This window comes from Bos indicus, chromosome 1, assembly GCF_029378745.1.
Source record: "Bos indicus isolate NIAB-ARS_2022 breed Sahiwal x Tharparkar chromosome 1, NIAB-ARS_B.indTharparkar_mat_pri_1.0, whole genome shotgun sequence".
NCBI classification, from domain to species: Eukaryota; Metazoa; Chordata; class Mammalia; order Artiodactyla; family Bovidae; genus Bos; species Bos indicus.
Genome location: NC_091760.1, coordinates 126483332 through 126609038, shown reverse-complemented (window position 1 = coordinate 126609038; position 125707 = coordinate 126483332). Strand labels below are relative to the sequence as shown.

Genomic DNA, 125707 nt, shown 5'->3' with positions numbered 1-125707 from the left:
TTGAAGCTGTGATCAAGAATCTCCCAAAAATCAAAAGCCCAGGACCAGGGCTTCACAAGACAATTCTATCTGACATTTAGAGAAGAGCTAATGCCTATCCTTGTAAAACTCTTCCAAAAAATTGCAGATGAAGGGACACTTCCAAACTCATTCTATGAGGCCACCATTACTCTGATACAAAAAGCAGACAGATCAGATCAGATCAGTCGCTCAGTCGTGTCCGACTCTTTGCGACCCCATGAATCGCAGCACGCCAGGCCTCCCTGTCCATCACCAACTCCCGGAGTTCACTCAGACTCACGTCCATCGAGTCAGTGATGCCATCCAGCTGTCTCATCCTCTGTCGTCCCCTTCTCCTCTTGCCCCCAATCCTTCCCAGCATCAGGGTCTTTTCCAATGAGTCAACTCTTCGCATGAGGTGGCCAAAGTACTGGAGTTTCAGCTTTAGCATCATTCCTTCCAAAGCAATCCCAGGGCTGATCTCCTTCAGAATGGACTGGTTGGATCTCCTTGCAGTCCAAGGGACTCTCAAGAGTCTTCTCCAACACCACAGTTCAAAAGCATCAATTCTTCGGCGCTCAGCCTTCTTCACAGTCCAACTCTCACATCCATACATGACCACAGGAAAAACCATAGCCTTGACTAGACGAACCTTTGTTGGCAAAGTAATGTCTCTGCTTTTCAATATGCTATCTAGGTTGGTCATAACTTTCCTTCCAAGGAGTAAGCGTCTTTTAATTTCATGGCTGCAGTCACCATCTGTAGTGATTTTGGAGCCCAGAAAAATAAAGTGTGACACTGTTTCCACTATTTCCCCATCTATTTCCCATGAAGTGATGGGACCGGATGCCACGATCTTCGTTTTCTGAATGTTGAGCTTTAAGCCAACTTTTTCACTCTCCACTTTCACTTTCATCAAGAGGCTTTTTAGTTCCTCTTCACTTTCTGCCATAAGGGTGGTGTCATCTGCATATCTGAGGTTATTGATATTTCTCCTGGCAATCTTGATTCCAGCTTGTGTTTCTTCCAGTCCAGCGTTTCTCATGATGTACTCTGCATAGAAGTTAAATAAGCAGGGTGACAATATACAGCCTTGACGAAGTCCTTTTCCTATTTGGAACCAGTCTGTTGTTCCATGTCCAGTTCTAACTGTTGCTTCCTGAATGCACTGGTCATAGCAAACACCCTCTTCCAACAACACAAGAGAAGACTCTATACATGGACATCACCAGATGGTCAACACCGAAATCAGATTGATTATATTCTTTGCAGCCAAAGATGGAGAAGCTCTATACAGTCAGCAAAAACAAGACCAGGAGCTGACTGTGGCTCAGACCATGAACTCCTTATTGCCAAATTCAGACTTAAATTGAAGAAAGTAGGGAAAACCACTAGACCATTCAGGTATGACCTAAATCAAATCCCTTATGATTATACAGTGGAAGTGAGAAATAGATTTAAGGGCCTAGATCTGATAGATAGAGTGCCTGATGAACTATGGAATGAGGTTTGTGACATTGTACAGGAGACAGGGATCAAGACCATCCCCATGGAAAAGAAATGCAAAAAAGCAAAATGGCTGTCTGAGGAGGTCTTACAAATAGCTGTGAAAAGAAGAGAAGTGAAAAGCAAAGGAGAAGAGGAAAGATATAAACATCTGAATGCAGAGTTCCAAAGAATAGCAAGAAGAGATAAGAAAGCCTTCTTCAGCGATCAATGCAAAGAAATAGAGGAAAACAACAGAATGGGAAAGACTATGGATCTCTTCAAGAAAATCAGAGATACCAAAGGAACATTTCATGCAAAGATGGGCTCGATAAAGGACAGAAATGGTATGTACCTAACAGAAGCAGAAGATATTAAGAAGAGATGGCAAGAATACACAGAAGAACTGTACAAAAAAGATCTTCATGACCCAGATAATCACAATGGTGTGATCACTCACCTAGAGCCAGACATCCTGGAATGTGAAGTCAAGTGGGCCTTAGAAAGCATCACTACGAACAAAGCTAGTGGAGGTGATGGAATTCCAGTTGGGCTATTCCAAATCCTGAGAGATGATGCTGTGAAAGTGCTGCACTCAATATGCCAGCAAATGTGGAAAACTCAGCAGTGGCCACAGGACTGGAAAAGGTCAGTTTTCATTCCAATCCCAAAGAAAGGCAATGCCAAAGAATGCTCAAACTACCACACAATTGCACTCATCTTACACACTAGTAAAGTAATGCTCAAAATTCTCCAAGCCAGGCTTCAGCAATATGTGAACCGTGAACTTCCAGATGTTCAAGCTGGTTTTAGAAAAGGCAGAGGAACCAGAGATCAAATTGCCAACATCCGCTGGATCATGGAAAAAGCAAGAGAGTTCCAGAAAAGCATCTATTTCTGCTTATTGACTATGCCAAAGCAGACAAAGACAGCACAAAAAATGAAAACTACAGGCCAGTATCACTGATGAACATAGATGCAAAAATCCTCAACATAATTTTAGCAAACAGAATTCAGCAACACATCAAAAAGCTCATACACCATGATCAAGTTGGGTTTATTCCAGAGACGCAAGGATTCTTCAATATACGCAAATCAATCAATGTGATATACCATATTAACAAATTGAAAGATAAAAACCATATGATCATCTCAGTAGATGCAGAAAAAGCCTTTGACAAAATTCAGCACCATTTATGAATAAAACTCTTCAAAAAATGAGCATAGATGGACTTACCTCAACATGGTAAAGGCCATATATGATAAGCCTACAGCAAACATTATTCTCAATGGTGAAAAACTGAAAGCATTCCCCCTAAGATCAGGTACAAGACAAGGTTGTCCACTTCCACCACTATTATTCAACATATTTCTGGAAGTCTTAGCTACAGCAATCAGTGAAGAAAAAGAAATAAAACTGCTGGAGCCCAGCTCCAGCAGCCAGGGATTCAACCTGAAGAGATGAATGGTGTCAGCGATGAGACAGCCTCTCAGTTTTCTTTTGGACTGCCTGTTTATTTCAAGTTTAAGATTCTCTTTTATACTTTTACAAAAATATTAGGCCAGAGGTTTGACATTTTCAGTTCCCCCTCTCCCAGATTTATTATCTCCATAAATCATTGTTGCTCTTCAAACAGAGTTCCTGCTTCAGGGATTCTTAAGAATCAGCCTTATCATCTATTATCTACCTCCTCTAATGTGTCCTATAGTTAACTTGTGATTACATTGTAACTCATGCTACATTCCTCAGTTTACTACTTATCTTCCTAAATCCTGTTTACCCCTAACATCCTGAGCTCACTATCTCTTAAAAAGGCTTCTAGCTATAGTGTCTCTAAAAATTCCAAACTTCTGCAAGCTATAGTAAAATATGCTAACTTTACAACATTCCTTAAATCTTTAACTTCTAACTGTTTTAATTATTTCTAAGCCCTAAATTCAGTAAACTCCTTTGCCATAAACATTCTCCTGACGAATAGGCTTCAGATAGCAATCCCTCCCATGGCCTCAAGCTACGGCCTATGTGCTCATCCTGGAACACTCTTTTGTAAAAGTCCTTGAACGAATGTCAATGATTATGAATTATTTTCTGAGCACAGCTGCAGAAGGCTTTGTGCCTTCTCATGCTCCTCTCAAGAACAATAAGCACCTTAATATTCCTTTTCAATCAACTCAGCCTAGGAGAGGAAAAGGCCTAACTCCTTCAACCTGGGGCCGTGCCTGCGGAATGAGGAGAGGGGGCTGGGGCCGTGCCTCCATTTTGTCAGTAATGCCTAACGTGGCTCTTGACGTAAAATGAATCCAAATCTGAAAAGAAGTAAAGCTCTCACTGTTTCCAGATGACACGATACTGTACTTAGAAAACCCTAAAGATACTATCAGAAAATTACTAGAGCTAATCAGTGAATTTATCAAAGTTTTAGGATACAAAATCTATATACAGAAATCACTTGCATTTCTATATACTAACAATGAAAAACCAGAAAGAGAAATAATCACTCCCATTCACCATTGCAACAAAAATAATTAAATATCTAGGAATAACCTTACCTAAGGAGACAAAAGAACTGTATACAGAAAATTATAAGACATTAATTAGACTGTGAGGAGATCCAACCAGTCCATTCTAAAGGAGATTGTCCTGGGTGTTCTTTGGAAGGAAAGTACTCCAGTACTTTGGCCACCTCATGTGAAGAGTTGACTCATTGGAAAAGACTCTGATGCTGGGAGGGATTGGGGGCAGGAGGAGAAGGGGACAACAGAGGATGAGATGGCTGGATGGCATCACTGACGCGATGGATATGAGTCTGGGTGAACTCCGGGAGTTGGTGATGGACAGGGATTGATTCCTGGCGTGCTGCAATTCATGGGGTCACAAAGAGTCAGACACGACTGAGCGACTGAACTGAACTGAATGAAAGAAATCAAAGATGACATAAACAGATAGAGAGATAGTCCATGTTCCTGAGTAGGAAGAATCAATATTGTGAAAATGACTATACTACCAAACACAATCTACAGATTCAATGTGATCCCTATCAAATTACCGATGGCATTTTTCACAGAACTAGAACAAAAAATTTCACAATTCATATGGAATTCACCGAATAGCCAAAATGGTCTTGAGAAAGAAGAATGGAGCTGGAGGAATCAACCTTCCTGACTTCAGATTATACTACAAAGATACAGTCTTCAGATTATACTACAAAGCTACAGTCATCAAGACAGCATGGTACTGGCACAAAAACAGAAATATAGACCAATGGAACAAGATAGAAAGCCCAGAAATAAACCCATGCACCTATGGATACCTTATTTTTGAAAAGGAGACAAGAATATACAATGGTGCAAAGACAGCCTCTTCAATAAATGGTGCTGGGAAAACTGGACAGCTACATGTAAAAGAATGAAATTAGAACACTTCCTAACACCACACACAGAGATAAACTCAAAATGGATTAAAGACCTAAATGTAAGACCAGAAATAAAACTCTTAGAGGGAAACATAGGCAGAACACTCAATGACATAAATCAAAGCAAGAGCCTCTATGACCCACCTCCTAGAGTAACGGAAATAAAAACCAAAGTAAACAAGTGGGACCTGATTAAACTTAAAAGTATTTGCACAGCAAAGGAAACTATCCACAAAGTGAAAAGACAACCCTCAGAATGGGAGAAAATAATAGCAAATGAAACAATTAATTTCCAAAATATACAAGCAGCTCATACAACTCAATACTGGAAAAACAAACAACCCAATCAAAAAGTGGGGAAAAGACCTAAACAGACACTTCTCCAAAGACATACAGATGGCTAACAAACACATGAAAAGATGCTCAACATCACTCATTATTAGAGAAATGCAAATAAAAAATACAATGAAATATCACCTCACACTGATCAGAATGGCCCTCATCAAAAAGTCTACAAACAGTAAATGCTGGAAAGGGTGTGAAGAAAAGGAAACAATTTTGTACTGTTGGTGGGAATGTAAACTGATACAGCCACTATGGAAGACCGTGCGGAGATTCCTTAAAAAATGAGGAATAAAACCCCATGTGATCCCACAATCCTACTCCTAGGCATATACCCTGAGGAAACCAAAATTGAAAGAGACACATGTATCCCACTGTTCATCGCAGCAGTATGTACAATAGCTATAACACGGAAGCAACCTAGATGTCCATCAACAGATGAGTGGATAAAGAAGTTGTGGTACATATACACAATGGAATATTACTCAGCCATATAAAGGAACACATTTTAGTCAGTTCTGATGAGGTGGGTGAACAGTGAAGTGAGTCAGAAAGAGAAAGATAAATATTGTATTCTAACACATATATTCGGAATCTAGAAGAATGGTACCGAAGAACTTATTTACAGGGCAGCAGGGGAGAAACAGACATAGAGAACACACTTATGGACATGGGGAGAGGGGAGGAGAGGGTGAGATGTATGAACAGAGCAACACAGAAACTTACACTACCATATGTAAAATAGATAGCCAATGGGAACTTGCTGTATGACTCAGGAAACTCAAACAGGGGCTCTGTATCAAACTACAGGGGTGGAATGGGGAGGAGGTTCAAAAGGGAGGGGATATATGTATACTTATGGCTGATTCATGTTGAGGTTTGACAGAAAACAACAAAATTTCTGTAAAGCAATTATCCTTCAATAAAAAAAAAAAAGACAAATCATTGCCATCTATTATTAACCACAAATCCCATCAACGGTTCTAAGTCTTCTGTCAGAGATGTCAGTGGTATGAATAGTCTGGATTTCTTTTTACCTCACTGTGACTCCAACCCTCTCTCAGAAACCTATGGAGGTATTTACACTGGTTGTGAAAGAAGCTGATGGCTGCAAGCCTGCTACCTGTGGTACACCAATAGAAGTTTCTGTAAGAAATGCTAAAATCTTTAGTAATTGCTTCCAAGGTCCCACAACATGCATTCTTGAAAGGTAGTGAGCTGTCTAGAGAAGGGTGGAATCAATCAGGATTCCACAGTTAAATTCTGGCTGCTCGCAGCTGCCCTGTGCCCTCTGTGGGTTGAGAGGGCTTTTCTAAAAGGTGGCACTGGCCAGGGAAGCCACCCACCAGCTCTTCTAGTTCATCCACTTCCTCAGCTGGTGAATTCCCTGGTTGTTGTCTGGTTTTTGCGTCTGACTCTGCAACCCCTTGAACTGTAGCCCTCCAGGCTCTTCGGTCCGTGGAAATTCCCTGGCAAGAATACTAGAGTGGGTTGCCATTTCCTCCTCCAGTGGATCTTCCCCACCCAGGGATCGAACCTATGTCGATCCACATATCCTGTACTGGCAGGCAGATTCTTTACTGCTGAGCCACCAGGGACGCCCTGAATTCCCTGGTACTGATGGTCACCCCACTGGGAGAGTTCAGGAATGATTCCTGACCCTCAAACTAGCCCACATTCATTGCTTTCTTGTGCTCCCTTAGCTGCCCAAGCAGGATTCTTCCTTTTGAATTTCCATTTTCTGCTCTTTGAGTGTCTGGTCACATCTAGAGCTGGGAGTTATTATTTTTACCCAAAAGAGTATTTTCCCTTACTTCTAAAACATTGCTTCAGCTATGGGGGACCTTATGACCCAAGTCTGTGTTTATCCCTGGTGTGCTTTTTACCTTCGGATAGGGACAGTTGTTCCCTCTTCTGCAGCTCCTGCCCAACAACCTCCTGAGGCTGGTTGCCTGCCACACCCCTGGCAGGTACGGCTGCGTTTTAAGTAGCTCTGCACACGATGGGAGCCCTTTTATAGTTCTTCCTCTCCTGGGTGAGTATAGATTTTTTAAAGGCAGTGGCAGAATGCATCCCAGTAGATACACCCTGACCCAGTTAACTAGGGATGAACAAAATAGCGGTGGGAGGCGCCCTTCTAATTTCTGTACTTCTAATTCAAGTCCTATAAAATGACTTGATTTAGGCTAGGGAAACAAAGACTGAACTCTGCAAGATGAGGGAGTTTTCCTCTGGGGCAGAGAAGACCTCTTCTAGCGGCAGGAAGGGCACTGGGTTTGAACTTAGGACTTATGAGCTTGATTGCCTGTTCTGTCTTTTGGGACGTGTGTGCTCTGGACAAGTTACTAAATATACCCAAGCTTCCATTTCCATTACAAAGTGAAGGACCTGAACGAGATTCCTGAGGGACACCACTCCAGCTCTCAATTCTCTGGTTCTGCAGAAAAGAATTATAGTCTGTTTACAAGACTGGATCCAACTGGTTCCTGTCGTCCTTGGACTGCTCTTTTGGTGGTGGTGGTTTAGTCGATAAGTCGTGTCCGACTCTTGCGATCCCAGGGACTGTAGCCTGTCAGGCTCCTCTGTCCATGGGATTCTCCAGGCAAGAATACTGGAGTGGGTTACCATTCCCTTCTCCAGGGGATCTTCCTGATCCAGGAAATGAACCCGGGTCTCCTGCATTGCAGGCAGATAATTTACCAACTGAGCTATGAGGGAAGCCCCTTGATACAAGGACAATCTTACAGGTAAATACCAGGGAATATTCTTTTCATAGTGTTCCACTTTTTAATAAAAAAAGTTTAATGGCAGTTATATAATCATTTAAAAATATTTATTAAGCACTGGTTTTAAAAATGCGAGAGAAGAATATAACACCTCAGAGCAAATGCTTGAAGGTAAAACAAATATCACTATAAATATTGCACGTATAAAAATCTCTTTTTTACATCTTCACACAACTCATTTCTAAAATACCCTTTTACAGAGATACATAAATAAACGGCTTCCAAACTGTCAACGCTTGATACATTTAGTCGCATCACCCCACTGAGTCTGCAGGCTTCCCATCAGATATCTGCTCCTCTTCTGTGCCGGCAAGAACTTCCATCAGCAACACCCGAGCTCTCCTACCTACATCCTGTGAAGAGTAAATCTCTCTGAATGCTCAATATTTCAGGTTATAAATTTTCTTCTTCTACAGAGAAAAAAAGATCTTTCAAAGGCAGTGACAGAATGCAGCTTAAATGGACACAGTGTTAACACTGCTTGTTCTTCAGGGCGTCCAGGAGCTTCTGATTCTTGGTCTTGAACATCATGATAAAGCTGTTGGGCATGATCTTGCCTCGGCCATCCTCACCCACTTGACCCATAATTATGTAATTTAAACCTAAAAGAGAATGTAAGATTAATTTTTTTCTCTGTGTGTGTTGGTTTGAAACAACTTAGGCTATAACTTACCTCCAGGTAAATGTTTTACAAATCGTGTAATTAGATATTTGTTCTTTCTAGCATAAAACCTTGTTTAAGACTCTCATTGAAAAAAAAATCTAACTTTGACAGAATAGAATGTTCCAGCTCTGCTTACATTAGGAAACTGGATGGAATGATTAGACCCGGTCAGGTCCAGCTCTGCATAAGGTCTAATGTATTTACTGAGCGTTCTATACAAACACTATTCCTAGGAAAAGCTCTCCTTCCTCAAGGGGCTGTCTTCAGAAGGCCCCTCCTGGTCCCACCAGGCTTCTGGATCTCCCCAGGCATTTGGCAACTATTGATCCATTGTCTTCCGTTGTTGTCTTGAACTTTTTATTAACCCCTCCAACATTTATACTATGTAAGTTTTTTGAGGGCATGGTTGGACCATATACTTCTTTACATTCTTATAGTCCCTAAAAAGATATGTACTAAAAAGTACTTCTATCTGTTGTTCTGTTTTTTTTATATATCTGTTTGTCTGACTAAGGTACGTAGGCCTAGACTGGAGCCCACACTGAGGTATGTTGGGTTCAACTCTGAAGATTTACATTGCTTCAGAAAAATGTGTTACCACCTCCTTTATTCTTCCTCTCCCCCGGGTGTCATAGGAGACATTTCCCCTGTATAAGCCTTCCTCTGTGGTCCACCACTATAATCGTAATGGTCCTGAGCCCGTGAAGGCTTGGCAGGCTGGGCGGGCAGATGCCACCACAAGAGAGATGACAGTAAGTATGAGATCTGATGAGATGAGATCTGACAGTAAGTATCCAGACCTGGATTATTTGCTGTTCCAGACACTTCTGGAAAGAAGTGTTACCTTTTACAGAGTCTTTACTATTCCCTCTTAAGAGTCAATGGGATTATTATTTGGAATTTATGAGTTCTACATGCATAGTAAAAGTAAATGATGCTCAGTTGTGTCCGACTCTTTGCGACCCCATGGACTGTAGCCTACCAGGTTCCTCCGTCCATGGGATTTTCCAGGCAAGAGTACTGGAGTGGGTTGCCATTTCCTTCTCCAGGAGATCTTCCCAGCCCAGGGATCAAACCCAGGTCTCCCATGTTGTAGGCAGACGCTTTACCGTCTGAGCCACCGGGGAAGTCTTTACATACATATTTGTGCTCATCTCTGATTATTTCCTCAAGAAACTATGTTTTAGAGTGTAATTTCTGAGCAACAGTATGTGAGCATATGAAAGTTGTACTATGTTGCTTTTTCAACAAACCATAAGGTGGTGTTGGTCTTATTTTTCTGATGCTCACTTCCTTTTCTTAGAAGTGAGGTACAATGTTACTGTATTAATTTATAATTTATTCTTGATTATATCCCTTCTACATTTTGCTTTGAAATCACCAATTATTTTCTGTTCAGAAATCAAGTCCTTAATAATACTTAAATAATATCAACCTCTTATCCATTGTGTTTACAAAAATTACTCTACCATTTTATTTATCATGTTTGTTTGCATTTTAATCTCATTTATAATGTTATATGAAGCTCTGAAGATCAAATTTTTATGATAAAACTGATCAAAATTTCCCTTTCTGGCATTTTCCATTTTATTATAGAAAGATTTTCTCACAATATATATATTTTTCAAAAATAGAGTCAATGTGAAGCTGCTGGCCTCTGACTTTTATGAACAATCTGAATTCATAGTAAAGCTTTCTTAATGTATTTGTATGTAATGTATCTGTATTTCTATGTGTGTGGTAGAGGTTTGGCTTCTTTTGATTGTGGGAGAGGTTTGTAATAAGACTGAGAAAAGGAACAAGCTGATACCGGATGGGAAGTCATGGTTCATCACACAGTGGAGTGCCGGGCGTGACTGCCCTGACTGCCATTCCAAAGTAAGAGAGAGCTGTGTATGTGCTGTTGATGGAAAGCTGTCCATATACACATCATGTGGAGGGAAGTTTGAGCAGAATATGTGTAGAAAGATCCCATCTGTCTACATGTGTATGTACATTTTTACATGGACAGAACCTTCTGGAAGGAGCTTTTTCATTGTGCCTCTGGGGAAAGGGAAAGGGCTTCCCTTTTTATTTTAAATCCTTCTCCACTTAGTTGGCACTAGTGGTAAAGACCGCCTGCCAATGCAGGAGACATCAGAGATGTGGGTTCGACCCCTGGGTTGGGAAGACCCCCTGGAGGAGGGCATGGCAACCCACTCCAGTATTCTTGCCTGGAGAATCTCCTGGGACAGAGGAGCCTAGCGGGTATATAGTCCATAGGGCTGCAAAGAGTCAGACACAGCTAAAGAGACTAAGCATGCACTACTTATTTAACTTTTTCAAAAACCATAGAACATACATTACTTTTATATACCTGTTTTTAAAAAATCACGTGCCTCTGGCTCTAGGGTAACTTTCCTTTTCCTAAAATTTATCTTAATAAACTCATTCTCACCCGTGAATTTAATAATCTCATATCTACAGATGAGCCCCAGATCTTTTATTCTAGCCCATAGATACCTCTCTCTTCTGAACACCAACTCTGAATTTCCTGTTCCTTTTTTTTTTAAAAAAAAAATACTTTTATTTGGCTGCACTGGGTCTTAGTTGCTGCTCATGGGATCTTCAATCATCACTGAGGTATGTGAACTCTTAACTACAACATGTGGGACCTAGTTCCCTGAACCAGGAATTGAACTCGGGCCCCTTGCCTTGGGAGCATAGAGTCTTAGCCTCTGGAACACCGGGGAAGTCCTTGAATTTCCTATTCCTTGATAGATATTTTCCTCTACACATAGTAGTGGTACTTTAAGTGCGGTAACTGAAAATCTCTTTCCCCTGAACCTCTTTCTCTGTCTGTTCCCTATTGATCCAACTTCAAATGCTTCTTGAACTCACTGACCATTTCCATTATCCTGTCTTCTTCCACAAGTTACAGGAACTGAGATTGGAGCCCAATTCTGCCTGACGCCAAAGACCCTCCTTCTCCATCAGAAGTGGGCAATACATGAGCCATGACTTGACTTCTCTAGACCAGCCACGGCATGGAAAGATCCACGACTTGCTCGGAGAGGCTCTCCTTTCCCCTTCCCGGCCCTTGAGCTCCCCCGGAAGAAAGCCTGGAGTTTTCCTCCTGCTCACCTCTTCTGAGGAGTGGGCACTGCTTGCAGACCACGAGGACCTTGGCGCTCATGTTCTTGCCGGCCTGCTGAATTGCCAGATTGCCCTCTTTATAAATGTTGATGATCGAGACCGTGGCATGCAGACTCCCACCTCGAGGGATGGTGGTGATGACAGTGCCGGCCAAGACTGCAAAAGAAAACATTTTTAAAATCTAAGACAGTGAAGACCAATGTAAGCGGAACTGAAAATAGTTGTATTGATACATTCCTCTAACTTTCAGATGGGAAACATTTTAATGTTAGAAAGAAGGGCATAATAAGAGTCATTAAATTTAATTCTGTCTATCTGTCATCAAAATACAGGTTAAAAACCAGGAGTCATGGGGCTGTAATGTTACCCTAGCTGTTAGGCATTGAAAAAAACCAAAATAACTACCAAACTGCAGTCAGTTGCTGAGACAGAGACTTGTTCCAATGTGTTATCCAACGTGTGGATCAATTACCAAACATGGTAATTGCACCTCTGCTTGTTAATACTCAACAGGACCGTGTATCCTTAAGGCAGTGCCATAATAAGAAGTTGCATGATGGAGGTTTGAGCCATAAAGATCTGATTCCTTGTGTCTGTGTGGGTGAGCACTTACCTTTCTGTATCTCCCCCTGGTTCCTCTCTTTTTATTTATTTATTTGGCTGAGCTGGGTCTTAGTTGCCGCATGCAGGATCTTAGTTCCCCAACCAGGGATCGAACCCAAGCCCCCTGCATTGGGAGCTTGGAGTCTTAGCCACTGGACTTCTGGAAGTCCCTCTGGGTCTTTCATATTCTCTTTCTTATCCATCCTTTTTATCTCAATGAACAAGTCAAAGTATAGAACTGAGGTATAACTTTAAACATTTCCTTGGTTAGAAAAAACTCTAGCAAAATTCCGTTGCTTTTCACTATGTAACTCTCTCTTCTTACCATGTAACACTCAGAGAAGAGTCTTACTTCTGAGCCACATAAAGAAAGATGCTGCTGCTGCTGCAAAGTCGCTTCAGTCGTGTCCGACTCTGTGCGACTCCAGAGGCGGCAGCCCACCAGGCTCCCCCGTCCCTGGGATTCTCCAGGCAAGAACATTGGAGTGGGTTGCCATTTCCTTCTCCAATGCATGAAAGTGAAAAGTGAAAGTGAAGTCGCTCAGTCGTGTCCGAATCTTAGCGACCCCATGGACTGCAGCCTACCAGGCTCCTCCGCCCATGAGATTTTCCAGGCAAGAGTACTGGAGTGGGGTGCCATTGCCTTGTCTGAAAGAAAGATGCAGTGTTTCACAAAGGCATGCTTCGGGCATTTTTTGAAGGGGGTGTATTCCATGTGACGCAGGACTTAGATTGAATGACTTTTTGATAATCCTGTCCTTACCCAGAAAACCAACTGCAGCCCCCAGTCATTGTGAAATCAAAACCTGCCCCTAAAGAGATTTACTTGGTGGTCTAGTGGTTAAGACTCCATGCTTCCACTGCAGGGGGCATAGGTTCGATCCCTGGTCAGGGAACTAAGGTACTGCATGCCGCATGATGTGGCCAATTAAAAACAAAAACAAAACCCTGCCCCTAAAACAGTGCTACCAATGTGGGTTAGGAACCAACAGGCCTCTGGTGGTAGTATTGGGTCATTTTGCCATGTAAGTCACAATGGAATACATGGAGTTTTGGACTTGATAATATTACCCTTTCAGGATAAAGTGAAAACTCACTGCTTATGTGGCGTGCAAAGCTCATCACATCAGAATTCTTATTACACCTTACTGTGATTCCCAGTGATGAGCGATTCTCTGCAAAATGTCAGTTGGTAGCTGAGTGAAATCAGATAGCTCTGAAGGGAGGGAGGGAGATTTCCTTAAGCACCTGTTACTGGATGTGGGAGCAATGACACCTGGTGCTACTGGTCTTCATTTTCATGCCGGTTATTTGCATTTTGGCATGCAAACTCCAGATAGATTTAGGGCCCTAGTTTTTTTTATTGGGGTATAGTTGCTTTCGGGGCATCCCAGGTGGCTCAGTGCTGAAGAATGTGCCTGCCAATGCAGGAGACGCAGGAAACTCAGGTTCGATTCCTGGGTCGGGAAGATCCCCTAGAGTAGGAAATGGCAACCCACTGCAGTATTCTTGTCTGGGAAATCCCATGGACAGAGGAACCTGACAGGCTCCCCTCTGTGGGCTCACGAAGAATTGGACACGACTGAGCTGCTGAGCACGCATAGTTACTTTATAATGGGGTACAACAAACTGAATCAGCTATGTGCTTGTGTGTGTGTGTGTGTGTGTGTACGCTCAATCATGTCTGACTCTTTGCGACTCCATGGACTGTAGCCCACTAGGCTCCTCTGTTCATGGAATGTTCCAGGCATGAATACTAGAGTGGGTTGCCATTTCCTCTTTCAGGGCATCTTACCCACTCAGGGATTTGAACCCACTGGCAGGCAAATTCGTTACCAAATGTGCCACCTGCTGCTGCTGCTAAGTCGCTTCAGTCGTGTCCGACTCTGTGCGACCCCATAGATGGTAGCTCACCAGGTTCCCCCGTCCCTGGGATTCTCCAGGCAAGAACACTGGAGTGGGTTGCCATTTCCTTCTCCAATGCATGCAAGTGAAAAGTGAAAGTGAAGTCACTCAGTCGTGTCCAACTCTTAGCGACCCCATGGACTGCAGCCAACCAGGCTCCTCCATCCATGGGATTTTCCAGGCAAGAGTACTGGAGTGGGGTGCCATTGCCTTCTCCGAATGCGCCACCTGGGAAGCCCCAAATTAGCTATATGTGTATACATATACACATATATGTATTCCCTCCCTCTACAGGGCCCTAGATTCTTTACTGTCCTCACATCTTTACTACAATATGGTCAATCTGGGCTGCAGTTATCACTTGAAGGCATAAGAAAAAGCAAGCAAAGCTTCTTCTGGGAGGCCCTGTGTTGGGTAAACTATTTAGGCCGTAGCAACTTTCTTTTCCTGATAAGACTTTTCTTCCATATTCCTTTCAAACATAACCAACATAATTCAACTTGGGATCGTTTGCTCTTAAGCAGTTTTCACAGAATGTGCAAGATTTTTTTAATTGGAAAAAAAACTCTTTAGGAATTCTGATTCATTAGGTAATATCTCCTTGATATCTTCCAGTTTATAAGAGTTTCCAAATGGATTTCAGATTTCCGAGTTTTAATTTCATCCTCTGGAGGGACACAGCAGAGGAAATACTTGAATTTCTTCTGAGAGAGGCCAGCTTGGATATGTTTCTGAATTATTTAAGTTGAATTACAGATGTGTGAAAAAATACTCAGAACATGAAAACGATGTGAGAAAAAAAAGGATGCAGGGTTTTTTTCCTGGGGTGGGGGAAACACTGGGCTAGCCAGAATAAACAGAACAGCAGAGTCATGTACCAGAAGTCAAATGATTAAGTTTTAAGTTTGTGTGAAAAACGTATTTTCTGCACACATTTTTCTCAGTTGTGAACTCTAACACTTCAAATGGTGCAACACACCTTAGCGTGGAGGAAAATATTTTCCTGGGTAGATGCAGAGTGTAACTGACCCACTACCATCCCATTCATGGCAGTTCCTTTGAGGTTAAGCATGCAGTTTCGGGTTTCTGATTAAAAAGGAAAGACGGTTTTCTTTCTTACCGAAGTTGCTCGAGCAATAATTGCTCTCCAGAGTCCCCGACCGTCTACACTTCTGCTGACACAGGGCCACGGTGGGCTTTAAACCTTCATTCCAAGAAGAAATACATGAGATTCAGGAAAATGAATGCATATATAATTGGTGTTTAGATCTGAATCAGTCCATTTAAAATTCTCATTTATTTCTCTGAGCCACCAATCTGTCACTGCAATGAAATAATTAAAGAACCTGCAAAGGATATTCCTCACGTTACCAACTTCTACTCTTAATTTCCTCAGGGTAACTCAATGCCCTCTGCTGAGCTTTAAACCTGAGATCAAAGATAACCCAAATTTAGCCCCATTCTCTTCTTCCTTTATATATAACTAATGCTGTAACCAAAAATAGATACAGTCTCATGTGCCCTGCTTACCAAAAACCCAGAATAACAAATAAGAACACAGGAAATACAGGTTAACTCTTCACTTCACCAAAGGAATCTTATGGGGTTCCCCTGAGAGTGGAGGGAGTTTTCTTGATGCATTTGAAATACACAATTACCCAAATGTTAGCATTACAGGTTTTGGGGAACAATGCTCATGTGATGAAGTGTGCTATTTTGAGCCTGTCATTGCCTGTAAGGATCTTAAGAACTGAGAAGTAGACAAATTTAAAGTACAGCTAAATAGACAAACACAGTAGTTCTCAATGGGGGTGATTTCTCCCACTAGGTGACATTTGGTAAACTCTGGAAATATTTTTGGCAGTCACGACTAGAGGATGATACCAGCGTCTAGTAGGTAGATAACCAGCGATGCTGCTCAACATTTCACAGTGAACAGGACAGCCCCCCAAAGCAAAGAATTATCTAGCCAAAAATGTAAATGGTGCCAAGGTTGGAAAGCTGTGATATGATGATAATATTTAATCCTTATGAAATGAAATGAAAATATTGAATCCTCATTTTCATCATTAAAAATGTTTCCAAAACATTTGGTAATGATTCCCTTACATGTGGCAACGTGTTAGGAAGAACTAAACAGAACAACTGTCATAGAGCTGTACTTACCGGGTAAGAATTTGCCCTTCTAATATGTTCTGCTAACCCTTCTGTGAATTTAATCTTAATTTGTATCCCTACTTATCTCCAAAAGGATCTAAAGTGGATTACAATATTAAAATATACACAGTTTAATGTTAAAATATACATAATAGCATATATAAATATATATATAGTAGAGAAAGAGCTCAGAAAGCATTTAGAGGGAATATTGCTCTAAAAGTTGGGGACCTAAATTTATCTAATTCACTGAGTCCAAAGCTAAGTGCCTTAGAGGTTCTCCTTGTCTGATGAAAGAGCATCTTCTTACGTGGACCACTTGAACCCAGCTCCTTCTCGGCCTCAGGACATTAGTCTGGAGGTTGGGTGGGTGGCCCACCCTGACATTCTTCATCTTCCTGTCTGCTCTCTGCTGCCCTGCACACCCAAGTGTGGCACGGGGTTTTCAGCTTTCCTCTTCATGTGCTCCCTCAAGCATCTTGGTGGGTCCTCCCTCCTTGGGGACGATCGCTCTCTGGCTGTAGCCTCAACCCCGGCCCCCCATCTCAGATGTTCCCTCTGGTCCATCTTCGCCCCTCAGTCCCAGGCTCACGTGTCCTTCTGCTGAAGTCTCATCACTAATCTCTCATCCTTCATCCAACAGAACCTCCTCTCCTTTAGGCTTATTTATTCACTCTCCTACTCTCATGACTACTTATTCTTTGTTTCTTTAGAGGTTCAATACACTGGCCCCGCTCCTATTTCCCATTCCATCACCCTGGCCCATCTTAATTCCTTAGCTTTTCCACGTAGTTTTCATGGTCCATTAGTTCAGTTACTTTTTTAACAATACTTACACACCTGTTCCTGCTCTGCCCTCTAGCAGTCCGGTAGGAGACTCTTTTCTCTTTCTGTGTCTGCTCACAGACAGCTGAGAACACAAACAGACCCTCATCCAAGTGACAAACTGCCCCACAACCCCCAGGGCTCCCACCTCTCTTCTTGTTCTCAGCAGGTGACCTTGCCTATTTTCTGGTGAGAACAAAGATCACAGAACAAAATGTCCTCCACCAGACCTCCGAGCTGTCTCCATCTGTACCCTGACTTCCTTCCTCTCCTAAGAGAGGAGGCTGCCTACCTCTGGCCTAAGGTCTATCCTTCTGCATGGCCTCTGGAGGCCAGACCCTGCCATCTTTGTGAAAATTTCCTCCTCACTTATTCCCTTGCTCCGCCCTTCTGTTTTCCCTCTTTGCAAGCTACTTCCCCCTAGCTTTACCATGTTCAAACACTCAGGCTCTCTACCTCCCTTCCTCAGGGCCAAACCCTCAGACTGAGTTGCTGGACTTGGTGTTCGTTTCCTTGCCATGCTCCACACGCCCCCTCGCCCTTGTTCAGCATCTACCTGCACCACTCGGCTCACACAACCCCTGCCAGGGTGTCCGGCAGCCTCCACATCACGAAATCAGATGGTACCATTCTATTCCTGCTCTTGTTTAAAGTCTCATCAACATCTGAGTGAGGTGAATTCTCAACATTAAGTGAGAATCTAATCCTGAACTTTGCTTAAATCCACCAACAGCTTCCTCCACACTTAGGATAAAATCCCAAATACTTAGAGCATAAGGAGCAAGGTGGTAGAGCCTAAAGATGAAGCTAGAAGGGGAGGCCCCAGGGACAAAGTGTGAAGGAGATTGGCCCCTGCGCTGTCCTCTGGTCTGGCTGCTGGCCACAGGAGGCTTTTTAAATTTAATGAAGTTAAAAATTCAGATCTTTAGTTGCACTAATCACATTTCAATCATCTAAAAGTGGCCACCGTATTGGAAGGCATAGGCGTAGACAGCAAATCTAAGTGGGGGAGAGACACAGTCTGTGCTGTTGGGGGTGGGGGGAAGGGGCAGGGCATGCATGGGGAGTTAAGATAGAGGAAGTCAAGGGAACCCTAGGAGTGTGGCTACAGATGCTGTGGCCCAGGCTTGAGAAAATAGGTGGAGAAGCAGAAATGAGACAGAATATAGTGTGATAGAAATGAGTTAAATCTGATATATTTTTCAATGTCTAGCAGTTGCAAACCTGTAGGAGATAATTAAAAAGTCATGTTTGCAACTTCAGAGAAAGTTTAGGACTGGATATAAAAGCTGGAGAACCACATGGGTGTAGACAGATGATTCTCTGGGAAGAATAAGGACACCAAGGTCCACTGAGAGAACTGGAGAAATATTGCTGCGATGTGCAGCAGTACACTTCCGGGCCACAAGGTGGCACACTTGCGGAGTGCTCAGAAAAATCAGCCCTTCTGGAAGTGTCTGTACTCAGGACAGCCCTCTCTGCGAACTCGCAGAAAATGGTGGGCAATAAAGCTGGGCTTATTTCAGCCCATTTCACGTCTTAACCTTAGATTCCCCCTTCCACTTTTTTCTCCTCCCTTTTAGATTTTGAGATCTGAGGCCTGAAATCCTGGTGGGCTCTGCTGACAGGGTGTAGAGACAAGAAACAGGAACGCTCTGTTGCCCTTTCATTTCTTAGGTCATACCCAAACCAGAGGTCCCCAACTGGTGTCTACAATACATACAATGTTTTTGTTTGATTTACTTCAGTTTAAAAAAATAATATATTTTGTATGGCACATTTTGGATCATACCCCTCCCCACAACAAAGTCCAAATACTTGCAGAAATGAAAACAGACAGGAATCAGGGCCCTGAAATTTTAACCCAAAATACTACAGTTCTATGTAATAAAAAGAAAAACATGATTTTATAAATGCCAAGAAAGAAAAATTAGGCTTGTTATGGTCTCTACCTATAATAGGGTTCCTAGTATTTTTAAGTGACCATAATTTTCCTGGATAACATTTTAAAATTATTAGCTTATAAGCATTCTTATATCTTATACTTTTCTTTCATTTATGGAATCATATTATTCTCTTATGTAAGTATTTGTCTTATTTAACTTATTTTAGTTTCAAGTATTTTCCTCTTAATCAGTTTCCCCCCTCCCCCCCACCCCCACTTCAGAAGAATTCTTCTTATACTCAAGTCTGAGTAGAAATTTCAAAGCAGACTTACTTGTTGTAGACACTGGAAAGGTGGTGGTAACAGGCAGTGCAGTGGTTGTCGGTAATTTTTTGGGCCTGAATTTGTAGTGACCGATAAATCCATCTGCAGTTAAACTTAAATCTGATAAAAACTGAATGAGAAGTTCGTTTCTCTCAGATACAATTGGCCTAAAAGGGAAAAAAAAAGTTTTAAAAATGCATATATATATATAGATTTAAAAGTGTAGAACTAACTTTCCTTTAATTTCCAACAATAGATTACTCTCTGTTTAAACTGAAAAGTTAAAAGACTTAAAAAGATGACATTCTTAACCTGCTCAATATTCACGCAAATAGCTAACATTTCCTGAGCGTTTGCTCAGTTAGGCACTGAGCTTTTTGCAAACTGCTGAATTGTGCTTTCACAACAACCATGTTATTATCCCCTTTTTATGGAACAGGTGACTGAAGATCAGCGAGTTAAAGTGATTTGCCCAAGGCCCTCCGCTTGTGTGTAGGAGAGTCAGGATTTGAACCCAGGACCAGGTGCCACTGGGGACAGTGTAAGCACTGAAGCTGCAGCTGGTGCTTCATAAGCGCTTTAGGGTCTGGTCTGACTCAGCAACTGCACAGCATCTTTGAACTAAGACTCAGTTCCGGCTGGCCTGGGGAGCTAGGGGTTGCTGGCCATGGGGAATCAGATGGAGAAACCTGGTGAACAAATTTCCACACCCTGTGAAGACACAACGAAAGGGATCGTCTTAGCGGGCTGGTCACCTAGGGATAAGAAAGCCACTCAGAATTTAATGGGACTTTCATTTCATTGTTAATAAGAGTTCTCACGCGTGCCTGAAATGGAAACCTTTCTGTTTATAATCTGGGTAGCAAAATGCTCTTAAGGAGAAAGAGAAAGTGATTACTTTGTTTTGGTGGTCATGAACAACCTCATTAAGAATCTAATTTTAAAGCAATCTTAGGGGCGTGCTGGTTAGTTGGGACTAAAGATTTAGTAGCGCTAATTACTGAGGCTCAGAAGCTCTCTTACTTAAGTCTTAGGGGATAACTATATTATAAAAGATGGTAGTTTCACCTAATCTTTTGCTATTGTTATTTAAACAATGGTTTAAAAATGCTGTTTGGCTAATTCCATTTTAAAACTATTTAATTCAGAAGTGGAAAAAATTAGTTATTTAACCAAATTAATTGGTGGTTTGTCTAAACTCCTTTTTTGAGGCATCTTCTCAGCCGAATCACTTCTTAGGCATCTTGGACAATAAATACATGAGGCAACTCTTGTTTTCCCTCACCTATCAGCTACTTTGAGTTGGAAGCGTGGAGGGGAAGGTAGATCTGGCCTTGACCACCAGGGAGAACAGTGCAGGGTCTTCTCTGTCCTGAAGGTTATTGCCTTCCGAGCCAAGACATGAACCAAACCTAAGAACGAGCTCTGTGACTTCCCTTTTACCTTCCAGTCACAAAAATGGGACCAAGGTCATTTAAATAATGCTTCTGAGCATCAAGCCACAAACGTGAATATTTAATCCTGCTTCTGAAAATATTCCATGAAATAAACACAGCGTGCATGAAATACAGTTTTCAACTACAATTACAAATAAGACATGTTAACCTTGTTTAGATGATAACATTACAAAAAGCACTTCTTGTAAGCAGCAAAGAAAACCTGACGATCCAACCAAGCCAGCCTTAGGGGCACGATGTTATAATTATAGTGATCATTCACTGCCTCTTGTATGAACTAATCTTGGAAGCACTATACTGGAAGCTAAATTTTCTCAAGGAAGAGTATTTTTGTCACAAAGACATATTTCAGCTATGCTGCCACTGAGCTTTAGTATGAATGTGACAGAACCGCAGTGCCATAAATGTACTGAAGGCCAAGTGTTGCATTTGCAAATTAATGTTACAAATCACTCGAAAGGCAAGGGGACATCTCATGTGTGCCCACTCCTCACTAGCAAATCCCAGGACTGGATGAAGGATGCTCACTGCTGTCTTACAGAATTGCCTATGAGAACGGTCTGCAGCCAACCAACCACCGTATTTCTTGACCCACCTCCTCCTCATCTTCACCATCCTTCACCTCCTTGTCTTTACCTGGACCACTGCCACAGCCTCCTCCCTGCTGTTGTCTAGGAGGGGTTCTAGGGGCACCAGTCCTGTCATTTCCCCCACCTGCATGGGGAGGGCCCCCACGTCTGCACGATGTGGAGTCCACTCCACTCTCAGCCTCCTCTGTCTCTCTCTCCCACTCAAGGCGTAGGCTCCAGAACAGCATCCATCTCCTCTGTGTATCTTTACAATCAAACTCTGCTTGGAACGAATCCTCTGTTCTGTATCTAACTTCCACTCTTCCGTCAAGACTCAGCTTCAAGAAGCATAATCTCCCCCAATTTCCCCACCACTTGTCCCTACTGGACCAAAGGACTCCTTGTCAGAAATCCACCCAGACTTTTTGTTGCCAATTTACCTGTCTGCCTTGTTTCCGCCCCTCCTGCTACTCACCTCTGTATTTTTTTATTAATCTTGGAGTTCCAGGTCCCTAACATCGTGCCCACCACATGGCTGGGGTATATATAGTAAATGTTTCTGAACTGAATCCAATGGTACTGATACTGTGCTGAATCAGGCACAGGGATGCTGGTGATGTCCTGCCAGTCACAACACTCCTCCTCCTAGTCACACATCTAACAGGGGAAAAGTTCCCCAAACAGGTTTTCTCACTTTCTGTACTGCCCCACCCCAGAAGTACTCTAACTGTGGGGAGATATTCCTGTGGTCCAAGCTCTTCCAGGCAAACTTCTCAGGAAGCCAGGGATGCTCAACAGCGCCCCCATCGCCCCCACCCACCCTTGTGGAGGCAACCGCTACCCTGAGTTTGTGCTCCTTCTTTCCCTTCCTTTATCTACTACAGATTTACTTATATAAGCTATGGTTTGTCCAGTAGTTATGTATGGATGTGAGAACTGGACCATAAGGAAGGCTGAGTGCCAAAGAATTGATACTTTTGAACTGCAATGTTAGAGAAGACTCTTGAGAGTCCCTTGGACAGCAAGAAGATCAAACTAGTCAATCCTAAAGGAAATCAACCCTGAATATTCATTGGAAGGACTGATGCTGAAGCTGCAATACTTTGGCCCCCTGATGTGAAGAGCCGACTTGTCGGAAGAGACTCTGATGCTGGAAAAGACTGAGGGCAGGAGGAGAAGGGGTGACAGAGGATGAGATGGTTGGATGGTATCACTGACTCAATGGACATGAGTTTGAGTAAGCTCTGGGAGTTGGTGATGGACGGAGAGGCCTGGTGTGCTGCAGTCCATGGGGTTGCAAAGAGTCGGACACGACTGAGTGACTGAACAACAATGGTCTGTATCATGAATCCATATAACCTATAGGTTTGTATGCTCTTAAACTTCATATAAATGAAAGCGTATAGTGTGTCTTTTTCGTTTTTTTTTTTTTTTCCTACCCTCAACATTACAACTGTGAGACTTATCCACTATGTTCATGGCTATAGACTGTGAATTGCAACAGAATCTGACTATTCTCTTATTGATAAACACTGGGCTGTTTACTCTCCCTCTGGAACACACAATGTTAAAGAGAACACTTTTATGTGCTGTGATGCAGGAGGACAAAAGTATCCTTAGTGGACACACCAGAAGGTTAGGGTATAGACTCTACACGAGGTTAACGGATACAAGTTCATGTTCAATTTTAGTAGATATTGCCAAACTGATTTCCAAAGTGACGGTACCAATTTACATTCTTCTCAAAGATGCATTCACTGTGCAGCTTTCTTCTGGGAATGCCTTTTCATGTCCTTTGCCCATTTTTCGTAATGAGTTGTTACCTTTTCCTTATTCACTTTTAAGAATTTCTTGCTATGTTCTGGAACCTAGACCTAGGTCTTTGTCAAGTATATCAAATATTTTACAAACATCTGTTTTGGTTTTGCGCCTTCTCTTTTCTCTCCCTTTAAGGTGTGTTTTGATGAGCAGAAATTCTCATTTAAACTTCTCATTTAAGTTCCACCTGTAACCCATCTGTAATTGATTTTTGTGTGACATAGATATGAACACAATTCATTTCTCCATGGAAACAAAAATGGTCCCTGCCTCCATTCTCAACAGGGCCAACCTTTGGCCGCTGACCTGTGGGACTCTGGAATGTGCCCACTCTGCAGAGACACATGGATGTGTTTCTGGCTTCTCTGGTGTTTTCATTAGTCAGTTTTTCTATCTTTCTGTTAAAACCACACTGTCTTAATTACAACAGCTTTCTGACCTTGTTCCATCATGGTAGGTCAAATCTCCCTGCCAGTTCTTCTCCTTCAGAACTGTTCCCTGATCAGGGATCAAACTGCTATGCTGCCTGCATTGGGACTGTGGAGTCTTAACCACTGGACCACCAGCGAAGTCCTACAGTGTTCTCTATTTATCCATTAGACCAAGCCTGTTGGTTTACAACCTTCTACCTCTTCATTTCTTTTTTTTTTAAGAGGTTACCTCAATTTACCATCCATACTTACTTTGGCATATTATAAAGTTTCACAATATCTTCACCCGACTCTTAAATAACACAGAGACCTGAGAATCCTTCAACTCTGTATCCACTATCTTTGCTCAGTGTTTGTTTCTGCATTTTAGTCTTTTATTCTGTGGTCATTACCTTTCTGCCTGATTTAAAGTCATAATGCAGTTTCTTTAGTTTGGATTTGTTGGTAGTAAACTGTCTCAGCTCTTATTCAACTAAAAATGTCTGTATTTCACCCACATTCACAAAAGAGAAGGTTTTCTGGGTAATTAATTCTAGAGTGACAGTTGTGTTAGCATTTTGAAGATATTTTTCTAAGATCTAACTTTCATTGTTTCTACTGAGAAGTCAGTTGTTAGGCTCTTTGTGATAATCTGTCTTTTCTTCCTGGATGTTTTTAACATCCTTCTTTGCTGTTTTGTGGTTTTACTATAATACATGTAGGCATGGATCTATTAAAACATATATTGCTTAGGCTTTATTGACTTCTCATATTTGATCATTGATATCTCTCCTCCATTTTGGAAATTGCTCACTAGTATTTCTTCAAACATTAAATTTCCTACATTCTATATTGTTTCTTATGGAACCTTGATTAATGTATATTAGGTTCCTTCACTCTAGCTTCTATAAATCTTAACCTCTCTTTCATATTTTCCATCTGTCTCTTTGTGCCATGTTCCAGGCAATCACTTCATACCTATTTCTCAGTACCTTAAATCCCTTCTGGAACTATGTCTATCAACTATTTAACATATGTATTAACTTTCTTGTTTAAATTATTATGTATCTCAGTTCTGGAAATTCTGTTAGACTCTTTGTTAAATCTAATTGATCATTTCTAAAAGTCTCTTGGTTCTTATTCACTTTCAACAGTCTGTACCTTAAAGGCTCTCAAGTAATATATTTTACATGAATTTCTTTTCACATACTTATTTTACCTTCTGTATCTCATAATTTTACTATATATAGTAATTATGTAGTTAATATTTAATTAATATATTTAATTTATATTTAATATAAACTATATTTTTACTGATTACTATAATTAGGCCTTTGTAGGTCTGATTATAGCTTGTTTCTGCTGCTGATTGTTTATGTTGGCTTTTTCTTCGTGTTTCATGATTTTTTTTATTAGTACTTGTAGTTCTTGAAACTTTATTTATAGGAATTCTTAAAGCCTAAGTTAAGATGCATTCTTTCAGCAAGGATTTGTGTTTTCCTCTGTCATACCATGTGGGCACTCACAACTTGGAGATTCTTTAAGTTTCTGACTGCATTTTTTTGGGAATAGTCAGGTAGTTTAAATTATAACCTCAAATTCACATGTGGACTGGTTTTTGGTTAAAAATTCCCATCAGAGACTATTTTTATTTCCTTTCACCAGAAGCCAAGGCCAAAACCAGCCAATTTTCCTTATTATCTCCCTTGCGGTAGGGGGGGTAGGGAGGAAAATTAATTCAACCACATTGGTGTCACATAGCTATCTCCAAAGCCAAATTTGTGTATAGTAATTTTGAAAGTAATGGCAACCCACTCCAGTATTCTTGCCTGGAAAATCTCATGGACAGAGGAGCCTGGCGGGCGCTACAGTCCATGGGGTCACAAAGAGTCAGACGTGACTGAGCGACTGATTACATACATGTTTAAATTACTACTAACTTGTACATATTCAAATTCTTACTATTATCAAACTTAATAAATATAAATGAATCTAACCTGGAAAGTGACTTGGGACTTTCCTAGTGGCCCACTGGCTAAGACACCATGTTCCCAATGCCTGGGGGATGGGGGGAGAGGGGGCAGGTTTGATCCATGCTCAGAGAACTAGATTCCACATGCTGCAACTAGGAGTTGGAATGCCACAACTGACACCCGGCACAGCCAAAGAAATAAATAAAAGTAAATTTAAAAAAATAAAGAAAATGCTGTGCTTTAATTCTAATGTGCCTATGGGAAATCACAGAAATTCACTAAGATCAAGTGATGCAGATACTTTCACTAGGTTGAAGAACAGGGTAAGAAAGACCTTTTTTTTAGAAAGACTATTTAAATTAGCACAATGGTGACTTGCAGGCAAGCAGTAGTCATTTAAACTGCCACCTTTACTAGTACTCTATGCGAAGGTGTGACATGTAGTTTAGTCCTAAGTCGTGTCTGACTGTTGTGACCCCATGAACTATAGCCCACCAGGCTCCTCTGTCCATGGGATTCTCCAGATAAGAATACTGGAGTGGGTTGCTATGCCCTCCCAGGGGATCTTCCCAACCCAGGGATCAAACCCAGGTCTCCTGCATTGCAAGTGAATTTTTTACAGTCTGAGCTGCCAGGGCTTACTCAAACGAGAATTTGGGCAACCATGTGAGGAAGCATAAAGCCCCCAAAGGTCCAGGACATACCTCTGATCAGGTAAAATCATCTGCATCCAGCTAGCCTAAGCTTCCAGGTTTCCTCATCTGGATTCTCAATAAACAGCCCCCAAATTTTTCCTTAGAATTTTCCTCATTCTGCTATGACACTGGAGCTCCTCTCACAAGGCAGTGAGGTTTCCAGGTCTCTGGCTCAGCATCTGCGCCTGGGGCATCACCAACTCTGCTTCGGTGTATCTATTCAGCTGCCCAGGCCTCTCTGCTGCTGCCAAGTCGCTTCAGTTGTGTCCGACTCTGTGCGACCCCATGGACGGCAGCCCACCAGGCTCCCTACTCTCTTGTTAATGCTGCCTTGCTCTCTGGGTTGGCTATTCTTTGTTTTGTTGCTGTATGGGACTCCACTGGGAAGGAACCCAAGAATTTGTGAACAAAACAACACAACACCTTCCAGAAAATACAATATAATTGGGCAATTTTAGGGGACATCCCTGGTGGTCCAGTGGTTAAGACTCCCCCTTGCAATGCAGGGGACTTGGGTTCGATCTCTGGTCGGGAAACTAAGATCCCACAAGCCGCAGAGCAACTAACCCCACACGCCACAACTACTGAAGCACACACACCACAACCAGAGAGTCCATGTGCACAACATAACAAAGATCCTGCGTGCTGCGACGAAGATGTGACGTAGCCGAATAAAGAAAGACATACTTAAAAAATACAGTAAAAAATAGACAATTTTATAAGAAACAAGTTTAGAGCCCCTAAAATAAAACAGGTGCTACTTACGCAGGGGGGCTGTCGCCACAATACTTTCCAATTCTTTCAGCGTCGTTGATCTCCCCACCATTAAACACAGCCACGTAATCGTACCGGCAGTAGTTATCACGCTCAACATCAAATTTCTCAAACTTTAATTCTATAAGCTTTAGTGAAAGCACAACATTAGAAGGGTCAAAGGGGTAGTGCAGAAAAACATCAAACAGAATTCTTCCTCTCCTCAGGTTTGTAAGGGTACCGTGTTTTTCCTTCCTAAAAAAAATGTATTCACCTTCTTTACATTTTTTCTTATTGTTTTCAAACTTCTTTAGTTAACAACATTGTGTTATTCTCTTGCTTTCATTTTTAATTATCTCAAAAGATCACTTTAAGCCCAGATCAACCCTAGTTAGGATCTTTTTTTAATTGTGGTAAAAGTCACATAATATAAAACATATAATTTTAATCAGGCTTCCCTGATAGCTCAGTTGGTAAAGAACCCACCTGCAATGCAGGAGACCCTGGTTTGATTCCTGGTTAGGGAAGATCTGCTGGAGAAGGGAAAGGCTACCCACTCCAGTATTCTGGCCTGGAGAATTCCATGGACTGTATAGTGGCACTTACATTCACATTCTTGTGCAACTCTCACCATCATCCATCTCCTGAATATTTCACCTTCCTGAATTGAAACTCTGTCCCCATTAAACTCCAAGTCCCCATTCTTCCTCCCCCACCGCCGGCCCCTGGCATCTACCAATGTACTTTCTGACTCTATAATTTGATTATTCTAGGTACTTCATATAAGTGGAGTCAAACAGTATTTGTCTGCACTTACAGAATCCCACGGACAGAGGAGCCTGGCGGGCTATAGTCCACGGGGTCGCAAAGAGTCAGACACGACTCAGTGATTAACAACAACTGTATATTAGAATGCATTTTTAAGGTTACCGATCTAGGATCTTAAACATGGGAACTCTGTTCACTTACAGCTAAGAAAGTACAGAAACACTACATAATCCTAGCAATCAATATTAAGACTTAAATTGGGTTTGTATTGGAGTGGAAATTGGGGCTATATACCAACTTCATTCTTCTCTAGAGGAAAACTAGTAGAAATAAAAAGTATTACCTACAATGTCCCCTGTAGTTGGGATGTGGTGTTTGTGTACATGTTTGGTTGTCTGAGATGGGTGGACGCAGCAGTTCTACCTTCAAGGGAAGGAGACTAATATTTCCATCACATGCAAAGAACTCAAATTCTTCAGGGCCAGAGGTTCAGGGAAGTGGGAATTGACTTTGATGTTTTCTGGAAGTATGTTTTAAGACTGTGTCTGCCAAGCACAGTGTGCTTGGTGATCTGGTTGATTTTGAAGAGGCTGCATAGAAGCATGAATGCACAAAGTCAGTGTTAGATTTCTGAAGTTCTTTTTTTTTTTGGCACTGGTACCAACAATAGTGTCCTAAAATACTCAAGTCGATAGGAAGTTTTGATTTAAAAGCAATCATTCCCCTTATAAAAGCAGATCTTTCAAGAGGCCCTCCACTGTATGAATCAAAGGAAGTCTCACTGGGTTCATAAATACCCATGGCACCCAGAGACTGGTCCCTATTCTTCCTGGGTGGGCAGGCAACCCTCCCTAATGCTTACGGAAGATAATAGGTGTTAACTCATGTTAGGACAGACACGATGTTATTAGCTGTTAGCTAGCGAAGACTTGGACAGTAATGTCGGTGAAGTTGTAACAGCAGTGACATCACAAAGAGACATAAAAGGAAAGTTTGGCTTTGAACATGATTGCCACATATCCACATATTTATCCACTTTTCAAAAGCACCAGCAAAGGCTAAATAATAGCTTATTCATACTCAACACTGCTTTAAGTTACATTAAAATATTTCCCCTTTGGGTCCTGTAACTTTTCATTGGTCAGAAACAAAATGCATTCCAGGTTACTAAAAAATTGGCTGAACTTTTTGTACTTAGAAATTGGTTACAAATTTTGGGAGAGAAAATAAAAATAAACAGGGTAAAGTAGAAAGCTATGATTTTTTTAAAAGATATCTTTTAATAGAAGAAAATGCCCAAAGATTTACAGAGAAATTACTTAAGACTTAATTTTCTCATATTATTTTTCTCATTTGGACAGTTTCCACTGATTTCAGACACTACAACTATGACTAGAGACTCAACTGGCTAAAGCCAAAAATTAAATAAGTAAAATCTAAATGTAATTTAAATAAAGAGAAAAACTTGTGGAAAAGATGGCAAATTGTAATCTGCAAGTATAATTAAATGGAAATCACTTAATCTAACATATTTACAAATGACACAAAGAGAAAAATGATCAATACAATCTCAAGAATTACATAATAGCTTAAATGTTGGATAAATTTAATTTTTAAATGTTATCTTAAACTATAAAATGTTCAATAGATTTACAGAATCCTTTATTATCAAATAAATGAGTAAATTTTTCATTTAAACATAAACCTGAGTTTTAGGATTATGATCAAAGTATGTGTGTGTGTGTGCAGTCAAATCGCTGACCTGCACGGTATATTTGCTGAATAATTTTCCACTAAGGAAATGAATATATGGCAAATAGTATTTGTGTAAACAAAAGATCAAGTTAGAAAAAATTTTTTAACAATATCGTAATATTCACCATACAGTGTTTGGATTAAAGTCTATAATGATTCCCATAACAATAATTTTTAAAAGTTATTTTCAAAATCCTATAGCAAAGAGTTGGTCTATTTTCATGCTAACTTCTATCCTGAAATTAATATCTGAAAGTGGTCCCCAGAAAGGGTAAAAATTCATATAACCACAAACTAATAAACACTGGAAAACTAGATCTCTGTTGATTGTTTTAGAGCAATGAATAGGTATTTGTGGGGAACCTGCACAAATTTTAAACAACAACCAAAAAAAAGAAAAAGAAAAAGCATCATGGAGCACAGCAGTTTTCATATCAGAGACCTTGTTCTTAGAAAAAATGATGTGATGTGCTTGCACTGGCTTTGCTGAAGTGAAGCATTCTGGCTGTTTTGGATTTGGTGATTCAGAGGGCTGTTACCAGGACATGATGCTCTGTGAGCAGATGGTAACCTGAGGTGTATGTAAACTTGGAGATTTGTTGTCCTCCTGCACTTGGTCACTGCTGCTCATAAACCCGTGCTTATAACACCTTCCACAGTGTTTAAACAACCTCAGGTGGGATTTGCAGGCCGTTTGTATTTTAAACCTGTTGAAAATTATAATTCTCTAATGGGAAATTAAATCCATGACTTTGCAAGTCAGAGAGCACAAAGGCAACTTTAACCTGGGTCTCTGCATGAAGAAATCCTGTGTCCAGCAGGGCCTTCCTTGCCTGTTATCTTTAACAGTTCACACTGGGCAATTCACACATGCATATTTTCTTCATGTTTTCAGGGAACCTCACCTGATTCTTTGGGGCTACGATGTGCCACACACAAGTGACTCCTGCAGGGTAATCACGGTCTGGCCAGTTGGGGGTTTTGAAAGAGCCGGAAGGTCTTTCAAGGAGGCCTCCACAATACTGATCACCTGAAGTTATTAAAAATGAAAAAACGTCCACGTTTATGGCAATGCAACCATATGGAAATAGGAACTTTGAATACTGACACTATAATAAAGGCAGTAGCAGATGCTCTTAGTTTTTCCCTTAAAAAATGGTTGTATAGTCTCCTTTAAACACACACACAGGCACACACACACACACATACACGCACATACGCACACACAGAATGATCTCAAGGTTACCTGACAGATCACATCAGCATAAGAGAGTGAAGGAGTGAAATGAGGGCCATAGACTCTTTTCTTTTCCCCATTTTTTGGATGAGACAAAACATCTGGGCTGGTACTCACACATTCAAACACCATGCAGGCTCAACCAATTCTATGTATATAAGAGCTCAAAGCAGGGGTATTTATTAATAAGGCTAAAATTCAGGTCCATGGACAAAGTCTGACTGAGTTATTATAGACAACTCTTATTACTAGAAAGCTGTTTATAAATCTTTCACAATTTTCAAGAATAATATTGTCAAAACAATATATGTTTATAAAACTGTCAGCGATACAGAAAAGCATTAAAGGTAGGATTGATTTCTAGATTGGCCTGATGTTGGGCAAGCTCTCTCCTGGTCTGAGAAAAGTGACTGCTCCAGAAAAGTCTGCTGGATTAACAGGTACGGGGTGTCACGTGGGGTGGCTCCATGCCTCACAGCTAACCATGCCCCCGGACTTGGGGCCGGGCACGCGCATTTCTGCTCTGAATGACTTCAGAACAGAGCCAGGAAGGCTAGCCCCCAGGAGCCTCAGGAAGGGGCTGTTGGCGGCGCCCTCACACCACACAGCACAGGCCTGCTTGGTTTGACAGGGACTGTGCTTCTTCAGCCTGCGTCCCTCGTCTGCCCTCTGTCCCCAAACCCTCGGTTCCTCCCTCGCCTGCACACTGAGATGGCCTTGTGTGGGGGGATGAGACCGTCCCCCACTCATACCTCTGTTTCTCCCACCCCAGACCCTAACCTAGAGCCCAGACTCAGCCGTGCTGAAGGTTCTCCCTTTAGGCACAAATCTCATTATTTCACTAGGAGGTTCCGGAAGTTTCACCAGAGCCAGACTCAGCAGTAGTTCTGACAGTGAGGATACTAAGGATGAAGGTTTGGTTTCACACTTGGTTTTCAACAGAATATTCTGCAATGCTAGCTTCCTGGCCTGTGCAAATATTAGCCTCACTTCCCTGGGACTGAACTGGGTTTCCTGGACATATCTGAGGTGCTGCTGCTGCTAAGTCGCTTCAGTCGTGTCCGACTCTGCGCGACCCCATACACGGCAGCCCACCAGGCTCCACCGTCCCTGGGATTCGAACACTGGAATGGGTTGCCATTTCCTTCTCCAATGCATGAAAGTGAAAAGTGAAAGTGAAGTTGCTCAACTCAACCCCATGGACTGCAGCCTACCAGGCTCCTCCGGCCATGGGATTCTCCAGGCAAGAGTACTGGAGTGGGTTGCCAGTGCCTTCTCCGGGACACATCTAGACTCCTAGTAAAGCTGCTTATTCCCCGTGGGGGGTGATTGAATTTGGGTTAAGATTTCCTCAAATTCCACCACTTAAAACTAACCACAATAAGTATGTGACAAATGCATTTCAGACATCTCTATGCATATGTACTAAAGGGTTGATTGAAATAATTTTAGAAAGATATTTCAATACAAGTTTTAATTTAATTTTACTTGGATTTAACCAAGAAAGAAAAACAAACTAATTCATATACTTTAATAAAATATTTGACACAGAAGCTAATCATTCTTAAAAGGATTCTTTAAATTGAAGACAATGTATTATAAAAATAGTGGTTGGAATAATTTCTACAACTTTTTGTTTATGGAAAACTTCAAGCATATACAAAGCAAACAGACAATATAATGAATCTCTATGTATTCGTCGTTCAGTTTCAACAAGTATCATCATTCTACTATTCTTTTTTTAAATGTTTTTTTATTTTTGTTTATCCTTTTTGACCATGCTGTGTGGCATGGGGACCCTTAGTTCCCCAACCAGGGATCGAACCCAGGCCCCTGCACTGGGAGTGTGGAGTGTTAACCACTGGATCACCAGGGAAATCCCATCATTCTACTATTCTATCAATATAGCTAGCCAATGCCCACCACTTGCACTATTATTATTATTACTTTATATGTTTGAGGGAGGTAAATTCGATACTTTGAAATGCACAAATCTTAGCTGTAAAAATTTGAAAAATGGTTACACCTGTGTGAGCCACACTCCTATGATGTATGTATCCAAAATTTCTGTATCCTTCACCAGTCAATTTGCTGGATCTCCACAACACTTTTCTGAAAGATTTCACTGTAGATTAGTTTTATTCTAGAGCTTCATATAAATGGAATCATATGGTGTTCCTCTTCTGTGTTTGACTTCTCTTGCCTGGCACAATGTCTGAGATGCAGTCATGTTGCTGTGTGTATTGGTAGCTTGTTCCTTGACATTGCTAAGTAGTATTCTGGGGTGTGGAAACAACAGTTTGTTCACCCATTCTCCCGCTGATATCCATCTGGGTTGCTTCCAGTCTGGGCTACTGTGAATGAAGCTGTTATGAACATTTTTGTACAAATCTCTTGGTGGACTTGTATTTTCATTTCTCTTATGTAAATACCCAGGAATGCAATTGCTGGGCCAAGAGTAGATGTAGATGTTTAATTTCATAAGAAACTAAAATATTTCCCCAAGTGGTTTTAGTATTTTATGCCTCTCACGGGATGAGAACTTTGGCTGCATCACATCTTTGCCACCATTAAGTGCTGTCAGTTTGTTTGTTTTTAACCCAACCTGGTGGGTATGTAACAGTATCTCATTGTGTTTTTAATTTGCATTTGCCTGTTAACTAATGACACTGAACAGTTTTTCATGCACTTATGAATCATTTGTGTATCTTCTTTTGGAAAGTAAATGTTCAACTGTTTGCTCATTTTTATATTTATTGGGATCTTTATCTTTTTACTGTTGAGTTATTTAAGTTCTTTATTCTGAATACACGTCTGTTATGAGGTATTTTTGCAAATGTTTTTCCTATTCTTTAGGCTATCTATGTAAAATTATCTTTTTATAAGCATTAGTTTTCACTTTAATGAAATTTGCATGGTACATATTTTTCCACCCTTTTATGTTTAGCCTGTTTTGTCTTCATATTTCAAGTGCTTTCTTGTAGACAATTATGGTTGGGCTTTGCTTTTTTTTTTTTTTTTCTAATTTTATTTTATTTTTAAACTTTACATAATTGTATTAGTTTTGCCAAATATCAAAATGAATCCGCCACAGGTATACATGTGTTCCCTATCCTGAACCCTCCTCCCTCCTCCCTCCCCATACCATCCCTCTGGGTCGTCCCAGTGCACTAGCCCCAAGCATCCAGTATCGTGCATCGAACCTGGACTGGCAACTCGTTTCTTACATGATATTTTACATGTTTCAATGCCATTCTCCCAAATCTTCCCACCCTCTCCCACAGAGTCCATAAGACTGTTCTATACATCAGTGTCTCTTTTGCTGTCTCGTACACCAGGTTATTGTTACCATCTTTCTAAATTCCATATATATGCGTTAGTATACTGTATTTATGTTTTTCCTTTTGGCTTACTTCACTCTGTATAATAGGCTCCAGTTTCATCCACCTCATTAGAACTGATTCAAATGCATTCTTTTTAATGGCTGAGTAATACTCCATTGTGTATATGTACCACTGCTTTCTTATCCATTCATCTGCTGATGGACATCTAGGTTGCTTCCATGTCCTGGCTATTATAAACAGTGCTGCGATGAACATTGGGGAACAGGTGTCTCTTTCCCTTCTGGTTTCCTCAGTGTGTATGCCCAGCAGTGGGATTGCTGGATCATAAGGCAGTTCTATTTCCAGTTTTTTAAGGAATCTCCACACTGTTCTCCATAGTGGCTGTACTAGTTTGCATTCCCACCAACAGTGTAAGAGGGTTCCCTTTTCTCCACACCCTCTCCAGCATTTATTATTTGTAGACTTTTGGATCGCAGCCATTCTGACTGGTGTGAAATGGTACCTCATAGTGGTTTTGATTTGCATTTCTCTGATAATGAGTGATGTTGAGCATCTTTTCATGTGTTTGTTAGCCATCTGTATGTCTTCTTTGGAGAAATGTCTATTTAGTTCTTTGGCCCATTTTTTGATTGGGTCATTTATTTTTCTGGAGTTGAGCTGTAGGAGTTGCTTGTATATTTTTGAGATTAGTTGTTTGTCAGTTGCTTCATTTGCTATTATTTTCTCCCATTCTGAAGGCTGTCTTTTCACCTTGCTAATAGTTTCCTTTGATGTGCAGAAGCTTTTAAGGTTAATTAGGTCCCATTTGTTTATTTTTGCTTTTATTTCCAATATTCTGGGAGGTGGGTCATAGAGGATCCTGCTGTGATGTATGTCGGAGAGTGTTTTGCCTATGTTCTCCTCTAGGAGTTTTATAGTTTCTGGTCTTACGTTTAGATCTTTAATCCATTTTGAGTTTATTTTTGTGTATGGTGTTAGAAAGTGGTCTAGTTTCATTCTTTTACAAGTGGTTGACCAGATTTCCCAGCACCACTTGTTAAAGAGATTGTCTTTAATCCATTGTATATTCTTGCCTCCTTTGTCAAAGATAAGGTGTCCATATGTGCGTGGATTTATCTCTGGGCTTTCTATTTTATTCCATTGATCAATATTTCTGTCTTTGTGCCAGTACCATACTGTCTTGATAACTGTGGCTTTGTAGTAGAGCCTCAAGTCAGGTAGGTTGATTCCTCCAGTTCCATTCTTCTTTCTCAAGATGGCTTTGGCTATTCGAGGTTTTTTGTATTTCCATACAAATTGTGAAATTATTTGTTCTAGCTCTGTGAAGAATACTGTTGGTAGCTTGATAGGGATTGCATTGAATCTATAAATTGCTTTGGGTAGTATACTCATTTTCACTATATTGATTCTTCCAATCCATGAACATGGTATATTTCTCCATCTATTAGTGTCCTCTTTGATTTCTTTCACCAGTGTTTTATAGTTTTCTATATATAGGTCTTTAGTTTCTTTAGGTAGATATATTCCTAAGTATTTTATTCTTTCCGTTGCAATGGTGAATGGAATTGTTTCCTTAATTTCTCTTTCTGTTTTCTCATTATTAGTGTATAGGAATGCAAGGGATTTCTGTGTGTTGATTTTATATCCTGCAACTTTACTATAGTCATTGATTATTTCTAGTAATTTTCTGGTGGAATCTTTAGGGTTTTCTATGTAGAGGATCATGTCATCTGCAAATAGTGAGAGTTTTACTTCTTCTTTTCCAGTTTGGATTCCTTTTATTTCTTTTTCTGCTCTGATTGCTGTGGCCAAAACTTCGAAAACTATGTTGAATAGTAATGGTGAAAGTGGGCACCCTTGTCTTGTTCCTGACTTTAGAGGAAATGCTTTCAATTTTTCACTATTGAGGATAATGTTTGCTGTGGGTTTGTCATATATAGCTTTTATTATGTTGAGGTATGTTCCTTCTATTCCTGCTTTCTGGAGAGTTTTTATCATAAATGGATGTTGAATTTTGTCAAAGGCTTTCTCTGCATCTATTGAGATAATCATATGGTTTTTATTTTTCAGTTTGTTAATGTGGTGTATTACATTGATTGATTTGCGGATATTGAAGAATCCTTGCATCCCTGGGATAAAGCCCACTTGATCATGGTGTATGATCTTTTTAATGTGTTGTTGGATTCTGATTGCTAGAATTTTGTTAAGGATTTTTGCATCTATGTTCATCAGTGATATTGGCCTGTAGTTTTCTTTTTTTGTGGGATCTTTGTCAGGTTTTGGTATTAGGGTGATGGTGGCCTCATAGAATGAGTTTGGAAGTTTACCTTCCTCTGCAATTTTCTGGAAGAGTTTGAGCAGGATAGGTGTTAGCTCTTCTCTAAATTTTTGGTAGAATTCAGCTGTGAAGCCGTCTGGACCGGGGCTTTTGTTTGCTGGAAGATTTTTGATTACAGTTTCAATTTCCGTGCTTGTGATGGGTCTGTTAAGATTTTCTATTTCTTCCTGGTCCAGTTTTGGAAAGTTGTACTTTTCTAAGAATTTGTCCATTTCTTCCAAGTTGTCCATTTTATTGGCATATAATTGTTGATAGTAGTCTCTTATGATCCTTTGTATTTCTGTGTTGTCTGTTGTGATCTCTCCATTTTCGTTTCTAATTTTGTTGATTTGATTTTTCTCCCTTTGTTTCTTGATGAGTCTGGCTAATGGTTTGTCAATTTTATTTATCCTTTCAAAGAACCAGCTTTTGGTTTTGTTGATTTTTGCTATGGTCTCTTTTGTTTCTTTTGCATTTATTTCTGCTCTAATTTTTAAGATTTCTTTCCTTCTACTAACCCTGGGGTTCTTCATTTCTTCCTTTTCTAGTTGCTTTAGGTGTAGAGTTAGGTTATTTATTTGACTTTTTTCTTGTTTCTTGAGGGCTTTGCTTTTTAACCCATTCTAATACTGTCTTCTAATTGGAGTATTTAATCCTCTATATTTAATGTGTTTATTGATATGCTTGGATTGAGTGTGCCAACTACTATTTTGTTCTATTTGTCACACCTTTCTCTTGTTCCATCTCTTCTTCCTTTCCTGCCCTCTTTGCGGGGGTTAAATAATTCTGGTATTCATTTTAATCTTTTGGCTTTTAGTTAAAATGAAAAAGGCATTTTTAATGGATTCTCTAGGGACTGCAATATGCATCTCTAACTTATCACAACCTTTTAGAGTTAACTGAATATTTCTTCATGTATGGTATATTTCCACTTGCTTCTCCATCCTTTGTTCCATTGTTGTCATATATTTTATATCATATATTATACTTGCCACAATACGCACTTAAGCTTTTTGTTTTGAACAGACAGATGGTAAAGAAATGAAGAGAAGAAAATAAAATAATACATAGTCTGCTATATTTACCATTTCCAGTGGCCTTCAAATCTGTTACCTTTCAGTTACCCTGTGGGGCCACTTCCCTTCAATTTAAGAAACTTCCTTCAGTATTTCTTGTGACATGGTTGTTTATCTGAAAATGTCTTTATTTCACTTTCATTTTTGAAGTCTGGTTATAGAATTCTGGGTTGATGCTGTTCCACTGCCTTCTGGCCTCTACTGTTTCTGATTAAAAGAAAGCCATCCTGCATACCATTGTTTTTCTATATGTAATTTGGGTTTTATCTGATTGATTTTAAGATTTTCTCTTTATCTTTTGATTTCTTGCATCATGATGTGGCCAGGTGTGGCTTCATTTTTTACTTATCTCATTTGGGGTTTGTTAACCTTCCTAGCTCTGTAAATTGATGTTCTTCACTAAATTTGGGTGGCTCCAAGCCATTATTTCTTGAGATACCTTTTTTCTGCACTTTTATCACTCTCTTTTTCCCCTGGGATACAAATTACACATATGTTAGACCACCTGATATTGTCTCACTAATCTCCAAGGCTGTCATTTTTTTCATCTTTTTCCTACTGGTTCTTCAGATTGAATCAGTTCTAATCAAAACCACTGCATTTTTCTTCTACCATCTCCAATCTACTTGTAAGTCCCTCAGATAAATTTCAAAATTTCATAGTCTCTTATCTTTCAGCTCTATTCTTTTCTGTATTCAGCTGTATTCTTTTCTGAGATTCTCAGTTTATTTTTCTTACACATATATTTTCCTTTAAATCTTTAAACATATGTATAATAGCTGCTTTAAAATGCTTGTCTGCTAATTGTAACCTCTGGGCTAGGTGCAGTTTTTTAAAAGTATTTATTTATTTTTGGCTGTGCTGGGTCTTTGTTGCTGCACTGGCTTTTCTCTCGTTGTGGTGAGCGGGGGCTACTCTCTCGTCGTGGTGTGCAGCTTCTCTTTGTGGTAACTTCTCTTGTTGCTGAGCACAGGCTGTAGGGTGCATGGGCTTCAGTAGTTACGGCACGTGGGCTCAGTAATTGTAACTCCTGGGCTCTAGAGCATAGGCTCAGCAGTTGTGGTGCACGGGCTTAGTTGCTCTATAGCATGTGGGATCTCCCTGGATCAGGGATTAAATCTGTATCTCCTGCATTGGCAAGCTGATGCTTTATCACTGAGCCACCAGGGAAGCCCTGGGGGTCAATTTTTATTGACTGCTTTTTTTGTTGTATATAGACACACTTTCCTGGTTTCATCAGATGATTGGATACTGTACATTATGAATACACTATAAAGTATATACATATGTATATGTATATACATTATGTGTATGTGTATACATTATGATACACTATAAAGTCTCTAGATTCTACTGTGTTCCAATGAAAAGTGATTTTTGTTCTGGCAGGCATTCAACTTGGCTATATCCAAGCTCGAAGTCTGTCACCCTGCTAATGGGCAGCAGCTGTATCTTGGATCGGTTTCTTCATATTCCAGATAATGCTTTTGTGCCAGGCCACCTGGGCTCTCCCCCATATATGTAGAGTTTAGCTGTTATCCAGAGATTTGGGTGGATTTTATGTGTATATTTTGTGCCTCAATTCTTCAGAAGCTCCCAGCCAGGATTTCCTCCCAAGTGTTCTGGCTGCTCTGTCAGCCCCAGATTCTGTACTCTAATATCTCAAACCAGAGAGGCTGAGCTACAGTCCAAGGCAAGAAAAGATTAGGCAGTGCCTTTAGGCAGAAGGCTGCAGATCTTGGCCATTGCAGCTGTCTTCCAAGGATGGAGGTTTCTACCCTTGGGAGATCACATGTACTGATGTGAAACTACTCCAACTTGTAGGGCGAAGCAAAAAGAAAAAGCTGTGAAACAATATGAAAGCATGACCCCACTTATACATTTTAAAAGTTATTGCAAAAGTACAAACTAGTAAGTAAGTGCACAAAGCATGTATGGGACCCACCAGCCATGCCTGGCTGTTTCTAAGAGGGGACTACTATGGGGCAAAAGTCTCTATATCTGTATGCAAGGTTTCACATTTTTTACTCCATGAATTTCTACATTTGAATTTTATAAGAATATATATGGGCTTTAAAAAAATACTGATTTTTGTATATGGTTTATCTCAGAATACATGAATATAATTCCCTGTGCCATACAGTAGGACTTGTTGTTTAACCATTCTATATATAACAGTCTGCATCTGCTAACCCCAAACTTCCAGTCCATCCCTGGCCATTGGCAAGACTGATTTTTTTGATGGTTTGGTGGGCTCAGCAGTAAAGAATCTGCCTGCAATGCCAGAGACCAGGTTCAATCCCTGGGTCGGGAAGATCCTTTGGAGAAGGGAATGGCAACCCATTCCAGTATTCTTGCATGGAGAATTCCATGGACAGAGGAGCATGGTGGGGTATAGTCCATGAGGTCGCAAAGAATCGAATATGACTGAGTGACTAACACTTTGATGATTTGGTGGTATTTATTAGCTCTCCGTTTGAGAAGAATTGCTCTTAAACTTTGGATTAAGTGCCTAGAACAGTGCCTGTCATACAGGAGGCATTCAGTAACTATGGGCCCTTATTATTGCTGTAATGTGGGAACAATACCTCTTTCATTTGGTTCCGCGGCAGAGAACATGGCCATGAAGCCATTCCCAGCTGTGTTGGCGTCGGAAATCATCTGCACCATCATCTTGTTGCTGCTGGACACAAGGGCTCCAGGCCGGAACGTGCCGCAGAAGCGCCCGATGCGCTGGCCGTTGGCATGGCCATTGTACACATCCACAAAGTCATAACGACACAGGTTGTCACTCTCCAGGTCTATGAATCGGAAATTAAGAACTACCACTTTTCCCTCTGGAACCTGCCAAGAAAACGGCCAAGGGGAAAACTGTGTCATGGGAATGGTGTCTGAAATCTTCACATCTAAGCCAATTACTGAAATGAGCAGAGAAAAGGTTAATACCCCAGATCATGCTTTTTTCCTTCAACACTGAATGAGGCCATAAAAGGCATTCTACCATAATGCATTCCCAGTAAAAGACGAGCATTTATTATCTTTTCACAAATTCCACAATTCTCTAGGGTACATGAGCTTATTCTTAGGGAGTCTGTCTCAAAGTTGCAAACTATTGGATCAGTCTTGTTTTTGAAAATTAATTATTAACTTGTTTGGCTGCGCTAGGTCTCAGTAGCAGCATGCGTTTTGGGTTGTTTTTTTTTTTTTATTAGTTGCAGCATGCAAACTCTTAGTTGAGGCATGTGCGATCTAGTTACCTGACCAGGGATCAAACCTGGGCCCCCTGCATTGGTAACACGGAGTCTTAGCCCTAGACCATGAGGGAAGTTCCTGGATCAGTCTTATTAATTAACAAATCATAGCTTACAAAGAATACCAGGCCTGACTGGATCTTAGCACACATCTCACATCTGCACATTCTAAAGCACCATGGCACTCAGACATAGTGCTCGGCAAAGATCCATTTGAAATGTCAATTCTTACAAATAACACAATAGGACAATCTCAAGACATAGAATGTTTCTATGAAATTCAAACTCAAAGGGTGATTTGGCAACTGTGTAGGTAATTTATAGATAATTCACTTTGGGTCCTCAAGAGGCCAGATCAATTATCTACACTGATTATATTGATTAATTGTTGAATCAGCTCTTCTCAAAGTCACTGAGTTTTTGTTTTCCAGGTGAAAACTATATACTAGGCAGCCTTGAAACAAAATACACTGATGAAAAAGATGCATTTTCACTTTCTCCACTTTCTCATAAGACTTTTTTCACCATAATTTCCTCCTCCCTCCTTGTTCCCTGACTAGGTAGAGAAAAATGGCTACAAAAGCATTTGGCAGGATTCTTAAAAAAGCCCCATTTATTTCACACTATTTTTTAATTTCTTCATACAAGCTGTTTAGTCATAAAGTCTTGATCAGATTTGTTTCACACTCAATAGCATAAGAATTTCATTCTGTAAAAACCTACAGATGACACAGATCAGTGATTTAAAAACAACAAAGATCCACAAGCAACACTGTTCACTTCATCTTAATTAACCATCTCAGACTTAAGGATCAACAGATGCCATCACATGTACGTGGCTTCCCCATGTTGGTAAGTGCCCCATACTGGTAAGTGACATGAAATTTTTTTTTCCTATAATAAGAAGTGTGTCAGTGCTACGTGCCTTTTTTAATCAAACACATAACACCCAACGGAGAAACTATAACCCAGTAATCACAAGAAGGGGGATATTTTAGCTTTACCATTGTTGCATTCTAATTGCTGGAGGCTTATCTTAAGTATGAACATCAGAAGCTCTAAAGCCACAGTCTAAGAAGCTGACAGCAGAAAACACAATTTAATTTTTAAACATTCTCACTGAGATATTTGTTGCAGAATGTCCTTGGTTTTTTTGTTTTGTTTTGTTGCATACAATCTTTCTTTATCCCATGATGAGAAAATTATCACAATGTGGTGCCACATCTGCTACCTTGACTATAGGCAAGCTCTCCATGAATCACTGAAAAATTCCCAGTTAAGAAAAACATTTGTAACTAAAGTAATTTGGATTGTCCTTGAGTGAATAATGACTATTTGCGTAAATGTATAAACTCTATGGAGGGCAATTCAAAGTTATGACACTCATCCACCCACAAAGTGAGTGTAGATGAAAAAGGATAGAGTTCTAAGGATGGAGTCCTGGGGGCATTCCAATGTCATCGTGTCTCAAAGATGAAGCCAAACCACCAAAGGGACTGAGTCAGTAAGTAGGAGGCAACCAGAGGAAGGATGTGGTGCCCAGAAGCCAGACAAAGAGAGTGTGTCAAGCAGGAAAGACGATTGGCAGAATCAGGCGCTGCTGTTTAGTCAGTAGGATGATGACTGAGATATGACCACTGGGTTTAGCAACCAGAGGTCACTGGTGACTCTGACATGGCTGTTTTGCTGGACATTAGCAGGCTGGGGAATGCTGATCTAAGACACCGTGGAGCACGGATGGTCTGCCCAGTGAGCGGAAGGCAGGCAGATGCAGGGAGGTTGGTACACGAGGCTGTGGTGGCATATGAAATTTTCTTCTGATTACTTTGCTTTTCTCAGTGAAATAGAGAATGAGGTCATCAGCAGCAAAAGAGTGGATATGGGAGGAGCTACTGGGAGTTTGAGAACAGATGAATAGGTAACAGATTGCTGCTGAGTCGCTTCAGTCGTGTCCGACTCTGTGCGACCCCATAGATGGCAGCCCACCAGGCTCCCCCGTCCCTGGGATTCTCCAGGCAAGAACACTGGAGTGGGTTGCCATTTCCTTCTCCAATGCATGAAAGTGAAAAGTGAAAGTGAAGTCACTCAGTCGTGTCTGACTCTTAGCGACCCCATGGACAGCAGCCTACCAGGCTCCTCCATCCATGGGATTTTCCAGGCAAGAGTACTGGAGTGGGGTGCCGTTGCCTTCTCCAGTGTAATAGATTAGGGAAGTGTAACAGGGCTGCCATGAGTGCTGAGGTCCACTGGAAGTAAATGAATTAAAAGTGAGTCCTCCCTACCATATGATCCCGCAGTTCCACTCCTGGGTACATATTTGAGAAAAACAAAAACAGTAATTCAAAGACACCTGGGCCCCAGTGTTCATAACAGCATTATTTACAAAAGTCAAGATATTCAAGCAGCCTACGTGTTTATCAATAATGAAGGGATAAAGATGTGGTACATATATACAATGAAATATTAGTCAGTCATAAAAGAATGTAGTTTTGCCATTTGCAACATGGATGGACTTGGACTCTGGGATTCCCTGGTGGCTCAGACGGTAAACTCCTGCAATGCAGGAGACCTGGGTTCAATCCCTGCATTGGGAAGATCCCCTGGAGGAGGGCACGGCAACCCACTCCACTATTCTTGCCTGGAGAATCCCCATGGACAGAGGCCTGGCAGGCTACAGTCCATGGGGTCACAAAGAGTCAGACACGACTAAGTGACTAAGCACAGCACAGGATGGACTTGGAGAGTATTAGGCTAAGTGAAATAATTTAGACAGAGAAAGACAAATACTGTATGATATCACTTAAGAGTGGAATCTATAAAGTACAACAAACTAGTGAATGTAAAAAAAGAAGCAGGTTAACAGAGAACAAATCAGTGGGGAGAGGGCAGGGAGCAAAGGGAGCAGAGTAGGAGGTAAAAACTATTATGTACAAAATCAACAAGACCTGGGTTCGATCCTTGGGTTGGGAAGATCCCCTGGAGGAGGGAAAGGCTACCCACTCCAGTATTCTGGCCTGGAGAATTCCATGAACTTCATAGTCCATGGGATCGCAAAGAGTCAGACACGACTAAGTGACTTTCACTTTCACAAAATAAACAAGCTACAAGGATATAGGGTACAACACAGGGAATACAGCCAATAATTTATAATGTTAATAACTATAAATGGAATGTAGCCTTTAAAAGTTGTGAATCACTATGTTGTATTCCTATAACTTACATAATCATGTACATAAACTATGTCTCATTTAAAAGGAAAAAAGTGAGTCCTCTGCGTGGTTGTATTCTCTTTCTCCCCAGCCATGTTCAGCTCCCTAGGTGGAGGTCCAGAGTAGGCAGAGTTGAATTTAAGCAGTGTTGTGGGAGGAGTTTGGGGAGGTGGAGGGATATTTGCCAAGTTAGGATGATGAAGGGAGAAGGGACATAGGCAGGGGAATGACCACAGTGGTGGACTACGGAATCCACGCTGGGTTATAAGGACAGAAGTCAGGACTCAGTGGGGTGAGGACAGTTGTTGTTGTTCAGTGGCTCAGTCGTGTCAAACTCTTTGCGACCCCATGGACTGCAGCACGCCAGGTTTCACCATCTCCCAGAGCTTGCTCAGACTCATGTCCATGGAGTCAGTGATGCCATCCAACCATCTCATCCTCTGTCGTCCCCTTCTTCTCCTGCCTTCAATCTTTCCCAGCATCAGGGTCTTTCTAATGAGTCAGCTCTTTGCATCAGTTGGCCAAAGTATTGGCACTTCAGCTTCAGCATCAGTCCTTCCAATGCATATTCAGGACTGATTTCCTTTCCGACTGACTGGTTTGATTACCTTGCAGTCCAAGGGACTCTCAAGAGTCTTCTCCAACACCACAGTTCAAAAGCATCAATTCTTTGGTGCTCAGCCTTCTTTATGGTCCAACTCTCACATCCATACATGACTACTAGGAAAACCATAGCTTTGACTAGACAGATCTTTGTTGCCAAAGTAATGTCTCTGCTTTTTAATATGCTTTCTAAGTCAGTCACACCTTTTCTTCCTAGGAGCAAGTGTCTTTTAATATTATAGCTGCAGTCACCATCTGCAGTAATTTTGGAGCCCAAGAAAATAAAGTCTGTAGATTGTGGTGGAGGCAAGGATAATGACAATGAATGTGGATGACTAAGAAGCAATGGAGAAGAGAAGATAAAAGACCCAAAGGGATCATCCACACAGATGTTGAAATGGCTGTGAATTAGTCCTGAAAACAGTGACCATAAGCCAGGGCCTAAAGTTTATAAGAAATGTGGAAGGCTGTCGTGAAGTCTTCCGATGACTGCAACATGGAAGGACACGGGACATGATGGTCTTGTTTCACTGGTAATTTCTCAGTTCTCTGTCACTGAGAAAATAGTGTGACTGTAGTCAGGCTGTTGAAATGGAACCCAAGCTTTGGAAATCCATTCCCTATGGGTAAATCATTTATTTTCCAACGTTCTTTACTTGGTCTGGATGCAATGAAAAGTTGAAGCTTCTCTGAGAATGAGACACAAATATGTTGGTAATAGAAAATGGGTTACAGCGTGTAACTCTGAACACAAAATCCAACAACCCTAACAAAAATTCTTTGGAGGGAAGATTTCAGGGGAGATCAGTATTCACTGTGGGTCTCCCGGAACTAGATAAATGCCATCTCACACTGAAGGCCAAGAGAAATTCTGTTGCAAGTGAGATGCACGTCGTAGTGAACCCTTCACTATAGCACAACACTGTTCATCTTTATATGAGGAACCAAGACTGCTGTTTTATTGACTATGCCAGAGCCTTTGACTGTGTGGATCACAAGAAACTGTGGAAAATTCTGAAAGAGATGGGCATACCAGACCACCTGACCTGCCTCTTGAGAACTCTGTATGCAGGTCAGGAAGCAACAGTTAGAACAGGACATGGAACAACAGACTGGTTCCAAATAGGAAAAAGAGTACATCAAGGCTGTATATTGTCACCCTGCTTATTTAACTTAAATGCAGAATACATCATGAGAAATGCTGGACTGGAAGAAGCACAGGCTGGAATCAAGATTGCCGGGAGAAATATCAATAACCTCAGATATGCAGATGACACCACCCTTATGGCAGAATGTGAAGAACTAAAAAGCCTCTTGATGAAAGTGAAAGAGGAGAGTGAAAAAGTTAGCTTAAAGCTCAACATTCAGAAAATGAAGATCATGGCATCCAGTCCCATCACTTCATCCCAAATAGATGGGGAAACAGTGTCAGACTTTATTTTTCTGGGTTCCAAAATCACTGCAGATGGTGACTGCAGCCATGAAATTAAAAGACGCTTACTCCTTGGAAGGAAAGTTATGACCAACCTAGATAGCATATTCAAAAGCAGAGACATTACTTTGCCAACAAAGGTCCATCTAGTTAAGGCTATGGTTTTTCCAGTGGTCATGTATGGATGTGAGAGTCGGACTATAAAGAAAGCTGAGCGCCTAAGAATTGATGCTTTTGAACTGTGGTGTTGGAGAAGACTCTTGAGAGTCCCTTGGACTACAAGGATATCCAACCAGTCCATCCTAAAGGATATCAGTCCTGGGTGTTCATTGGAAGGACTGATGTTGAAGCTGAAACGCCAATACTTTGGCAACCTGATGCAAAGAGCTGACTCATCTGAAAAGACCCTGATGCTGGAAAGATTGAGGGCGGGAGGAGAAGGGGACGACAGAGGATGCGATGGTTGGATGGCATCACCAACTCGATGGACATGGGTTTGGGTGGACTCTGGGAGTTGGTGATGGACAGGGAGGCCTGGCGTGCTGCGGTTCATGGGGTCGCAAAGAGTCAGACACGACTGAGCGCCTGGACTGAACTGAACTGAACTGAAGATTGCTGCCCTGTGATGTGAACTCTGCTAAGAGTTCCTGGATTATCATTCTAAAGGATTTTGGAAAGCATCTTCTCTGAAGATGACCTTCCACTTCAAGAATATATAGTCTGTACCCTTGGTTATTCTTTGTTAGGCGTATAAAAAAATATTTAAAGATACATAAAGTAATATACACTTGGATACCAACAAGCCAGAATTGATTATTGTTAACATTCTTTAAAGTCTCCTTCAATAAAGTAAATAAATAATTTCAGATAAAATAGCTTTCTTTGTCCTCATGTACAGCCTCATTCCCCTGCCTTTCTCAGAAGCAAACATTCACAAATTTAGTGAGTTTCCTTCTGTGCTATTCAAAAAGCTAAATTAATATACCTGTATATGTATCCATGCAAAATCCATAATTGTGTTTTTATGTAAGTTTTAAAAATGAATGAAAGTGGGATACTGCTGTACATATCACTTTCCAACATGGGCATCCTTGAATTTTCTCAAGGGTGAGGAAGAAGAGAAGTGGGAGAAATTAAAACAACAGGGATTTGGTAAGCTATTTATTCTACCTAGAGCACTTTTCCACTTCTGCCCTTCTCTTACTCAGGCTCAGGGTCTCATTTTCAAGGTCACCTCTTCCTGGAGGTGCATCCAGACCCCTCCCACGTCCTCCTCTCAAGATGGGCTCTGCCCAGTTAACAGCCTGGCCCTCGGGTCTCCAAGCCCTAGAAGGCTCAACCCACTTACTTGGCCCCTGTCTGTTTTCCCTGAAAGATGGAGTTCTAGAAGGTAAGGATCCTCATGCCTTGTTCACTGTCCCATTCCCAGCTTCTGGACAACCCATGGCTGCAAGCAGAGTTGTATCATAAAGATTTACTAAATGAATGAATCCATCAAGAGCTAAATGGACATTAGGTTCTTTACACAAATCCTGGACAAGGTACCTCCTGGGTGGCTCTGCCTCTTTGAGTTTTAACATCTCATACCCTATCCAGCAGCAAAACTCTAGAAGGCCTCTTTCTTTTCTAGGTCATTCTTTAAAAAAAAAAAAAAGAAGACATATCCTTGGGGAAACTATCTTTCAAATCTCCTGTGAATGCTAACACAATGCAGAAACTCAATTAAGACACTTTCTTGGGGTAACATATTAGACAAGGCCACTGATTTGTGAGATCAAATTGACCAGGGGATAAACTATCTGCCTGTAGAAAAATAAATCTGTATTCGTGTTTTTCCCTATCAGCAGCTGAATTCTTCGTCGACCAAAGCCCGGCGCTGCAACAATGACCTCAGCTCACCCCGCAGTTCCTGGGATGTCCTCACGGTCACAGGCAAGAGTGCCAAGTCACCCAATGCCAATGCCAGGGCTGCTGCCAGAAAAGGAACCGGGAACTGCATTCTAGGCTGGTTGTTTGCATTTTCAGGAAACTATAAGCAAATGCAAATAGAAGTCAGCTTCTTTTGTCTGGAGTGTAGATTTCCACAGAAATGGGAACGCTCCTTTGTATCTACAGCTTTTCTCTCCCCAAAACACCATTTACTAATTTAAGCAAAAAAAATCTGTTTCTAAAGCCTGATTTTTTAAAAAGCCCTTGTTTTTCATTCCTTTTTATGACTAATACCATGCTTTCCAGGTGGCTCAGTGGTAAAGAATCTGCCTGCTGATGCAGGAGCTGCAGGAGACATGGGTTTGATCCCTGGGTCAGGAACATCCCCCGGCAACCCACTCCAGTATGGGAATTCCAAGGACAGAGGAGCCTGGTGGCTAACAGTCCACAGGGTGACAAAAGAGTCAGACAAGACTGAGCATGCATGCACATCAGATCAGATCAGTCGCTCAGTCGTGTCCGACTCTTTGCGACCCCATGAATTGCAGCACGCCAGGCCTCTGTGTCCATCACCAACTCCCGGAGTTCACTCAGATTCACATCCATCGAGTCAGTGATGCCATCCAGCCATCTCATCCTCTGTCGTCCCCTTCTCCTCCTGCCCCCAATCCCTCCCAGCATCAGAGTCTTTTCCAATGAGTCAACTCGTCACATGAGGTGGCCAAAGTACTGGAGTTTCAGCTTTAGCATCATTCCTTCCAAAGAAATCCCAGGGCTGATCTCCTTCAGAATGGACTGGTTGGATCTCCTTGCGGTCCAAGGGACTCTCAAGAGTCTTCTCCAACACCGCAGTTCAAAAGCATCAATTCTTCGGCGCTCAGCTTTCTTCACAGTCCAACTCTCACATCCCTACATGACCACAGGAAAAACCATAGCCTTGACTAGACGGACCTTTGTTGGCAAAGTAATGTCTCTGCTTTTGAATATGCTATCTAGGTTCGTCATAACTTTCCTCCCAAGGAGTAAGCGTCTTTTAATTTCATGGCTGCAGTCACCATCTGCAGTGATTTTGGAGCCCAAAAAATGAAGTCTGACACTGTTTCCACTGTTTCCCCATCTATTTGCCAGGAAGTGATGGGACCGGATGCCATGATCTTCGTTTTCTGAATGTTGAGCTTTAAGCCAACTTTTTCACTGTCCACTTTCACTTTTATCAAGAGGCTTTTTAGTTCCTCTTCACTTTCTGCCATAAGGGTGGTGTCATCTGCATATCTGAGGTTATTGATATTTCTCCCGGCAATCTTGATTCCAGTTTGTGTTTCTTCCAGTCCAGCGTTTCTCATGATGTACTCTGCATAGAAGTTAAATAAACAGGGTGACAATATACAGCCTTGACGAACTCCTTTTCCTATTTGGAACCAGTCTGTTGTTCCATGTCCAGTTCTAACTGTTGCTTGCTGACCTGCATACAAATTTCTCAAGAGGCAGATCAGGTGGTCTGGTATTCCCATCTCTTTCAGAATTTTCCACAGTTTATTGTGATCCACACAAAGGCTTTGGCATAGTCAATAAAGCAGAAATAGATGTTTTTCTGGAACTCTCTTGCTTTTTCCATGATCCATTATGTACTATACATCTTTATCCATTCATCTGTCAATGGACATTAGGTTGCCTCCCTGTCCAAGCTCCTGGAGCAGGAACTGGCAACCTACTCCAATGTTCTTGCCTGGAGAATCCCATAGACAGAGAAGTCTGGAGGGCCAGAGTCCATGGGGTCGCAAAGAGTTGGACATGACTGAGTGACTAGCATACACACATCCTGGCTCTATGTCCTGGCAGGCTGTACTCCATGGGGTTGCAGAGTCAGATACAACTTAAAAACTGAATGAACGGAATGAATTGTGAGAACACTGGGGTACACGTATCTTTTTGAATTATGGTTTGCATAGGTTGCTTAGCTCGGTGCTCTGTGATGACCTAGAAGGGTGGGATGGTGGGGTGGGAAGGAGGCTGAAGTGGGAAGGGATATATGTATCCATATAGCTGATTCACTTCGTTGTACAGCAGAAACTAACAAAACATTGTAAAGCAATTATACTCTAATTAAAAAAAAAAAAAAAGCCCTTGTTTTAATCTAGATTCTCCTGTTCCACAAACAGACCTTGGGGAAAGTGTGTTCTAAAATACTGACCACATTTTATTTATGGAAAGTTCAAGAGGCATAGCAGCTCTGTTGTCAACTCATTTATATCCCCAAATGTAATCCAGGGCAACGTACATACAAATTATGTACAAATATTTGGCGATGCCTCAAGAGGGGGATAAATCCAAAGCCTCAAGATCTTATTCATGTATATTCTGTGTCTATGTAAATACTCTTTTGAAACATTGAACTGTATAAGCATTTGGAAACCAGAACACACATTTTGATTCGTGGAAATAACATGTGATGTTTAGAAAAGAAATTTTTTTGGCTGGGGATTAAAGAAAACCAACTCTATTTACCTGTATGTTGAAAAGGAGGGTGGAAATCCCCATCTACCTCAAGCCCAGGCCATGAGAACCAGTCAAAATGGAGACACTCCTCTTCTGAAAACTGTCCAAAAGCTTTCCCATCAAGGTAGGAATAGAATCCTCACTGTACCTACAGTCACACACCTGGGTAGTGTGTATTCAGTTCAGTTCAGTTCAGTCGCTCAGTCGTGTCGACTCTTTGCGACCCCATGAATTACAGCACGCCAGGCCCCCATGCAGTCCATGGGGTCGCTGAGGGTTGGACACGACTGAGTGACTTTACTTTCACTTTTCACTTTCAGGCATTGGAGAAGGAAATGGCAACCCACTCCAGTGTTCTTGCCTGGAGAATCCCAGGGACAGGGGAGCCTGGTGGGCTGCCATCTATGGGGTCGCACAGAGTTGGACACGACTGAAGTGACTTAGCAGCAGCAGCAGGCCTCCCTGTCCATCACCAACTCCTGGAGTTCACTCAGACTCACATCCATCGAGTCAGTAATGCCATCCAGCCATCTCATCCTCTGTCGTCCCCTTCTCCTCCTGCCCCCAATCCCTCCCAGAAGCAGAGTCTTTTCCAATGAGTCAACTCTTCTCATGAGGTGGCCAAAGTACTAGAGTTTCAGCTTTAGCATCATTCCTTCCAAAGAAATCCCAGGGCTGATCTTTAGAATGGACTGGTTGGACCTCCTTGCAGTCCAAGGGACTCTCAAGAGTCTTCTCCAACACCACAGTTCAAAAGCATCAATTCTTCGGCACTCAGCTTTCTTCACAGTCCAAATCTCACATCCATACATGACTACTGGAAAAACCGTAGCCTTGACTAGATGGACCTTTGTTGGCAAAGTAATGTCTCTGCTTTTGAATATGCCATCTAGGTTGGTCATAACTTTCCTTCCAAGGAGTAAGCGTCTTTAAATTTCATGGCTGCAATCACCATCTGCAGTGATTTTGGAGCCCAAAAAATAAAGTCTGACACTGTTTCCACTGTTTCCCCATCTATGTCCCATGAAGTGATGGGACCGGATGCCATGATCTTTGTTTTCTGAATGTTGAGCTTTAAGCCAACTTTTTCACTGTCCTCTTTCACTTTCATCAAAAGGCTTTTTAGTTCCTCTTCACTTTCTGCCATAAGGGTGGTGTCATCTGCATATCTGAGGTTATTGATATTTCTCCCGGCAATCTTGATTCCAGCTTGTGTTTCTTCCAGTCCAGCGTTTCTCATGATATACTCTACATATAAGTTAAATAAACAGGGTGACAATATACAGCCTTGACGTACTCCTTTTCCTATTTGGAACCAGTCTGTTGTTCCACGTCCAGTTCTTCCTGACCTGCATATGGGTTTCTCAAGAGGCAGGTCAGGTGCGCTGGGATTCCCATCCCTTTCAGAATTTTCCACAGTTTATTGTGATCCACACAGTCAAAGGCTTTGGCATAGTCAATAAAGCAGAAACAGATGTTTTTCTGGAACTCTCTTGCTTTTTTGATGATCCAGTGGATGTCGGCAGTTTGATTTCTGATTCCTCTGCCTTTTCTAAAACCTGCTTGAACATCTGGAAGTTCACGGTTCACGTATTGCTGAAGCCTAGCTTGGAGAATTTTGAGCATTACTTTACTAGCGTGTGAGATGAGTGCAATTGTGTGGTAGTTTGAGCATTCTTTGGCATTGCCTTTCTTTGGGATTGGAATGAAAACTGACCTTTTCCAGTCCTGTGGCCACTGCTGAGTTTTCCAAATTTGCTGGCATATTGAGTGCAGCACTTTCACAGCATCATCTTTCAGGATTTGAAAGAGCTCAATTGGAATGCCATCACCTCCACTAGCTTTGTTCGTAGTGATGCTTTCTAAGGCCCACCTGACTTCACATTCCAGGATGTCTGGCTCTAGGTGAGTGATCACACCATCGTGATTATCTGGGTCATGAAGATCTTTTTTGTACAGTTCTTCTGTGTATTCTTGCCACCTCTTCTTAATATCTTCTGCTTCTGTTAGGTCCATACCATTTCTGTCCTTTATAGAGCCCATCTTTGCATGAAATATACCCTTGGTATCTCTAATTTTCTTGAAGAGATCTCTAGTCTTTCCCATTCTGTTGTTTCCTTCTATTTCTTTGCATTGATCGCTGAGGAAGGCTTTCTTATCTCTTCTTGCTATTCTTTGGAACTCTATATTCAGATGCTTATATCTTTCCTTTTCTCCTTTGCTTTTCGCTTCTCTTCTTTTCACAGCTATTTGTAAGCACTTTACTCATATTATTCCATTTAATAACAGCAACCCTATGAAGGTGATGTTAGCCCAGTTTTACAGTGTACAGGTAAGGAAACTGAGGCAAAGAGAGGGAAAGGCCTTGTATAATACCCCTGACTATCTCTCTGGCCTCATCTTTCTCTGTCATGCAATAATCTGGCTGTTCAAGTAGCCCTCCAGGCTTATTCTCCACCTCAGGGCCTTTGCACAGTCAGGCCTCTCTGCTCAGCACACTCTCCTCCCTGATATTCACACATCTGCCGCTACCTACCTCATCATTTAACACTCAGCTCAAGTGTCATCTTTCCAGAGGGCCCTCTCCTGAGTCTTTCAGTTGCTTTAGATCATGTCATCTACATAACCATATTATTTCTTCATAGATTTTCATCTGTCTCTCCACCAGAATGTACAATCAAGAGACCACAGCTTGTCCACAGCTAGTCTAACCTGGCTATTACATGAGTTCAAACAGTAACTATTGAATAAATGACTGAGATCCTTATAATCTTTTTTTAAAAGAAATTTTTTTTATTTATTTTGCTGTGCTGGGTCATAGTTGGCACATGCGGGATCTAGTTCCCTGACCAGGGATCAAAGCCAGGCCCCCTGCATCCGAAGCGTGGAGTCTTAGTCACAGGACTACCAGGGAAGTCCCCAAACACTCATAATCTTAATTTTTTAAAAACAGAGCAGACCACAAAGCCTATAACTAGCACATTAAGTTTACGTAACAATGTACTTTAACTAATGGGCTCCCTTGGTGCCTCAGTGGTAAAGAATCCTACCAACACAGGAGACGTGAGTTCAATCCATGGGTCAGGAAGATGCCCTGGAAGAGGAAATGGCAACTCCCTGCAGTCTTCTTGCCTGGGAAATCCCATGGACAGAGGAGTCTGGCGGGCTATAGTCCACAGGGTGGCACAGAGTCTGACACAACTTGGTGACTAAAAATCAACAACAAACGGGTTCAAGGCAAGCGGTAGCGGCACGCTTCTGAAAAGGAAGAAACTGCTCAGAGTGGTTGTGATGACTTAGAGGCACCCAGCAAGTCAGCAGCAGAGGCCAGGTCTCCTGACTCCTTCCCGACTATGTTTCCCGTGGCCTGATACAGGCAGGGGCTGAGGAGGTGCTTACGATCTCAAGTCCTTTCCCCAGCCCCACAGGAAGCTGACATGTCCCAGCCTGCACTGCAGTTAGGTAAGGCCAGATGCCGGGGTCCTGACCAATGGGATGTAGTGAGGGAAGTCAGGTACCCACGTCGAGGCCTAGCCATAAATGTCTCTGCCCAATCCTTTCAGAGTTCTCTTTTGGCTCTAAGGAGGGAACTCAACGGAGGAAACAGGAAGGTTCTAGGAGAAGGTAGAGTCACACAGGAGTTAATGTTCAAAAGAGCTGTCCAGGACAGTCATCCAACAGCACTGGACGGTGTCATAAGCAAGAAATCACCATCTGTTCAGACTCACAGACATGGAGTGCTTCACACACCGCGCTGGTGGTAAAGAATCCACCTGCCAATGCAGGAGATGTAAAAGATGCAGGTTCGATCTCTGGGTCAGGAAAATCCCCTGGAGGAGGAAATGGCAACCCACTCCAGTATTCTTGCCTGGAAGTCCCATGGACAGAGGGGCCTGGCGCCCTACAGTCCATACGGTCGCAGAGTCGGACATGACTGAAGCGACTTAGCATGCACACACAGACACAGAGGAGGCTGCCAGGGGGAGGGAAGGATTGGGAGTTAGGGGCTAGCAGATGCAAACTCTTCCAAATAGAATGGATAAATAACATGGTCCTACTGTATAGCATACCTGTTATTGACCTGGGGCCAAACTATAGTGGAGGAAATGAAGATAATGGTGACCTCCCTCAAAAGATCCCATGCATGCACTGCTACACTCAGTGCCCCCAACCCTGCAGCAAAGTGAAAGTGAAGTCACTCAGTAATGTCCAACTCTTTGCGACCCCGTGGACTGTAGCCCACCAGACTCCTCCGTCCATGGGATTCTCCAGGCAAAAGTACTGCAAGAGTACTGGAGTGGGTTGCCATTTCCTTCTCCAGGGGATCTTCCCGACCCAGGGATCAAACCCAGGTCTCCCAATTGCAGGCAGATGCTTTCACCTCTGAGCCACCAGGGAAGCAACCCTGCAGCAGGCCACCACCAACCCACGCCAACCCACGCCTCCGCTGGAAACTCTTGGAGACTCACAGGCAAGTCTGGGTCAGCCTCTTGTGTGGGAACACAGATCCACCCATCAACAGAAAACTGGATTAAATATTTACTGAGCATGGCCCTGCCCATCAGAACAAGACCCAGTTTCCCCCTCAGTCAGTCTCTCCCATCAGGAAGCTTCCATACACCTCTTAGCCTTCTCCAGCAGAGGGCAGACAGACTGAAAAACACAATCACAGAAAACTAACCAATCTAATCACATGGGCCACAGCCTTGTCTAACTCAATGAAACTATGAGTCATGCCATATAGGGCCACCCAAGATGGATGGGTCATGGTGGAGAGTTTTGACAAAATGTGGTCCACTGGAGAAGGGAATGACAAACCACTTCAGTATTCTTGCCTCGAGAACCCCATGAACAGTATGAAAAGGCAAAAAGATAGGCCACTGAAAGATAACTCCCTGGGTTGGTAAGTGCCCAATATGCTAATTGAGATCAGTGGAGAACCAACTCCAGAAAGAAAGAAGAGATGGAGCCAAAGCAAAAACAACACCCAGTTGTGGATGTGACTGGTGATGGAAGCAAGGTCTGATGCTGTAAAGAGCAATATTGCATGGGAACCTGGAATGTTAGGTCCATGAATCAAGGCAAATTGGAAGTGGTCAAACAGGAGATGGCAAGAGTGAACGTCAATGGTTTAGGAATCAGCGAACTAAAATGGACTGGAATGGGAGAATTTAACTCAGATGACCATTATATCTACTATGGTGGGCAAGAATCCCTTAGAAGAAATGGAGTAGCCATCATAGTGAACAAAAGAGTCTGACTGAAATCCAGTACTTGGATGCAATCTCAAAAATGCAGAATGATCTCTGTTCATCTCCAAGGCAAACCATTCAATATCATGGTAATCCAAGTCTATGCCCCAACCAGCAATGCTGAAGAAGCTGAAGTTGAACGGTTCTATGAAGACCTACAAGACCTTCTAGAACTAACACCCAAAAAAGATGTCCTTTTCATTATAGGGGACTGGAATGCAAAAGTAGGAAGTCAAGAAACTCCTGGAGTAACAGGCAAATTTGGCCTTGGAGTACAGAATGAAGCAGGGCAAAGGCTAATGGAGTTCTGCTGAGAGAACACACTGGTCATAGCAAACACCCTCTTCCAACAACACAAGAGAAGGCTTTACACATGGACATCACCAGATGGTCAACACTGAAATCAGATTGATTATATTCTTTGCAGCCAAAGATGGAGAAGTTCTATACAGTCAGCAAAAACAAGACCAGGAGCTGACTGTGGCTCAGATCATGAGCTCCTTGTTGCCAAATTCAGGCTTAAATTGAAGAAAGTAGGGAAAACCATTAGACCATTCAGGTATGGACTAAATCAAATCCCTTATGATTATACAGTGGAAGTGAGAAATAGATTTAAGGGACTAGATCTGATAGATAGAGTGCCTGATGAACTATGGACAGAGGTTCGTGACACTGTACAGGAGACAGGGATCAAGACCATAGCTAAGAAAAAGAAATGCAAAAAAGCAAAATGGCTGAGGCCTTACAAATAGCTGTGAAAAGAAGAAAAGCGAAAAGCAAAGGAGGAAAGGAAAGATATACCCATTTGAATGCAGAGTTCCAAAGAATAGCAAAGAGAAATATGCAAGCCTTCCTCAGTGATCAGTGCAAACAAATAAAGGAAAACAATAGAATGGGAAAGACTAGAGATCTCTTCAAGAAAATTAGAGATACCAAGGGAATATTTCATGCAAAGATGGGCTCAATAAAGGACAGAAATGGTATGGACCTAACAGAAGCAGAAGATATTAAGAAGAGATGGCAAGAATACACAGAAGAACTGTACAAAAAAGATCTTCACAACCCAGATAATCACGATGGTGTGATCACTCACCTAGAGCCAGACATCCTGGAATGTGAAGTCAGGTGGGCCTTAGAAAGCATCACTACGAACAAAGCTAATGGAGGTGATGGAATTCCAGTTGAGCTCTTTCAAATCCTGAAAGATGATGCTGCGAAAGTGCTGCACTCAATATGCCAGCAAATGTGGAAAACTCAGCAGTGGCCACAGGACTGGAAAAGGTCAGTTTTCATTCCAATCCCAAAGAAAGGCAATGCCAAAGAATGCTCAAACTACCACACAATTGCACTCATCTCACACGCTAGTAAAGTAATGCTTAAAATTCTCCAAGCTAGGCTTCAGCAATACGTGAACCGTGAACTTCCAGATGTTTAAGCTGGATTTAGAAAAGGCAGAGGAACCAGAAATCAAACTGCCAACATCCACTGGATCATGGAAAAAGCAAGAGAGTTCCAGAAAAACATCTATTTCTGCTTTATTGACTATGCCAAAGCCTTTGACTGTGTGGATCACAATAAACTGTGGGAAATTCTGAAAGAGATGGGCATACCAGACCACCTGATCTGCCTCTTGAGAACTCTGTATGCAGGTCAGGAAGCAACAGTTAGAACTGGACATGGAACAACAGACTGGTTCCAAATAGGAAAAGGAGTATGTCAAGGCTATATATTGTCACCCTGCTTATTTAACTTCTATGCAGAGTACATCATGAGAAATGCTGGACTGGAAGAAGCACAAGCTGGGATCAAGATTGCCAGGAGAAATATCAATTACCTCAGATATGCAGATGACACCACCCTTATGGCAGAAAGTGAAGAAGAACTAAAGAGCCTCTTGATGAAAGTGAAAGAGGAGAGTGAAAAAGTTGGCTTAAAGCTCAACATTCAGAAAACTAAGATCATGGCATCCAGTCCCATCACTTCATGGCAAATAGACGGGGAAACAGTGGAAACAGTGGCTGACTTTATTTTTTGGGCTCCAAAATCAGTGCAGATGGTGACTGCAGCCATGAAATTAAAAGACACTTACTCCTTGGAAGGAAAGTTATGACCAACCTAGATAGCATATTCAAAAGCAGAGACATTACTTTGCCAACAAAGGTCCGTCTAGTCAAGGCTATGGTTTTTCCCGTGGTCATGTATGGATGTGAGAGTTGGACTATAGAGAAAGCTGAGCGCTGAAGAATTGATGCTTTTGAACTGTGGTGTTGGAGAAGACTCTTGAGAGTCCCTTGGACTGCAAGGAGATACAACCAGTCCATCCTTAAGGAGATTAGTCCTTAAGGATTAGGGTTCATTGGAAGGGTTGATGTTGAAGCTGAAACTCCAATACTTTGGCCACCTGAAGTGAAGATCTGACTCATTAGAAAGACCCTGATGCTGGGAGGAATTGAAGGTGGGAGAAGAAGGGAACAACAGAGGATGAGATGGTTGAATGGAATCACTGACTCAATGGACATGAGTTTGGGTAAAATCGGGGAGTTGGTGATGGACAGGGAGGCCTTGCGTGCTGCAGTCCATGTGGTCACAAAGAGTAGGACACGACTGAGCAACTGAACTGAACTGTATAGCACAGGGAACTATATTCAATATCCTGTAATTAAACCATAATGGAAAAGAATATGAAAGAGAATGTGTATATATGGATAACTGAATCATTTTGCTGTACAGCAGAAATGAACACAACATTGTAAATCAACTATACCTGAATAAAATAATTTTTTAAAAAAGAAATTTCCATTTGTTGTACTAGGCCACCAAGATTTGGGGGACTTGGGGTTACAGCTTGGCACTTTGGGTTAATTATCCTGACATGAGTCAGTTGTCCTAACCAAGCAGCTCGGTGACAGGCAACTGGAGAGATGTCTTTGTTGTTTTTTGGTGCCTGTTAAGTTCTATACAAATCTACATTATAACATGGCCACCGAAAAAATGGGCGCCGTCTCAGGCTGTGTGAATGGTGAGAGAGGTGACAGACAATTTGGAGCAATCAGGAAAGTGAGTGAACTCAGTAGGCGTCACTGAGGTATGTGTTGTAAATTCAATGGCTCCTGCAAAATCTAACTGGCACCACCATCGTGACCCCACGATGCCTTTATCTGTGGCGGGGTAGTGAAGGTGAGAAGAGGGTTAGCAGCCAGTGGGGCTGCTCCAGGTGGGAAAAGAAATGGATCTTATGACTGAAGACTTGGCTTATCTGCAAGGGAAAATTCTGGTGGGAAAAACTTGAAGAAGCAATAAGGCAGAACCCAGAGCAACAGGATCTGAGAAAATTCCAGCCAGGATGGGGAGACAGGCAACTAACTGGGCAATGAGCTGGCTTTAGGTTTTGCTTGGGATAGAAGAAAAAGTTAGGTTTAAATGTAGAGTATTCCTTTTTTAAAAAATTCTGAATGAAGTTATTTTATTTTTTATTGAATTATAATTGATTTACAAAGTTGTGTTAGTTTCTGGTATACAGCAATGTGATCCAGTTATATATATATATAAAATATAACTATATATAAATATATATAAATAAAACAATTATATGTGTGTGTGTGTGTGTGTGTGTGTGTATCTGGGAGTTGGTGATGGACAGGGAAGCCTGGCGTGCTGCAGTCCATGGGGTCACAAAGAATCGGACATGACTGAGCAACTGAACTGAACTGAACTGGTATATATATATGTGTGTATGTGTGCACATGTGTGTGTGTGTGTGTGTGTGTGTGTGTTAGTCGTTCAGTCGTGTCTGACTCTTTACAACCCTACAGACTGTAGCTCATCAGGCTCCTCTGTCCATGGAATTCTCCAGGCAAGAATACTAGAGTGTTTTGCCATTCCCTTCTCCAGGGAGACATATATATACATATCCTCTTTCAGATTCTTTTCCATTATAGGTTATTACAAAATAAGGACTATAGTTCTCTGTGCTATACAGTAGGTTCTTATTGTTTACTCTCTATATAGTAGAGTGTATATGTTAATCCCAAATTGCTATATTCCTCTCCCCCTTCCCCTTTGATAACAAAGAATTTGTTTTCTATGTCTGTGGATCTATTTCTGTTTTGCATGTAAGTTCATTTGTATCTTTTTTTTTTAAGATTTCACATTTTGTCTGATTTACTTCACTTAGTGTGATAATCTGAAGGTCTATTCATGTTGCTGCAAATGGCACTATTTCATCACTTTTTAATGTCTGAGTAGTATCCAATGCAGTATTCTTGCCTGGAAAATCCCATGGACGGAGGAGCCTGGTAGGCTACCGTCCATGGGGTTGCAAAGAGTGAGACACGACTGAGCGACTTCACTTTCACTAGCATCTCACTATATATCTACCACACCTCCTTTATCGATTCATCTGTCGATGGACATTGAGGTTGCTTCCATACCTTGGTGATTTTAAATAATGCTGCAATGAACACTGGGGTGCATGTATCATTTCGAATTGCAGTTTCTCTGAATATATACCCAGGAATGGGATTGAAGGATCATATGGTAGCTCTATTCTTAGTTTTTTAAGGAAACTGCTCACATCTTTTCACACTGGGGCCTCTTCTGCTTCTCCTGTGGCTCATAACATCACTAGTACCGTACTGTGGATGTAAGTGATGACAAATCTGAGCAAGTTAGGCAATTCATCATCACCTTTCTTGAGAACTGGAAATTCACTACTTAATTTTTCACTAAACACAAGCTGCCTTTTTGGCCATTTGTTCCTGAAAGGATTTACTGCAAAATAAAAAAAGCATTATCCAACAATAAAATAAAAAATCACTACCAAACAATAAAATAAAGATTTATACAGCAAAGAGCTATAGATTTATACCAAGCAATAAATAACAAAACCATTCTAGCAAGAGCACTCAGACTATTTTAAACAGAACAGCTCAGCCTCTGTTTGCCAGCGTACGTTTCATGGACAATGAACCTATACTTCCCATGTTGTCCAAGGGACCAGCCCACTGGCAGCCTGGCGGCCTCATGTGTCACTGGTGCCACGTGGCTGCGGGGAGCAGAAGCATAAAATACTCATCCTTCCACCACCCAAGACTGAACACAGTGGCTGAAGCCCAAGCTATCTCATGTGATCACTGTGTGTCCTGAATACTGCCCTTGAGAGGTCTTAGCTGTGTTGGGAAAAAAGAGACAAGTTCTCACTATTTGTCTTTGTCATCTAACCACATGTTTAAGAGAGAATTCTGCACCCTGCATATGTGAAATATGTACTTCGAGACAAGATCTCGGCAGAAGATGGAACCACCAAGGGAAGCTCTACCAAACCCATCTTGGATTACTGAAGCAACTCTTAGGAGTAATATGCCTTTTAAAACAATGAAAAATCCACAACAAATAGTAAACCACATGAGATGCCCTGAATGACAGGTACACATCAGAATGGTCTAGGACAAATGAGGACACCTGGCTATCCTGGCCTCAGGGCACCTGGGTCCTTCCTCTAAAGTCTGAAGCTGCTCCATTAAAAACCACAGGTTGAGAGACTTCCCTCATGATCTGGTGGCTAGGATGCTAAGATTCCACTACAGGGGCCTGGGTTCAATTCCTGGTTGGGGAACTAAGATCCTACAGGCCCAATGGCATGGCCAAAAAAATTAAAAAGTTTAAATTTAAAAATTTAGAAAAAGGATTTCCCTGATGGTCCAGTGATTAAGACTCCATACTCCCACATTGCAGGGGCACAGATTCAACCCCTGGTTGGGGAAATTCTACAGGCCGCCATGGTATAGCCAAATACATACATACATACATAAATAACAACCATAGGTTGACTAAATGAAGAGCTGCTGAATGGATAAAAGGGTGAAAGAATGGCTTCCTGATACTTGGAGAATGAAGTCCAAACTCCTTAGAATAATAGTGTGTGAGGCCCACCCTTCTGACATTCTACCCATCCTCGAACACACCCAGCCCCTTTCCATTTCCACCTCTATGAGATCACATGTGCATCCCCCGCCTGGAATCCTTTCTTCCTGTCTCAGACCATCCACTGCCACGCCGATCCCAAATTCTGGGCCAAGCAGCACCTTTCTAGGAACCCAAGAGTCTCCCAGTCCTCCACCAATGTCCACACTCAGGGAGACGTTATCTTCCCTCTTTCTGCTCCCGGAGCCCACTCATCTACTGTTCTCCCTGCTCTATTGGTACATCCTTCAGCATCTACGGGGCCCACAGGGCCTGGGGTGTGTGTTCTCTGCCTCCAGAAGGACTGCGAACCTTCCATAGGCAGGACCGTTTCATTTTGATTCATCTGTGTCTGAGTCTGAACCCACAGGCAGCTGGAGGCCAGGTATCAAAAAAAGTGCAGTGAAAGTTAGTTAGGTAGCAGATAGATGGCTCCTGGGTTGGACAACTGGTGTTTGTCAAGTGGATTAAAACTGAAGCTTTGTTTTCACCCAGACACTCCAAGGACAAAGCTAGTGGCAGAAACTGAGCTCTGCAGAAGCAGAGATAAGATGACCACTCTTGGGGTCAAGGAACACTTCCCTGTCTGCACACGTGCAGGAAGGTTACTTCGGGGTCAAAAGGGAGGGGGCACCACCCGGTAAGAAGTGTGGGCTTGCACCCACAGGCCTCTGCAATAATGGACTCCATCTTAGCAAAATGTTGCACATGCATGTTGGGGAGGGTCCTAGAACAGGTCAGGTGTGGAAAAAGAAACGAGACAACTGGCCGAGGTAAACAAAGACCCGGGCTTCCCTGATAGATCAGTTGGTAAAGAAAATCTGCCTGCAATGCAGGAGACCCTGGTTCGATTCCTAGGTCGGGAAGATCAGCTGGAGAAGGGATAGGCTACCCCACTCCAATATTCTTGAGCTTCCTTTGTGGCTCAGCTGGTAAAGAATCCGCCCACAAAGCAGGAGACCTGGGTTCGATCCCTGGGTTGGGAAGAAGCCCTGGAGAAGGGAACGGCTATCCACTCCAGTATTCTGGCCTGGAGAATTCCATGGACTGAATAGTCCATGGGGTCTCACAGAGTTGAACACAACTGAGTGACTTTCACTTTCAAACAAAGACCCGGAAGAACTATGTAAGTGATTTAAATCACCCCTTTTCTGTGTTCCTCATTCAGGACACACACACCTCTCTGGGTGTGTATTTCTTCCTAGCTTCTGTCTTAAATAATAAACTGCTTCTCTGTGTGTTCTCCCATACCTTGTACTGTGTCTCAATAATATACTTTGTACCTGTTTTTACAGTTTTTTCCTCCTTGAAACATTTCTGCTTTCAAATGGAGGACCTCTTTGCTTCTAGCCTCTAGCGCTGGGTGATCTAGTGGTTAGAACTCCTGGTTTTCATCCAGGCCACCCAGGATCAATCATGGGCAGGGAACTAAGATCTCTCTTCAGGACAGCTCACTGCTCTCTCCAAGATCATTAGAATGGAGATGGGGAACAGTTTCCAATCATTTCATCTCAGATCTGTGAACAGTTTGGGGAATTTCTATGGTATTTGACTATTTGTTCTGCAAATCAATAAGTATTCGTTAAATACCAGCTGCTGGCACAGCATCATACATCAGGCTGGAGAAAACAGACTCCGAGGTTCCCTGTGACCCCACAGTGCCTCCCTGGAGCAAGCTGTGCATGCTAAGTCGCTTCAGTCGTGTCAGACTTTTTGCTACCCCATGGACTATAGCCTGCCAGGCTACTCTGGCCACAGGATTTGTTACCATCTGAGCCACCAGGGAAGTTGCTTGGAGTAAGTTAGGGCTTCACTAAGACATGTGAGAGAAGTTTTCCTTGACCTCAGGAGAAAGAAGTTGATATGTAAGAGCACCCATCCCAAGCTGTCTGCTTTGTTATATTTTCTCAATCTGCATGGGATTCCCAGGTGGCATTAGTAGTGAAGAATCTGCCTGCCAATGCCAGAGATGCAAGAGACTTGGGCTTGATCCCTGGGTCAGGAAGATCCCCTGGAGGAGGGCATGACAACCCACTCCAGTATTCTTGCCTGGAATCCCATGGACAGAGGACTCTGGCAGGGCTACAATCACAGAGTCAGACACGACTGAAGCAACTGAGCATAAACATTTATACTGCTGCTCTGGGCCTCAGTTTCCTCATCTACAGTCCATGGGGTTGCAAAGGGTTGGTCATGCCTTAGCACACACGTACTCTCAACCTGAATATAATGGATACTCTTTACAGGATATTCATTGCTTCTTCTTAGCTGTGTTTCAGCAGACTGCAGATAGGTCACAGAGATTAAAGCTAGCCAATTTTTTCATGCCTTCAAAATATGGAATAAGGTACTTACTTAAGTCATTTTAGGATATGTTTTCAATTCTCTAGAAGATGTCAACACAAGTTAATCCAGAATGGGATAAACATGATTGGTGGAGATTCTTGGAGAAAAAGCATTTCTACCCTAAGCCACTGTTTCATGTTTTCTGACAGCGAAGCTTAATGGTAACAGATACAAAAGCCAGGGTTGTTCTTTGCTAGTGAGGGGCCTTTCTGTCATACAGTACCCGGGGTTTTCTCCTTAAGAACATGTGGGTGTAATTTTTTTTAAAGCTTTTATAGGACAGCATTGATTTTTATGCAGTGACCTAAGGAAAAAAATCTGAAATATTTTCAAGAAAACAATCTTGTAATCTGTGATTTCATCTGAGAAATCTGTAACGGCCAAGGAATACAAAATTCTACTATTTTACTAGGAGTGAAACAGAAAGCCCTTCCCTTCTGGGATGAGAGAAGTCACAGGAAGGTAATAAACACATTTCAAGCAAAACAGATGCAATGTGAGCATCCAATGTTCTCCTCAAGGAGTAAGAAACAGGGTTCACGTGGCCACATTAGGTTGTTACAAGAAAGAACTCAAGTTGTTTTTAAACCTAATTCCTGGACTTCCCTAGTGGTCCAGTGGTTAAGAATCTACCTGCCAATTCAGGGAACACGAGTTTGATCCCTGGTCCCAGAAAATTCCATATGCTGCAGGGCGTCTAAGCCCATGAGTCACAACTACCGAGCCCAACCAAGTTCTAGAGCCCCATGCTCCACAATAAGAGAAGCCACCAGACCACAACCGGAGAGGAGCCCCTACTAGCCGTGACTAGAGAAAGCCCATGCAGCTTTCTGAAGACCCAGTGCAGCCAAAAATAATAAAAGTTTAAAATAAAAAAATAATAAACCTGATTCCTTTATCCAAAAAATTCATGCTATTTTATAATTTAAAATAGCACTACAAGACTTTAATGGAAAATAACAGCCTTGACTCTTCCGATCCCTGATTTTCACTACTCAGGGACAACCAAATTAACTCTTTCGTCTGTTTTATCTGGCCTTTACCTCCTGCTTTTTAACAAAATGCTTGTGCTGCTATTTCTTGACTTATCCTTTTAAAACTTCATCTCTTTACTCACTACTTTGCTGAAAGTGTTAGTAGCTCAGTTATGTCTGACTCTGTGTGACCCCTTGGATTGTAGTCCACCAGGCTCCTCTGTGCATGGGATTCTCCAGGCCAGAATACTGGAGTCGGTTGCCATTTCCTCCTCCAGGGGATCTTCCCGACCCAGGGCATGAACCCAGGTTTCCCTCACTGCAGACAGATTCTTTACCATCTGAGCCACCAGAGAATCCAATCATCAAAATTCTGGTTAAATCAATATTTAGAATTTTCAGTATTGTGACCACATAAATATTACTCACTGTTGAACTAAGTTGTTACTATTCTTGTATAATCTTTTGCTTTTCTTAGGTTAATAAGTTGCCTTGTTCCTTAAGTGACCTTTGTTTGCTTCGTGCCTGTCACTCAAACCCCTCACAATAATGGGCAGGCACTGGTGTCCTATGAATTCCAACAATGATTCTGGAACCTTCCACCCTCCTGTCCTCTCTCTCTTTCCAGTCTGGACTGGCAGCTGCACAGCTCCGAGGCTGGGATTTCCCTTTCTCATCAACTCAGGAAATCCCCACGGGGCTCCTATGGCTTTTTCTTCTTTACCTTATTCCCTCATTGTGCTGGAGCTCACCCTCTTATAGTTTTCTTACAAAGGGCACACAGAGATGAAAAGTTTCAGATCTTGCATTTCTAAAAACACCTTAATTCTGTGCTCACATTTGTCTGCCAGCTTGGCAGGGTATAGAATTGTAGCTTAAAATACTTCTCATCAGAATTTTAAAGGCCTTGTTCACCACTGTCTTCTAGTTTCCAATAAGTTAATGTTCCTTTCTCTTTCTACGTGATTCCCCCTCCTCCAGAAAGGATTTTCTCATCTAAGTTTAACAAAGGTGTGCCTTGGTGTTTATCTTTTTCCATTCATTGTGCTGAGTATTATTTCTTTGATAGTTTCCTCCCCTTCATATTCTGTTGTTTTTTTTCTAGAACTCTTCTTGGTCATACAGGGGTTCCCTAATCTCCTTTTCTCTGCAATATCCTATCTTCTCCTTTTGTTCTACTTTTTGAGTGTGTTCAGGTTTATCTTCCAGCTCCTCTATTGATTTTTTTCATTTCTCCAAGTTACTAATTTCCAAGAGCATTTTGCTTATCTTCTTCTTTTTTTAAGTATCCTCTTCTTATTTTACAATAATTTTTTATTTTTGATCTCTTTCTTATTTTTAATCTCTCTGAGATAACAATATTCATTTTGAAATTTTTTTCTGTCCTCTGTACTTTCTTTCTTTGGAGTTTCTGGTTTTTGTCTGTTTGGGGCTCCACTCTTTGAGGTAAGAGGTTTTCCTCAAATATCTAGGGACCTTCAGCTAGCTGTCTATTCATATTCAGAACTGGGGCCAGGCTGACAGAAAGCCCTGTGGCAGGACTGATCACTACAGTGTGACTGGGGACAGACTGACTTTTTCCTTGAGTCTCCCAAAAGTCAGTGTCTGGAGGGCCTTCCTTTGGGGCTATTCATCTTCTCTGAGATTCTTCAGTGTCTTGCCCAAAGGGTAAAGACCTTGCTGCAGCTTTCATGAAAGAAGCAGAAAATAAGGGGATCAGGAGGGCCTCCCCTTCCCATATGCAGACTTTAATTACCCAGTTTTCAATGCCACACCTTGGCCTGACCCCTTCTGCTGGGCCTGCAGTTCCCAGGTCCAGAATCCCTCTGGTTCCTGAAGAAGCAGCCCTACCATGATGGAGGCAACAGGCAGGGGAGGTGCCCATGCTGCAGGGAGTGGGGAGGGAACTGAGGTGGTTAATTGCTCTTACGTGTGCATGTTAAGTCTCTTCAGTCGTGTCCAACTCTGTGCGACCCCATGGACTATAGCCCCCAGGCCCCTCTGTCCATGGAATTCTCCAGACAAGAATACAGGAGTGGGTTGCCATGCCCTCCTCCAGGGCATCTTCCCAATCCGGGGATCGAACCTGCATCTTTAATGTCTCCTGCATTGGCAGGCGGGTTCTTTACCATTAGCGCCACCTGAGAAGCCCAATCACTCTTAAAACGCTTTCAACTATAACTCCAGTTTTTAACCTCCCCTCCTCTGCTGCCTTTCAAGAAATCTGGCACCTTCAGTTCCTTTCAGGGATTCTGTGGCACAAATCAGCTTGCTCTGCAGCAGCTCCGTCCCCTGCCCCTCTGGCAGATACACAATTTTCATTCTCTCTCCTTTGCTAATTCGGTTACCACTGATCATCTGCTTTCTTACCCTCCAAAATTTTGTCAGTATCTCTCACCTTCTGTTAGTTCCATTCCAGTGCCCTTTGTCCTTGTGGGTTTAAATTTTTAAATTTCCTTACCATAATTTTTGTGGGATCTTGAGAGAAGGCAGAAATAAACATGAGCATTTAATCTACCATGCTTAACCAAAAGTCACTAAGGTGATTTTTATAAAGACTAACATTTATCTTATCCCTTTCCTTCTTTGAGTGCTTCCCTGGTGGCTCAGCTGGTAAAGAATCTGCCTGCAATGCGTGAGACCTGGGTTTGATCCCTGGGTTAGGAAGATCCCCTGGAGAAGGAAAAGGCTACCTACTCCAGTATTCTTGCCTGGAGAATCCCAGGGACAGAGGAGCCTGGCGGGCTACAGTCTGTGGGGTTGAAACTGCGTGATTAACACATGCCAATATGTTTCTAATTTTTCACTACTATATGATCACAACTATATAAGTCTTCTTGTGTTTAAGGGAATATTTATGTAGGATGAATTCCTAGAAATGGCTCGGTCAAGTTAAGGAGTATGGGCATTTTAGATGATTACAAAATATACCCAAGAAAAAGCTGAACTAATGCATATTCTCATGTTTCACACCCTCAGCTACACTGATGCAATCAAGACATATCAATCTGGTAGACAAAAAAATGACATTCCACTGTTGATTTAATTTTTCAGTGGGCATCTGCAGGGGACACCTGGGTTCACTTAAGGTGGTAGAGATGAAAGGGAGAATGGCAGGGAAAAGAAACTTCTCTAAGATGACCTCGAGGCTTCAAGCCCACACCATCCACATTAGAACAGTGAGAAAGAGAGAAAGCTTTTGTTTAGTTTTAGAGGAAAGCAGGATGGACAGAGAGAGCGTGTCCTAAGTTTGCTTTTGAACACGACAAGTATCAGATATCAGACTATAATTTCAGTATCAAAAGGCAGCTGGAATGATGGTTGGAAGGAGGGGAATGATTTTAAAAGGTGTCGTTCTCTCAGGAAATAGGACATGGAAAACTTTTACAAGCGAAAACACAGTCTGAGGCCAGGGATGACTCTTACTCTAGCCACATGTCTCCCAAATGTGAAGCCACAAGGAGAGGGTAAGAGAGGAGGGTGTGTGCGGGGCTGAGAGATGCCAGAAGCCACAACCCAAAGGGCATGTCCTTGGTACAGCGGTTAGGAGCGTAAACACAGGCAGCTTCTCCATTATTTCCACTACTGTCTTCCCAAGACCAACAACCTCGCTAACTCTGCTCATAAATTCTCCTCCCCTCAGAGCCCCATTCCCCAAGGAAGCTTTTAAAAAAAATGTAAATGAAATTGCACACACAAGTGGATAAACGAACATGCTTTTTAAGAAAAACCTCAGGACTCCCAGAGGAGAGTTTAGTCAGCTGGAGAAAAGACACTGAATCCTTTTGCTCAGATGGTGTGACATTTAAATTAAATGTTCTGTGACAACAGCACATTTAGGGAAAATCACAAAAAGAAGGCACTCGTGGATGGGAAGAAGAAAATTGGAGAGAAGCTGAGAACGAACTCAGTAGTCCAGACGGCGTGTAATTGGCACAGATGGTTTGAAAGTCACGGGAGGGCGGAGGTCGTTACGTCAAACATCGCCTGGCGTGGTGTCCTGCTCCGCCTCCACGCTGTCCCCTGTCTGTTCTTGTTTCTGCAACTGCAAACCTTGGGCTTATTCATAAAATGGAAAAAAAAAAAAAATTCACCCTTTCCTCAAAGCTCTTGGCTGCCTACAGGGATGGCTGATATCAAGGCGGTGTTATCATGTGGGTTTTTAATTCAAGAAAATGATTCTTGAAACTAGAGCCCTGTAATGCCAGACAGCGGTTCTGCTTTTATTAGTCCCCACTTGGCCACAGGCGTCAAGTAGGGTTTTAGTGTTTCTTTAGTATCTCAGACCCCATTTCAATTCTGAAAATGTAAAAAAAAAAAAACAAGAAACTTCACTGAGGTGTTACAAATCATACAACTGATTCCTCTTAAGGATACATGAGGTAAAACTTGCAAACCATAAAACTGATTCATCTCAATGATTTTTAGTAAATATTTAGAGTTGGGCAGTCATCATCACAATCCAATTTTTTATATGTGAATTTATTTTTACTTTAAAATTTTTTTGGCCGCACCATGCATCTTGCAGGATCTTAATTCCTAGACCAGGCACTGAACACAGGCCGTGGCAGTGAAAGCACTGAATCCTAACCACCAGACACCAGGAACTCCCTCTTGATCCAATTTTCTAACATTTTCATCACTTCAAAAAGATCCCTCAAGCCCATTCAGTCATTCCTCATTCCCATGCCCAGCCTCAGACAACCACTAAACTACTTTCTATCTCTATAAATTTGCTTTTTTGGATATTTCATATCAATGGAATTATATAACATGTCATCTTTTGCATCTGGCTTCTTTCACTTAGCATAGTGTCTTTGAAGTTCACGCATGTTGTAGCACGAACTTCATTGGCACTTCATTCCCTTTTATGGGCAAGTAATATTTCATTGTGTGACATACCATGTATTATTTATCCATTCATCAGTTGGTGGATATTTGAGATGTATTTACTTCTTGGCTATTGTTAATAGTGCTTTCATAAACATCTTTGTGCAAAATTTATGTTGATGTGTGCACGTAAGAGTGCAATTGCTGGGTCATTTAGTAAATGTTTAACTTTAAAAGAATCTGTTTTCCAAAGTGGCTATAGTATTTTCCATTCCTACCATCTGTATACAGGAGTTACAATTTTTCTACATCCTCAACAACATTTGTTAAAATTATCTGTTTTTTGATGATAGGTATCCTAGTGGAAGTGAAGTGATAGCTCATTGTGGTTTAGGGCTGTATTTCCCTAGTGACTAATGATGCTGAACATATCTTCATGTATTTATTGACCATTCGTATATCTTCTTTGGTGAAATGTGTATTCAAATGTTTTGCCTGTTTTTCTAAATTGTTAACCCTAAAATAGTTTCAAATTTCAAACAGAAAGCATCAAAACTTAATGTGTAATAAAGATGAGCATCTGAGTCACACTGCAAAACCTGATTTCATACATCGATTTCATGATAAGAGGAACGTGCAAGGCACCCCTAACAAGTTTGGTTGATGAAGTTACCACACAGAATTACAGTGAGTTGACAACAGTACCTTTTAAAGAATCTGTTTGTTAGGAACACTGGGATTCTCATTTTAATTTCTCAATCAGCAACAGTTTCTACAAAAGACGTTGAAAAACTGAACTGGAAATCCACACAGAAAAATAAGAATCTTGACTCCCACCTCACATTTCACAAAATTAATTTGAGATGGATCATAGACATAAACGTAAAAGCTAAATCTATAATATTTCTAAAAGAAAACATAGAAGAATATCTTTAGAACCCTGGGTAGCAAGAAAGCAACTATAAGAGTAAAAACCGATAAACTGGACTTCAAAAAATTTTAAGTTTCTGGTCGTCCAAAGAAACTCATAAAATGAGTAGATAAGCCACAGATGATAAGAAAATATTTGCAATACATGTATCTAACAAAGAACTTATATTCAGAATAAATAAGGAACTCCTACCACTTAATGATAACAGACAAATAATCCAATTAGGAAACACGGGAGCAAAACTTGAACACGTCACAAAGCCAGACCAACAGGCACATGAAAGAGCGTTCAACTTCATTAGCCATCATGGAAATGCAAACTAAAATTACAGTGAGACATTACTGTACACTCTCTAGAACAGCTAAAATTAGAAAGACTGATGAGGATATCAAATGCCAGAACATGGAACGTACAGAACTTTCTACCATTGCTTTCTACCACTGGAGTGTAAAAGGGTCACTATTTTGGAAACTGATCTGGCAGTTTCATATGAAGTTAAACATATACCGATCTCGTGACTCAGCAATTCCACCCCTAGGTAGCTATGCAAGAGAAAACATGTATATATTAAAAAACCTTACAGAAGAACATTCACAGCAGCTTTATTCATAACAGCCCAAATGTCAACAGGAGAAAGGATAAACAAATTGTGGTTCATACGATGGAATAATACTTAGCAATGAAAGGAATAAACTACTGATACAACAATATAGATAAATCCAAAAACATTATGCTGAGTAAACCCTGAAGAAGGAAAAAGAGTGCATTCCAAATTATTCCGTTTTTATGAAGTTCTAGAATAGGAAAAACTAATCTATGGTGCTTTTGCCATGGAGGGATATGGAACAAATGGGGAAGAAGGGAGAGAGAAGGTTCTGCATGCTAGAAATATTTATATGGATGGAGGTGTCAGTTACACAGGTGTAATGTGTTTGTCAAATACACTAAAATGTAAACATTAAATTTGCATTTTACTCTATTTAAAGTATACCTTAAAAACCCAAACTAAAATAAGCAGAAACACGCAATGTCATGCAGGTGGTAAGAACATATACCTATCAATCTACTGAGTTTAGAACAGTGCCTGCCAGTTATTAAAAGCTCAATAAATACTGGGTAAAATTATAAGTATTATCTATTATAACCTAGCCACTAGTTAAGGCCACCCACAACATTGTGCAAACTTAAAACCCACTATTTAGGAAGTTTGAAATTGATATGAACCTGTATAACAAATTGCTATAAAGTTTAGTCACATTTCCTTGCCCTGTGATCTAGAATAAAAACTCACTTCTTACTGTATGCCACATCCAATTTATCCTGTTTTGTTAATGAAACCCAGTCTCCTTAAAACTGACTTACCCAGCTAAGTTTATGATTAACCAATCCAAAACTTTACTGAGCTTTCTTATCCCCTCCCTTCCCCTCAGGATTGAGGAGTATCAAAGGGAAGTGGGGAGTGAACCTGAGCAGGACCCTTCAGAGCCTTCTGAGGCACAAAAGCCCCTCCATGTCTCCTATTTCTTGTTTGTAGAGAAAGGCTTTAGTCTCCTGGGCCTTCCCTCAGTTCCAGAGAACAGATTCAAGAAGCTATACTAATTAGAGACGTAGTAGAATTCAGAAATAAAGGAAAAGCAGTTAAGCAAGAAAAGTAATGATAGCCTAAACAACAGTTCAGTGAAAAAACAAGGGTCTTAGTTCCTCCTCAAAGGATATATTTAACTATCTGATGCCATGAAGTGATGGGACCAGATCCCATGATCTTTGTTTTCTGAATGTTGAGTTTTAACTCAGCTTTTTCACTCTCTTCTTTCACCTTCATCGAGAAGCTCTTTAGTTCCTCTTCGCTTTCTGCCATAAGAGTGGGGTCATCTGCATATCTGAGGTTCTTGATATTTCTCCTGGCAATCTCGATTCCAGCTTGAGCTTCATCTAGCCTGGCATTTTGCATGATATACTCTGCATATAAAGTAAATAAGCAGGGTGACAATATATAGCTTTGATGTACTCCTTTCCCAACTTGGAACCAGTCCGTTGTTCCACTGTTGCATGTCCAGTTCTAAATGTTGCTTCTTGACCTGCATACAGATTTCTCAGGAGGCAGGTAATGTGGTCTGGTATCCCCATCTCTTGAAGAATTTTCCAGTTTGTTGTGATCCACACAAAGGCTTTAGGGTAGTCAACGAAGCCAGAGTAGATGCTTTTTTGGAATTCTCTTGCTTTTCCTATGATCCAGTGGATGCTGGCAGTTTGATCTCTGGTTCCTCTGCCTTTTCAAAATCCAGCTTGTACATCAGGAAGTTCTTGTTCATGTACTGCTGAAAGCCTAGCTTGAAGGATTTTGAGCATTACCTTGCTATCATGTGAAATGAAATGAACATTCTTTGGCATTGCCTTTCTTTGGGATTAGAATGAAAACCAACCTTTTCCAATCCTGTGGCCACTGCTGAGTTTTCCAGATATGCTGGCATATTGAGTGCAGCACTTTAACAGCATCATCTCTTAGGATTTGAAATAGTTCAGCTGGAATTCCATCACTTCCACTAGCTTTGTTTGTAGTAATGCTTCCTAAGGCCCACTTGACTCCACACTCCAGGATGTCTGGCTCTAGGTGAGTGATCACACCATTGTTGTTATCTGGATCCACAGTTCTGTGTATTCTTGACACCTCTTCTAAATCTCTTTTGCTTCTGTTATGTCCTTGCAGTTTCTGTGCTTCATTGTGCCCATTTTTGCATGAAATGTTCCCTAATGTATCTCTAATTTTCTTGAAGAGATTGCTGGTCTTGCTTGGTGCTCTGCAAATAAACACTGTACTCAGTGTCAGTAGATTGCCTATGTTCCATGGGTGGACAAAAGGATCCAAGTTCAGTTCCGTAGCAGTTCGGTATAGCAGAAATTAACATAACACTGTAAATCAAAAGAGCATCATCTTAAATAGTGTTTCTCAAATTTTTGACCTCCAAGGACCATTTTACGGATACTGAGAATATATAGTTTGTCAACTTTAGGTCTGTTTTGAAAAAGTCTAAAATTAAACTCATTTACATCTTATAATTAATAGTATTTTCACATAACCAAGAGGGGTGACTACAAACTGTGCCAATGATAAAAACAAGGTTCTACTGTATAGCACAGAGAACTATATCAAGTGTCCTATGATTAAGCCATAATGGAAAAGAATGTAAAAAATAATGTGTATATCAGTTCAGTTCAGTCGCTCAGTCATGTCCGACTCTTTGCGACCCCATTAATCACAGCACGCCAGGCCTCCCTGTCCATCACCAACTCCTGGAGTTCACTCACGTCCATTGAGTCAGTGATGCCATCCAGCCATCTCATCCTCTGTCGTCCCCTTCTCCTCCTGCCCCCAATCCCTCCCAGCAGCAGAGTCTTATCCAATGAGTCAACTCTTCACATGAGGTGGTCAAAGTACTGGAGTTTCACCTTTAGCATCATTCCTTCCAAAGGAATCCCAGGGCTGATCTCCTTCAGAATGGACTGGTTGGATCTCCTTGCAGTCCAAGGGACTCTCAAGAGTCTTCTCCAACACCACAGTTCAAAAGCATCAATTCTTTGGACACAGCTTTCTTCACAGTCCAACTCTCACATCCATACATGACCACTGGGAAAACCATAGCCTTGACTGATGGGCCTTTGTTGGCAAAGTAATGTTTCTGCTTTTCAATATGCTATCTAGGTTGGTCATAACTTTTCTTCCAAGAGTAAGCGTCTTTTAATATCATGGCTGCAGTCACCATCTGCAGTGATTTTGGAGCCCCAAAAATAAAGTCTGACACGGTTTCCACTGTTTCCCCATCTATTTGCCATGAAGTGATGGGACCAGATGCCATTATCTTCATCTTCTGAATGTTGAGCTTTAAGCCAACTTTTTCACTCTCCTCCTTCACTTTCATCAAGAGGCTTTTTAGTTCCTCTTCACTTTCTGCCGTAAGGGTGGTGTCATCTGCATATCTGAGGTTATTGATATTTTTCCCGGCAATCCTGATTCCAGTTTGTGCTTCTTCCAGCCCAGTGTTTCTCATGATGTACTCTGCATAGAAGTTAAATAAACAGGGTGACAAGGAGTACAGCCTTGACGTACTCCTTTTCCTATTTGGAACCAGTCTGTTGTTCCATGTCCAGTTCTAACTGTTGCTTCCTAACCTGCATACAGGTTTCTCAAGAGGCAGGTCACGTGGTCTGGTATTCCCATCTCTTTCAGAATTTTCCACAGTTTATTGTGATCCACACAGTCAAAGGCTTTGGCATAGTCAATAAAGCAGAAATAGATGTTTTTCTGGAAATCTTTGGCTTTTTCCATGATCCAGCGGATGTTGGCAATTTGATCTCTGGTTCCTCTGCCTTTTCTAAAACCAGCTTGAACATCTGGAAGTTCACGGTTCACGTATTGCTGAAGCCTGGCTTGGAGAATTTTAAGCATTACTTTACTAGCATGTGAGATGAGTGCAATTGTGCAGTAGTTTGAGCATTCTTTGGCATTGCCTTTCTTTGGGATTGGAATGAAAACTGACCTTTTCCAGTCCTGTGGCCACTGCTGAGTTTTCCAAATTTGCTGGCATATTGAGTGCAACACTTTCATAGCATCCTCTTTCAGGATTTGAAATAGCTCAACTGGAATGCCATCACCTCCATTAGCTTCCAGGATGTCTGGCTCTAGGTGAGTGATCACACCATTGTGATTATCTGGGTCATGAAGATCTTTTTTGTACAGTTCTTCTGTGCATTCTTGCCACCTCTTCTTAATATCTTCTGCTTCTGTTAGGTCCATACCATTTCTGTCCTTTATTGAGCCCATCTTTGCATGAAATGTTCCCTTGCTGCTAAGTCCCTTCAGTCGTGTCCGACTCTGTGCGACCCCCTAGACGGCAGCCCACCAGGCTCCTCTGTCCCTGGGATTCTCCAGGCAAGAACACTGGAGTGGGTTGCCATTTCCTTGTCCAATGCATGAAACTGAATTTTCTTGAAGAGATCTCTAGTTTTTCCCATTCTGTTGTCTTCCTCTATTTCTTTGCTTTGATCGCTGAGGAAGGCTTTCTTATCTCTTCTTGCTGTTCTTTGGAACTCTGCTTTCAGATGCTTATATCTTTCCTTTTCTCCTTTGCTTTTTGCTTCTCTTCTTTTCACAGCTATTTGTAAGGCCTCCTCACACAGTCATTTTGCTTTTTTGCATTTCTTTTCCATGGGGATGGTCTTGATTCATGTCTCCTGTACAATGTCATGAACCTCCGTCCATATTTCATCAGGCACTCTATCTATCAGATCTAGGCCCTTAAATCTATTTCTCACTTCCACTGTATAATCATAAGGGATTTGATTTCGGTCATACCTGAATGGTCTAGTGGTTTTCCCTACTTTCTTCAATTTCAGTCTGAATTTGGCAATAAGGAGCTCATGATCTGAGCCACAGTCAGCTCCTGGTCTTGTTTTTGTTGACTGTATAGAGCTTCTCCATCTTTGGCTGCAAAGAATATAATCAATCTGATTTCAGTGTTGACCATCTGGTGATGTCCATGTGTAGAGTGTTCTCTTGTGTTGTTGGAAGAGGGTGTTTGCTATGACCAGTGCATTTTCTTGGCAAAACTCTATTAGTCTTTGCCCTGCTTCATTCGGTATTCCAAGGCCAAATTTGCCTGTTACTCCAGGTGTTTCTTGACTTCCTACTTTTGCATTCCAGTCCCCTATAATGAAAAGGACATCTTTTTTTGGGTGTTAGTTCTAAAAGGTTTTGTAGGTCTTCATAGAACCAGTCAACTTCAGCTTTTTCAGCATTACTGGTTGGGGCATAGACTTGGATTACTGTGATATTTATTGAATGGTTTGCCTTGGAAATGAACAGAGATCATTCTGTCATTTTTGAGATGGCATCCAGTACTGCTTTTGTTGACCATGATGGCTACTCCATTTCTTCTATGGGATTCCTGCCCACAGTAGTAGATATAATGGTCATCTGAGTTAAATTCACCCATTCCAGTCCATTTTAGTTCGCTGATTCCTAGAATGTCGACATTCACTCTTGCCATCTCCTGTTTTTGACCACTTCCAATTTGCCTTGATTCATGGACCTGACATTCCAGGTTCCTATGCAATATTGCTCTTTACAGCATCAGACCTTGCTTCTATCACCAGTCACATCCACAACTGGGTATTGTTTTTGCTTTGGCTCCATCCCTTCATTCTTTCTGGAGTTATTTCTCCACTGATCTCTAATAGCATATTGGGCACCTACTGACCTGGGGTGTTCCTCTTTCAGTATCCTATCATTTTGCCTTTTCATACTGTTCATGGAGTTCTCAAGGCAAGAATACTGAAGTGGTTTGCCATTCCCTTCTCCAGTGGACCACATTCTGTTTCTCTCTCTCTCTCTGTATATATATATATATATGTATATATATGTTACTCACTTTGCTGTATAGCAAAAATTAACACAACATTGTAAATCAATTACACTTTCACAAAAAAAAAGTGTACCAATACATTTTGTAATAGTCCCAGAGGCAGTCAGTTTTGTTTTTTATTCTTGTCTCTAAAACTTAGAAAATAGTAAGAATCATAGGATGTCAATAAAGGCAGCGAGTGTTTCCTGGCTCTGTTGGAAAGTTCTGGTGAGTCAAATCAAATCAGGATCCAGAATAACAGAGTGAGTTCTCATTATAAATGACAGCATTCTGTAAAATGTCAGATTGATGGGTTTATCACACTCAAGGCCTAGAAAGCTGACTGTTTCAATTTGGGCAGGAACAATGAATGGGTTCCTGATTCTGTCTATGATAACATTTAGCTCTAGAAAGTGTGTTCTGCTGAAGCATTTGGGTGTGGTTAGAAAACATATCTATTATTAAGTTATTGATTTATTTCTCTGAAAAGTGAAGAAAAACATCCAGTGTTGGGAATATGCCAAATTCTCAGTAACTAAACCGTATGTACCCCAATTCAATCTCAAAAGGTTCTAATTCCTAATTTTTAATGTAAAATATTGACATTATGGATCTGAATAATAGATTTACTCTAGGCAAGAAATAAGATTTATTGCCATCATACATCAGAGCAAGTCATTTGAAGTAAAAGAAATGTCTTTATCAACATTATCAGTGAAGCAAAGCTATTTTTTTTAACTCTATATGCCACTTCATTTCAAAAACTTGCATGAGCACATTTATCTTCAGCTGCCAGACACCTAAGCATATCCTTTACTGCAGCTAGTCCCTTGAACTGCAAATTTTAAAGATGGGGGCTCGCTGATGTCATGTGATCATTTTTGTATTTTCCTTATTTTCCTAAAGCACTGATTCAGTAGGAAGCCAACTGTTAACTGCCACCTGTTCTCTTTCCGAGTTAAGCAGTATTTGGGAGGACATTTTGATGTGGGGTCTGATGTACACTCCAGCTTACACTCTGGATGTTGAAACACCACCCCTGATCACCCCAGCAAATCTGCTCCATCTCACCTTCCCTGCCACACTTGGTCTCATCCTTCCTGGTATGCTCAGAACAGTAACTTTTAAACCATCCTTGGCTCCTCCCTATCTCTTCCACCCCACATTCTGTCCATCAACAATTCTTATTGGCTCTACTTTAAAGTATATCCAGAAACTAACCAGCTCTCACCTAATCCTCTGTGGCTCCCACGCTGGTCCAAGCATCATTACTTCTTGCCTAAATTACAGAAAGAGCCTCTTAACCAACCTCCCCTCTTCCATCCCTGCCACACCCCCATGCTCTGCTCTTAACACAGCATCCAGGGATCTATTACAAACACCCATCATGTTGTGCCACTGCTCGCCCAGAGCTTGGCACTGGCTCTGGATGGTTAGTTTCAGCTTGGCTGGCCTGTAGCACCCAGTGATTCAATCTCACACAATTAGATTCTAACTGAATCTAATTAGTTGGATTCAATTAATCTAGGTGTTGCTGTGAAGGTACTTCACAGATGTGTTCACATCTACAATCACCTTGTTTTTTTTTTTTAATTAATCTATTTATTTATCTGCTTGTGTTGGGTCTTAGTTGTGGCATGCTGGATCTTTCCATGCAGCTAATAGATTCTCTAGTTGTGGCGCTCAGGTTCCGTAGTGGTGGCATGAGGGCTGAGTTGCCCTGCAGCATGTGAGATCTTTATTCTCGGTCCAGGGATTGAACCTGAGTCCCCTGCAAGGTGGATTCTTTACCACTGAAGTTCCTACAATCACCTCACTTAAAATAAAGATTATCTTGATAATGTGGACAGGCCTCATCCAATCAGCTGAAGAGCCTTAAGAGCAAAACTGAGGTTTTCCTGAGGAAGAGAGAACTCTGCTTCAGGACTGCAACATCTTCGACCCTGACTGACAAGTGCTAGCCTGCTGACCTGCATTACAAACTTCAGATTGGCCAGCCTCCACAATCGCGTAAATTGATTCCTTGAAACAAATCTCTTTACATATGTACTTCTGTGGCGCAGCGGTTAAGAGTTCAATGCAGGAGACACAAGACTCGGGTTTGATCCCTGGATGGGGAAGATCCCCTGAAGGAGGAAATGGCAACCCACTTAAGGATTCTTGCCTGGAAAATTCCATGGACAGGGAGCCTGGAGGGCTACAGTCCATAACATTGCAGAGTTGGACATGACAGAGCAACTGAGCACACACACGCATGTGTCGGTATATGTGTGTATGTATACGTGTGTATATATTTATATGTACACATGTATATATAAGGGGCTTCCCCTGGTAGCTCAGCTGGTAAAGAATCCACCTGCAATGCAGGAGATCCCAGTTCGATTCCTGAGTTGGGAAGGTCCCCTGGAGAAGGGATAGGCTACCCACTCCAGTATTCTTGGGCTTCCCTGGTGGCTCAGATGATAAAAAATCCGCCTGCAATATGGGAGACCTGAGTTTGATCCCTAGATTGGGAAGATTTCCCGGAAAAGGGCATGGCAACTGACTCCAGTATTGTTGCCTGGAGCCTGTGGTCCATGGGGTTGCATGGACGACTGAGCTACCAAGCACAGCACAGCACACATATACATGATGTATATATGTATGCGTGTGTGCTAAGTCACTTCAGTCATGTCCAACTCTTTGCGACGCTATGGACTGTAGCCCACCAGGCTCCTCTGTCCATGGGATTTTCCTGGCAAGAATACTGGAGGGGGTTGGCATTTCCTTCTCCAGAGGATCTTTCCAATCCAAGGATAGCACCCTCATCTCCTGTGTTTCCTGCACTGCAGATTCCTTACCCACTGAGCCAACTGGGAAGCCCGTATATACATATTCATGTTGCATATTTATATGCACAGATGCATATGTTTGTATGTGTGTATATGTTTATCTAGTTCCTACTGGTCCTGTTTCTCTGGAGACCGCTGACACAAGTTCCCCATGTCCAATGCCTTCCACTGGCCCCTCTGGGTCCATTCTCTTCCCACCTCCACCCTACTCCCCTTCCTGGATGGTTGATCTGGATCCGTATATCAACCATTGTGTTCAGGGTGCTGGAGCCAAGGGAAGCCCCAACAGGAAACTGAAACTAGGAAGAGTGAGATCGGGATGTTAACTTCCCTGGTTCTTTCTGAGGTCATCATGGGTTGACTCCTGTGTTCTAGTAATGTCTCCCTCCTCCAGGCTTCCCTTACCTTTTTAAACATCTTCTTTGTAAACAACACTCACCCCCCATCATCATCATCTTTTGAATGAGCTGTTTTCTATGGAGACTCTGATTGATAAGACTACCTTGCTTACACTGGTCTTTAGGCTTTATGTGATCTCCTGGTGGCTCAGATAGTAAAGAATCCACCTGCATTGTGCGAGACCTGGGTTAGGAAGATCCCCTGGAGAAGGGAGGGGCTATCCACGCCAGTATTCTTGCCTGGAGAATTCCATAGACAGAGGAGCCTGGCAGGCTACAGTCCATGGGATCACAAAGAGTCTGGGCGATTTTCACACTTTCACTTCCCTGTCTGACCAACTTTCACACTTTCACTGAGCAATTTTCACACTTTCACTTCCCTGTCTGACCTCAGCATCTGCTCCCCTTCCCTTGGTTCATACCACAGGCCTCTTCGCTGCTCCCAGCACATGCCAGGCATGAAAAGCTCCTCAAGGGCAAGAAGCTCTGTCTGCCAGGTTCTTTGATGTATCCCTGGTGCCCAAACAGTGCCTGGAACACAGTTGTTGTTTAGTCGCTCAGTTGTGTATGACTCTGCATCCCCAAGGACTGTTAAGATGTTGTGACTGGATGTTATAAACACTCATTCACCAAACAATTCTACAAATGTTACAATGATACTATAATCTAACCCATTTCATTCAGCTCTATATCACTCACATTTTCGTAAGACTGGCTGGCTTGAAAAATCAATAACATTTTTCCCAAAGTGAACTAGCTAGTAGAATACACTCAATTTATATTAGCTGTTCATCGATTTCTCTGTTTTACTATTTACAGATTCCAATCCCAAATGGTTGTCTATGTAAAGCTGCAGCTTTGAAAGTCAACACGAATAGTGCAGCACTGTACTGTCGCCTATACAAAATGAATACGTACACGAGTACACGAATACTAACACTGTGCAGTGGAACAGAAGGCAGAGAAGAGCTTCACTCCATGATGCATCTAAGACTGTTCACCCATACTGGCAAGGAGAGTACACATTCAGAAATCAACAATCAATCCACAGGCTGTGTTGTTCGCTCATGTCACTGATATGCAAACCGACTGGCGGTCACCCAGTACAACCATACAGTGACTTATAATGCACGAACCCCAGGGGAAGTGCGGACAGCACACACGTGTAACACAACTAGACACAAGGGAGGATGGAGGAAGGGGACATTTCTTTCAGCAGCAGCATTCTGCAGATTATGAACATCTTCAGATTGTCTCCTTCCCCCAGAGAGCTCTGGCAACAAATAGATACTCTTCTGCAAGGATCTGTAGCTTCTGTGCTGTTCTGCCTAAAATCAGGTTTGGTCATTGAATCTGTTTACTCATTCATTCACTCATTTATACATTCATTCTTTCACTCAGCTAATACTGCATGTGTCAAGCACTATGTTAACTACTAGGAGAACAGAAAACTAAAACAAGGATCTCATCCTCAAAAGCTTTGCAGTTTAGTACAGAAGACAGATTAGTAACCAGATGATCAGTGATCAGTGCTGTAATACAGATATTCCCCAGATGCTATGGTTTCACAGAGGAAGTAGATTCCAGTCTTCACTGCGGGATAGAGAGACAGCTAGAAATGTTAACTGCAAATTCCTTTCTGACTTAATAATTCTATGATTCATTTCTCTAATAAGAAATACAGTTTCATTATTTTCAGATATATAAATAGTTAAGATTTGTCTCTATAAATTGTCTCTACACCACTGTAATCCCTAAATACAATGATGCAAGTAATGAAATAATATATGTATTGCTAAGATTTATATGGATAAATATATATAAGATTTATGGAGAATAATAAAGCAAGTTCATTAAAAGCTGTAACTCACAATTATATAAAAACAAGTATATTAGATAACTCTTAGGCTAGCTGCCTGGCTTCTGATAAACCTTTTGCTCCAAAAAATTTTTTTCAGCTACCAAAGGTCCGTCTAGTCAAGGCTATGGTTTTTCCAGTGGTCATGTATGGATGTGAGAGTTGGACTGTGAAGAAAGCTGAGTGCCGAAGAACTGATGCTTTTGAACTGTGGTGTTGGAGAAGACTCTTGAGAGTCCCTTGGACTTCAAGGAGATCCAACCGGTCCATTCTGAAGGAGATCAGCCCTGGGATTTCTTTGGAAGGAATGATGGTAAAGCTGAAAGTCCAGTACTTTGGCCACCTCATGCAAAGAGCTGACTCATTGGAAAAGACTCTGCTGCTGGGAGGGATTGGGGGCAGGAGGAGAAGGGGACGACAGAGGATGAGATGGCTGGATGGCATCACTGACTCGATGGACGTGAGTCTGGGTGAACTCTGGGGATTGGTGATGGACAGGGAGGCCTGGCGTGCTGCGATTCATGGGGTCGCAAAGAGTCAGACACGACTGAGCGACTGCACTGAACTGAACTGAACATATATGCATCCCCCAAACAATACATCCTTAGCTGTAATCCCTAAAAACAATGGTGCAGGTTCATATTAACTTGATGACTGTGCCAGAATCCCTCCTAAAATCTCAGTTGGCTTGGGGTATCCCAAAGGGATATCTACACAGGCCCACAAAGCAGTCTGGCTCCCTGGTGATAGTATTCACAGGTCTTTCTTCTCTTACTGCTGGAAAGTAAGTTGCGTGTGTGCGTGCTCAGTCACCAAGTGTGTCCGACTCTGCAATCCCATGAACTGTAGCCCGCCAGGCTCCTCTGTCTGCAGGATTTTCCAGGCAAGAATACTGAAGTGGGTTTCTATTTCTTCCTCCAGGAAAACAAATTGATGGCTCCTGAAAAAGCCAAGAATTACCACATGATCCAGCAATTCCACTCCAAAGGGTATGCCCAAAGGGATTAAAAGCAGGGACTCAAACAGGCACTTGTACATCCATCTTTGTTGCAGCATTATTCAAAATTGCCAAAAGGTGGAAATAATCCAAGTGTTCCTTCACAGACAAATGGATAAACAGAATGTTCCTGGTAACTGATGTGCCATCCAAGTCCCCTGAACAGGTCGATAAAGGGGAAGCCTCTATCTATTTCAAGGGTGCTATCTCCTGATGCTCCTAAGATTCTGCAGTACCCACCCCCACAAAGGTTGCAGAAACTTGTGAGCTGGGATGATGAGAACACCTACCTCCCATTCTGCATCCCACTGTGTCACCTGGAACCCAAGGCAACACTACTCACAAAAACTGACCCTTAAGCTCCACCCTCCCTACATTCTAAAGCAGCTTTCTAAAGTAAACACCAAACAACTTAAACATAAATAGACAAAAAAGTAAACCAAATCCACTACTCTCTCCACAGGAGCTAACCTTAATTCGTGAGTAAGGCCTTTGCACTCATAATCATCTGGAAGATATTTTGTATTCACAAAGGCAAGAAACCTCAGAAGTTGCTGAATGCCATGTACCAAGTCATCTGCAATCAGAGCAGTGATGACCTCATCATTTCTTCAGGGAACATCAGTGGGGAAATGCTTTGCATCATTCAGGTTTCAGTTCAAATGTCACATCATCAGCATCAATCTCTATTATATCATCTTCTTTTACTGTCTTCATGGTACCCATTCCCATCCTACAATCAGTGATCTATTTTATTGTCTCTCTTTCCCCCCAGAAAGTAAACACCCTCAATGCAAGAACGTTCAGTACTGTATCTTCAGAATATAAAACAAGACTTGACACGTACTGAGCATTCAGTAAATATTTCCTGACTGAAAAATATCTTTGTTTTAGTATTTACCACATGCTAACAGTATTTTAGTATTTACCACTGTTCTTAACACTGTACATGCAATAGCTAACTTAATGTTCAAAGTGATCCTATGAGGTAGGGAGTATTAGTAGCCATATAGACATTGGCTCTATGTCATAGCCATATAGTAGCCATTTATAGGCAAGGAAACTGGGGCATGGGGAAACTAACAAATTCCAAACTCAACCTCATACAGCTAGTAAGTTACAACCCCAAAATTTGATGACTTGAAACAACAATGTACTCATTTCTTTTAATAATACATTTATTATTATTTTATAGTAGGTCCTTGTTGGTTATCTATTTTAAATATAGCAGTGTTATTATCATTTAGTTGCTAAGTCATGTCTGACTTTTTGCAACCACATGGACTGTAGCCCTCCAGGCTCCTCTGTCCATAGGATTTCCCAGGCAAGAATACTGGAGTGGGTGGCCATTTCCTCCTCCAGAAGTTATTTTAAATCCAGGGATCAAACCTGCATCTCCTGCACTGGCAGGTGGGTTCTTTCATGTACTCTCATTTCTTATGGTTTTGTGAATTCACTGGTCTCAGCTGGGTGGTTCTTGCTTGAATTATCTCATGCAATTACTATCAGTTCTCCATTAGGGCTTAAGTCATCTGAAGGCTTAACTGGGCTGATCCTCCAAGATGGCTTTTCCACTCACACGTCTGACACCCTAGCTCAGAATACTGGAACAGCTGGGGGTTATCTGAGCATGTTTCTCTCTCTCTCCATGAAGCTTCGCTACAGAGCTAGCTTGGGCTTCCTCACAGCATGGTCATCCTTACATGGCAGCTAGCTTTCCCCAGAGTTCATGTTTTAAGAGACTAAGACAAAAGCTTTAAGATTCTTATGCCCAAACTCCAGAAGTCATGTCGTGTCACTTTTGCCTCATCCTATTTTTTCATCAGGTCAGTCAAGATTCAACATTTGGAGAGGCTAGGAAAAGGCGTGAATACCAGAAGGTGAGGTTATTTAAAGGTCATCATTGGAGATTCACCACCACAACTGTAGAGCTGGTGTTTGAACCCAGGCAGTCTGGCTCCAGAAACTATACTCATGGAAGTGTCTCTATTAGGAATAATGAATAAATTCATTACTTACTTTGTAATAATGGGGACTATTCTGATGGTTTGAGGCTCCAAAAGTGAATTAAAATCTCCATCTCTAAAGGCAGAAAATTATTTCTAATTTTTAGCTGGCAATTACTTCTCTGCCTCTAATATCTTAGTTTTAAAAGTTAAAGGGCATTTTCATATGGAAGACGGTATGGAGATTCCTTTAAAAACAAGGAATAAAACCACCATATGACCCAGAAATCCCACTCCCAGGCATGTACCCTGAGGAAACCAAAATTGAAAAAGACACATGTACCCCAATGTTCACTGCAGCTCTATTTACAATAGCTAGAACATGGAAGCAACCTAATGTCCATTGACAGATGGATAAAGAAGTTTTGGTACACACAACCAATGGAATATTACTCAGCCATAAAAGGGATACATTTGAGTCAGTTCTAATGAGGTGGAAGACCTTAGAGCCTACTATATAGAGTGAAGTAAGTCAGAAAGAGAAAGATAAATATCATACACTAACGCAAATATATGGAATCTAGAAAGATGGTACTGATGAATTCATTTGCAGGGCAGCAATGGAGAAACAGACATAGAAAACAGACTTACGGACATTGGGGAGAGGGGTGGAGACAGTGAGATGTACGGAAAGAGTGACACGGAAACCTACATTACCATATATAAAATAGATAGCCAATGGGAATTTGCTCTATGGCTCAGGAAACTCAAACAGCGGCTCTGTATCAACCTAGAGGGGTGGGATGGGGAGGGAGATGGGAGGAAGGTTCAAGAGGGAGGGGATATATGTATATCTATGGAGGATTCATGCTGAGGTTTGACAGAAAACAACAAAATTCTATAAAGCAATTATCCTTCAATTAAAAAATAAATTAATTAAAAAAAAAAGTTAAAGGGCATTCTCAGGTAGTGTGGGATGGGGGTGGTTGGTTGAGGGCCCATGGCTTGAGGAGAACCAGGGAAGGTTTGGAAGTGCTTCTGTTGACAAAGTCTTATGAAAGACCATATTTTAAGTGAAGAAAGGACATAGTAAGTAGGAATGGATATTTCCAGTGTGAGCTAGCCATGCCCCAAAGGGATTACCATCCAGTTTGAAATGCATTGGCTTGCAGACAAATTCTACACAAACACCACACTTTTATGCCTTATTACAACCCTGGAAGAGAGGTTGAAAAAAAACACATTTATTGAGTACTTTCTTGCATCAAGCGCTGTGCCAAGGGCCTTTCATCTACTACCTCCTTCAATCCTCACACTACCCTTATGAGGCAGGTCTGGCCATGATAACCAACTTTGGAAAGTTCTGGAAACTGCATCACATTCCTAGCAAATGGCTGAACGATATTTCAGCATGACTTGCCAATGCCCTTTCTTCTAGTTACTGGATAATGCCATACTCACAAAGTTCCACCGTGAACCCGGGCACAACATGCTACCATGATTCATTGCCCGGACATCTCCCAGACTCCTGACTCTTCCTTATTATTCCAAGCTCTGTTCTGGGACATGGTTTTCCAATCATTACAGTCTCTGTGCCCAACCCAGCACCTGATCTCTGGTAGGTACTTTAAATTGTCATGAAGTATGATTTATTCACAGAAGATCAGTCATAGCCCAGGCTTTTAGGAAGTCTAGGTCAGACCTCCATCAGACCCCCACTGAGACAGGCTGAGACTTCAGACTTTTTGCTGCAGTGCCTGTACCTGGAAAAACATCTCCTCCATCAACAAAATACAAAGAAATTTTAAGGGACTAAAAATAACCGTGCACACATGCAGTTGAGCCGTGCACATGTGCAGCTGGGGCAGATTCTGGACAACAAGATACAAAGAGACCAAATACCCAACTGCCACTTCTGAAGAGCCAGGAGCAAAAACCGGGTACTGTGAATGATCCCTGCACTCAACACCACCTCAGAGGTGGGCCAACCACTTCAGCCACGCCTCTGACCCAACCCCAAGACACACCCCTACCCTGACTCCATATGAGGAACCAGCTCACCCCTCTTCAGGGAATGAGCAAGGGAGCGTGTTACTTGTTTCCACTCCCCTCTGCTGCTGCAGGGGCCCCAATGAAGCCTTGCCTGAATTTCTTGTCTGGCTTCTTATCAGTCTTCATTTATTAAGAAGGGCCAAGAACCCTTGTCAGTAACAATATCAACTCCTTTCTGGGAGCAGTAAACAGCAATCCAATCTCCACTGGCTTCCCTGTGCTTCTTCTCAGCCTGGTCCACGGAACAGCCCGTCTGTGACTAAAAGGTCTCCCCCTCCCTCCACACTTTGGCAAACACTATTTTATTATGTGTCATGCTCAGCAGTGTGTTGGAGAGGTGGTAAAAGAGAGGTGACACTTAGGGGCAGGACGTGTCCTGCTTTAACTGCGACTCCCCACATTTCTATGGGTGTTCCATTTATTTTCAGATATTTATACTGGTTTTCCCACAGAAGGCAATGGCACCCCACTCCAGTATTCTTGCCTGGAAAATCCCATGGACAGAAGAGCCTGGAAGGCTGCAGTCCATGAGGTCACTACGAGTCGGACACGACTGAACGACTTCACTTTCACTTTTCACTTTCATGCTTTGGAGAAGGAAATGGCAACCCATTCCAGTGTTCTTGCCTGGAGAATCCCAGGGACAGGGGAGCCTGGTGGGCTGCTGTCTCTGCAGTCGCACAGAGTCGGACACAACTGAAGCAACTTAGCAGCAGCAGCAGCATACTGGTTTTGCAGAGACCTGCCACATTAACTCTTATGATCTAAGAAATAATGTAACTGAAGAAAACCCTTCTATTCTCCCAAGTTCCTAGAGTAAGAAATTCAAGAGTACCCCCAAAGTGCCATTGCCACTGTTGATAAAGTTGCTAAATTATAAGGGGTGGGTGTGTAAGTTCAAGGGCTTCCCTGGTGGCTCAGTCAGTAAAGAATCTGCCTGCAATGCAGGAGACTCAAGTTCCATCCCTGGGTCGGGAAGATCCCTTGGAGGAGGACATGGCAACCCACTCCAGGAGAAATACCACTCCATGGCAACCCATTCCAACAGCAAGCAATCCACAAAATTCTTGGAACAATTCAAATTTGCCTATAATTCCATATCATAAATTGAACTCTGAGAAAGGGAACTCTGGGAAAGTAACTCCAGCAGTCTTTTTAATAATAAAATATTTAAAATCACTTTTGGGTGTTTTACCTCTTGCTTTATTAGACAGATTTTTAATAGAGAGTTTTAGATTGCAATATTTGTGCTCTTTTATAGCAATATTTCAGAAAAATGACTTTTTGTCATTATTATTAAAAAGAATCTTTTTTAGAAAAAATACCTAAAGAGGAGTTCATTTTCATGGTCTCTCATTTCCTTCTCTATTCATTAAGCCCTTTCTAAGGCATCTGCTTTCACCGAGCACTAAAAATACAGGCAGTACAAATAAGCACATTAATAAAACATCATGTTGTCAATCAACAAAAACATATTTGATTTCCATGTGAGACAGCAAAGAAAAACAAAACAAAAACAAGCAACAGAAGCTCTTAAAAGCAAACAGCAAAATAAACACATTCAGAAAAATTGGACTGAGGCCCCAGTGGGAAAACGTCATCTACTTGGCTTATTTATTTAGGATCTATATTCCTCCCTCCTTCTCACAAGGATGGAAAACGTTTTAATTCTTCCAGTGTTTTATCAACTGAAACCTCACTGGGACAATTTAAGGGTCATAAGGGGGCTTCCCCAATGGCTCAGTGGGTAAAGAATTCGTCTGCAATGCAGGAGATGCAGGTTCAATCCCTGGGTTGGGAAGATCCCCTGGAGAAGGCCATGGCAACCCACTCCAGTATTCTTCCCCGGGAAATCTTATGGACAGAGGAGCCTGGCAGGTTACAGTCTAAGACACGACTGAGTCAGACACGACTGAGCAACTGAGCGCGCACACACACACACACACACACACACAAGGATTGTAAGAATCACAAAGTTTCTGAATGACACTCTCCTAATTAAAAAGCAAACAACAAGCAGCTATGGCGCTCTTGTTCATACAATCAAGTTTGGGTATGAGACATTTCTGTTAACTGTACTCATCTTTACTAAGGAATTAGATATAAATAATATTAAGTCAAGCACTAGGTTAAATTACTACTCAGGCAGCTGAAATAATGAAGCTTAGTCCAACCAATGTATATGTACATTAAGACAAACCCCACAGTTAAGACTGGAATTTAAATCTCTATTTAACTCTAAATCCTACATGTAGTTTAAAGCCAGGAAATATTTGTTGAAGGCCAAAATTCCATTCCCCTATCTGTCCTGCTGTGGTTATGCCAGGCGAATAATAATTACAGTAATTTTAGAACTCCTTGCTATAGCCTTCAGTATAATTAAGGGACTTAAATGTTGAGTTCTTGTCTAAATTCCCTATTTGTTTTCTCAAATTATATACCTAGTGCTAATCTTAATAAATAATCACTATATGTATCAATTTCCATGAAATTCCATGTCCCACCCCTGCTTTATTTTCATGAAGCCATATGAAGGTTATGGGGATGATGTACATCCCAATCAAAATTTCAGTCTATCATTTCTTTAAACTAAATGTGAATGCCATTTAAATTTAATCAGGCTTTTGGAGGATGTATTCCGTATGATGACTTTAACACACATTAGTAACAAAATCCCCCCATGGTACGGGAATGCCTATACATCATTGTTTGTTAGGCATACTTAGAAATATCAAGGCATGTGTTGTGAAATAGCCCTGTGCTGTCAAACAAAGGGCATATAACAATTTCTCAAGTCTCAGAGCAGCATAGAGGTAAAATGAGTCATGGCATCTTTTACTCTTTGTATGAGGTAAGAACTATTTTCATTTAAATCATCTAAAACCTTCAATAATTTTTAAAATCACATTATCAATACTTAAAACTATACTTACAGTGAGCAGCATAATTATTTACACAACAGAATTGCTATTGATTTTCTATTTTAAGGTGTTTATTTTTTAAAAATTTTATCTATTTATTTTTGGCTGCACTGGGTCTTTGTTGCTGCACGCAGGCTTTCTCTAGCTGCAGCAAGCAGGGGCTACTCATTGTGGTGACTCCTTTTGTTGTGAAGCACCGGTTCTAGGGTTCATGGGCTTCAGTCATTGCAGTTCACAGACTCTAGGGCTCGGGCTCAGTTGTTGTGGTGCATGGACTTAGTTGCCCCGCAGCACATGGGATCTTCCCGGATCAAGGACTGAACTGGTGTCCCCTGCATTGGCAAGTGGACCAGTGGAGCATCAGGGAAGTCCTTGATTTTCCTATCTAACTACTCCCTGTTGTTGTTTAGTTGCTAAGTCATGTTTGACTCTTTGGCAATTCCATGGACTGCAGCCCACCAGGCTCCTCTGTCCATGGGATCTCCCAGGCAAGAATAATGGAGTGGGTTGCCATTTCCTTCTCCAGATCTTCCCAACCCAGGGATCGAACCCAGGTCTCCTGCATTGGCAGGTGGATTCTTTATCACTGAGCCACCAGGGGACCCTAACTACTCCCTACCAGATTATAAACTCCTTAAGGGTAGAAACTAGGTCTTCCCTTTTTACTCCCAGGACCCCACCCAATGCTCAGTACATAGTAGATGCTCAACAAGCACTGAATGAATGTTTGTTTATTTGTTATAGAAGGGCATAAGAGTGCATTTGTATCGCCAAGTTAGAAATGTGCTAGTCTTTTCATGCCATTTTCAGGGATATTTGTAAAGATACAAATGCTTTAGACCTCAGTTTCACCATTTGTGAAATGGACATAATAACATGTATCCATTGACATCACGGAATAGGATGCAGATGAAATAACTACATGTTATTATTTTAGATCTGTGACCTACATAATAACTAGTACATTTAATTGCTGTTGAACAGAAAAAAAGGTAGTTATCAAAGTGACAGTACGTATATTACTTGGGGAACCTGAAGATCTACATATGACGATGCCTTTTTTCTTCTGTATGAATTAGCTAAACAAGGAAAATTTTGCCACATACTTTCAGCTTAAATGGGACTGACTCTATTCATTGCTGTAATTCTCCCATTTCTGGCATAGGTCTGTGACTTTCTGATCGGCCCACATTACTTACTTCAGAGTTAAAGGAACCTCCAGTACCAAATTTTAAACTGCTCAAATGTTAGCTGGTTTTTTTCCCAAGCCAGATTTCTGCCAAAAATAATAACTGAAACCTTCAATAATCTGCTCTCTAATTTCAGTGCCTTTAAAAAAAATTGGAAATGAAGAGATATAAATCATAAATAAATGCTTTGCAATTTCAATGATGATTTATAACAATAGGACCACATACATGAATTATCTCATTTTTAAAAACTGTTTTGTTAATGATGCCCACTTTTAAATGTAAGGACAAAATAATTTTCACTGACATCTGCATACCAACTGCTATTTATTTAGATAATAACAGCAATTCAAATGGAATACCTAGTTTTAACGTCAGGAACCAATTTAAAATAAAGATTTCTACATACCTAGTAGAGGAGAGTTCCCAGAAGGTTCTAGGCTTCAAGTTTCCTCTAATTTGCATAGCAGCTATAAACAAAGGTTCAGCTGGTTCCACTTAGCTGGCCCTGCCACATGCCGCCCAAGTCAGACTCTGAATAGAATTGCTTTTGCAAGGTGTTATTTTGCTACCTATGTATGGTCTTCTTATTTTAAAAAATTGTTTCAAATCATCACTATGAATTTCTAGTTCTACTGTGAGACTGAATAATGAACAAGTTATGGATGAGACCGTCAAGGTTTAGAAGCATTGGTGATGTGCCAAGTTAGCAACGAATTTATCAGGAAACCATTAATAGAATGGTGATCTTTGTGCCTCTGGAATCAAGAAGTCAAGGTGCCTGTTGGGCTTTACCTCCCTTCCCACTCAGAGCCTGGGAAACACGTCATCCCAAGCTGCCCAGCCCACCGTGCTCACATCTCCCACGTATTCATCTGTGTGTCTCCAGTACCTAGAACCATGCCTAGGGGGCTCTTCGTAAACATGCCTTGTCAATGTAGCAGTAAGCGGTATCCCACTGGCTGTGCTCTTGTTGACAATGGTCCACTCTGCATGACTTTTGGGCGGTGGCGGGGGATCTCCAGCAGGACTGTCTCCAGCACAGTCCTGGCCCTCTGGGCATATGTGCCCAGCACAAGGACCACTGTGATAGAGAGGTCCAGGTGGTGATATGTCAATAAGTGGAGCTTCACTTCATGTTGCCAGGTTTGATACAGGTGCAGTTACTATTAACAGTTCTTATCCTTCAATCACTTTGGATGACTTTTGCCTCAACCCAGTCATGTCCTTCCAAGCCTGTTTAGAAGACCAGCCACCATTTTCTAAAAATTAGACATCCTTCAGCTGTCAAATCATACTTAACTCCTGACCACCCCTATGTATGCAGGCTTAGTATTTTATGCAGACACTCCTTAGGTCACAGTATTGAGCATCAACTCATAAAGGAAACTAAGAAACCTTTAACCCCATCACTGATAACAAAATATTTTAAAATTTCTTAATCCTCAAATTCTCTGATTTGATCTCTTTTTTAGAACACACTCAGGAAAATTGATTTGAACATTTTTTAGAACACAGTCAGCAAAATTAATTAGTAAAACCTAATACCACTGATCTCACACGCTAGTAAAGTGATGCTTAAAATTCTCCAAGCTAGGCTTCAGCAATACATGAACCGTAAACTTCCAGATGTTCAAGCTGGTTTTAGAAAAGGCAGAGGCACCTAATTGCCAACATCCGCTGGATCATGGAAAAAGCAAGAGAGTTCCAGAAAAACATCTATTTCTGCTTTATTGACTATGCCAAAGCCTTTGACTGTGTGGATCACAATAAACTGTGGAAAATTCTGAAAGGGATGGGAATCCCAGAGCACCTGACCTGCCTCTTGAGAAACCTGTATGCAGGTCAGGAAGCAACAGTTAGAACTGGACATGGAACAACAGACTGTTCCAAATAGGAAAAGGAGTATGTCAAGGCTGTATATTGTCACCCTGCTTATTTAACTTATACACAGAGTACATCATGAGAAATGCTGGGCTGGATGAAGCACAAGCTGGAATCAAGGTTGCCGGGAAAAATATCAATAACCTCAGATATGCAGATGACACCACCCTTAAGGCAGAAAGTAAAGAGCCTCTTGGTGAAAGTGAAAGAGGAGAGTGAAAAAGTTGGCTTAAAGCTCAACATTCAGAATACGAAGATCATGGCATCCGGTCCCATCACTTCATGGCAAATAGATGCAGAAACAGTGGAAACAGTGTCAGACTTTATTTTTCTGGGCTCCAAAATCACTGCAGATGGTGATTGCAGCCATGAAATCAAAAGACGCTTACTCCTTGGAAGGAAAGTTACGACAAACCTAGACAGCATATTCAAAAGCAGAGACATTACTTTGTCAACAAAGTTCCGTCTAGTCAAGGCTATGGTTTTTCCAGTGGTCATGTATGGATGTGAGAGTTGGACTGTGAAGAAAGCTGAGCGCCGAAGAATTGATGCTTTAGAACTGTGGTGTTGGAGAAGACTCTTGAGAGTCCCTTGGACTGCAAGGAGATCCAACCAGTCCACCCTAAAGGAGATCAATCCTGAGGGTTCATTGGAAGGACTGATGTTGAAGCTGAATCTCCAATCCTTTGGCCACCTGATGCGAAGAGCTGACTCATTTGAAAAGACCCTGATGCTGGGAAAGATTGAGGGCAGGGGGAGAAGGGGATGACAGAGAATAAGATGGTTGGATAGCATCACTGACTCAATGGACATGGGTTTGGGTGGACTCCGGGAGTTGGTGATGGACAAGGAGGCCTGGCGTGCTGCGGTTCATGGAGTCACAAAGAGTCAGACATGACTGAGCGACTGAACTGAACTGAATACTAACCTCACTGCATACGACAGGCTCTAGGTTTATCCACACCACTACGACTGACTCAATTTCTTTCCTTTTTAAGGCTGAGTAATATTCCAGTGTGTGTGTGTGTGTGTGTGTGTGTGTGTATATAAATATACACGCTACATCTTCTTTATCCATTCATCAATGGACATCTAGGTTGCTTCCATGTCCTGGATATTGTAAATAGTGTTGCAGTGAACATTAGAGCACATGTGTCTTTTTGAGTTATGAGGGTCATACTGCATATATATGAAATCTAGAAAAACAGTACGGATGAACCTGTCTACAGGGCAGGAATGCAGACGCACACTTAAATAATGGACATGTGGACACAGCAAGGGAGGGAGACGGTGGGAAAAACTGAGAGTAGCACTGACATGTATACACTACCACGCGTAACACAGGTATCTAGCAGGAAGCTTCTGTGCAGAGCCGGGAGCATAGCTCGGTACTCTGTGATGACCTAGAAGGGTGGGAAGTCGGTGCAGGGGGGTTGGAAGGGAGGTCTAAGAGGGTGGGGATATAGCTAATTCACTTGCTATACAGCAGAAACGAACACAATGCTGTAAAGGAACTACATTCCAATTAAAAAAAACACAACCAAACCTTGAACATTATCTACAACAGCACCGTCCAAAAGAACTTCTTGTGATGATGGACATATTCATATTAAATACTGTCTAATACGGTGACTGCCATCTACATGTGGTCACTGAGCATTTGAAATATGACTGAGGAACTGGATTTTTTAAAAGCTTTTTTTGGCCATGCTGGGTCTTAGTTGTGGCATGCAGGATCTTTTGTTGTGGCATCTGGGACCTAGTTCCCTGACCAGGTATCGAACCTGGATCCCCTGCACTGGGAGTGCAGAGTCTTAGCCACTGGACCACCAGAGAAGTTCCAAAGAACTGGATTTAAAATGTGCAACTTAAATTTAATTAAGTTTAAATTTAAATAGCCAATGTTGATTGTGCATTTAGACAGTGCAGCTGTCCACAGAATAGCAATGAATTCTTTTAAGTACTATAATTCAAGGACAAATCTAAATTTCCACTCTGCAAATTGAACTTCCATATCAGAAAGTCCAATACAAATGGCTAGAAAGTTTGCTTGTGACCACTAACTAGCCTTCACCTTTCTCAAAGTATACAGACATTAACATCAGATTTTCCCCAATCCCCCACTGATAAGACACAGTTTGATGACAAGGATTTGATGGTGAAAACCACCTTACTGGGACACATCTCCAGTCTAGAAGAATGGACTGGGAGGCAGATGAGGGTGAGAGGTGGGATATTTCTAGCTATGGGAACTTGAGTTTGAGGGCTACTCTAGACTCTTCCATCTTGAGGGGTCTCTATGATATTGAATCACTAGTGGGAACTCCTCAGTTTACTGACTGCAGGAGCTGGAAGGTAGACTGGATCCACTGGCTTTCAGAAAGCTTCTAATAGACTGCCTTGTTTGAGGCTATACCAGAACACAGCCCTGTCTGGAGCAGGTGACGAGGAAGGGTCCAGAGACAGCCTGGAGGATTAGGCCTCTTGGCTGGTACCACTCCACCCTTACTGCATTCAGAACCTCTAAGACAACTGCTTTAGGCAGAAGGCTCCATATTTCTTCATCTCCTTCGTAACTACCCTTGTCCATTCTACCCCCTTCTCTCTCCTGGAGACCACAGAGCTTCCTAATTGGTCTCCTGGCTTCTACTCTTAGCTCCCTACAACTCATCTTCCACACAGCAGCCAGAATCATCTTTTCAAATCAAATCATCTCTGAACTTCCCTGACCGTCCAGGGGTTAATTAAGATTTTGCCTTCCAATTCAGGTGTGCGAGTTCAATTCCTGGTTAGGGAGCTGAGATCCCACATGCCTGAAGGATAAAAGACCAAAACATAAAACAGAAATGATATTATAACAAATTAAATAAAGACTTCAAAAATGGTCCACATAAAAGAAAAAAAATCTTAAAAAAAGAAAAATCAGATCATCTCACTCCTCTGCAAGGTTCTCCGGTAGCTTCCTACTCAAAAAATTCAACCTTTTCACCATGGCCTCCAAGGCCCTGCTCACCTTTTTGACTTCTTCTCTAGTTACCCCTTTGCTCATTCTGTTCCCAGCCACACTGATCTCCTGGCTGTTCTTCAGACAAGTCAAGCTTCTTTGAATCTCAGGGCCTTTGTACCGATGCTTGCTGGTCCCTCTGCCTAAAATGCTCTTCCCCAGACCTCCACATGGCTGGCTCCTTATCACTCAGGCCTCAGTTCAAATGTCACCTCCTCAGAGTGGCCTTTCCTGATCACCTCATTCATTGCTCCTGCTATTCCACCACTAAATTATGTCTGTTTAGTTGTTTCACAAATTTCCTGAGGAATATTAACATATTATAAAACTCACCCATTTTAAGTGCACTTTTAGTAAAAACACCCAAGTTGTACAGCCACCACCATAGGTCAATTTTAGACCATTTCCACGTTCTTGAGATCCCTCATGACTATTAACTGTTAATCCCCATACCTACCTGTCCCCTGCCACAGGCAAGCACTAATCAATAATACTCTGTCTCTACGGACTTGCCTTTTCTGAATATTTCATGTAAATGAATTACACAATTATTATCTAATACTCCACTGCTCTGTTTTAATTATTATTATTTTCTTTTGACCGTGCCATGCAGCTTGCAGAATCTTACTTCCCTGACCAGGGACCGAACCTGCATCCTCGGCAATGGAAGTACAGCATCCTAACCACTGAGCCACGAGGAAATTCCCTTATTTTATTTTGAAAGTATTTTTTATCTTGGTAAAATATACGTAACATAACATGTACCCGCTTCCGCCATTATTTTAAGTGTATAGGTCAGTAGCATTAAGTGCACTCACACTGTGGTGCGCCCATCACCAACATGCAACTCCAGAACCTTCTCAGCCCTCCCAACTGAACCTCTATATCCATTAAATACTAACTCCTTTCCGCTACTCCCCCGCCTGAGAAGACTACCATTCTACTTCCTTTCTCTGATTCTGACTACTCTTGGTGCCCCATGTTAAAAGAATCATACAATATTTGTCCTTTTGTGACTGGCTTATTTCACTTAGCATAATGTCTTCAAGGTTTATCCATGTTGTAGCATGTGTCAGAATTTCTTTAATAGTTAAAGCTGAATAATATTCCTCTGTATACCGCATTTTGTTTGTCCATTCATCTGTAGATAGATACCTGGGCTGCTTCCACCTTTCGGCTCTTGTGAATAACGTGGCCAAGAACATGGACATATAAATATCTGTTCAAATCCAGCTTTCACTTCTTTTCGGTATACACCCTGATGTGGAATCTCTGGGTAATATGATAATTCTATGCTTAATTTCTTGAGAAAGTGTCCCATTGTTTTCCACAGCAGCTGCATAATTTTACATTCCTACCAGCAATGCACAAGGGTTCCAATGTCTCCACTTCTTTGCCAACACTTGTTATTTTCTATTTTTTATAGTAGTCATCCTAATGGGTGTGAAGTAGTAGCCACTTTATTTTTATAATTCATTCATCATTACTTATTTACTTAAATATTTTCTTATTTACTTGTTTGTTTAAACATTAATTCCCTCATCTCTCCAAACTAGGATGCTAGCTGCATGAGGGCAAGGAGCTTGTTCACCATAACTCCAGTGGTTTCCAAGACCCAACATACATTTGTTGAATGAATAACAGACCTTAGGGCCACAAGCTTCTACAACTGTAGCCCAACCACAGTTCTCTTTCTATTATCAACCCAGGGACACCAGAAGCTGCTAAGTCGTTTCATTCGTGTCCGACTCTGTGTGACCCCATAGACAGCAGCCCACCAGGCTCCCCCATCCCTGGGATTCTCCAGGCAAGAACACTGGAGTGAGTTACCATTTTCTTCTCCAATGCATGCAAGTGAAAAGTAAAAGTGAAGTCGCTCAGTCATGTCCAACTCTTAGCGACCCCATGGACTGCAGCCTACCAGGTTCCTCCCTCCGTGGGATTTTCCAGGCAAGAGTACTGGAGTGGAGTGCCATCGCCTTCTCCCACACAGAAGCTAGGGAGTTTCTTTTAGCTACTCTGACACACCAGAGGACCATTAGAAAGAACTGTAAAGATTTTTACCAATGATGCAGTTCTTTTCCTTGTGAAATATGAAGAAAAGAAGATACCGTCAAACTATAACCTTGAGAGCATCCACGGCCTTTGTGAACATTCTGCTGAGGGTACAATTATAACCAGGAGAATGTGCTGGGCTCCTCTGGAAGCTCTTGGTCCTATTCACATGCAAACATACAAGTGGCAGCTGCTTGAAATAGAATCAACCAGCTAAGAGTGAAAACTATAAAGCTTTTCACTAGAAAAACAAATTGTGCCGTCCTTTCTTGTACATTACCTATGCTTTCTAAAAATATATTTTTTTTCTAAAAAGGCTGGCATTTGTTACTCAACTTTGGAACATTAGTTCGGGCAGCCTAGGCAAACCACAAATAAATATGTCACAGAGACTGCCTGTCGTCTGCTTGTTTTCCCTTCTTTCCACAGGTGATAGAAGATGTTTATTCGAAAGAAGACTTCTGGATTTTAGCGGAGCACACAGATTCCTGACAAGAAGCCTTCATTTCAGGGCTTCCTTGCAGCTAGTAAGGGCCATGTAATTAGTAACTGGCAAATGTGATGTGAACAGCAAAGTGCATGTAATTCTGCGCAATGTCCTTAAAGGGAGCATCTGTGCCCTTTTTCTCTTCCTTTTTGCTGGCTAGACCATGCACCTACCTGATGGCTGGAACTTGAGCACACATCTGAATGGATACTGAGTTACTAATGATTTGAAGCAGCCACACCAATTCTGGATTGTCTACCTCCAGATCCCTTCACATAAGAGAGAACCAAGTTTCTGGTTTTGTTGTTGCTCTAGTTGCTAAGTTGTGTCCGACTCTTTGCCACCCCATGAACTGTAGCACGCCAGGCTCCTCTGTTCACGGGATTTCCCAGACAAGAATACTGGTGTGGGTTGCCATTCCCTTCTCCAGGGGATCTTCCCAACCAAAGGATCGAACCTGCATCTCCTGCATTGACAGGCAGATTCTTTACCACTGAGCCACCAGGGAAACCCAAGCTTCTGGTTGAGCTACTGTTACTTTGGATCCCTTTAACTGGGAGCTGACCTAGTCCTAACTCACATAGAATCTCCCCAAAAAGATTATAGGAGAACCAAAGTACAAAAATTTCCTAAAAGTACATGACAACATTGATTGTTCCATCAAAGATGAGCTGCTTTAAGCTGATGCCAAGCCCAGCTAAGCCAATATACTAAGTGGGTGGCAGTGATCTGCCATGTTGCCTGTGGGTCAGAAGGAAAGATGAGTCAATACCAGCAGCAAAGGGTAACAGTGTTGGCTAATATTTAGTGAGCACTTATTATATCCCAGGCACTCAGCCCAAGAGCTTTATATGTACCATCTCATGTTGTCTTTACAACAATCCTGAGGTTTAAAGAAGATAAATCCATCACACAGCTTATGAGTGAAGAAATGTGAGCCCACCTACCTCACCTTTGCATTGTATCCATATGCAGCATCCATTAATACTTCCCTCCCGCATACATAAGAATGGGGTAGTCAGGGCTCTCGAGAGCACTCCAGTTTGTCAAGGAGAACTTTCACTGGACACCCTCCTCTGTCCCATCAACACTAACAATGCCCCTAACACACAAAACACTGGGCTAACCTTGGAGTCTACTTGTCAGGCACAAGATGCCTCTCAGTCCCTAATTTCCTTGGATCATTTTTAACTCGTAGCCATTTACTTACAACTGAAACACAACTATAACGTGAAAAGCAAGTTACATGTTTGTTTCAGGGCCTTATTTCACATTTATGCTAATATCAATATTTCGAGGGGATTCCCTGGTGGCTCAGCAGTAAAGAATCTACCTGCAATGCAAGAGACCCGAGCTTCATCACTCGGTCAGGAAGACCCCTGGAGGAGGGCATGGCAATCGACTCCAGTATTCTTGCTGGAGAATCCCCATGGACAGAGGAGCCTGGCAGGGCTACAATTGAGTCGGACACAACTGAAGCAACTGAGCATGAACATTTATACCGCTGCTGTGGGCCTCAGTTTCCTCATCTATAATATGGGAATAATTGTACTTTCTCACAGTGATTTCAAAGATTCGGTAAAATTATGCCTGTTAACTTCTGGCACACAGTAAGTGCTCAACAAGAGGTATCTACTTAAAAAAATCATAATTCATGGCTGACATTGAATGAAGCTTTCAGTGAACTAATGTGTTCAGTTATTAAACAACTTCCCTAAAATGAAAAAATACAGAAGATAACAGTCACTACTGTGCTGACTGGAAAAATGACTTAGTCTAGTTGACTAAATCCAGACTTTTTTTTTTTTTTTCAGACTTATTTTTTTTAAGCTGCTGCTGCTAAGTCGCTTCAGTCGTGTCTGACTCTGTGAAACCCCATAGACGGCAGCCCACCAGGCTCCCCCGTCCCTGGGATTCTCCAGGCAAGAACACTGGAATGGGTTGCCATTTCCTTCTCCAATGCATGAAAGTGAAAAGTGAAAGTGAAGTCGCTCAGTCGTGTCCGACTCTTAGCAACCCCATGGACTGCAGCCTACCAGGCTCCTCCGCCCATGGGATTTTCTAGGCAAGAGTACTGGAGTGGGGTGCCATCGCCTTCTCTTTTTTAAGCTAGCTGTCTCTAAATCTGACTTCTTATCTTGACTTAACGTAATCTATGCTATTACTAACCAGCCTGTTAGTTCTGTTAGTTTTTGTTTGATATTTAGGCATTTCCCCCCCGAAAGTGAAAGTAAAAGTTGCTCAGTACTGTCTGACTTTTTTCGACCCCATGAACTACGGAATTATTCATGCCAGAATACTGGAGTGGGTAGCCGTTCCCTTCTCCAGGGAATCTTCCCAACCCCGGGATCGAACCCTGGCTTCCCACATTGCAGGCAGATTCTTCACCAGCTGAGCCACAAGGGAAGCCCTTTTCCCCACTAAGTTATTATTATTCTCTATTTTTAGATTGCCTTTAATGGTGGTTTTTCAAAAATATCCATTCCCCCCAAATGCAGTTGTGAGAACAATCATTTAATTGTTTTAGTATTTACTTATTTGTCTATGCCAGGTCTCAGCTGCAGCATGCAGGATCTTGTGTTGTGGGATCCTTTTCAGCTGCAGCACGCTAACTTTTAGTTGCAGCATGTGGAACTTCCCCCACCAGGGCTCAAACCCTTGCCCTCTGCATTGGAAGCTCAGAGTCTTAGCCACTAGACCACCAGGGAAGTCCCTTTAGGGTGGTTTTAAGTCAGAGACATTAATAGGATTTTTTTTTTTTTCTTTTTCTTTTGCCTAACCGCCCTCCAATGGATATAAAGTAGTCAGAGGTGAGTACTACCTTTGATTTTCTATCCACCACTGGGAGACATTTATGAAAGGCACAAGCAATAAATAGCTCCTAAAAGTCTTTACAAGGGGCCTTTGCTTGAAAATAGCCTTCACTCAGAATCCATGAAATTCAGCTGAGTCCAACTGGGTTTTCAGAAAACACATCTGCTTTAAGAATTTATCCCTCCAAGCATTATCTCGAGCCCTTTCTAATTGTTAACGCAGGACACCATCAGTTCTATTAAAAATCTCCCAAATAGTTGAGGCAAAGCCAACATTTTACTATTTCAGACATTTACCCCCAACCCAAATTCTGTCACCAGAGGAGAAAAGCAGCAGCTCTTCCAGTTTTCAGTATTCATTTTTGGAGAATAATCTTTTAAAAACTGCTTACTGTGATTTTCCAGGTACATTTGCTATTGGGAGGGTACACTCCAGGAAAACCTTCGCTGCCAATAAATCCAGACTCTCCGGTAAGAATGCCGCCACATGTGAAAACAGGTCTGGGAAAATAAGAGGAAAAGAAATCTGAAACAGAGCCTAACAATTCACTGTCAATTTCAGAAAGATGTAGTTTGTTAATAGGGATAAAATGAATACTGACTATTAAGTGCCTGCATCATATAGGGAATTTGAAATACTTATTAGCTCTTAGAATATTTAAATTATAGCCTAATAAAACATTCAGTCCAGCTACAATGATCTCCACCATAGTAACACTATAATAACAAGATCAATCTACCGATCTATCCATCCATCCATCCACCATCCATATGCAATCAAGTCCGTATCAAGTGATAAGACATCACTGGAAAATGGTAAATAGAAAATGTAACTTGGGGGAGTGAGAGAGAAAAGGTGAGAGCTAGGCTCTGTGAAGTGCATGGTTTTAAAGACAGACAAGTAATTAGTTAATGTGGGAAAGTTTTAATTTCCTAGATGAAGAGAGATGCCTAATTCTCCCTGTTTTGGAAAATAGTTGGGCATTGGCAGAGCCTCCCACTGAAAAGGGATGTTGATGGTGATGGAGGTGGAAAAGGAGATGCCAAAGTTGGCCATAGGACGAGTCCCCAGCCCAGGTCCTGGAGCCATCCGGCAGCTCAGAGGTTGGTGAAGAGTTAACTTTCCGAGAGCTGCTCCCGGGCGCCGGGCAACTCGGGCTTTTCCGTAGGCTTAAGCCTCTGGGCAAAGCGTCTCCAGGGAAGAAAACAGAAGTAAACCAAAGTTCACATATTTGGGCCCCAGTGCTTCTTTGCACCCGCATAAAGCTGCGGGCAGAGGAGACCCAGGGCAGGTTAAGCCCCTACCACGTGGTGGCTGGCCAGCTGCAGGGCCGTCCAGCGGGCGAAACTGGGGGCGCAGGAGGGAGCCCCGACGACGGGCGCCGTCCCGTGTCCCGGTGGCGCGTGGGTCCCCCGGCGCCCCAAAGCGAACTGGGTAAAGTAAAGCAGCGGGCGAGGGGCATGGAGGAAGGAGGGGAGGGGTGCGGTTGGGGGTCGCGTTACCTCTCGGAGAGCTGCGGACGCGAGTGCTGGGCGGCGGCGACCAGCAGCAGGCAGAGCGGGGCCCAGGCGCCCGCGCCCCTCATGGCTGGTGAAGACGCTCGGGGCTCGCCCCACCCCGGCGCGCACACCGGAGCACCGCGCGCTCCGCACCCGCCCGGGCTCCCGCCCCGGCGCGCCCCGCACCCCGGCTTCTCCCGCTCGCTCGCACGCGCCGCCGCGGGGCAGCCCAGGTAGCTGGGTGTGCGCGGCAGGCGGGGCCGGGGCGCTTTTCTAGAGGCGATTACGGTGCAGTCTGCTTCGCCGCTGGATGTCCCCTGAGGAGTTGCTCTGGCAGCCACAGGCCACTGCTGAATATCCCGTTTGTTCTCCAGCGGCGAGAGGGGGCGGCTCCCAGGCCGGAGCCTCCTCCTCTCTTGGGGCGGGCGGGCGGCTCCTCGCTGGCACCCCGAGACCCGCAGTCCTGGTCACATCCCGCCGGCAGGGGCGGTGAGGAGAAGGATGAAAGAGAACCCCCTGCCAAGTGGTACCCAAATGGGACTCGGTGCCTTGATCTACAGATGATAGGGGGTGGTGTGACCTTGGTTTGCTTTAGGGGGTGTTTTTCTCTAGTTGCTTTTAAATAAAAAGTATTGACGCTTGCTGGTTGCTGGAAAACGTAGGGTTCCTCCTTCAAACACCCAGCTCCAAGGATAGAAAGGGGAAAATAAAAGAGGGATTCTATCATATTTTAACTCCTACCCTAGTTCTCTTACTTTAAGCAAACACGGACCTACACACACACACACCCGTCTATACATACACACGTACAGTGTCAGTAGATTCTTTTATGTATTTACTGGTGTGTGAGAATAGGGACATAGTTTCTATTTGGGAGGGGGATTAGGAGTTAGAAACGAGTTTTCAGCCATGCGATTTGTGACTGAATTATCATTATTGTGCCAAATATAAGACAAAATCCGGATCATCAGTTCTCACTATCCCCTGTTATGTTTTGAAAATAGTATTTCTTTGCTGGCATCTCTCTCTTTTTAAAAAGATATTTTCCAACAATGTCTTTTTCTGTAGTATTAATTACTTTTTACAGAGAATTTGTTTTTTCTAAGAACAATTGCAGTCTTATGGAGTCAAGACTAATTTTAAATATTTATTTGGCTAAGTGTTTCTCAATAACCATAGAGTAGTAAAAGAAAAACAAGAACAGAATGGATTCACTGAGGTTTTTCAATGACCAGGTCCCCACAAAAGGGATATAGCTGAATTTACATGCCTCCTTTTAGATGTTCCTCCTACATTATTTTCACCATTCTAAGCAGAATAATAATAATAAGCATTAAGATAGTACTTACCAAGACTTCATTTCTAATAATGAACCTACAGTGTTAAGAACCTTTAGTGTTAAGAACATAAATACTCCTGGCAAGGAAATAAACAAAAGTTGGCTACATAGAATAATCTTATTTTTAGAAAAGTGGATTCCAGGAGTCAATAGTAGGAACCAGAATTTCCCTGTGGGGTTTAGATTTTCTTACTATTTTTGAAAAAGTGAAGGAAAAATACACCAAGAACTACAACTTTTAAAAAATTTTCTAAAGGCACCACACCCTGTGAGACATTAAAAAAAGAAAAAAAGGATTACAGAATTTGGCAAACAACATTACATCCTGAAACCTACACCCTCAACCCAATAAAATTGTTTTAAAACAGCAAATAGGAAAATAAATGATTGTTTATTTTGCACATGTTTCAAGAGTATGCTGTCCAATAGCATATGTGTTTTAGATGATATTTTATTGAAAAGTCAGAGTTTTAAATTATAGAGTGAAAATATTACTCAACTCACTTTCTGGTAATGATTTGAAGTGATCATAGCCAGAAAATACTTCATTCTTAGGACTAAGCTAAGTTTTCAAAATTTTAAATTAAAAAACAAAGTATTAAACATGACTAAGTGGATAGATAACAACATAAGTACGCAACAACTCTTTTCTTAATTTATGTGTTTATATAATGACTGTGTTTATTACTGTGTTTATATCCTCACTAAAAAAGTTAGAGTTTCAGCACTGATAGTTCTGTTATTGTTGAGATATGTAAAAAGACATGAATGTTACCATATGATTTTAGAAATTTACTAAGACCTTATTATTTGCTGTTAGAAATGAATATTTAACTTGGAACTACAATTCTGACCAAAATTATAAACCTTTAATGTCCCGAGAAGTTTAATGTGTTAAAATTGAGACAGACCCAAGTGGACTCTGAAGGTTCATGTAAGAACCTTCAGTGAGACCGATTTTTGGACTTCAGAGATGCAGTGTTGCTATGGTGGTAGGTAGCCACAGAATTCCAGGCACTAGGAAAGGGGAAAGGTAGAGGGGACCAAACCCTGTGGATGCAGAGTGGTAGGTGAGGTGATCCTTGTTGTTCAAAGTGTATATTACCCAGCCTTTGCAATAAACCAAATTGCACAGAGACTCAAAGTCATACGAGTATGAGGATATTCACCAGTGGACTAACCACTAACAAAATCAGACCACACTCAAATGTATTTTGCTGCATAATATCAGCACCTGTGTGTACATTTTGAAGAAAGTGGAGAAAACCACTAGACCATTCAGGTATGACCTAAATGAAATCCCTTATGACTATACAGTGGAAGTGAGAAATAGATTTAAGGGACTAAATCCGATAGACACAGTGCCTGATGAACTATGGATGGAGGTTCGTGACATTGTACAGGAGACATGAATCAAGACCATCCCCATGGAAAAGAAATGCGAAAAAGCAAAATGGCTCTCTGAGAAGGCCTTACAAACAGCTGTGAAAAGAAGGGAAGTGAAAAGCAAAGGAGAAAAGGAAAGATATACCCATTTGAATGCAGAGTTCCAAAGAATAGCAAGGAGAGAGAAGAAAGCCTTCCTCAGTGACCAGTGCAAATAGAGGAAAACAATAGAATGGGAAAGACTAGAGATCTCTTCAAGAAAATTAGAGACACCAAGGGAACATTTCATGCACAGATGGGCTCAATAAAGGACAGAAATGGTATGGACCTAACAGAAGCAGAAGATATTAAGAAGAGGTGGCAAGAATACACAGAAGAACTGTACAAAAAAGATCTTCATGACCCAGATAATCACAATGGTGTGATCACTCACCTAGAGCCAGACATCCTGGAATGTGAAGTCAAGAGGGCCTAAGCATCACTACAAACAAAGCTAATGGAGGTGATGGCATTCCAGTTGAGCTATTTCAAATCCCGAAGGATGACGCTGTGAAAGTGCTGCACTCAGTATGCCAGCAAATTTGGAAAGCTCAGCAGTGGCCACAGGACTGGAAAAGATCAGTTTTCATTCCAATCCCAAAGAAAGGCAATGCCAAAGAATGCTGAAACTACCGCACAATTGCACTCATCTCACACGCTAGTGAAGTAATGCTTAAAATTCTCCAAGCCAGAAGTGCGGGGCCGGCCCCGCAGATCTGTCTCTTGCTTCAACAGTGCTTGGACCGAACAGACGCAGGGACGCCCCTTGCTCCAGCCTCCGATCACCCTCCAACCTTTTTTCCAGTCGCAACCTCCGAGTCAGCCACCCAGCTGTCCGCGATCACCGGGACCAGCCACCATTTTTTAACTCATTATTACCGATCAGATTATTACCGAATCTGAGCTCCCAGATTCGTCAGAATTATTCTACCGAGGTGGAGGCCGCCGTCAACCGCCTGGTTAACATGCAACTGCGGGCTTCCTACGCCTACCTCTCTCTGGGCTTCTATTTCGACCACGACGATGTGGCCCTGGAGGGTGTAGGTCACTTTTTTCGCGAATTGGCCAAGGAGAAGCGCGAGGGCGCGGAGCGTCTCTTGAAAATGCAAAAACAGCGTGGCGGCCGCGCCCTCTTCCTGGACGTGCAAAAGCCATCTCAAGATGAGTGGGGTAAAACCCAGGACGCTATGGAAGCCGCCCTTCTCGTAGAGAAGAACCTGAATCAAGCCCTGTTGGATCTGCATGGCCTGGCTTCTGCCCGCGGAGACCCCCACATCTGTGACTTCCTGGAGAACCACTTCCTAGATGAGGAAGTGAAACTCATCAAGAAGATGGGTGACCACCTGACCAACCTCCTCAGGCTGGCTGGTCTCCAGGCTGGGTTGGGCGACTATCTCTTCGAAAGGCTCATCCTCAAGCACGACTAGGAGCTTCTGGAGACCAGTGGCCATTGAAGAACCCACCTAACATCAGGGCTGCCTGAAGCCCCTCTCTGCAGCCACTAGGCAGCTTTTTAACACCCTGGAGCCCTCCCTCAAGCCTTGGACCAAAAGGAAACAATAAAGCTTTTTGCAGCATAAAAAAAAAAAAAATTCTCCAAGCCAGGCTTCAGCAATACGTGAACCGTGAACTTTCAGATGTTCAAGCTGGCTTTAGGAAAGGCAGAGGAACCAGAGATCAAATGGCCAGCATCCTCTGGATCATCGAAAAAGCGAGAGTTCCAGAAACACATCTATTTCTGCTTTATTGACTATGCCAAAGCCTTTGACTGTGTGGATCACAATAAACTGTGGAAAATTCTGAAAGAGATGGGAATCCCAGACCACCTGACCTGCCTCTTGAGAAATTTGTATGCAGGTCAGGAAGCAACAGTTAGAACTGGACGTGGAACAACAGCCTGGTTCCAAATTGGGAAAGGAGTATGTCAAGGCTGTATATTATCACCCTACTTATTTAACTTATATGCAGAGTACATCATGAGAAACACTGGGCTGGATGAAGCACGAGCTGGAATCAAGATTGCCAGGAAAAAGATCAATAACTGCAGATATGAAGATGACACCACCCTTATGGCAGAAAGGGAAGAAGAACTAAAGAGCCTCTTGATGAAAGTGAAAGAGGAGAGTGAAAAATTTGGCTTAAAGCTCAACATTCAGAAAACAAAGATCATGGCATCCGGTCCCATCACTTCGTGGCAAATAGATGGGGAAACAGTGGAAACAGTGCCAGACTTAATTTTTCTGAGCTCCAAAATCACTGCAGATGGTGACTGCAGCCATGAAATTAAAAGACGCTTACTCCTTGGAAGGAAAGTTATGACCAACCTAGATTGCATATTAAAAAGCAGAGACATTACTTTGCCAATGAAGGTCGGCCTAGTCAAGGCTATGGTTTTCCCAGTGGTCATGTATGGATGTGAGAGTTGGACTATAGAGAAAGCTGAGCGCCAAAGAATTGATGCTTTTGAACTGTGGTGTTGGAGAAGACTCTTGAGAGTCCCTTGAACTGCAAGGAGATCCAACCAGTCCATCCTAAAGGAGATCAGTCCTGAGGGTTCATTGGAAGGACTGATGTTGAAGCTGAAACGCCAGTGCTTTGGCCACCTGATGCGAAGAGCTGACTCATTTGAAAAGACCCTGATGCTGGGAAAGACTGAGGGCAGGAGAAGAAGAGGATGACAGAGGATGAAATGGTTGGGTGGCATCACCGACTTGATGGACATGGGTTTGGGTGGACTCCAGGAGTTGGTGATGGACAGGGAGGCCTGACGTGCTGCAGTTCACGGGGTCGCAAAGAGTCAGACATGACTGAGCAACTGAACTAAACTGTCTGTACTCAGTCGCTCAGTTGTGTCCGACCCTTTGCGACCCCATGGACTGTAGCCTTCCAGGCCCCTCTGTCCATGGCATTTTCCAGGCAAGAATACTGGAGCAGATTGCCATTTCCTACTCCAGGGGATCGTCCAGAACCAGGGATCAAACACACTTCTCCTGTGTCTCCTGCATAACAGGTGGATTCTTTACCATTGAGCCACCTGGGAAACTCCCTAGCTAGGCCCAATATGTCAACATCTTTGTTAGTTAGTACCTGGTCAGTTTATCAACCTTGCAAATATCTGAAAATGCAACATAAATACATTGCACATTTAATTCATGGTGCAGTACTGATCTTGTAAAAGGTCCAGAATCTCACAAGATGGAAACAAGTGATGTTGAAAGAAGTGGAGGGATGATGGACTTTTTTGACAAATGAAAACCTAGAACAATCACTCCAGTGAACAACTGAAGGAAAAAAGCTAAAAGTCTCTGACGAAAAAAAAAAAATTTTTAATGCCAAAAATATTAGAGATGCCTGTGTGAACAATTAAAACTCCCTAAGCTATTTTTTTTTCCTAAAGTAATCTACTTTATGATTTTGTGAAAGTCAAAGGTGGAGGGAAGAACGTTTGTATCTTGCTCAAATGCATTTTCATAGGGAAAATTATTCTGAAAAATCCACATTTGATTCAGTATTTTGAGAATTGGCACATAGCTGCAAATATAGATGAAATTTTGTTAAATATAAAATTTAATTTAAAATTTTTTAGTTTTGTTTTTGAAGGTAAAATTCTAAACAGTTTTTCAATATCTGCTGTGAAAATTTGGAACTTGTTTTCAGTACATTTTAAGTGGCCTTTTAATCTCAGCTATGATCATCTCTAATTACCCTGAAAGGCACCTGAACCACAATGAGGGCTCTGCATCAGATTGAAGAGGAGAGGCCAAGAGAGGACATAATAGGGAGCTGGGTTCTATCCTCACATCCCTCCCATTTGTTCTCTTAGGGGCATGAGCCATATCTGGAACTCAGGTGTGCTCTGTGCTTCCTTGAACTCGACACTGCTCCAACTGCAGCACACGAGTCTCAAGATTTATAAGTGCTCCAAATATATAAAGGAAATGAAAAGTATATGGAAAGCAATGTGTAGAATTTTTTTTTTATGCAGCCCAAGTTAGTGACAATACAATGTTCAGGATGTTTGTTTCCGTAACGTGTGTCATTCTTCAAAACTATCACACTGGAATCTCCCTGTGTTCTTTTATCTAGGAAAATATAATAGTGTAGAGTTATGGTATTAACACTTAAGTGATGAAATGCCTTTCCTGAATTCAGTTTTCTAGATACTATCAACATTTAGGAACACTCTGTAATCTTTGAATTCTTGTGCATAGATACTCTGTTCTTGTCACCAAGGATTTTGGAAATTAAAACTTCAAATTTTTTTTTTTTTGATGACTAGTAGCCATACTATTCCTCCTAAGAACAGAACATTGGAAGGGAATTGTACTCGTTAGTCTTCTTATCTTCAAACAACTGAGTTTATTCTGGCTGGCTCAAGCAGTATAAGGAATGTATTTTAAAAGAGAAGGTAGTTTATATTACCGTTAAGAGAACTGGGGAAACTTATTTCAAGGCTATTTCCCCCAGAATAATAGACAAAACCTTGCTTCAGAAATGGCCCCATGAGAAATCTGTTGACATTGCTGCCACCAAGGCTAAGCACTAAATGCAAGTACTTCAACTTGTTGCCACTGCCACCTCTGTGAGCATAGCTCATGAATTTCTGCCCAGTGAAATTCAGTCTCCAACACTCCTACCTCAAAGGCCAGACAGCTCTGCTGCCACCTACAGAAGGAAAGCTCATCACAGACCCTCTTTGCTTGGATCTGTTGAATGAGTCTCCTGCAAGTGCATATGGTAATGTTCATGTCACGTGCCTGCATCTCAGCTGCAAGAAAAGCTAGGAGCTCAGCTCTTTGTGGGTGATAAGAATTGCATGTTGTATAAATTTCTCTCAATATTAAAAAGCAACTCAAAAAATAATGGCAGGCACAAATATGATTAATGTCCAAGACAGGGGAATATATGAAGTTCCATTAACCTATCTCTATGACTGAGTGACTGAACTGAACTGAACTGAGTGAGGAAATCTGATGTGAAGAACAGATTCATTGGAAAAGATCCTGATGCTGGGAAAGATTGAAGGTGGGAGGAGGAGACAACAGAGGATGAAATGGTTGAATGGCATCACCGACTCAATGCACAGGAGTTTGATCAAGCTCTGGGAGTTGGTGATGGACAGGGAAGCCTGGCATGCTACAGTCCGTGGGGTCGCAAAGAGTCAGACATGACTGAGCAACTGAACTGATTCAGGAAATCGGCTCCCAGGTGGTCTTTATGTAAACAGGTCCTGAAGAAACCTAATGTGTGTTGAATGAAACCAACTCCACTCATCTGCCCGTATTGGACAAAGAGGTCAGCAACATTTCCCTGGTTTGGAATGAAACTTTGTCCAATGGAAGCACTCCATGATAAATCATCACCATCAACATCATCACCATAATCATCATCGCCATCTCTAACTTTTACTGAGCACTAATATTATGGCCTTCCCTTGTGGCTCAGCTGGTAAAGAATCTGCCTGCAATGCGGGAGACCTGGGTTTGATCCCTGGGTTGGGAAGATCCCCTGGAGAAGGGAAAGGCTATCCACTCCAGTATTCTGGCCTGGAGAATTCCATGGACTGTATAGTCCATGACTATACACGACTGGACTGAGCGAATTTCACTTTCACTTTCAATATTATACACCAGAAACTGTGATATAAATGCTTTGTAACAATGTTTTGTTTAATTATCTCAAAAACCCTATATAGTAAAAATGTTTATCACTATTTTTACAGGTGAAGATTCTGAGATGTATAGAGGTTAACCAATAAACCAAAACCTGCCATATGTAAAAGAAATGCTAGAATTGGAACTCACATTGACTAGAAAGTCCAGGCTCTTGATCAACACTGTGCATCAATTCAACAGAGCCTTGCAGGGGATTCTAAGTTCAGTGTACATGGAGATGGTGCCTGGAGTTGATGGATATATGCTGTGTATATGCACCCAGGAACACTGACTTCATTTTCGGTATTTCTCCAGCCTCTGCCTCACCTGCCGGCCTTGGGGCGTGTGACCAAGGACTGTCCAATCAGAGAGCTCTCCCAGGACTCTTCTGTTGTTGTTTAGTGCTAAGTTGCCTCAGACTATTTGCAACCCCACAGACTGTAGCCCGCCAGGCTCCCCTGTCCACAGGATTGTCCAAGAATACTGGAGTGGGATGCCACTTCCTTCTCCAAGGGATCTTCCCAACCTAGGGATCGAACCTGCATCTCTTCTACTGGAGGTATTGGCGAAAAGGTTCTTCTACCCTCTGGAAGCAGCATGTAAGCAGATGTTATAGGAAAGAGGAGTGAGCCTGAGGTAAATGCTTCAGAGAAACAACTTATTCAATTTCCACATGAAGATGAACCTCCAAGAATTTGGAAAAGATTCTGTTGGGAACCCAAGATTCTACCACAGAATAAGGAGACTTGGTCATGAGAAAAGATACAAGTACCAGTGTTAGTCAAAAAACTAACTTGATCCTAAAAAGTCCTCAGTGAGTGGAACATTAATGATACTGAGGGTCATGAAGTATAGAGTATAATTATCAACATGACCAAATCAAACCAAAACACCTCTGAATGATTTTATTATGTTGACTTTTGGGGATAAACATTTGCCTAAAAGAATGATTATTATTAACTGTAGGTAAGAGGTTTCTTTTTATTTGTTAGATATACATCCCATAATTAAGTAAAAAAAGTCATTTGGATGCTTTTTGTAGGTAACTCATCCAGCTATCTCACCAGGACTCAACTTTACTCATAATCATGAGTCATGCCAAGATGGCAGCTGTCTTCAAGAAGGCAGTGCAGTGGAGTCACTTGGGGGAAAGTGATGGGACCCCAGAGATTAGAGGAATGCCACCGTGATTGCCCATTAACAAGGAACCAGGAGCCTGGAATAAGAAATACCAGAGTACCACAGAGTATTAGCTCAGATCCCTTTGCCCTAGACCACCCTGAGGTCCTATGCCCTCCTCACTGATTCTCAAAGCTCAAGAGTTTGGTGTCAGACCCAACCCTAAGGAGCGAAAACTGAAACCCTCTCTTAAGCTATGTGGTGTTCATCTTCGGTCACCATGTCTTCGTCTTTTTATTTTTTAAGTCAAAATTTCCCTCAGTAAAAAGGAAATACATGCTTATGATATAAAATCTGGAACACATTTAAAAAGAGAAAGAAGAAAATCACCATTAACTTTGCCTCCCGAAGATGACACTGGTGTCCATTTTGTTCCCCGTCCTTTCTGATGTGCCTCTTCTACTATAAAATTGTATCTAGGGATTTGAAGAGTTTGTTTTCAATCCAAGTCCTTCTTTGATTTTGGGAAAGTTACTAATAGAGAAAATCAGTGATAATTTTATAGTGTCAACATTACTGCAATGACAGGCTGAACATGACTTCCTAAGAGGAATGGTGGTTTATCTTTTTCTATTTTAACTCCATTCACAAGTCACTTCCTGCTTACTCATAGCTCTTCTAAACTGCTATTTGGAGAAACCAATTCTAATCACAGGCAGAACTAGCAAATCTACATCCACTTAACTGTCTTTTATTTGTCCCTCAAGGAAAAGATTCACATTCATTGCTCGTTAAACATCTGGAATAAAAAAAATTGTGTTTGCAATCTGAACCTTGTTTGTTATGAGTTGCAAGATTGTTTAGGGGTTATTGCTTTTGAAAAAGTGAGGTAACTAGCTAAAAGCCATTATACAAATAAATACAGAACTATGAGACTGAATCATTAAGACATTCTTTAGAGTGCTGTGAATTATGCAGTTTGTTTTCTTTTAAGCATTTCTGTAGAGATATTGCAATTTGAGAATGAATGAAAATTAAACAAGATTAAATTTAAGAATTTCTCTAAAAACTTTATATATAAAGAATTTATTAATATAAAATTATGTGTAAAGAATTTATATGCAGTATAGTACATGAATATGTTTATATATAAATATATATAAATTATGGCTATGAAAACAGTTCTAAATCCATGCTATTAATAAAACTAGCTTCAAGTATGTGTCCCAAGGCCTTTGACTTCAGAGTTCTAAAGACATTTTATAGTCTTATAAATGCTTTTGAAATAATCCCAACGAAAACTTCATTTTTCCTAAGAAAAGAGTTGAACTCTGAATACGTATTTTTTTCCACTAAGATAATTGCAAAAGAAGATATATGTTAGAAAATATCACTTTGCATAAATTTAAATGAAGCCCGAAGGTTTGCACATCAACATATATTTATTGTGGATATTAAGTGGTTATTCATTTTAAAAATTTGCATGAGACTTGTTTGATGGAATTTAATAGGATTACAGCTCTTGACAGAGTCCAGAGCCTCTTCTCAGGGACACTGCAATTGCAACATCCTAACTGAGGGATGTTTGCCAGACGCTAATGACAGGAGTACCCTGGCTCTCTGTATAGAACTAATTGCACAAATGAGAAGTTGTACCAACAGAAATGCTGTGTCTGTGCCTGGAGCTGGCATTGTCTGTTTTCTCAATTGGTAATGTTTCCATTGGCAGTGTGGAGAGATTTTTTTTGTTTGTTTCATTTTCCTTTGAACTTTGTGCTTTATTTTTGGTAAATATTGAGAATTCTGAACAACGTAATATATGAACATATATGTATAATATACCCAGCATTTTATGTACATGTACTGTTTATGCATATGTAGATAAGGATGCAGCTTTGAATGTGTGTATGCATCGTCCCTAGACAGTGCTGAGAATGCAATAACAAATTTTTTGCTCTTTGAAGTGCCCTTTTCTAAATGCCAAACTGACCAGCCTCTTCTAACTACATGTTTTTCCTTATAATGCTACAGTTCTGATTCAACGGACATGAATTTGAGCAAACTCTGGGAGATGGTGAAGGACAGGGAAGTCTGGCATGCATGGAGTTGCACAGAGTCAAACAAGACTTGAGGACTGACCAATAGCAACACAACAACAAAGTTTAATTTGATTTTTTAATCTCAGCTAATCCAAAATCTTCCTTTCCTCCCTCCCTCTCTTCCTTTCATAAATTTTTGAGAGTCTACTTTATGTCAATTGCTGCACTAAGTCCTGGATATACAGTGTTGAATAGAGCAGACCCAGCTTGTATTCTCACCATTGAGAACGCCCTTCAAGATTATTTCTCCTTGGTAATTCAAGGGAACTAATCTCTTTCATTTTGTGTGGTGTTGGTTTGGTCCTCTGGGAGGCAGACACTAGTACAGACTTAGGTGTCCAAGAAATGCCTGTGGGAGATAAAGGCAAGAGGAGGCACGAGTAGATGGGGAGCCTCAGACTGCAATGCAGACTGGCACCTGTGAAAGGAGTTTGAGAAAGAAGTGGGGTTGGGTTGGAAGAACTTTGGGTAACAGTGCAGTCCTGAGCAAAAGCCGGGCCACGTCATCAAGAAGCTCCCTCAGGGAGCCTGTTAGAGGAGACCTGGGTTGGGCCTGGCTGTAGTACTTCTGCCATTGACTGGGAATAGCCTGGTGGCCTTGGCATGCATCTTAGTAGATTCCTAAAGTATGGCAGCTGGAGGCTACCAGCTAATGACAGTTCTTAACCCAGGTTCTCTCCTGAGGGACAACTGTATGGTATACTCCATGGCTGCCACGTAGATAGATTTTAGGGTTTTATCCACAGATTGTACAATATCTGCATGCTCAGTTGTGTCCAACTCTTTGCGACTCCGTGGACTGTAGCTTTCCAGGCTCTTCTGTCCGTGGAATTTTCCAGGCAAGAATAATGGGGTGGGTTGCCATTTCCTTCTCCAGGGGATCTCCCTGACCCAGGGATCAAAACCGAGTCACCTGTGTCTTCTGTGTTGGCAGGCAGATTCTTTACCATGGCGCCATCTGGGAGATGATCTTCAGAGGCAACTTTATTTTCAAGTTTTTGGAAGGCATAGGAGGACAGTGAGAGTGGAAGAAACATTTCACTTCTGCCCCCAGGTAAAGACTGCTATATAAGAATTTAACTGTCTGGCAACAAGGGAAACAAGCAAGCACAGGGAGCTATATTCACTATCCTGTGATTAAACCATAATGGAAAAGTGTATGAAAAAGATTATGTATCTGTATATATGTATAACTGAGTCACTTTGCTGTTTAGCAGAGATTAACACAATATTGTAAATCAACTATATTCAATAAATTTATTAAGAATAAATAATATGAATAAAAATGTATACTATGAATTCACAGTGACGGTACAAAATTTGAAAGGTGAAATTTAACAAAAATAATTTTGTGTGAAAAAAATTAATTTTGTAACACCTAAACAAGTGCATTACTGTGTCCTTCTGTTTTAGGAGAGAGGTCTAGCGCCCTCCATGGTCCAACTGCACTGAAAGTGTAAATAGGACTGTTTGTAATGATGCATTTCTTTGGATGTCTAAGGCTCCAAATCCTTTTTTTCACTCTTGCACAATAGACACTTACCAGCAGTAAGGTATAAAATTAGACACACAGCAGGCATCCTATATTGCCTGTCTCTTCTAGACTGCTTGTGCTACCTACAAATCTAGGACGTCCAGCCCTGAAGTTCTAGGACATCTTGGATTGCCTTTCCTCTTCTCTTAAACAAAATTAAGCCAAAACCACACCATCCCATGCCACCACCACCACCAAAAGACTTGTAGTTGAGGAAAAGATAGACCAAGTTAAAAAATGGATTAAAAAATGAAAACTACAAAACCATGTGATTATCTCCAGAATAGTTGTACCCTAATGCATTTCCATTGGACCCTCCTCCAGCTTGCCCTCCCATCAGGTAGCTCTAGTGGGTCTGAAAACATAGGCAGCCCAAAGGATTTTAACCGATAGTATAGCAAGCCAACAACTCTCCATCTCCAAAATGATTATCACCAAGAAAAAATTGAATACCAGCAGTCAACTGAATTCTTCAGGGCAAAAACAAATAACTGAATACTAAGTGTCCAGATGGGTAGTATTTCAGATGAAGACATGGTGGTTGGACTCTTTTTTTTTTTTTTAATCTCTGCTAAAAGCACTAAAGAAACAGGAGAAACTTGCTTCTTGGTTTCCAAAAAGGGAAACATGAGAACATTAGACACAATGAGAAGGAGATTAGGAGATTCTCACTATGCTACTCCTCAACATTTTTGTGGTTGGATCTACACCTATCCAAAAAACTAGCTCCCTACATTAATTTTAAAGCGTAACTATGATGTCTTTAATGTTCTGAGAAACAGTAAATTAAAACATACTTTAGCTGAGTATCCAAATGTGTGCTATTCAATGACAGCCACCAGTCACATGTGACTATTTAAATTTAAATTAAACTTATATCAATTAAAATAAAATTTAAAAATTCAGTTCCACAGTTGTACACTTCACATTTTGAGTATCCAGGAGCCACAGCTATGGGGCAGCACTGATTTAGATGACTGGTTAGATTTTAAATAAATTGGCCTGGTCTACAAGATAGTCAAACAGCTTCTCACTTGCAAGTGTTTAAATAAATAGTGCGTTTGCCTTTAGCAAATGTTTATAACTTATCTGTCTCACTGTGAGAACTCCCCTCCTTGCTGACCTTCCACTCTCTTCTTTCTTGCCCTTCCTTTCATTGATTCTTTTCTTGTATGGTGTGAAGACAAGTTGCTCCCAAACATTCTCAGCAGGTTTTGCCTGCCTCTCCCGTCCCTGGTGTTTAAAGCCCAGGGGAAAAGATAGACTTTAAATCAGTTAGAATTTCAAGAAAACTAACTGGAGATTCGTACCCTTCCTCTTGAAAATGAGCTTTAGCAACAGGTTAAATTCAAATTGTTAGAATTAAACAAAATCATATTAGCTTAATTCTATATATTATTTAGCCAAGTACAGATTTAAAAGAACTTACAATTATATAAAAATGAAAAATATATTTGAAAGCTAGGACAGACAGCTTTAATTATCTTTTCAGAGGAGTCTTTAGAAAAATCAATGGCCTCTCTGAAATTCTAAAAAGTTTTACAATATGTGAAACTTACAGTGTTTCAAAGAAATCAGAAATATTTTTATATTTACTTTGGTCAAATGTCACATATATAAATAGGGACTGTAATTATGTCTATTGTTTAAATCATTAATAAAATCTTTCCCATCAAATCAGACACTAGTTTTGAATTTAATTGCACAGCACATATGAATCCTCTAGTGCTAGAGCTAGATGTTACAAAAGCAAAACTTTCTCGATTTTTCTAGAGCTGAAATCATGCCATCTCTCAAGCCCAGGTGGCACTAGTGGGAAAGAACCTGCCCGCCAGATTCCTCCTGCCTGCAGGAGCCTTAAGAGACTTGGATTTGATCCCTGGGTTGGGAAGATTCCCTGGAGAAGGGCAGGGCAACCCACTCCAGTATTCCAGCCTGGAGAATCCCATGGACAGAGGAGCCTGGTGGGCTGCAATTCATGGGGTCTCAAAGTGTGTTAAGTGAAGTGACTTAACACACACAAAGCCCTAGAAGGCAGAAAGCCTCATCCTACTTCTTGAGTCTAAACCCAAATCACTGCCAGTTTCTTCTCAGTTTATTTTGGGTAGTTACTCAGTGGTCATCATTTCCCTTCTCTTCCTCTTCTTCAAGGAGTGACCTCATTAATTCACTCATCTAATATTTACTGAGCTACCACTATTCAGCAGGAACCAGGCACTGGGGATATGATGGCAAATAAGACAAAGTCATAGGACTTCCCGGGTAGTTCAGTGCTTAAGAATCTGCCTTCCAATAATAGGGACATGGGTTGGATACCTGGTTGGGAAACTAAGATCCCATCTGCCCAGGGGCAACCAAGCCCTCACGTCATAAGAACTGAGCTCCGTGCATGCACCACAACTAGAGAGAAGCCATGTGTGCACAATAATTAAAAAATAAAGACAAAGTCCTTCCCCTCAGAGAGCATGTGTTCCAGTCGGGAAGGAGGACAATAAGAAAGCAAACAAATAAATACATGAAAAATATTGACACTAGTAAAAGCTCTAGAGAAAATTAAAACAGGATGTTGTGGTAGAAAGCCCTGGGTGAACAGGGAATCCTCACTGTGATAATATTTAAGCCAAGACCTGAATAATAAGAAAGAACCAGGCTTGAGAAAGAGAAAAGAGCATTTGGATGAAGGAAACAGGAGACACCAGCTCAAAGGTGAGAAAGAGCTTGGCTTCTAGTCTCTGAAGACTTCCATGAGCTCCAGCAGCAGCAAAGGGGATAGTGTATCTCCTCCCTAACCCTGAGCAATGCATCTGGCTACCTCAGTAAGGGAGGGACTTGGGCAACCAGCAAATCTTAGGAAAAAGAAGCTTTCATATTATCTTAGACTTTTACCACACAAAAGTAAGCATTCTTTAATCAACTTGTGCACTTCTCCCCTTTCATTTTCTATTCCTTGTGTAACTTTTTTTTTTTTTTTTACTTTTAGTAGAAAATAGCCCAACTGGTAAAGAATCTGCCTGTGATGCAGGAGACCTGGGTTCAGTCCCTGGGTTGGGAAGATCCCCTGGAGGAGGGCATGGCAACCAACTCCAGTATTCTTGCCTAGAGAATCCCCATGGACAGAGGAGCCAGGCAGGCTGCAGTCCATGGGGTCGCAAAAAGTTGGACATGACTGAGCGACAAAGAATAGCACAGAACAGAAACAATATTAAGAAAGCATGGAGTTTGGTATAACATAATTTTTGAAGCAAGAGCCAAGATGATGCTTTTTCTTTCACAGGCGCATCATCTTTCTTGCAGGACCACACCAGCCAGTCGTCACTCTTGCCTCAGCTGGGCACCAAAACGAGAAATACGTATGGTGAAGTTCTTGGGGAACTTCTTTATGCCAATGTGATTTTTCAAAACATATATCATAATTAACGGGCTTCCCAGGTGGCTCTACTATTCTTTCCCAGTAGTAAAGAATCTGCCTTTCAAGCAGGAGACATAAATGGCTACTCACTCCAGTATTCTTGCCTGGAGAATACCATGGACAGAGGAGTCTGGCAGGCTACAGTTCATGAGGTTGCAAAGAGTCAGACATGAGTGAGCACACACACACACACACACACCTTAATTAATATACATCTAATATTCTCTCTAAAGTCTTTAAATTATTATTTATTTCTTGAGGCTATGTCATCTGTCCACCTATTTGTATGTCCATACATCCATCCACCTGTTGGGCAGATTTCATCAAATATACAAGGGTCAGGTCCTTCTTGATCCAGTCCTGCTTAAACCCTTTCCTCTCTCCCCTCCCTTGGAATCCCTTTGGCCCTTTTTCCATGCTGTGCAGCTTAGCACTTTATGATGTATTGAATGCATTATCCATTCTGACCACTGCAATGGTGGCAAGAATTAGGGTAGGTATTATTTCCATCTCGCTAATGAGGAAACCAAAGCCTGGAGTATTGACATCTATGAGTGCTCTATTCTCTATTAAATATCCATCTGTCTTTCTTTTTTTAAATTATCTTTTATTGAAGTATAGTTGATATACAGTCCTAGTTTTAGATGTATAACATAGTAATTCAATATTTCTATGGATTATATTCCATTCAAAGAAATACTAAATCACTATGTTGTGTATCAGACACTAGCATAGTGTTGTATGTCAATTATACTTCAGAAACATTTAAAAAAGAGATAACGTTTGTGGTTACCAGAAGTGGAAGGCAGCATAGGGAAAAGAATCGGATGAAGGCTGTGAAAAGGTACAAACTTCTAGTTATAAGATAAGTGAGAACCAAAGATGCCATGTACAACATGTTAAATATATTAACACTGCTGCATGTTATGTGTGAACATTTTGGAGAGAATGGGTACTGAAAGTTCTCATCACAAGAAAAAAAGTTTTGTATTTCTTTACTTCTGTACTGTGAAATGGAATATTTCCTGCCATCTCAATAAATAAGGATGTCCCAAGCATCCGTGAATCCAGCCCTCCAGATATGAATTTCTGAGCCCAGGAAGAGCAATGCCTGCTATCTGACAGCAGTCGAGCTTCCACCACAAGCTGCCACCACTCCCTATGGTGAGCAAGGAACTAAGAATATGAGTAATCAAACCGCAGGCTGCTGGCCCCAGATGGCTGAGATACACGTGAAAGGAATGATTTCAGTAAGTCTAGACTCTTGCCTCTTCCCATACATACAAAAGCACTAAATTTCTTAAACTGAGATATCTGGTTTTCCTTAATTAACAAGAATCTTTCAGTGTTCAAACTACCTGCCCCTTGCTTCAAACTTCTGTCTAAACTGACTCCTCCTCCTGCCTCCTTGGAGCAGCTCTCTCAGGGTCACTTGAGATGCTGTCTCCCAGGCTGAAGTCCTAAAAATTCCCAAAAAATAAAACGAGACTTTGAACTCCTAGGTTGTGACTACATTTTAAAGTTCACAATACCTACAGGAGGTGGTAACTGGACTTGTGATAATCACTTCATGGTGTATGTGGGTCAAATCATCATGCACCACAGCTTAAGCTTATACAGTACTACTAATCTTATGTAGATTATGTCTCAAAAAAACTGGAAGGAAAAAAAGCAATGGAGTAAATCTCTATGTACTGGTAAGAAACAGATGATCAAGTTTTATATGCTTAAAAAGTAAATTGTTAAACATTGTTATAATAGGATCCCATTTGTGAAATAATATAGATGTCTCTGTGTGTATGTACATGTACATATTTGTATACACACATACATGTTTATATTTATCCATATGTATTTGTATATGCATGAAAAATCTGGAAAGTAGGCAACTGCAAGAGGGACTTCTATGTTTACCTTACATTCTTCTGAATATATGAATTATTTACAATAAGAATATGGCAATTTTATAATTTAAGTTTTCTTTTACAATTAAAATAAATACTTTGTACTAGGTGAAAAAAAGTTATTACAAAATAATGTCTACAATTCTCTGTCCTGTAAATATGTCCGTGTTACTTTGCCTGTGCTGTGCTCAGTCATGTCTGACTCTTTGAGACCCTATGGACTGTAGCCCACCAGGCTCCTCTGTCTGTGGAATTCTCCAGGCAACAATACTAGAGTGGGTTGCTATAGCCTGCTCCAGGAGATCTTCCCTATCCAGTGACTGAACCCATGTCTCCTGTGTTGTAGGCATGTTCTTTACTGCTGAGCCACTGGGGAAGCCCATTGCTTTGCCTGTTTTCCTAAAGAGTTAAACATGTACTTTTGACCCAGAAATCCCATTCTTACATCTTTCCTCAAGAGAAATAAAAATATATGTCTACAAAAAGACTTATACATGAATATTTATTGTCATTTTATTCATACTAGCTCAAAGGTAAAATAGCCCAGGTGTTTAACAACAGGAACGTAGATAAACAAATTGCAGTACATGTATACAATGGAAAACTACTCAGTCACAAAAAAGGAAGAACCTTTTTTTAATGCCTACCAGAACATGGATGAATCTCAAAAACATTATGCTGAGCAAAAGAGGCCAGCCTAAAAGAGTACATAATACAATTCCATTTATATGACATTTTGAATCAGGAAAACTAATCTGGAGCAGCAAAAAGCATATCAGTGGTTTTCTGGGGCCAGAAATAGGGGTGGGTAGTGGATGAGTATAGATAACAAAGAGTGCAACAGGACTTTTGGGGGAGGTAGAAATGTTCTATAGCTCAATTGTGGTGGTGGTTCCATGGGTATATGCTTTTGTCACAGCCCACTGAATTGTACACTTAAAATAGGTAGATGTTGTATGAAATTTATATATCAATAAAAACAATTAAAAAAATATATATCTATCTACCTATAAAATGTATATATATATGTGTGTGTGTTCTTAAATCGGAGAAGGCAATGGCACCCCACTCCAGTACTCTTGCCTGGAAAATCCCATGGATGGAGGAGTCTGGTGGGCTGCAGTCCATGGGGTGGCTAAGAGTCGGATACGACTGAGTGACTTCACTTTCACTTTTCACTTTCATGCATTGGAGAAGGAAATGGCAACCCACTCCAGTGTTCTTGCCTGGAGAATCCCAGGGACGGGGGAGCCTGGTGGGCTGCCGTCTATGGGGTCGCACAGAGTCGGACACGACTGAAGTGACTTAGCAGTAGCAGTTCTTAAATTCCCTTTCCTCTGTATAAGAAGGTTTATGAAGATGTAGGGAACTATATGTAAGCCAAAGTTCCAGACAAAGAAGACACTGTAACCAAGAATGAGCATGTTTCTCAGCTTTGAGGATAACATGCAATGAGCAGGTAGAAATAGATTCCAAAATATAAGAGTGAGGCCACTGCACACACTGGAAATTCAGTTCCTGGGAGGGTAGGCTTCTAGCTGCTCTTCCTAAGCAGTGGCTCATAGATTCCAATAGAGCATAATACAAAGTAAAAAACTGAGGTGGTAATACCTGTGGCCTGGCCTCATTAGGTCCCTGGGGAGGAGGGTGGTAGGGGGGGCAGGGGCAGCGCTGACTCCCCTGAGACCCAGGGGCCTCTCTGGGACTGCAGCTGCTTGCTGGCTCCCCCTAGAGGTGGGGACTCTCCAGTGGGAATGAAGAGAAAGCCTTTCCCACAGTGTGGGCTCAAGAGAAGACAAGGCTCACAAGAGAGTTGACCAGAAATCGGTCCTCTTGGAGACTCTGACTTGGAGCTGCTCACCTGGGACTCTGTGGTGGTGAGTTGCTTGGTTCCAGGTTTCTGGTCTGAATGATACCAGACAGCGGAGATTGGCAGGGCTAGAGCTGAAATGGACGCTTGTGGTCAACTCCCCATTCTTGTGCTCTTAGTGCCTGGATTGTCCTTCCCCACTCTTAGTCCAAGTTGTCCTGGCGAGGAGGCTCCACCCTGGCTCTCTGGGGGAGAACAGTGACTCAGGCAGCAGTAAATCAGAGCTTCCTACTCCCCTGGCCGCAGCGAGGAGTTCAGGGATGGGCATCTGACTGCTCCCTCCCCAGAGCCCATGGGTTGCCACGAAACATTTTTGGAGAATGAGACATTTCTGTGAAGAATGGGATGTGGAGTCATTTTTGCTCTGAGGCTAAGATCTGAGGGGATGTTGGGTCAGATCTGCTGCCACCATCTTGATACTACCGGAGCTATCTCAAAGGAAATCGGATGAGAGATAGAGAGCAGGTCCTAAAGACAGTGCTTGGACCCAGAATCCCAGCATGATTGATGAGTCCATCCTGGGACTCTGTTTTCTCACTCAGTTCCCTAGTCAATTCCCTTCTTTAAACCCACCGGTGTCAGGTTTTCTGTCTCATGCAACTGAAATGGAAAATTCCTGTTGCTTCCACTGCATGGAGTTACCCCACCCCACCCCACCTCCATCAACTGGCAAATATGTCCTTCTCTTTCAAGATTCACTTTATGCACCAATCACCTCTAAGTCTTTTCTGGCTCTCTGGCCCAAGGTGGAACTTCCTTCATTTCCCTCCACTGTACTCCGCACACATTTGTATCAAAACACCTAAATTGCTTTAGAACCCTTATTCTTATCATTGGTGGCTCTCTCTCTATTAAGTTGTAAAGTTCCTGAGGACAGGAGCTGTCTATGCGTTGGTTTTGTATCCTCAGAGTCTAGTCCAGTGTCTGACACATAGTAGGTATATGACTAGCATTGGTTACATGAATCAGTGAATGGGGCAAGAGTCTGTATCCAGGTTTTCCTATACGTGATATTCACATCCTAGCAGCTGGACAGAGTGACGTCATGGAGAATTTTGGGTTAACAGTGGAAAGAACCAATCGTCCATCAGTCAGTCAGTCAGTCAGTCTATCCAAATCTACTTAGGCATCACTCACAGCTGGAACTCCTAGGCTGAGGAGTGACTCATGCTTGGAAATAGGAAACCCAGGGCTGTTTAAAAGCCCCCTAATGCCCAAAACTGATTTTTGTGGCAACCTTTCCCCAACTCTGCTCTCTCTCAGAAGATCTGGGTGAGCAGCTCTGGAGAGCCAAGGGCAGAAAACCTGAGGGATGAGGTTGAAAGTCATGGAATAGTTTCTCAGTATTTGCTAAATTCTTATTGATCAACTGAGTTTGTTTCCTCCAGGTACTTTTTTTGTCTCCATTAATATGAGAAGCCCACTTAGGGTTATAAATATGACCAAAGGCAAAATAAAATGACATTAGTGGATATAAACAGAAAATGTTTGCAGTATTAGATGCTTTCTCAAAAGTATCCTTACCACAGTACTATCAGTAAGTAGGTCTGATCACCTGTCATGTTGTGAACTGATCTTGTTGACTTTTTCTATCTCCCAAATGAGAAGGTCACCAACCCTAAGTTCCATCATCTATTAATATTAACTAGAAAACCTTGGGCAAGTCATTCAGCATATCAAGGGTATAGCTTTATCACCTCCTCAGTGGGACAATAAAATCCTCATCCTTACTTATTAATACATCTCATAGTTGAAATGAGGATTAAATGAAAGGAGAGATGGAAAGTGAAGTGAGCTTGCACGCCTTTTAAGTTCTGTATCCTTTAGTGCACTTGTTACAGACTGCATCTGTCTTTATTTTCTTGGTTGCAAGTGACAGAAAAACAACCCAATCAGCCTTAACTGAAAACAAGATGTTTTGGCCCTTGTAACTGAAAAATCCCGAGACAGATCTGGGATCCCAGACACTCTCTCTCATCTCTGGTTATCTTCAGTGTTGGTTCAATTTCCGAATATTATGTGGTTAGAAGATGCTTCCAGGAGCAGCAGACCTCATTCAAGCATGTTGGGAAAGAGTAATTATTCCCTAAGACTCCCAGTAAAAACTTCA

The 125707-nt window shown here is 41.8% G+C and overlaps 1 protein-coding gene and 1 pseudogene across 1 annotated transcript; one reads left to right on the top strand and one right to left on the bottom strand.

Moving 5' to 3' along the window:
- Positions 1-8051: 8051 nt before the first annotated feature.
- PCOLCE2 (procollagen C-endopeptidase enhancer 2) lies at positions 8052-103632 on the bottom strand. Its single transcript, XM_019966413.2, has 9 exons — positions 103248-103632; positions 102137-102245; positions 40285-40540; positions 30628-30752; positions 27212-27348; positions 19534-19691; positions 15454-15537; positions 11814-11981; positions 8052-8628 (listed from the first exon to the last, which is right to left on the bottom strand). Exons 1-9 carry the CDS (start codon positions 103328-103330, stop codon positions 8498-8500), a joined length of 1251 nt encoding a protein of 416 aa, XP_019821972.2. The 5' UTR covers positions 103331-103632; the 3' UTR covers positions 8052-8497.
- Positions 103329-107556, top strand: LOC139182274 (ferritin light chain pseudogene; annotated as a pseudogene).
- The last annotated feature ends 18151 nt before the right edge of the window (positions 107557-125707 follow it).

Excerpts from the sequence above, each read along its gene's own strand:
- PCOLCE2 (XM_019966413.2), bottom strand. The coding sequence starts at position 103,330 with ATGAGGGGCGCGGGCGCCTGGGCCCCGCTCTGCCTGCTGCTGGTCGCC. Across the intron at positions 40,541-102,136 it reads AATGTACCTGGAAAATCACA|GTTCCAGAGGGAAAAGTGGT; the intron begins GTAAGCAGTTTT and ends TTTTCTTGGCAG. Across the intron at positions 15,538-19,533 it reads CTTTCCAGTGTCTACAACAA|GTTTAAAGCCCACCGTGGCC; the intron begins GTAAGTCTGCTT and ends CTTGGAATGAAG.